The sequence below is a fragment of the Pangasianodon hypophthalmus genome, chromosome 23 (genome assembly GCF_027358585.1).
Source record: "Pangasianodon hypophthalmus isolate fPanHyp1 chromosome 23, fPanHyp1.pri, whole genome shotgun sequence".
Lineage (NCBI taxonomy): Eukaryota > Metazoa > Chordata > Actinopteri > Siluriformes > Pangasiidae > Pangasianodon > Pangasianodon hypophthalmus.
In genome coordinates, this window is record NC_069732.1 from 14,502,605 (window position 1) to 14,646,783 (window position 144,179).

The window sequence follows — 144,179 nt, forward strand, 5'->3', positions numbered from 1 at the left end:
ATGCAACGATAAGTACTACTAATAAAAACATGGTAAATTGATATATATGTCTTTACTGAAAGTGTTATCATTAAAAATGTGTAGGTGTAGTAGTAATAAAAACTAGCCTGTTGTGCTGTAGTGGTAGAGAGTCATGTTCAGATTCGGACTCTATGTGATCTTTTGGCACGGCAAATTGTCTATCTGGTGCCCAAAAATGGCCTGGAGTGGACTTCTGATTCCCCCACATTTATCTACTAGAGTTAGATTGAAAATGATTTGTAAATCCATATAAGGTCATCTAGTCTATTTTGAGAGAATCTCGCCTAATTTAAACATCTGGAAAAGAATTGCACTGCAACGTTATCTTCTTTGTATGCATATGGTTCAATTTCCAGTTTCATTGCTAATATTTTGATGTACTGTCTCTCAAGAATATGAGATAGCTCTCCTGGTTCATACCACAGGTATGGACTTTGTGCTTATCTGATCTGGCCCACAGCTTGATGCCTTTCTTCAGGCCAGTGCTTCTTCTTCTTCTCTGGGGCTTTTGGGTACCTGATTCTCCCATCTTCTGCAAATGAACAATGATCCATCCTTAGAATAGTCAGTAATCCATGAAGGTATCTGACTTACTGTTTACTTACTCTGTATCACAGGTGTTAAACTCAAGGCCCACTGGCCAAACATGGCCCACTGCAAGCTTGCGAAAAATAATGTTGAAACGACCTGTAGTACCTTACAACACAACATTTTCACAACAGAATTCACACCAGACCTGCAGCATAGTGACAGCTGCATTCTGCATGTGCCACTGTACAACACACACAGGCTTGCATCTCACACAGCTGATACACTGGCTAAACTTGCTGGATTTGATGCAAGTCATACCCATGTCTAAAAACTTCAAGTTCCGTTAAAGCGAAAGAATGTAAAAAATAAAAAAAACTTTACCCAGCGTAGTGTTACATAATGTGTTTAATCTAGTCTGAAATTATATTTACACTGCCTGTAGTGTAAGTAGTAATGTAAGTAAATTTACATACTTAATGTATGCTGTTTTTTCCATCAATATTTCCACAGTGACAACTAGTGGATGAATGAATTGACTAGAGTGTGCAACACCTAATATATATTAAAAACTTTTAATCATATAATAAATGTTATCACCTCATAGTGCATACAGTTGAATCACTTCATTTAGCCATTCTTTTTCCTGGAATCGCCCTATTGTATTTTCAGAGCCTACTTTACTGATGTTAATCAACAGAACATAAGATAATACATTAAAAATCAATAGCCTTATGGCCCTTCAAATAGTGATGCTGATGGGCAGAATTTGAGTTTGACACCCCTGCTCTATGTGATGGTTTTATTCAGGCTCTGGGCCACATCAGTGTGGAATTGATTGAATTTGTGAACCTACACTTTAACATTACGAAGCACTCAGCTTTTGTTCTGAAGCTGCCTTAGTATATCATTCTTGTGTTTGAGAGTTTATGATGTTGTTCTTTGGTTAGTCTGTAATGGTTTTTATTTGTCCAGATTTTTTATGTTTATCAGCAATAAGTCAAGGCAACTGGACTGGACTACTGCTTGACTCCTTTTTTGTGTGGGCTTCAGGAAAATATATGGCCTGCCGCTCCTTCATTGTGTGACTGGGCCCATTAGATGGTGGCTGCGTTCCAGAGGGGATACTGGGTCAGTGCAGGTGCTGAGGGATCGGCAGGAGTTTGCAAGCAGAAGGCGTTTGCTTAACCCTCCTATTAGGGTGGAAGAATGTTGGCTGTGGAGTAACTTGACCATCCTGACAGCATTGCTTGACACCTCAGCAATCTGTCACGGCAGTGGCGGTGCATGAACAGACAATAGCAGCTTGGCGTGCTCAGGCTCTCTTCTCAACACCATATGCTCGTGTTCTCACAGCTCTTCTTCTTTGTCTGGGTGTAAATATGGTGTCTGAAATGCAAACGTGACAGGAGTGTGGTACACGGTTTGTGGATCTTAGGAATAGCAGAAGTCTGTAGGTGAAAAAAAAGGGAAAAGCATACATAACCTAAGATTGTGACTTCTAAGCTCAGAATGCTGGAATGTAAGATTTTAGTGCATCACATGCATTCTTTTATTTAGACATCACAAAATGTTGAATGTTACAAAGAATTAAGCGTTTAAATAAAATGGCAAATGTACAGTTTTATGAGGTAACAGTAAAGTTTTGAAGGCAGCCTGCACTAGAATTATTATTATCAATTAATTCTGTTCAGAGCAGCTCCTATGGCTCTGAGACAATATAAAAACCCTCTTTCCTCAGGACAGCAAGGAACACACATTAAATTACAATATTTTAAGTATGTTAATAAATGGCATGCTATTATTTAATATGCTCCAGATGCTGTATGGCTTATCTCTAAAATTATCTGGTTTTTTTTAGGAACACATGACAGATAACTGTGTGCAGTTATTCCATGCTGCTAGTTATGAAGTACAGTGCACTAAAATGAGCCATTTCACTTTTACTATCCTTCAGCTGGGACATATTAAAACAGCATTTTCAGCTTCATAGATGAACAAAAAGAAAAACAAAAACAGGCTGTATTCTTCACTACTAGTCAAATGACACTGTGGGTGCTTTAGATTAGTTTTAAGATATTATGACTGCATCATGAATCACAACCTAAAAATACAATCCATCTGCCATGTACTCCAAATAGACAGTAAAGTCATACAAAAAACATTAATATTTTTTTTGCATATTAAAATGATACATTTGCACTGTATCCATATTTAAGCTCAGTTATGTAAAACAATGAATCAATGCATAAAACACATAAAAATGTTTCCTGTATGTAAAAATAATGGATAGTATAATTAATCTTTGCTATTCTTAGTGAAGAAAGGGCAGGCAGTAATTTCATACCGTGATGCTCAAGCTCAAAGTCATATTTTTCATCTCCTGGCCCTGGACAGTGCCTGCACTTCAAGAATTTTGGTTTTCCTTCTCTAACACATTTGATTTTGATTCACAATGGGTTTAATGAGTAATTAAACAAGGTGTATTTTACAGCAGAGAAATTTTTTACATACATTCTTACATACATTCAGCTAACTGAATTCTAACTGGGATAAGAGTTCGTATTGTACACGTGAACCCTGGCCTGTATTCTAATTGTGACTGCTAGTGATAATGCAGTTAAAGGTCATCAAAGTAATAATAGCCCATATTAATAGAATAGCCAGTAATAATAAAAACTGGACTCTGAAATAAACAAAAACAATCTGACAAAAGTACCATCAGCCAAACCCTATTTTCTAGATTCCATATCAAGCGTTTCTTTCACATTAGACATTATTTGACTTTTATAAGCTGTATGCTAGGTTTTCTTCTCTGTTTTGACAAGAATCATGTACAAAAATGTGTGTAGGTACAAGTTGTGTACTAATACAATATAATATGGGTCAGTGGTAACTGTGCAACAACGCTGTTTGCACAAAAAGTCCAAGTCAGTGGCTCATTTTTGGTTTTCGGAAATCTTTCCAGATGCTGCAAGTTCAGTGGGGTACCAAATGAGCGACAGGCTTATACGTGTGCAGTATCATCCAGCCTGCTCCTATCAAAGGTGATTTGCCTGCCTCAGCAGCTGACAGTAACCCAGCAATGGCACTCATGTTCATATCTCTGATATATAAAAATAAAAGCCAGCCAAGAATGCTCTCTTAAATCCCCAGAGAGTTAATCATCTCCTGTGATAATAATAGAAGCCGCTTCTCTTCTCTGAAGCCCTTTTTTTCCATAAAAGGTGGATTATTGCAAATGAGTGTCACACAATCCATGTGTCATACAGTACATGTAGCGTACCAAACCACTTATAAGGTGTCCTGTAATAATGAAACATCGCCTCAAATGTAACCCTTTTTAACAATGTTCCCACCTACACAGTGGGTTTGTAAAAAGGTCTACGAAAAGTCCAGAGGTCGGATCATCATGGCAGTTGCACGGAGAGAGTAACTTGGCCCTTTGAAATAGTGCCACTTGATGCCATTGAGTTTGCCAATATGTTGTCCCTGGGTGTAGTACATCCCGTTCAGGTTCGATGGGCCGCAGGCATCAAACCACCAGCCTGAAGATTAAAAGGTACAAAAGACTGAATCAGTAAATTAAATGCAGTAAATATAGGTCAATATACTGTATATCAGTATAGATCAAGGTTTTTTTTCATTACCACAAAAAATCCCACATTACTAAATCATAACAGTGTAACTTTAACAGTATTCAGTAAATTCTGAATGTAACGTAATCTCTATGTTAGTTCATTATTTACACGTTTGCAGTTTTAACAAAGAGGAACACACTGGACAGCACTGTGGTTCCTTTCATAGTTTTATTTAGGCTTTTTCTAGAATCATCACCATACTCTATGACCAAGATCATGAAGCAAGGAAGAAAATGCCTGATGAAAATTACTTTGCTTTATTCTTTCTGGTATCTCAGGAGATTCTCTTTTGTGTTTCATTATATAAACTTTGCTATAAACTTTGTCACAAATGTTTCTTTGAAAATTCCCTAGGAAAAATAAAATGAGAAAAAAAAGAGATTTGAGATTTTTTTTTTTCAATTTCGAGGTCACAAGGCAACTGCATTACCACTGCTTCACCTGAGAAATTGTTCATCAATGTGTGTCTGTTATTCAGTAGTTAGTTTATTGAGTTATTTTTCACGTGTTGGCCATACAGTGCAGTCAAACTAAACTAAAGTTAATATTTGGGTAAATTGGAATTTATAATCTCTTCTACAAATATTTTAATAAGTTTAAATGATTGATTACAAATGTTTTCTTAACATATTAGTAGTACATTACTGGATTAAAATTTGCTCACATAAAAACATAAATAATTTAAAGTGAACATTAAATAAGTAGACCTGAGACTTTAGTATATTTAGCATACTCAATTTTTTCCCTATAATTAATACATCTACAGCTACAACAATAGTTAGAATATACTATACTTGGCACCTAGTATTCTTCTCTTAGTTGCAAAAGCTAGCATATGAAAAGTATACAACTGTCCTTTTCTCCAAGTACTTTAACATATAATACAAAAAATACACTAGTGTACTTCTCTTCAAATATACTTCGACATGATAAAATATCAAAAAAATAACCTGTACATCAATCCAAACATAGTGTACATTAGTATGCTTGAAGTAAACTTAGTTAGTGTGGTAGTATGTTTGAATGAATGTGATACATTATTAACACATCAGTGTGTTGAGATCTTTACTGAGACGCAAGAGGAGACATATGTGAGATTAATGAGGTCTTTTGTCTCAGGAGAAAAGCTGAGAGACAGGAGACTTTAGGAAGTGTCGGTTTTTCCATGTGATCTCTTGTCTAGGAGAAAATAAAGAGATAATAAGGAGATCTCTTTTTAGACTTTTTGCTCCTATGTGACACGCTAAAGTCAAAACCAAAAAAAAAAAAAAAAACACTAGATCCTGTAAACTGGGAAGCTAGATTAAAAACAAGGAACCAAAAATGGTGAAACACAGCATGTAAGTACAGAAGAACAATACAGGACTGTACAAGCAGCAGAAGACAACAAGGAGTTTAAATACGGAAGTAGGGAATAAGAAAGAGGTGACACCGAAAAAGATAAAAGATAGTGTGAAAAGATGATAAAAACTAAATATGTAGGATCAGAATGGGTGTTCACATACTTGAAATGCTGTGTGGATGTGACAGTTGTTTTTCAACAAGCAAAAAAAAAATAACAAATAAAAAAGAGGTGAGCCAGGAGTACAGGACTGCATGTTTTATTTGCATGCAACATGGGAATGCAATTTTACAATACTTTTCTGTGCTGAATATTTCTACATTCTACAGCCATTGACATTGACAGCTTGCACTTATGATAATTACAGAAGTATGTGATAGGCAAAGCCAACACTTCAAAGTGTACTGACAATGCACTGAGAATATCACCCACACGTATCAGGAGAGGGAAAAAAGACTGCCTGGATAAAACAGCTGATAGAAATCTTTTCTGAATTCCTGAATAGGATGAGATGAAATAAAAAAAATCTGTGCAGTATTGCTGTCCTTGTTTTTCTTAATAGTTTCCGCTCACTAAGTTGTTTGCTTGTAGCCATGAGGGGTACAGTTCTGTCTTGAAAGCCTTTCATCTGAGTCACATTACAGTCCATTAAACTCAACTATGTTGCACCGGTCACACTCAGGACACACAGATATACAAACAAACACACACACACACACACACTTGCAGAATGTAACCACAGAATGTCCCTTGTGGCATGTATCACTTCTGTGAGAGAACTTGGCGCCTCTTCACCAGCTCAAATGCCACTTTCCTCTGTGACATTTCGCCTGACTTCCAAGAGCCAAGTATGCTGCCCTTTTATTGCCGTGGACCAATCTGGCTGAGGTCACTAACTGGATGCTAATATTCCTTGTTACCATGGTCATACATTTCAGGTATTAGATTGCATCATGGTTGTGGTTATGGCTAAGGCCAGAGCTTGATTTCCATACTAAATCAGGTGCACATAAATAAATGAGGCAATTGAATACAACCTTATGTAAGTACAGTGTACAGTGAAGTACACAAGCAAATCAAATATACCAACGTGTCCCTGTCATTTATTCCAGTACTAAGGATCAATAATAATTTTCAATATCAATATGTTTCAGATAGCCTTTAAAAATGCCTTTGACAAAAGAAAAATGTATTGAAATCATTCTCATGGCAGGATCGGAAAGCTGTCGCAAGGTTGCGATGGACTTTAACAGGAAACATGGCAAGCACATCAGACACGACACTGTTGCCAAACGTATTAACAAATTCAAAAAGACCGGAAGTGTTGCAGACCAACCGAGAAGTGGACGTCCTCGTCCACATCCACTGACGAAAGCACAACTGAAGTGGTGCTGGCTTACATAGTCCCCTGAGTATGGAGACTTTTGCGACACCCTGTATAGTAACAGAGAGTTGACAGGAAATTGTATGTTGGACATTTTACATATTCTAAGCCTGATACTAACCAGGTAAAAAAAACACTGAGGTGGGACCAAGTTATTGTTTCACAAGTCAAGTAAGTCTCAAGTCTTGCCATTCAAGTCTCAAGTCAAGACTGATAAATCCAAGTCAAGTTAAAAGTCTTTAACTTTAGGTTTTGAGTCTTAAACAAGGCATAATGTGCTCGTTACCAAAGTTAAGGCCAGAGTAATAATTAGTATAGTAAATTTATACAAATCACGCAGGCTTTTTAAAATTGGTGTTCATCACTTTCTAGACAAACTTTATAAATCAATGGAAATATATGGGTATTTGAGAGGCGCATAACTCTGACTATAAAAACTGAATATTTCAGTTCGATTTCACATGAGATGAAGTGTGTTTTCACTAAGAGTACCCGTCTATATAATGTGAAATCGAACTGAAACATTCAGTTTTTATAGTCAGAGTTATTGTCTAGAAAGTGATGAACACCAATTTTAAAAAGCCTGCATGATTTGTATAAATTTTCAAGAATACGAGATGCAAAAGCATCAACTTCAAATTTTGTTCAGCATTTGAAATTGTACCAAACAATCCCAGGGCAAAGCCAAATTGAAGTTGTTGCTTTTGCATCTTGTGTTCTTGAACAGCACGTTCTACATTGTGCAACTCTTTTGTTGTTGCAAACAACTATCTTTGTAGGCAAAGGGTACTATCTTTTTCAGCATGGCTAGTGCATAGTGTCTCTATCATCTGGGAATGAGTGGTCTTTCAACTTTGTTGTTGTCTAGTGCGAGTTGATTGGATGTCTGACTGGCTGAACGGTGACCTTGGAAATGAAGATTGATGCTGATTTGCTGAAAATGCTGTTTGTTGGGAAAAAGAATACTTGATTCACTGCACGCTTTTAAATGTATAATTTTTTAATCTTTGGTTTTGAGAATGAATCAAGTCTTTCCAAGTCAAAGGACTTTGAGTCCAAGTGGAGTCACAAGTCATTGATGTCAAAGTCAAAGTTGAGTTGCAAGTCTTCTTTAATTATGTCAAGTCCAATCGAAAGTCTGCAAATCTGTGACTCGACTCTAAGTCGAGTCCAAGTCACATGACTCAAGTCCACAATACTGAAGAAACGTGTTGTTATTTTAACTAAGAACACTGTATAACTGCTGATATAGTAAAGCTTTCTGTAAGGAGATGTTTATTCAGCATTTATGGAAGGAGTCTCCGGTGTCACCATCAGTTAGTTTTCCAACACAGAACAGTCTTTGTACTTTGTACTTTCCTCTATCTCTGCAACAAGACAAGCTACATTTTTTTGTTTTATTAACTGGTGAAGGAAGGACTATTTATAGCTGCTACAAAATAAATGATAACAAGAACTAACTTCTCTCGTTGGTGTATCATTTGTTAATGAATTAAAAATTGCAACTGTCTATTTTCTGCCTGGAATAAATTAATAAATATTAAGGTTTGTATGTTTATGATTGCTTCTGTGATACTTCCAGCTATGTTGATTAGTATAAAACTGTATTGCAAGAGGCACTGCAATAGTACATAAGTGTCAGCATTACCACTTTACCATTGGTTTCAAATTATCTACCAGGACAAAACCTTGTACATTTCTACACCATACACAGGAACTGATACATTACTGACTAAGTGGATGACGTCTTGATGGTTATTTATCCTGTGACACACTGAGCCCTTACGAGGCAGCAGATTTAATACATTAGCACAATAAAGTGAAAAGTTTGAATGACACAACGCCCGATCATTATTAGTAAAAGTGTTGCAACAAAATTGCAAAAAACATTATAGGATGACTGCTGAAAATTGTTAATATCTCATTTTATCCTTTCATGGTAGCACTGACTATATGTACACTACCATTTAACTACTATAAAATTGTGTATACAAAATGCTTAAAATGCTGACTAGATGCTGTTTTGATCGTGGTCACTCAGACACAAAGAGGCAGAGTGACTAGAAAATCAGTCAGAGGGGGTAGCTGACATAAGCACATTACTAATTCTGATTTTACCGGTCATCACCAACTTCCAGTAAAATCCTGCACAACTCAAACTGGACCAAAGAAAATGGAACAAAAAGTTTTCTCAAATGAAAACATAAACATCTTCATTTAGCAGTGGACAGTAAATTCACCACATAAGCTACATATAATAGTAATCAGCTATTAAGATAAGTTGAAAGAAGATTTAAGTATATAATAACCTCCAGTTTAGTGGTAGACACTGGTCTCTTCTTGAAACTCTCGGGCTAGTTCTCATGAAACATAAACTCAACTGTCACAAACTCAAATGCCTGATCCTGATATTAAATGTACAGCGACAAAGCCATTTAAATGCACTTGTACTTGGCTAGCTCATGAACAAATTTTGCACTTGGCTGCGCTTGTATTTTGAAAATTTTGCACTTGACTGGCTCATAAAAGGGTCTGGGAAGACAGGACCTCTCTCAAGTCCTGTGCTGTCACGTTCTGCTTAATGATGTATCCCAGCTATCTGAAAACCAAGTGCTTCCTTTGGGATAAGAAGGTCTCTTCACAGGAAGAGAGTAAAGAGTTCATGTATTCATAGAAATCCTTGGGTCTTGGCTCATGTTGACTGACTCTTCACAGCATGTGGAGGTCCACAAAGACCTCATTACTCCACACTCAAAGCATTACACACCTGCTTTGCCAGCAAGTGGTGGTCCTGTGGCTGTTTAGCCGAGGGGACAGCGCTGTGTGACTGGGAATATCCACTGTGCGGAGGTCTACATGCAGAGTTGAGGTTAAACATACTGCAACATGCCTTTTGAATTACAATATTTAGAACACTCAGTAGATTTAACAGTAAGTAAGTAGTGTTAACTTAGTCCTAGTTTAGTAGAGAATTGTTTAGGGGTGGCTGGTACGAATGTGCTCATGATATAATTCATTGCTCAAACCTAAAAGTTTTTTTTTTCAACTGTTGATAAACGTTAGATTTTAGCCACCTCATCTAAGATCAGCCATCACTGGTATTGTTTGATGTACACTCACTGTTCACTTTATTAGGAAGACCTGCATGCCTCCACATTTACGTAATTATCCAATCATTTATTATGTGGTAGCAATGTAATGCAGAAACAGCTGCAGATGCAGGTCAAGAGCCTCAGTTAATGTTCACATTGAAAAAAAAAAAAAGAGACCAGGCGATTTTCCAATCTTCAACTGTCCAGGTAAGGTGAACTTGTTCCTGGCTGACAAGAGTGGAACATAAAGTGGCCTTCTGCTGTTGTAGCCCATCCAACTCCGAGTGCATTCTGAAATGCCATTCTGCTCACCACAGGATGTTTTTCACTTTTTGCACCATCCTATGAAAACTACACAGAATAGCAGTTTCTGAAATGCTCGAACCAGCCCGTCTGGCACCAACGACCATGCCAACAACCAGGTCAAAGTCACTTAGATCACATTTATCATCTTTATGATGTCAGATGTGAACATTAACTGAAGTTCTTGACCTGTATCTGCATGGTTTTATAAATTACACTGCTACATTTATAACTGATTGGATAATTGCATAAATGTGCAGGTGTTCCTAATAAAATGAATGTTGCAAGTGCGTATTGTTCACTGAGCTGGCCACAACTATCAGCATCATGCCACGTGTCCACACTTCTGTGCACAAGTTTTTGTCAGTCCAACATTGAAAAAACCTTTGAACACAGTGACAATAAGCTTTTTGGAAAGCTTAAAGTAGCCAACTCCTGGCCACAATGAGTAGACAATATAGCAATAGCAAGAGGTCTGACTAAGACTAAGTCTAAAGCCAACTAGTAACATTGACTTTGGCCATGTACCATTTAAGTGATTTTCCATGCATAGTCTAGAACAATACAAGAGATGGGATATCTATGTCTTGGTCCAGAATATAGTGAGGTAGAGAACCATAATGAGCACTTTGAGGCGATTAATGCATGAGTGTAAACTAAGATACAATGTTAATAATGATGCTGCAAATGCCATACAAATGTTTTTTTTTTTTTTTTTTTTTCCTTACAGGACTCACTTTGTTCTTTTTTTTCTTTTTTTGTTCTTTTCCTCATTGGTCTTTGACTTTAACTCTGAGATATAATCACAAGAGCAGAAGATTCCTGTCTCTTACCTCCGGTCAACATCAAGGCGCACTTGCACATGCAGTTGTCATTGTCCATGTCTTTGGTGCTGAAGTCTGCTCCATGGATCACCAGACTGCTCTGCCTCCCTGCTGTCCCACTGTGGCTCTTTAAAGACAATCTGAAAGCAGGAGAGAAGAAACTCAGATAGTGGCAATGATGATGCAGTGAAATGCAGGATCTGAGACACTGGACACATGATCCCATTATAATTCTTCATACTAAATGTATATGCATCAAGGAAATAAAGCAGCAGGAGGGAAGGAGGAGAAATCTGACCTTTTGTACAAAGCAGTTAACATGGACAATATTACAAATTTGCTTACATTTAAATAGGAACCTAGAAATAGTGCAACATCTTGAATATTAAATATTCAAGATATTGAACATGTACTTTCTTTGTTTTAAATGTTTCAACATTTTAAAACCTTGTGTTTATTTCCAAATGTAAAAAATAATCCCAGATTTTCAATGTGGTCTCAGACTTTTGGATGTAATGTATGTAATGAACATCCAACAATGTATAGAAATGAGTTAAAATTACACTGAAGGATATATCACACACAATATTGAATGTATTTTGGTTGAACGTTGATTTTTCTGGATTACATGCAGGTTTTTGGGTGGTGTTTCCTTTGTGCCACTTTGCTGGTTCGGTTTTAACACAACTCAGTGAAAATGTACAGTGAAAATATACAACACTGCCTAACAATATGGCTAAACTTGCACTTGATAAAAGAAGCCAACACATGCATTTTGTTATATGGAAAATAAATGAAGTCCATTGTTGTGTAATCTCATACCAAAAGATGCTACAATTGTGCCAGCTCTACCCAAAGACGATTCCAGGTGTTATCAAATATGAGCGCACTTAGAACTATATCCCACACATGAGGCTGATCCTAGCTTATGGTGCCTGACGTGCGTGACTCCACGCAACATGTGCAAACTGTCCAATCTCTGTTCACATGTTACAGTGTGTCAGTGGTCGAGGTGACCACTGTTTAACAGCTTGCGTCTGTCTGTGTGACAGTGGATACACACATAAAGTGGGGCCAGTATGTACAGGGGCTGAGCAGTCTGAGCAGCACATGTGGAAGATGTAAATCAGGAGCCTTGAACACTGGTGCTGAGGGATGTGGAGAAGAAGGCAAAGGAGTACATGTGAGAGAACATCCAAACATGTTCATTAAGACCACACAGCATTATGAAGCTGATAGATGGGGTAGATAGGAGGTTGATAAAATGTTGATAAAAATACAAAAGCAAGGCTGTTTCTTTCAATAAGCAGTATATGCAGTTGCTTTGGGCTGCTGTGCCTCCAAAAGCCCTGTAAAAAATGTAGTCTGTTTTTAAAATTATTGAAATATTTTGTGAAAGATGACAGCCACAGAGTGCCACTTTTTGGTCTGAAAAGACAGAAATGTTGCACAAGTTACATAAGAGCCATGGGAAGCAAATAAAGAAAATAGCAAAAGAGATGAAACAGGCCTAAATACCACTAAATACCACTAAAATACTAACAATGAATGCTAACTACTTGGATTTAAATCTGTTTGTCCTGCTTCTTGCTTCAGCTATTGAGCTTGTTGTATGTCAAATGAATGAATTAGTGGTAAATTACAATAAGATCAGCCACAAGGCGTGTTCTTGGCATAGGCACCATTTTACCAAATCTTCAATGTATGTAAAAGCAAGCAAGCAAACAAACAAACACAAAACACCTTGTACTGTTTTCTTTGCTAAATCTTGCATTAATTTCTATGTAACCGGGACTCTTAGACTATTGGTACTAGCATGAGGATATGTTTTTCGACAAAGACATTAACCCACTCATGAAAGTTGCTACAGGTAAGAGCATCTGCCAAATGCTGTAAATGCAAATGTTGGACTACCTGCAGTCAGTGTCTGCATATCACACAGAATGGAGCACTAATACACTAGCCATATTTCAGACAGGATGTGCAATGGATGTGCATGCTTAATCACCAAATGTGCTGGGGTCAGTACTGGTCGGTCATGTCTTATATTACAAAAAAAACACTTTATGATTTATATGTTTGGTTGAACACTGAAAAAATGTTGCACTTCCTGTAACAAATTCGTGTCCTCATATTCAAAAGTACTTCTCAGCTGTTTGTATTGTCATTTATACAACTTCATTCATTAACACATCGATACTAATGGAGTACTTAAAACCACATATTTGATGCGACCTTCTCATGTTAGCGTGTTAGAATTTGTTGCTTTTGTTCTTCCAACCTCCTTGACCTCCCTCATTAAAATCCGCGTCTTGGGTATGACTTTCCTTCCCACTTATTATCCTTTCATGAGGGGCCTTTTTCTCAAAACATGAATGCTCAGGGTCAAGAAACAACATTGCAGAACCAAGCCAACAAGGAATAAGGAACACCAAGTGAAATATTCTCAGCCTCACACGATCGTGTCCTGAAATCCACCCCTCTTAATAGGAATGGACAAGAACGAATGAGTGTTATAAATCTCACTTCAGATGAGGCTTGGACATGGAATGGGAAAACTTGATTGCATTTTGGTGGTGTCGAAGGCCTGTTGTGATCCACTAAGAGGGTGGTGATGCAATGTGAGGGGTCGAGGAGCCAAACTTGTGGTTATATGGTTGTCATTGCAACCGCCAAGTGGGAGTTCTGTTTTCTTTTTTTTTTTCATTCCTAACACTTAATCGATCCAGCAGATTTCCTGGTCACAGGTTACCTGATCACTGTAAAGCCGTCCACTTCAAACAATGATCAGGACATGACATAATAGCGTGCAATGCAGAAGAATACAAATGGGCTGTTTGTTTGGAGATTTCCCTAAGCATCCTCTGCCAAAATCCTCTGAGATCCTTGTCCACATCCACATGTTGATTGCATGTCAGAAAACACTTAAGTGTTCAACTATGCAAAATGCACCTGCCAATAGTCCCCCATTTTACAAGACAGTGTACTGTGTACAAAACCAGACAGATAAATACACACAATTTCATTTTTTAACAGTTTAGGCTGTGGAGACTGCTTAGCTCTGATAAGAAGCTCAATCCAGGACACTAGGCAGTGCACACGCATACAACCAAACAGATAAACACACACCAGTTCATCTCCAATCAAGGCGCTGTGGCTTCTGCTTAATTGTGATAAGTAGACCAGAAAAAAGGAACTTCCTTCCTTCACGTCCAAGTCATTATGATTTGGTATAATGTCTCACTGCTGTTTTAACAGCTCTCACCATAGACAAGAACATCTGTGCAGCTTATAGTCTTCCTCTCCTCTCTCCCCATTCTTCACAAGCCTTTAAGCAAACCTCTGGTCAGCCACACTGAAATAATATAGAGCTCCCTGGGGCCAAGTCGCAGTCTGAAAAGCTAGATCTAATGCAAACTGAAAATAGGGTCTAATGTTCTCTACCTTTCGCAACAGAGCCCTAGGGAATGTGCCATCTGTAAAATAAAGGAATTGTGGTTTGTTAGGATTGCTTGATCACTGGATATGTGACATTTGCACAGATTAACAGCAAGCGTAACATGGTATTTTGTCCTTGTTTTTTCTGTCTGTTTTGAATCTTGTTTTAGTAGAAATAGGAAAACACTTCCCATAAAGGCAGCTGCTTGTAATATGTTTTTGACCAAACGGCACACCATGTAACAATACATTGCGCAATTGTCTTTCACATGTAAATGACAGTAATTCATGAGTATATTCACTCATTGTTTGCTTTGAATGTACGGTTGGCTGCCTCAGCTGTCCCAAATTGAGTTTACATTACATCCTGTCGCCACGAACAATGTTTTTTCCATCAGAACAAATGTAGGAGAATACACAGGAGTATCATATTATACATAGAAGCAAAGCAACCACAACACTCCATCTCATTGAGATTAATGGAGCTGTACTGTTAGCTTTTGCACTGTCCCAGTAAAGAAGAGCCACAGTGATTAATTCTCGCAAAAGGTCTCCAAAGTAGTAGCAAAATCACGTACCACATAGTGCTCCATAGATCAGGGCTCAGGTAAAGCTACTTTTTAAGATGTAGACTTCCTTTTCTTTCGCTCTTGCAAGTTTACATGTCAGAGCACATCAATATAATCATTGCAAGCATGATGGCCAACTCCTGTAGAGAATCCACAGTCAACCCTCAGTGTGCCTTTTATCTCTTTCCACCTATCCGAAGTCTTCAATATTACTGCAATACCTGAGCTGAGCCCTTAAGAGTTACCTTAACAATTATTTCAGGTGAGAGATATTACAGTACATCTCCTTGCTCCTGCTTGTGTGCATAAAAGGGCTGTATTTATTGTGCGTAGTGAGGAGTTAATACCGAATTGATGTGCATTGGTATACAAAACTCAGAAGTAAACATGGACAGGGCGGAGTTTGCCATAAACATGGGTGTGTCTCAGTTACACATGATTCTGTGAGCAATTTCTTGCACAATATCAGCTCATATAAGGGTCAGTATTAAGCCCAGCACCATTGTCTGACAGTTTGATGTAACCACAATCACACTGAAATGTATGTTTTGGGATGTAAATATGCAAAAATATAGAATACCATTTAAGGCCAATATTAAATATATAAATATGACAAGGTTAATTAATTAAATAGTATCATCCCTTTAAAGTCCATGAAAAGTTTTTTTTTTCTCACAGCACATAGGAGGAGACAGCATAATAAAAAGAAACATCTTGAGAACCAAATTTTTCATAGATAAAGTTATGAATAAAACTAATTTAAAGTGAGCTGTAAGCATCTTAGGTAAGTGCTTGGTCAGCTTATCCTTCAAACCATGGGCACTCCTTTTTTTAAAGGAGTGTGCATTAACAAAACATTGGCAGTTTATTAATTTGACAACTCAAAATAGAGTATTATAAGTGTGATATAGCCTACATCCCACTCACACATTACGGTTTTTATGATCTCATAGCTACATTAAGTTGTGTGCACAATTAACTGTTGGCACATGATATATAAAAAAAAAATACAAAATACTAGGATGTGATGGATCAAGTGTTATTTTCTAAGCTGTCAAATAATGAAGGTGAATAATGAATCCATATTGTTAAATCAAAACAAATTTGCAGTGTTTAATGTGACAACTAGGAATGTACATGCAGCTATACTGTATGTTGGCAATATTCTAGACTCCTATTATATATTTATATCAATGCTTGCTGTCTTCTAAATCTATATATCATCATATTAACCTTTTTATTTTCATTTTTATGTTGTCTTGTTTTCATGTTAGATTGCATTATATTTGACAGAAAATAAGAAAGCTATCAGCTTTCTCAGTCCACATTTATTATCCCTGATTTATTATTTTTTTAGCTTAAAGACAAGTCCTTTTGTCTAAATGTGGTGGTTTAAACACTATTTTAAAAAACCCATGTTAGGCGATGTTGCAGGTGTGAACTACACACAGGCTATTTGCGTAATCTGACAATCTGACATTGCATAATGCCACACCCAGAAAATCAATTTAGCAGCTGCATAACCTATCTCTGACTACACATAACCTTTCCTGTGTAAATACTGACGTAACTAAGTTGCCGAATATGTAATATAAGAGGAGTGGATGGACATTTGGGAGGAACGTGTTAAAAAAAAGAATAGTTGATTAAAGACACAACATGGTTCAGAGGCTCACATAAAATTGTTTCAATAAATCATTCAGGCCATAGATTCAATGTTAGATAATTTCTATGGCAGAAGGAACAAGTTGTGTCCCAGTAACAGTAACTTGATAAAAAAGATACCTTCAAAAGGATCTTTTGATTAATTTCTGCATCTTAAATGGCCTGTTAACATAAAATAGGCAGGTAGTGAAGCCTCATGAAGGCACGGGCCCATAAATCAGAGTAAGAGTGTTAATGTATGAACAGCTGCACTGTCTATTATAATCATATTTGTTATGATTTATGACAGGCAAACAAATGAATCTAGATCAGTAGACTTACTCTGAGAAGACAGTCGCCAGAGCTTACAGCTTACTCATATCATTCAGGGATCTTGTCTGCCAAGTTCTTCTCACAAATCTACATCAAATAGAGCTGAAGAGATTGTATGATTTCCCAGAGGCAAAAAAAAAGGAATTGAAGCATTTACTGGTAAGAGAACAGGGATATTAAATAAAGATGTAGCATCGGCTGTAAGTATACCCATACGGCAGGGGAGCAAGGGTTTTTTTTGCCGGGATGTGAGCAGTAGAAATAATACTGAATAACCTCAGCATATGTTCAGTCACACACTGAAGAGGATATATTTATTAAAATGATATTAAATATGTGTGTTTTTATTTCTGGCAATGAGTGCTGTTATTTAAACCCTGTGCATGTGCTGATTTTATGAAGTGGTGCACGAACGCTTGCCCACATGCACACGGACATTATCCTGACTCGTGGTGGTGGGTTTTAAGAAACGTGATGCAAGACCACACAATAGCTACACTTGGCCAAATATACAGAATTTGTCTGCAAACACAGTATTTGAGTGCAGAGGTATTTTGACTGGGTTTCGAAAATGACCAGTTATTGACCCTTGAATGTCGACAGTCTGTATGAACCTGTGCTTGTTACAAACTTGACCCAAGCATACTTCCACTCAACTATCCATAATACTTATGTTTTGGCTCTGCTATAGCCTCATATCCATTTTCTTGGATCTATGCTCTATATATATATATATATAACGGTACTCAGTGTGAGACAGCAACATAACTGATCACTGCAGCAAATACAAACATATTGTGGCATAGCTACAAAACAAATTTTGATTACTTTAGACTACTTTGGCTAAAATCCACAAAGATGATTATTGCATATGAAGAACTGAAGAAGCTTCCAGACGGTACATCTGCAGGAACGTCAGCGTATTCTCTTGGAATTTAGGTGTCACATGCACTCACAATTTTAGCCGGTTTGTGGAAAATGTCTGTAATATGATTAAACGTACATACATTTCCATCTGGCTCTTCCCTCTCTCTTTTAGCACATTTCATTTTCTCCTCCTTTGAAGTTGCTCATAACTGCATTGGTCATAACTACAATTTCCATGTACTAGCACTGTATGATTCAAGCCCTTGGTTTATTTGCTAAGAGTTTAATACATTAGTTTATGACATTCTTAAAGCCATTAGAGGTTGACCAAGAGACTGGACACATGCAGGTATGAAACAGTCCTGCCAGGTTTGCTAACTTTCCCATGCCAATTTCATGCAGGGAAATAATGCTATTGTTTTACTCTGTTAACAACAACACGCAATGTATTTAATTATGCTAACCATCTTAGACGCATCAGTGCAGTGTGCCAGCGTTCACTGGTTTGGCTGGATCAGGCTTCATAAATGGAAAGTGAAAAAGAATACACCAGGCGAATGATTGCGATTGCACAATTATAATTGCACAATTGTGCTCGCAAATATTAGCATGATTTTGTCCTGTCATCACGCTCGGAAGTTATATTTCTCATGTAAGAAACCAGGGTCACAGGAACCCCACGCTAGTATTCTAAATACCCTCAGCTTTGTGTTTTAAAGCTTTTCTTGATTGCTGACACATTGTTAGTGTACAGTGGCACATGATTTTCGGTAACCGAAGCTCAGGTTTCTTTTGCCTAGGGTACTGGCACAAAATTCTAAACACACTTTGAGTTGATGGTCATTACAAACTCCTTAAACACTTTTAAACATGTCATACAATGTTCCATCTCTAAATTTCATGCCTTAAGCATCTTACCAACAGGCAGAAATTTTAAGGAAAAATGGAATAAGGACGGAAAGCTTATCCAAAGTTTTTCAGAAGAAGTAATGCGCTCAGACGCGAATATGTACAAATTAAGTTAGAATTTTGATTAGAATTCTTATCCTACACTGTAATTTTAGCCTACTAACTATGACACAGAGTGACGTATTCAGAATGAAGTTAAGCATTTAGAGTGAGGATTTTATACTGAAATTGTGCACAGTATTCAGTATTATCTAGCGGCTTCATTAAGTTGTTGTATGCACAAGTAACCGGTAGAGCATGATATAAACAAATAAAAAGCAAGATAATAGGATCTGCTGGATCAAGTGCTATTTTCCAAGCTGCCGAATAATGATGGTGGAAGCCATATTGTTAAATTAAACCAAATTTGACCCTATTGAAAAACACATCTCTGGATTTCCTACTCAATAAAAATCTGACAACCTCAGAGGCATGACCTACATATTGGTAATTTGCATATTCTCAGCAACGCATCCAGAAAATCGACTTAAGCATGTGCTTATCCCATGTCTGAATACACTTAATTTCCCTCGTGTAAATATTATCGTAAATTTTGGACTTAATCACCAATACTGTCTGAATACTGTCCAATATGTGAGCCGGGGGGACTTTTTACATTGATGTGGCCAGTTTAATCCCAATGACTTGATTGGGGTGGTCTTCTAGGGTGGAGTAACATACTAATCTGCATCCACAGAAAATTTGTTAATGTGGCTGCCCCTATTTGTGTATGGCCTGACTAGGATCCCCATCGTACATAAAATGCACACACCTAAGCAACATTTATTTGTTGTTTCTATAAAGCTACAAAAAGTCATAACGAACATAGCAGTAGGCTACATCTTATGATGTATGCTAGCATTATGAATATAATATCATCAGCTAGTGGTGGCTAAGAACAAACTGAAGAAATTCAGTGTTATGCCTCCAAATAATGAATTTTGTTCACATAAAAAGTTTGACCAATGTTTGCTAATCTGTTTATTGTGGTCAGTGAGGCCAGGTGATGATTCTCTCGTGTTAGATAAACCTGTGAGTTCATGCACAACATTATACTTGTTGACAATCCTCTTCACTGGGCAATAAAGAAATTAACTTAAAATTCTGAGATGTTACAGTGGCTGTTCTGTTATGATTCAGTCTAGCCTATCACAGTGAGATTTACCAAGTCATTCAGTTTCACATCAGATGACATTTTGACTGGCCACCCCTTAGCTATGGCCATGCAAGCTCACCATGGTGAAGCTGTTTCTGATCAGTGTAGACTGATCCCTGTTAGCAGTTTAAATGAAGCTCTATATACTATGACACGTATGGACCTTATAACATAGCCAGCTTCAACTTCATATGCCTTCTTGTTTTCCTTGACAAACTGTACAACATTTATATTCCATGAACCAAGCAAGAGACCCACATGTCCCACACCAGCACACAGTGACTACACGGCAATAGTGTACCAGATAATGGAAAGGTTTACTATGCAACAGAAGTGCAAACATGCTCGAAGAATCATGTGAGACTCTCAGTTTTACTATATTCCCTCTTCCTTGATCCAACTAAATAATATTTCATGTCTTCACCATTTGAAAGCACCATGACTACAGTGATTAGCCTATGACCTTACTTCAAGCCATTTGGGACATGTGTAGCGGATGTATGCATGCTGTAGTAGGGGATTACCAGGAACAATCCATATCAAGCATTCCAGATGTTTTCTTTAGTATTTGAGCAGTGTTTGGCCAGAAGGATATCGGCATCACACACATCATACGTGACCAACGAGAAATGTACCAGTGGACATTTTTAGATCTTCATAAAAGTGTGATGTATATTTTGTCTCTTGAGATCACAACAAAGGACCACATGTAACACCATATGTTGCTTTAGTGAAAGTACATGGCGGACGTGTTACATTGCAAATGACTAATAGTTCACAGAGCCCCGGTACTCTTTTCTGAAATGTGTGTAATTAAACAGTAATAATTCTCCTGACATAATCCAAATAAATTTTACACACTCTGTCTTCTGAGACAAAACATTGTTTAAATCCAGTGAAGAAATTTTTAAGAGAAAAAACCTTAGATACATATGGTCATTAGCTGTAATTTATCACGCAGCAAACATGTGGCCAAGTCCTCTGATTTATTTCAGATTGTGTATGTAATTGGGCTATCATTAACTTGAGTAGTATTAATGTAAGTGAGAGTCGTTTTGTGATTTAGGTTACAGCATTAGTTTCTGCTGCTTTTCTGTGCCACAGTTCTAAACCCAAGTCATTTCCTGGACAGGTTTAAGAGGCTGGCATTCAAGCAACATTTAAGCAACTGGCAAGCCTCCACCGCTGCCTGCGATAAACAAGAAGTGTAGCACTTTGTAATACATTAAGTTTTAAATGATTATCGGAGGTTTCCAGTGTAGGTTTGTAGCCGTTCTCAGTGCACCACTGCTATTTATGGTCTGTGTATGTGTGCGTCAATGATCATAAAGCATTATAACCATAAATCTCATTCTATCTTTTTACGTTGTATGTTTAATACGCACAAACCAACAGTTTCAGATTAAAAGCTGTGAAAATACTAGAACACACTACCAGAAGTGGCAACATCTCATACAGTTTGTTTAGACCCATGGGAACGGGTTTGCTTTGGCTAACGTTCCATACAAGCAATGTGTGAGTCTGAGACCACAACAGTTTAAAAGAACAAATCTATTTATAGAGACCAGAATGCCGATTAGATTCCTGAAACTTTTTACTGGCATAGGCTGTTCATAAGCCAGGACAATGTGACACACTAAAAACCACAGCAAAGCTATATTATGATTAAATGAGCGGCGCCTGATCATGTGGGCTTGTGTGTTTAAATTGTCTTCTCAAAGTTATCATGTATAATGTTTAAATATCATGTCTATAAAAGGGAGAGATTGAGAGAAATTCATGCAGTGAAGGCTAGTTCATGCACCACTGGGGGCCACAAAAGCCCAATTCCGATTCCACTGAATTACATCGTATCTGTTTGTTCTCTCTCCAGTCTCACCAATGAAAGCTGTTTAATAATCCCATGAAGCTGGCTACTGAGGATGAGTGCAAAAAAGGAATGTAATGCTGCCATTACATTGTGAGTACGAATTCCACAATTTAGATATGACCCCGAGAGGACCACTGTGGACTATACCTGACATCTTTTTCCTACTGAGTGTTACACTTTAGACTCGATCTGATATTGCCTCAAAGTACTAGACATATGATCTGTGTTACATTCTTCTACAAACTTATTGTGAAATAATCAAATTTCCATTTAAGGTGAAAAGAGGACAGTACGTTTAAAAAAAAATACAAATTATCAGCAGCAACTTATCTAGCCGACTGACAGTCTCTGGAAGCAGTGAGGGAATATATCTGCTTTTAAGTGTTTGAACTCTTGGAATGGTTTGCTCCAAAATCTGGTCGAGCTCAAATGTCAGCCATAGACATCGATGCCTGCTGAATTTGAACCTGTTTGCTTAGATACACGGAGAGGACTAAAGACTACAAGGGCAATTTTAAAACACTTAACAGAATTCTAATACTCAATATGAGGTTCCCTTCCAATAGGGGGCTTATAAGGGCATAACTGACATTTTCAGAAATGTCTAATATTTAGACGGTCCAATTCTATGTAACATCTGTCCGAATACCTGTATAGAGAATGAAGATGTGAAGTGGGAATATACACTTTTTGTGCACAAAAAAGATGTCCGAGCACTGCCTGGAGCAATGGCATAAACAGTATTGTTAACGTAAAGAATAAGCAAAGGTTTTCGGATTGAAAGAATCAACATCAGAATAGAGCACTGCAGGATTCCAGTACCTGTACTTGTTTTTCTCACTGCCGATGTGAAAGCGGTCATACTGGGAGAAAGCCTGATGTCCATCCCAGTCAGTGAGCTCCACGCGGAGCGCGTACTGTCTCTGGCTGGTCAGCGTGTACACGAACTCGTTCCCCAGCCAGTGCTCAGCTGACACACTCCCAAAGCCCTGGAAGGGAGAATGCACCCAGGGTCAGTACAGGAATTCAGGAGGGTTACTGATGGGCCCTGGAGCAGACCATGGGAACCATAGCCCGGTCCAAGAAAGCTCAGCAATCAGCAAAAGCAAGCAACTTAATTTATCTTGTTTTCTAAGATTATAATTTGAAGGTTTAAGAAATGTTGATACATGATTGTATCAGCGCTTTATGAACCAATTTACAATAATATTTGTAAATGCAAGCCGTTTGAAGAGTAATATATACATTACTAATGCACAATGCACTGTGTACGTGCAGCAGTTCACGTCTTTCTCTGAAGTAGACATTTCGCCATGTTCACTACTGTGTCTTCATTTGGCAATTAAGCCTAATCTCTTAATATAACAGTAAGGATGCCCCTCCCAGTAGAACTTCTGAGCACTTTTCAGATGTGTACACAACTGGCTCAGCTCATTTAACTTGCTGGAACCGCTTCTGACTAGTGTCTTAATGCGCAGTAAGTTCATAGAGTAGGGAGAATCTAAACCAAAGCCCCACACAAACAAACTCTACCTGTTTATAGTGCAACAAATGAGCACCATATGGTACTGGATAACACATCATATTCTCCTATAGGCCCTCTTTTCTAAGAAATTGAATATGTAGTCCTGAGTAACCATTACATTCAGGGAAAATAAGCTGATGATATAATTTGAAATCGTGAAACGGTCAATAAGTAATCAGAATGATGTTGGAAATGAGCCGACTGTGTTTGGCAGGGGCTGCAAGTGATTTTGATAGCAAACATGAAGGAGATATTGCTGTGTTACAGACTGGTCTTTTATTAGGTGCTGGCTATTGATTTCAGCATTTCAAGGTGATTATGATGCCAGTGATTTATGATATGAGATATGCATCTGGTCTAAGGCAAGCCGTGTGTGGGTGGAATAATATTATCCCCTGAATTTTTCTTGTTGTGAGTCTGTATTTGTTGTCAAGGTGTGGGCTATGTAATTGGATTTAAAAGCCAGACATTTGACTGTGGTGACATATGAGTAAACCTTCCCTTCCCTCTCTAACCCCCCCCCTTACTGCTGCACAATTTCTCACGAGAACTGTATGAGTAGCCAAAGAGGGAAGTGGTCAAGCGGGGCATCCTCTTGGGTGAGTGGTTGTGGATAAAGCTCAGTATTAATGTGCTGTGTCGCAATAATCCTCTCTAAGGTTACAGGTTGTCACGCATCACTTCACTAATAGGCATAAATAGCAACCTTTACAAACCTTCTCCACTACAGATAAGCCAAATCACTGCTGAGCCAAAACCCAGAAATGTATTTCAGATGTCTCACTAGGCTACTCAATTTCATCATTGTGCTAGCGTTCCTAAATATGAGTTCTGTACATTTATAAATTCAGAAAACTTTATCGTCTGTGGTGCAGAGCATTTAAAGATGACCCTGTTGATCAGCAAATGGACAATATACAGTCCATACAGTATATCAATGAAACTGATTCCATTTTCTTGGCAGTTCTGTATTGAATGCTGTTTAATCTGCCTTTGTTTGAGCTTTCCAGCTCAGTGATTCAACTCCCAGTACATCTAATTTATGTGATGGTTTAAATGTGCAAGGAATTTTTTTTAAAAATGTTTTTTGTACCGTGAATGTCTCTTGATGATTTCATTGGTGTAACATTAGGTTAGTACAGGGGTTCTCAAACTCTTTGCCTCCAGGGACCCCTTTAATAATAAAATCAATTCCATGGACCCCCGCAACACTGATTTCTGAACATAATCCAACTATTCAAATATTAAGCTCATTATTTAAATGTGCATAAAATATTTTGGCTGTTTTTGTGGTGCTGTAGACATTTTATTCCTGAACATTCCTCACACAGAACACATTAGGTCCAAGTTGACTTTATAGACCTTATAGACCTAATTGTTTTTAGTTATGGACATTGGGATTAATCCTGTTCAATTCAAGTAACCCGTCACCACTGTATCAATTTTTTTTTAAATTACGGATCGCTTGGCTGTGCTTCACAGACCCCACTTTGAGAACGACGGGGTTAATGTATATTCTGCAACTGATTAAACTAAAAATGCTCGTAATGTATTATAGCCCTGATTCCCTGGTCATGTGAATCGAGTCTTAATGCAGCATTAATTTCACACGGTTGATAAAAAAGCCCTGTCTGTTGGGACTCTTAATGTTAATAAAACCCCTGATAAAAACTATCATGTTACATCTCCGCATCCCCTCAGCTGAATCTGAGCTCTGTTGACAAAAACCTCTAAATCACTGAAGAGCTGCCTCGTGTCTATATCAGCTGCAGTCCTGAGAGGCTGACATCTGGTGATTTCTTTGCTCCAAGACACTTCATTCAACACACCAGTATATTTCTAGTTTTACTAGATGTGTTAGAGTAGGATAATCGCCAAACCGTGTTGGACTAGAGTCCTCTAGGTCTGAATTTGGGCATCCCTGGTATAGATCATGCGTGCATGCGAGGCCAAGGGTTTAATGTGCAGAATAATTTGTTACTGCCCCTGGACTTCAAGATGTTTTCTCCTATTAATAACGGCAATAAACTTTCATACATCTGCTTAATGTTCTCCTGGCTGTCCTAGACATCCCTCACTCCTGTCAACAGCCTAAATGAAGGTTAGAAGTGTGATATTTGTTGGCTTACCATCTTGTACTCTTTCCATGTCCTCTGAAAGTCGACACTACCATCCTCTCGGCGTTGAATTACTGTCCATCCTCCCCCAGCAGATTCCATATTACAGTATACCTGCTTGCAGATGCATACACACACACACACACACACACACACACAAATCCATTAAAGCATATTAGTTAGAGAAACATCCAAGTTACAGTACATATTAATAGTAATTGTTTATTTTATTTTAAGCCATATTAGGCTACGCTGAATCCTGGCAGCCTGGCAAGTATGTCCCTAACTAATCACATTCTAGACATGGAAGAGCAAAGTCATCCCTTTTTTCTGACTTAAAAGGATTTAGACGTTATAGTTTGTTCTGATCATCTTACAGTCTCTGACACAAAAGTCGAAATCTTAAATATGAAATTATGACATTTTTGTGACAGCTAGAAGAAAATTTGCTTTTTATGATTGATAGTCTAATTTCTTTATTCATTTTCTATCTTTTTTTTCTTAGCTTGTCAGCACTATCACAGTAGATGCACTGAAAGCAGTTAGACGTCTGTGTTTTTCCTGCTTGATTAAAGATATCAGAAGAGAAAGTTCTGTGATATTTTTTTCCAAGTGTAATCGCGCACTGTTCACTTGAACTAATATTAGCTAGGACTATTATAGGGTTTTTTTTTGCTAGCTAATTAATACACACATATAACAGCAGATAGACAGATGTTCGCAACAAGCTGGTTTTTTTTTTTTTTGCGATCTGGCTAAAGTAGGCTTGCCTACATGTTTAGTTAGCAATTAGAGCAGGGCAGAAGTCCAGGTCTAAGATCAGAGTGGAGACAAAAAGGGACACATGGCTGTAATCTAGCCATGTGTGGCTCAGTGTAAACCAATAAGCGGCAAATCGGTGACTGCCGCTCTTTGGCGGTGGAAGAGAGATTTTGTTAACCTCACATACATCCAGCTGAATACACACAGTCCAGTCAGAGGACAATTACCCGAGAACCACAGACTTGACTTGTGGTGAAACTAGACACCCAGGCACATGTCTATACACACACAAACACACAGATACCAGCTACACTGAAAAGTTGTGTGCGTGAGTCATTCTGTACCCAGAACATGGTCATAAAGCCCTGTTTACGTTACACAAAATATAAATTCCTCCAGTTTTCACACTATAAAATATAGCCTAATGGCCTGCGGTCTCGCATATATGACACAGAGCTTATCAGAACCTCTCCAGTTCCCATCTTATCTTTAGAACAGTGAAAGATAATCCAGTCCATCAGCTACTATACATTTTGGTTAGCTCAGCTTCAAGCACAACCTCTGATTAAAAAAAGAAGAAACCTTGGACTGACTGAAGGTCTTTGAGTACTGGATTTGGAGCCATTGATATAAATAAACGATAAACATAGTATAAACTAAATGATCCCTCCACCCTAGCACTCACCGCACTCAGGATTATCTTGCTAAACCGGCAACTGCGTCAATGTTGCTCGCAATGGCTTTCTTCCAATCAACCAATGTTTTGCATCAGCTTTTCTAATGGACTATTATTGTGTTTCCTAATCTGGCTCTAATATGCCCATAATATTCTCATTAGCCTCGTTGATTAACTGATGATTTCAGTCAGATATGTTTTGAGTAAGAATTCACTATAATAAGCAGTAGAGGGTGAGAATGTGAGAACCAGAATGAGAGGTAATCTTTAAAAGTTTTGCATTTCTTTTTTTTTGCATTATGAGAGATCTTACGAGATCTGAACACACACACACACACACACACACCTTTTTAGTTTGTTGCGGACTGATGTTGATGGTGTATACTCCATTCTTTTGGAAGCCTGCTTCATAGAGATCAGCACAATCCCGGAATTTCTTCTCCTCGTCGGCTTGTTTTGTGCTATTGGGCACCACTGTGAATGAAAGATAGGGTTAATTACTTGATCTCTACATGGAACTGTCCATTATTTGCACCGTTTGAATGTTGAGAAACTTGACCACATACCCTTCACTGCTGTAACTGAGTCTTATTATGTATCGCACAATCTGTCACCACAAGGGCTTCCATTTCAACAGACCAAGATTCTTCCATATGAACAATCGACTGACTGACGTTCTATGACACATATAATACTAAACAGCAGCGGGTGATGATAATCTTCACGAGTTCTATTATGTTCATGCCAGCTGACGTTTATAATACCCATGTGAATATTAAAACAGAGGTTTTATGATGCAATGCTTTTGGAGTAAGAGCAGAGAACATTTTCTGAAAAGACATCCAGCAAGGATTAAATATATATATGGTTTTGATTGGCAGGGAGTGTTCTGATTTTATTGCTTCTTAGGATGGGAAAGGGAATGAATGTGTTTAAAATCATATGACACCTTTTATATCTCTGGTTCGACATGCACAAATCAATCACACCTTGCACTGGGAGAAACGCTGGGACATTGGACTACATTGATGGTATAAAAGGTTGTCCTGTATGAGACATGTTTTAGGCGATGGAATGAATTAAAATGCTAGCCACTAAAGCAAAGCATACCCAAGCTCAGTCAGATAACAGAATAAATAATACACACCAACACCGAAAATTCAAAATACAGCATCATTTTTCAGATTGAAATGTCTGCAGTGAGGAAATGTGCATATTGACCGTGAAGAGAGAGCACCGTACTCAGGTCTCCCGGAAAGGTCTCTGGTGTTTTATCGATAAGATCTTCCAGTGAGTGGAAGTGAGTGACATGTTTCCAGTGTGAAAGCTCTTTAATCAAAGCGCTGATCTCTTGCACCCAATGAGGAAACGTCCGGCTCGGTCAGGCCTCTCAAAGCCTGCAGCTGGCTCTCCCTCCATCTGCACATAATTACCAGTGCCAATATTTTGAAACTAAGCAAAGGTCTGCGGACAAAATACTACAAGCTATAAATTTCAAGTTCCTGTTATAACAAGTGGTTTATATTTACACGCCAAGTCCTGGTTATATCTCTGAAATTTCCTCCCAGTTCTTCTCTCTTATGCTCCTAAAGAGCCCGGCTCAGCTTTCACACCCTTGTTTTCACTGTTGGGGCTGTTTTGGGAGAAGAGATGTCACCGCAGAGCAGAATGGTGTTTAGGCCTAGCTTTGATCCCTGGCGTGAGCGGAGATAGAAAGACCTTCAAGAGAGACTATTATAGCTGCCTTGCTGTGAAAGAACCAAGTGTCAGTGACAAGAATCTCCCGCAGTGACAGGTTCATAGAGTGGAACTGCATGCTGTGGAGTCTAGCACAACAAGAAGACAGACCTGTCCATTGGCGATTTATTGCTAGACGGGAGCCAAGACAGCTGAGACAAAACAGAGATCATGACTACTGAGCATGCAATGTACCTGTGGATGTCCTATCTGTGGCTGAATAAGGTCTGTTCAGATGGATGTCCTACTCGGAATCACACTGGAGCTCATGAGAAATGATATTAAATGGTTAATGAATATAATGGTGACTGGCTGTCTGGTATAAATGAGCTAGAAAGGGTTAAGCCCTCCCTCGCTTACAAGAAAAATAAATAAAGAAATAAAAATAAGGCTACTTTTTTTTTGCTATGTTTGACATGGCGTATTGTTTAGTTTTAGTTTGTTTTTATTGAGAAGGCGTATGTGAAACACAGTATGATTACAGCATGATTATGGACTTCAAATAGTTGTCTTTCAATGTGTGTGTTCTTGGGTATATGTAATAGTTTTATGCCTACCTGATGAGACTCTGTGCTATAAAGATCAAGCCTAATGGTTTCGAAAACACGGTACGAACATGATTCCTGAGAATTCTACCACAAAAGAAATAATTAACACCTAACTGTACTATGAAAGAAAAAAGGTGAGTTACTGATATGTAGTAAAATTTGTTTTAGCCTTCCCATTCAATATACTTCAATAATACGTTACTAATAATTGATTTCTTGACTATAACTGAATAACTATAACTGCAAGAACTAACATTTCAAATAATATGTTTATGAGACAACAATTATTAAGGAGATATGCAAAACCAGTATATAAGGATATATATGGCCAGTAAATGGTGATATCTCTGATGAGGGACGTGCAAGGTCTGTGTTCCAACATTCTTGCTAGGTGCAGTGTAGACATTTTTGACAGATGTTATTGATCAATGTGTGCGTCTGTCACCATGCCACCAGAAGTCAAAGACGTTTTCGCTCTGTGGTAACATCTGGACTCAGTCTTATTGACATAGCTCATTGCAAACGAGTACTCACAACCACAACTGCATCCCAAAAGATTTTTCTCAAATAAACACACTATAATTATTCAGAAACTGAGGATATTTTTAAACCAAATGCTACAATTCACAAAATAGTATAATGTTAGCAGTAGGGATTCCCAAGGATATTGAAGATGCACTTAGCACTAAACAATTAAACATCCTGTACTATTAAACAGCTTGCATCCTGGCACTAAGATACACATTAATACACTATTCTCTATTTACATATGAATTCTTGTTTGTTCAGTAGGGACTTCTGTTCCATGGGGAGTTTTTTGTGAAAACTACAAACAGGCAACAATACTTCTATAAATCAGAACTTTAGACAAGTAAACTTTCCTCAACTCTACAACTCTGCTATAAAGAATTAAGATGCCCAGAGAGCAAATCTTGTTTATGGTCAATATAAACCAGAAATCCCAGGCACTCGAATGGCTTTAAAATTTGAGGCTGTATTAATATCAGATGAGCAATGAAACCATACCAGTAACAGAACTGACACTAAACTAAAAAAGAGAGCAAAAGTAATGACTAACCGTAGCCAATTCATTTGGCGAACCAGAACATTACATAAGGCTCAAAGCATCTCAGTAATAGTATGCCAAAATCTAACAGTTTCATTTCAGACACATTTATTTCAAAATCCATGAAAAGTGCCATGCTGAGGTGCAATATATTTCTAAAAAACTAAACCCAGTGACTGAAACAACAATACTTTGCAGTACCGAGGCTATGGTAATCAAAGATGACTGATGCTATTCATTAAGTGCGATAACACTGCACAGAAAAAGAAAATTATGTGTAGCAGTGAGGGATTCGCAGCAGCCTCCCAGAACTGGGCTCAGTTACCATTAAAACACGATTTAGCTCCCAGAGTTCATAATATGTTTAGAAGTGATAAGTGTGCTACGTAGATGAGCTCATCACAATTTGGCAATCACAGATCAAAGATCCATAGGGAGCAAAACAAAAGTTTAAGCTACTAAAAGAAATTAAAAATAGAAAAATTAATGACAGCTGTGCATGACAAGTATTTTATTACCATAATTTTAATTTATGGTCCACTGCCTTCAATAATACACTGATTACTTAACCGAGAACACAAGCCATTTTCAAATTCAGCCATTTTCAAGTCTGGGAACAAAGACTAATTCATGCAGACCCCACAGTGCGATATTATATGCCAAACATTTCTAATGATTGGCTTGGTTAGGAAATAGATGTATGCTCTCCCTATTGAGGAACCCCTGACCCAGTTTTAAATTGCAGTAGAGGTGCCATGGTAGTGTGAACCTTGGAACCTTCCCTTTCACCTCCAGAACATAGACTGTCCCGTTGGACTCATTAAGGTTTGACTAATTCAACCAGAGGTCAGGAAGGTGACCTCTATAATGGACTCAAAGCTACAAACAGCTACATAAAAGCAAATGAGCAATCACAAAACAGCAGGCCAATTTTAACCTAATTTCCCCCTTTTAATTCTATAACTCAAATGATTTACTTACATAAATTACCTTTAAGGACAGTACAGACATGATTCTATATCCTATATTTCTACCACAACAGAAATATTTAACACCTAACTGTACTAATTAAGTGTAGTCCAGAATAATATTATATATTAGGTTTAGTATATTGTAGTGTTAGTCTTGTAAACAATATCTGACTAAATTAACTAAAAAAAAAAAAAACAAGACTTGAATAGTACAAATCAGCAACCAGGTCATGAGTTCTCACCGTCTCTTTCATAATCTTCGTGGTCTCATTTGGAATCACAAAAATGCAGACGTCTGGTTAAAAGAGTCACTTGGGTGTCAGCTCAATGTCCTAATGACAGAAAGAGCAACAGGAAGTAGCTTTGCTCACAGTGCCCTCCCAGCAGGAAGTGGAACTTGTGCCCATAGGTCTGAAATTTAGCCAGTCCCAGCACAGACATCCAGGGTAAATTTTCTGTGACCACAGAGATCTGGGGCAGAAGCAAGGTCAAAAGGGCAAGCCTTGGTTACAGTGGGGGAAAAAGAAGTACTTTGTTTGCGGGATTAGCCGGTGTTGCCGTAAGCCCAGCTCTGACAGCCAGCGAGAAATCGCTGGCCTTAGACCACTGTGGCTGTGGAAAGGGGAATTTGGTGAATTTGAAGAAATTTGAGGCTTCAGTAGGGAATTCTGTAGGCCTCTAAACTCATATCAATAGCATAATTCTCAAAATCGAGAGCCTAGACACACTAAATACTTTTTTATCCAAAATGTAATAGCTTTGTCTTTACTGTCTCTATATTATCTGTTATCCTGTTCTGTAGCAAACCGGTTATTTAGTGGTTATTTTATTCGCTAACGTTTAATCACAGCCTGATATATTATATGTACAATTTTTCCGGAAAAAAAAAAAATTCTGCTAGAATTGGCTGACCGATAAACTCGTGTAAGGTGACCATGACTGAATAAATACTGACACATATACAGTCATTGAGGGAGACATTCTAGAGGCTCAGCCTGTAACTGCAAAGGGGCCTGTCTGACATTTCGGTCAACTGTTAAAGCGCAGGCAGTGTGCTGAAGCGTGATAAGCTCCATCCGTTACAACGTAATACTGTCTGGAGCGAAAGGTACAGAAAAGGAGGTGATATCTTTCAAAAAAATTACAAGTCTGTTTTCTGCACTTTTTTTTTTTTTTTTTAAAGTGGATTATTTAATTTTGTTTACATTCTTGTTTTAAATGATAGATTATGTAGAAAGAATGGTAAGGCTTTTCCTGCAGGGAGCATTACCTTGAGCCTTGCACACCGCATAAATGTTATGCTTTGCCACGGCTTCAACGTTTAATCTAATTCAACATTGACCCCATTGTCGCTGACCTTTCCAAGCGCAACCAATGAGATAATCAGCTGCATGAGGCATGGCAAGAAAGCCACTAATTTTGTACAGGCTTGAGATTTTGCACAACTGCATCTAAACTCACTGAATTTGGCAAACAAAACGTGTATCATCTGTAGGTACCCTATACCTCTAACAGATATATTTAGACTTAGAATTAAATTATAATCTAAATATATCTAATTCAGCTAGAATTGAACTGGTATAGGTATAGGTATAGGTACACATACACAAACACACACACTCACCGACCACTTTATTAGGAACACCTGTACCTGTGGCTTTAACTCTGGCATGGTTGCTGGATACAGACTTTCTGATATGAGTGTTTCAGAAACTGCTGATCTCCTGAGATTTTCACACACAACAGTCTCTAGAGTTTACTTAGAATTGTGCAACAACTGTGCAAAAACATCCAGTGAGTGACAGTTCTGTAGGTGGAAACATCCTGCTGATGAGAGAGATCAGATTGGCCAGATTAGCTCGAGCTGACAGGACAGCCACAGGAACTCACTTTTTACAAACGTGGTGAACAGAAAAGCATCTCAGAATGCACAACACATTGAACCGTGGGGCAGATGGGCTACAACAGCAGAAGACCACTCTGGGTTCCATTCCTGTCAGCTAAGAAGAGGAATTTGATGCTATAGTGGGCATAGGCTGGAGACTAGACAGTTGAAGATTAAAAAACTTTGCATTTTTTAAATATAAGAAATTTATGTTCAAAATTTCTAAAATCAGATATTTAACTAAAAATTCAGAGCTATCATATTTACACTTAATTCATGGATAGAGGCAGAATAGGAATTATGGAAGGTCAGATTTCTGACACTCCTAATTAAGAGCTTAACCCTCCTAATTAAAATAAAAACAAATGTTGGCCAATCACAACACAGTGGCAGCGACGACATTTTTGTGGTTTCTTCAACAATTCTGAATGATAATGATTGATTATCACTATGCTAATCTTATACTTTCTTTAATATAAACTTTACTTTTATTTTGTGAATATTGACAATGGTGGATTCTCATAAATAATGCTGAACATAAAAATGATTAGCAATGACTACGGATGAAAGTTCGTACCTGAAGTAAGCCTTAATTAAAAGAAAAGTGAATGCAACTAGAGTGGTGACTACACACATCACTACGTTTCCCCATAAATATGATTACAAGTTTAAAATATTCTTGTCTCTTACACTCAATTCAACTCTTAATTGCAAACCGATCAATGGTACCACTTTAGAGCTTTAGAGATTAGAGTGCTATTTACTGTCGTGCAGAAATAATGTGGATCATTTTCTCTATTTGTTTTGCATGTCACTCTTTCAGTCTGTCATTCTGATATGTGGAAAAGGTGTTCCATTCATGTGTTTTTATAAAGTGTAATAGGGAGCGAGAGACTGGGTAATGTGGGGGCTTGTGGGAAATTAAACTGTGTATTTTTCAGTAACAGCACTTTCAAACTGTCAGCTAAGATGGAAGCTCATAGAAAAAGAGCAAACACTGAAAGCAAAGATGGCGCAGTGACAGGGCCCTGTATTTGTGGTGGATGCATTACAGCTGTCTATCACACTCAATTTCCAAATGTCTGCAGGTGTATTATCAAACTTAACGATATACTACGTTCATCTGAGTACAGAATAATACACAACTGTTCAGGGATTTTCAACTTCTGTACAGTCGTTAGAGGGTATTGTTACTGTGATTATTTGTTCAACACTGTAGAGGTGCAGAATAATTCTGATCCACTTCAAAATTTTGGCAATCTGCTCGGCTAAGTAAAATCCTTGGTTTCTTTGTGTATTTGGATAATACTGAATACATAAACACTATTGCAATATTATTCTCCTTAGTAAGTATCAGTGTCTGATCACAACCATCTGTTTTGAAAGATATAATTTATTTTAATTTATCTTCTGGGACTATGCAAATATTAATATTTTCTTAACATGTATGAATTTAGCATATTCTGTAGGCACATGCTAACCAGGTGCCATATGCATGAATAAAGTCTGTATACAATTAGCAGTATCTAACGGCTTGGGGATTGCTACTGCTGCATGCTTACCTTTGATTTGTTTTTTTTAATTTTTACCCCATTTCCTCCCAGTTTGGTCGTTTCCCAATTCCCATCCTCTAACTGGCCCTGCCACATCCCACCATCCAGGGAGGGTGAAGGCTAGCACATACTCCCTCTGAGATACTTGAAGCCAGCCATGACATCTTTAGAGCTGCTGCTCACACTACATCACAGTGCACTTGAACACACTCAGAGGAAAGAGCTATCTGCCATCTTCTGCATACACGAGCTCATATGTGATTGGCTAGTGTCCCTATGATTGACACGGGAGAGAGTATGCTATTCTTCCCACCCAGACAGCATGGCCAATTTTACTCGTTTGGACTCCCAGGCACAGATGGCTGTAGCATTGTCACGATTTGTACTCCCAACAACAGAGTGAAAGCTTTCCTGTTGCGCCACATGCTTGACTGAAGTGAAACTCAAGGAAATGGGGTGGGGGGAAGCATAATTGTTGCTCTTTTGCACTAAACAAACTTTGTAAGCACTGTGTAGGCCAATGGCACACAACAATGTCAAATGGCATACAATAGTGCATTGTATATAAAGAAACTAGTGATTAGTGTAAATACAGTGTTCATATGCTCTTCATTTTTAAGCTATAATAAGTATATAGAAGGCTACATTGCTCTTACATCAATTTCCAGACTAGAGGTAAAACAAAGACCAATATTACATTTCACCTTAACACTTTGGGAAATCAGAAAGTCAGATCTGATCTGTGCAGTGTTTCCATACCTCCGTCCTTGGAGCAGAGATTGAGAAGGCTGTGCACGGTGTCCATCAGGTCCTGCTGTTGCTTCTGCAGCACTGTGCTGTTGCCCGAGGCTTTGCCCAGTTGGGCCTCCAGCTCAAGAATCACACCACTCTGCCTGACCACAAGTGCCTGCAGATTGCTCTTTTCCTCCCTCAGCACCTCCAGCTCCTCCCTGTGCCTCGCCTCCATTTCCTGCATCTTCAGCTCCAGAAATCTGGGAGACAGAGAGACAGTGAGGAAAAGGACAGCGAGGTGAAAAACAGTAGAAAGGGAGAAACACCAAAAGAGGTGCCGGGGACAGGAGGGAAAGAGTAGGAAAGCGTTTAAGGACAGAGCGCAGCTGTGCGAAGCTGTCCACACTCTGTTGCAATTGTTCTGCATTATAATTCACACATCATTGCAGATTAAATTGATTTAGAATGGCTATATTAGGTGTGTAAATATTTATATGAATTTCTTCAGTATCCATGACTGAAACACTGGCAGAAGCAATCCAGATTTCATTATATACATTTGGGGATTAGTCTAAGGCCAGGCAGGATCCAGTTGTCTTAAGGTTTTATTGCTCATCTTGGGTATATGATACGCATTACCCTGTGTATGTTCAACAGAAAATAACACATGGATATCAAATTCTGCATGATGACTTCCTGAACAATATTATAACATCATATAACTATATAACTATAACATCAACATGGAGAACAAATGAAACACACAAATGCAGCTAACTGTTTTGTTTTTTGATCTTTGTGATACTGATGAGGAAATTCTTGTATGCATTTTTTCAAATACAGCTGGGTAACTTGGCTGATAGAACTGGGAATCAGGCTTACATACTTATTATGAGAGACAAGTCCCATCAGACCAATTAACAATCTACTGCATATCATACTATCCAAACAGCAAATATATCAAATTAATTAAACGTGCAACAGTCCATCTATGAAAATATGTCTTCAAAAATGTTTTTAAAGCCAGGAGAGACGTCTTTCGTCCATTAGCAGTTTGCACTGAATTGCACAGTATGAGACCAAGTAACTGTCCGAGATCTGATCGAGTTGTTGCGAATTGAATGTTGTATTTTGCAATTTGTGTTTTTTGGATGTGAAGCTTGCATCTGTTTTTTTTCTTATTACTAGGAATCAGATTTAAACATTCCAGGGCATCATTTCCCAGTGCATGTCACTAATGTACAAAAAGTCAGTTCTTGTTCAAATTTGTAACAAATGATCATTGAATGCACAGAAAATAGACATAACAGTCATACCATGGAGGCAACACTCCTTCAACACTGGTTTCTACACTGTTTAAAACTGCGAGGGTTCTTGAATTAGTTTGTGATTTGCACTTATGCTTACCCATTCTTATCGTGGAGTTTACTGATCTCATTGGTCTGCACCATGAGCTGCTTCTCCAGCTTGTTCGTGGACAATGAGTTCTCCAGCAGCTGAATCTCCAGCCTGGATGTCTGATTCAAAACCTAATTTCAAGTCACAGTGAAGCAGTACAGCCAGACAGTAATGATATAGCACTCATAACCACAAAGTAGGCCAGTATTAAACAAGCAACACCTGTAGAGAGGTCATAAACAGGAAAAATTGAGCTACTGCTGTTCCTTGGCCTTGCAGTAGCGTTTAAGAACATTGGTTCCCTCAAGAAAATGCTTTGCTTCACAAAAACAGCAGAATCAAGTCATGACCATATTCCTGTGTGTCTCATTCAAATTCGCATAAAACATCAATAGTGGTGGGAACACAAGTACAAACCATGGCTACAGGGAGAACAGACATGTCATGTGATTTATGTATTTTGTTTGGCTTTTTAGTGGTGATCCTGCAGAGATAATAACAAGAAGAATAGTTTAGTAAGTGTTGTGTGGGAAGCTTCATGGCGGGAGATACCTGAGTCTCAACATCAGTCAGCTTGCGGGTCTGTTCGGCTGTCTGGGAGAGAAGATTGGTTCCCATTTCCAGCATGGCTGCCGTGCGATTGTGGACGGCACTTTGCTGTAACTGTGCCATCTCTGCCTTCATGCTCTCTTTGATGTAGGTCTCAATCTGTGGTAATGAAAAGTTGCTAATTAACCAAATGTCAAAGACACAAAAATGCCTAAAACTTTAAAGTGAATTTCCTTTCTTAAATGAGCAAATTAAGACTCTGAATTGCCAAAGGTTTGCGTGAGTATACACACAGCAAATAATTAAAAAAAAATAATGCGAAACATACTAAAAGGATCTATGGAGCATTCCGTCATTCCATTGAGCAAAATAACACATCTTGTGCTTTTGCACACTTTCCTTAACGAATGTGTAATTTGTGGCAAAATACCGGGACTGGCTACTGCAAATGGATATATATGACATGCACAAATTAGTACAACCAAAGGGCAGGTATTAAATTTTCAGAAGCCATTTTTCTGCCACTTGAAGACAAAATTATATCATTCGCTTAATAATGAGAAAGTTTATCAACATTATTTCTTACATACATTCAGAAGATTTATCTTAAGATTTAACTAACTGCATGCACAACTGATCTGATTGTAAATTAGTAATCGTTATTTTGAGTTCTTAATAGATGAGAGCCATTTAGGCTACCAAATTTATTAACTTCTACTTAACATTTATGAATAATTGCTCTACTGGATCAGTCTAACTGCCATCTTTCATTTTGTGGAGAAATAGACTGGTTTAGATGTTATTAACATGGTAGACATATCAAATGAAAAAAAAAGAAAAAAACAGTAGCTAGAAAGGCAACTTAGGATCAGAAAGCCTGTAAAAACACTCCCTCAAAACCAACTATAGAGTCTCAAGCCACTATTACACATGGTCAAGAGTGTTTTACAAACTTTAAGTGGCCAATAAAATGAAAAAGGACACCAACTAAGCACAAGGACACAGAGGTAACTCTCAGCAGCTGGCCTGTAGGCCACCAGGAAGCAATGGATGTTCTCTGAAAACAAACCATGTTAGACTCATATAATGTCACTTTCCAATAAATGTCCATGCCTAAAATGATTGAAATTACTCAACAAGCAAAGTGATTAGGATTGCGTTTGAAAGATTGGTGGGCATCCAGTAATTTTCCACTTCCAACTACACAGTCACTCTTTAATCATGGTTTCTTCCAAGCAGGCATCATTTCAAAGAAGCTCCTTATCTACAGTAAAGTGAAGTTCTTCTTTCTGCAATGAATAGAATGATTCACCCTAATACTAAACTCAGCACAGTAAATAACTGAAAGGCTGAAGATGTAGGTGGAAGCAGATGTAGGGTCATTTGTTAAGGAAGGAAGAGATGAAGATGTTGTGATAGAGGAGAACTTGGGAGCTTATCTTTAAAGCTCTCTTTCATCCTAATCTTCTGGCTTGAGAGATGACAAGGCCAGAACAAGGTTTACGAACACAAAGACTACTTATGTGGATTAGCCCCAACCCCCCCCCCCCCCCCCCCCAACCCACCCACCTACCTGTCCACCATCTAAGCAGCTTATACACTTACATTAGAATGGACCTAACTCTGTGTTTGTCCTATAATCAGCATGAGTTTGATTACTTGATAACTTTGTCTATACTGGAAGTTGTTCATGGTCTCCATCTTGCTGGTATAACATGATAGTACAAGACACATGGTGCGCAGCAAATTATTCATATACACATATACAGGGAAAGGTAGTATATGGATGTAGAAACTGTAACAGAAAAACACAAGAAAATAAAACAGAGAAGCCAGACAAGTTGATTAGTAAGGCAATTGAACATATGTAGGTCTTGGCGAAGCAGGAAAATATGTGTGAGCTCTTCAGTGTGATCCAGATGAAATATTTGAAGTCTATGCAGGGGAATAAAGGGAGAATGCTCATGGCAGCAATTTGTAGGGCCATTCCAAACTGAAGTGTTGAAAAATAACTGGAGTCTTTATTAAAGGGACCAAAGGATAGACACAAATTTTCTCTTGAGATTGTCAAGTGGGCTAAGCATAAGTATGAAAAACATTAACGTTTACTAATAGTAAATTGGATACTAGTCCATTGCAGGGCACTATGCATGTGCACATTCACACCTAGGGGCAATTTAGCATAGCCAATCCACCTACTGGCATGATTTTAGGAGGTGGAAGGAAGCTGGAAGAAACTCCACACAGCTGAGGATGAAACTGAAGACCCTGGAACTGAGAAATGGCCATGGAAATCGGAGTACCCAGAGGAAACCCCGGAAGCACGGGGAGAACATTCAAACTCTGTGCACACAGAGCGGAGGTGGAAGGAAGCTGGAAGAAACTCCTCACAGCTGAGGATCAAACTGAGGACCCTGGAACTGAGAAGCGGCCATGGTAATCGGAGTACCCAGAGGAAACCCCGGAAGCACGGGGAGAACATGCAAACTCTGTGCACACAGAGCAGAGGTGGGAATCAAACCCCCAACCCTGGAGGTGTAAGGCAAACATGCTAACCTCCCCTGCTGGATAATGTATTGTCTTTGAAAGATTATGTCATAGTGCATTCTGAAATGCTTTTACTTTTTCAATTAGTACAGAAATTCTTTAGAAACCCTAAAGAATTCTCACTGTGAAGGAAATATGGCTTGGCTATGGTCACTTAAATGAATCCAAGAATTAATACATATGCGGGTTATAAACAGTATGCAGCGCATAGCTGGGGCATAAAAGGACAAAGAGAAGGAGCTCATGTTTTTATTATTTTTATGAAACCACCTGAGAAAAATTGTCCATCTACTGCTTCACACATTTAGCAAGCGACTAAACATTGGGGTGAAAAATAAGTCACATGGCAAAACAGATCATATTAGTCTAAAAAAAATGGTAGCTGTGTATTTAGGTTGGAGAAAATGGCTGAGTAGAAGTAACTTTGTGATATGCCCCAAAAACGTAATAAAACATGGTATCCAATATGAAATGGAAAATTTCAAGTTTCAATTAATTTTGTGCTTTAGTGTGCAGCAAACACGTCTCTTAATTGAAGTTGTTGACTAATATTATTTTTTGGCTGTGGTTATAAAATTAACTGTGCCATTGTTTCATATACTCTTGAGGATGGCAATGGACTTTGCTCATCGAAAGTTTGTTAGCCAAAACAATATACCTGATTTTTATTAAATGTACGTGTACGAAAGATGGTTGTCTTGTGTATTCTTTGTGTTAGAAATGAATGCTACTTCTCCACACGATATGACAACAGTTGTACAATGTAGTACAATGTAAAAGATTATATTAATTTCATTATATAATTCCATTAATAACTTAATGGGCTTTGAAATGTGTCCAGCATCAAAGTGCGTCTCCGCAGATTAGAGAGTTTTGCCATCCTGTTTAACAGATGGCTATACAGTTTACAAGGTTACAGCTATTAGCTGTTCCAGATATGTTTCTTGTTAAACAGAGCATTGGACAAAGCTGTGAGTACTACATGTCACCTTGAGAGAGTGTTATTGCTAACACTCATTTGCTGAAACATTAGCTTACACATCCTTTTCTGGGCTTCTCCAGGGAAATGTGGCTGAGTCATGGCTCAAACTGGTGGGTGTCCCTAACGGAAAGTACCAAGGAGAAACAAGATTAGACAAACATACGCTTCAAATAAAAATACAATCGAGGAAGCAATAAAAGGGTCCAGTGTCGGTATCTGATCATTTTCCACTTTAAACCACAAACAAGACCGAGCATCCAGAGACAATAGATGTGGTGGTGAAAGAGACACAACATTAACTCATATTTTTCATAATAACTGGCCACTGAGCAACGTAAAATGCTTATAGTGGCAGATGTACAAAAGCGATTAAATTTAATCGTGTGTAAAAATTTTGGTAATGTCTAGTAAACTGTAGTGTTGAGAAGAAAAATTTAAAAATCTTAAGCAAGCCTTTAACCAATGTGGAAAACTCCACCTCCAAAATCGACAGCAAGGGGAGCACCCTCTGACCACATCGTGCAACACTCGGTTTCTTCTCACAGTTGCAGGAATTTGGCATAATTAAGTATATCTGAAGCAGAGGACCCTGTCAGACACGGCTAAACTGCACCTGGGAGGCTTGGCTTACATCTCTCAGCTGCCCACCAACTGGGGTTCATGCCAAATGAGTCAAGGTCAGGCCTATCAGCGCTTTAAGATCTGACCGCAGGGCACCTCTGTCTAGATCAATATCACCAGCAACGCTTTAAACCGCAAGGGTTTAGTGCTTGACTTGAAAATTGATTGTGTTTATTTGCAATGTGTACAAACGTGGGAAGGTGAAAGGGACATCTTGTTTGGAGTGGGGGTTAGGGGGAGCCTGGATTACATGAAACACTGACCATTTGTAGATTACATCATGATCATGCTTAGCTTCGATTCTAAAATAGCACTGCTGTTTCCATTTAGCTTAATTCTATTTAGATATGTTGTTCTACTATGATCAGTGGGAATACAGCCGTGACAAATTCTGTCACGTCTTTGACAACTGCGTTTATGAGCACCAGGAGCAGCATTTAGCCTGACTATTAATAGTAAAACAATCTTTTTGAGCTGCTGTCCGGTGTGTTGAGACAGCTCTTAAAATTAGGACCCGGGAGGAGAAACTAGCTGTCTTATGGCTGCGGACATGGAGATAAATCTTAGATTCTTCAGTAAAAGGTGAAATATTATGCAGTTACATGCATTAACTGTAAATGTTAATATAAAGATTAAGCATGTGACTATTTGTTATATCTGAGATAAAGCAGATACACCAGACCTTTAAAGCAGACAGTGCGTGTTCCTAAAAAAAAAAAAAAAACATGTTCTGTACAATATAAGGTCATGGCTTTTGCATGCTGGTTTATATACAGTTAATGAGACATCAATACATATTGAGACGGTCCTTTTAAAAACAGTTTATTATTAGGCGGGGAAATGTATAACTTTAAAGCATATATCGCTACAGCTGGAGCAGAACACTAGCCAGACAAGCTGAGTACTTCCAAGGAGAGCAACATGTCATGTCCTGTCTTATCTCACCCACTGTGCTCCGAGACAGGATGGTGGGACGGTGGCCTCTCTCTCACAGCACGTTCCTCTGAAAACATGCTAATGGCTGTCAGGAATTACGACATTATGTTAAAAATATATAACATTCCTGTGATTAAACTACAGTGTGAAAATAACCATTATCTCTAACAAGCTTTAGATTAACAGGTACACATAGATCAGCCTTGAAAACATATTTATCACGCAAGTATACGCATGGCCCGGGTTGAACATAACTCACGCTGGGTGTTCATGCTGGCCAGGCTGTTTTTTAGTCAGCTCTTGTTTTGTGAGATCCTAGAAGGCTGTTTTGTGAGGGCTTATAAAACCCGCTCGGAGCCTGTGACTGACATTGTGTAAATGAGGATTAGTGGAGTAACACTTAAGCTGGGCCTGAAGTTAACCTTTACGACCTGGATCCCACGGGCCAGCTCCCAGGCATTCCCTCAAACTCTAAGTGGCTCACTAAACTCTCACACACGCATTAGTCCCTCACTCTACCAGACATGCATTGTGTGCCAGTCTCAATACATTTCTTTTTTTGTTAGGTAAATGTCAGAATAACAGAATATTAGGGTATACACAAACGCACATACTGTGATGTAGGACCATGTATGCATCTTCATTTGCTACTAGAAGGTTCAACATGTGGTTTCTGGCGTGTGATTGCAATTGCCTTAACTCATTGGTGGCATACAACTAGACCGTGATTCAAGAGCTCAACTTAACCACAGAATCTTCAAACCAACTGCCAGATACAGCAAGCAAAACGTTAACAACACCACCAAGTTGATTTCATTTTATGACATTTTCCAGCTCTCTTCCACCAGGGTAATTTCTATATGCAAAACAAAAACCAACCCAACCATCTCACACAACTGCAAACATTTAAACAGATGCGAGTCAAGATGGAGTTGTAGCTTGTACGTGATTCCATCTTGCAACATTTTGACAATGGTAAAGATGTAGGACCAAACATTTAATTCAGGGCCCAGGCCTGTTTACTTTTAAATTCAAAAGTAAAACAATAAATGTAATTCAACAGCCCTGGCCTAGAGGACTAAAGCAAACCTGGGGGGAAAAAAAGGCTGGTAGAACAGTGTTTAATTGAAAGACCTCTCATTTGCATGCATGACAAGCTTAGGTAAGCATTAATGTCAATATCTGACCTAGTTAGCATTCCAGACCAAATAAAATCTAAACACTTCTTTGACTGCCTGACTGCTTGTCAATTCTGTGTGGCCTGTGGTTTGCAAAAATGCAATGGCCAGATGTTCCTAGTCCTTGGGAACTGAAACTTTTGAGAAAATGGTTGGACAAGTCACTAGTTCAGACACACCTTGGACAAGCAAATTATGTGTCCATACTCTCACACTATACTTTTTCCCCCGTACGTTCAGTAGGCTAATATAGAGGTCACCATCATTCTTCTTTTTCTTCTCATGTCCAAAAATCCTTGTTATCTATTGAAAAGCAAATTCAAAATAATAACACAAAATAACACTGTCCTTAAATATGATATGTTCCAAAATACAGATCAATTAGATCAAGGGAAAACCTTTCTAATTTTCTATGCAATTTTTTAAATAACAATAGCTATTAATTCATTGTTAATATATTAATATATAATATGCACTTATTGGATTTGTGTAATTTTTTATTGCAAACCACACGACTTCTATGCTGCCTTTCATTCTAATGTGTTCCAAGAATCCAAAAACGAATTTTTGTCTTTAAAAAAACAGCTTAACACTTTGTCACAGTCATAGTGCTGTAATAAATAAAGTGTCACTTTAGATCATTTTAATCAAGGAGAAATAAATTATGACAGGATTGAAACATAGCCGTGGACATTAAAATAATAAAATCGAAATTCAACCTGACATATCTAATCTCTAAAGATCGTTGTTTCTAAAGTTTATATGATGATGTTATACAGGACAATTTCTGTAGAAAGAATACAAAATCCAGGCATGTTAACTCAGAGGATGTGACTAATGACAGACACATAAGCAAACCAGGTTTTAGATAAATGCAAAATTCAATCTCTAAATATCTTCATCAACAATTGGGTACTTTACTTTGTAAAATAAGCTTTAAGTACTTTATAAGATAGAATGCTGTATCAAACGTTAGAGGTGTACATTACTTCAATTTTCAAATTATTTCAATCCCATAAATCAATTATGGGATGATTATCAGTGAACTCCCTTGTTTAATTCATGTGCTACTTATTATAAAAGATTTCATTCATTCCCAGGAAAAGATCACTAACATCCTTCACTATTAATATTAAACTACTTTACAAATTATTTAAGGAATACAAGATGGGCCAGATTTGCTCTATAGAAAATAAAATACTCAAAGGAGCACAGTAAAAGAAAGAGCAATTAATTTTTTATTTCCTGTATTAAAAAGTGAACATCTTTAAAACATTAAAATAACATGAATAAATGTTTACTTTGACTCAATACCCTTTTCTCAGAAATGAGAGAACCGAGTCCAAAAGAAATGTTTACTTTTCCTTTTTATTTTGGTAGTGTGAGGAGCACTTCTCCTTGTTATTCTTATCAATATTGTCTACGTGTAGTTTTAGAGCTTGTCTAGACAGGGATTTGGATTGCTAATAGATCTGTATGAGGATGTTTAATTGGAAGTCCTACAAGCAATATCAATTTGGAATGTGCCAAATGTTACTTGATAAATTCTTTGACATAAAAAACATTACTTATGCACAATTCAAACACTTAACAGTTCTATCCAGTACACAAACGTGTTTGCCTCATCAGTCAAGATGGATGCTGCCTATCATGTAAAATCACATTGACAGTAGACAAATATTTTGCAGACCAGATTGTATGACTGTATATTGACTCAAATCCTCCAGTTTCAAACGCTCTTTTAAGCCTCCTTATATTTGACCAAGGCAAGCTGTGGTTCTTTGAATTAGTGGGATTAATTACAGTATGTCTAGACGTGTGGGACAGGAAATGCTAGCATCCATCCGAGGCAATGCAGAGGCAAAACAACAAACAAAACAATCTGGAAACCCACCTCCCCTCCTCACCAGCCTACCTTTTTCTAGACAGTTTCACTCAAAGGGACTTGGAAAATATCGGCAGCTATGCAGCCCAGAAGAAATCAAGCTAAAGGCTTGATTGTTTTGGAGAAGGTACGACATCCACATCCCAAAGGAACATCAACGACACGGAGTTCTGCAACATCCCAGGCTAGACTATTTGAGATCTTGAGATTAATCATGCATATTCTCTATATACTACCTATATAATTTGTAACCTGCCAATTCCCACCCACCAGCCAGCTAAGCACATATTTTAGCAGTGCTACTCATGCTGTGTCTCAGGACAGCACAACACACTCTGTGGAAAGCATTATCTCCCCTCTTCTGCATACATGAGCTCACAGATTCTCACAAATGTCATTGTGATTGACAATGGAGAGAGTATGCCGTCCCTCCCACCCAGAGGCCCTTGGCTTCCAGCAACGGATTGGCCACAGATAGGCTCCTGCTGCTAAAAAACATTTTTTATTTTAATTTCAGAATATATTCTCCCGTAATTGGACCAGAGGACACAGAGCACATTTGATTTTATGTTGATGCATACCACAGAGTACCAAATCATTCAACTTTCGAACTCAGAAAAATAACATGATGTACTATACTGATGTACTGTACTGACATTACAACCAGAAACAACTCATCAGTTCCCTTGTGGACCATTTGTTTTGTTTTTTTCTTCCAAACAGCGTACAATCACATCAACAGTCTCTTACATCAGACTTTGGCTATGCTCGCCCCATCCCAAACAGTGGGCGAGGATGAGACATGCATTACTCTTTCCCTGGGTCTGGACAAGGCCTTCTGAAGTTGTAGACCATGCTGACAGGCATGTTCATCAAACCGGAAAGCAGAATAGAACACAGAAAGAAATCATTTAGAAACTGTTTATGTAGGGGATCGCAATATAAACAGTAAAATCTATGTAAAGCAGTAAAGGGTCAGCATCAGTGGGCCAAGATCAGTCTCAGAATGAACTGACTTGTATTACGGTACTGCAGGCCAAAACTTTTGGAATAAATATCCCCACAGATGTCCAGCTAAATTGCCGAACTCATAATCCACCAAATAAATTTTGTTCAGATAGCACACTAGGTTCTAATGGTTCTTTTGGTCATCCCATTGCTTTTTCTGGAGACCAGTTCTTTTTTAAACTGGACTACAGCAACAGATGTTTATGTTCAGTTATTAATGATGCAGCTGCAGCCAAGCACTACAGAGAATAGTGGCAGATTCCAGTAGCTCTTTGTCACTATTTATGACGTATATGTTCTTGAGGTGGTAGCAGAGCCAGAGACAAAGTACTGGCAGAACTGATTGCGCAAACAGCCAGACGAGCCAGCTTGGACGATATGAGACTGCCAAATGGTAAATATTAAGATCTTCAAAGCTTCAAAGCACCAGATCTTTCCAGTAGATATTTCCTATTGAAATACATAATGCGACTGTTCTTTATCTACTGTCACTTAATCTACATAGTCAGAACATTCAGATTTGGAACAGCCCTGAAAAAAAAAGACTGCAAATGGCACCAGCTCTGGATCTTCTTGGATTGCTTACATTACCAAATTCCACTTTGGGGAAAAAAAAAAAAAACACCATGTACAAACCTGTAGGGGATAACATGCTGGGAAATGAAATCCACAATCCAGCCTGTGTTTAGATTTTATAGTGAAAGGAAAATATTATGCATTTTTCTAGTTTGGTTTTGCCAAATTAAAACAAATCCATTGCAGTGAGTAAGTATTTTTTTTACTTTTTCTGTACTAGAAAGAAGCTACTATTTCATGTTTAACAACCAGAACTTCGGTTTCTAATTATTTAATTATTGACCTGTGTCCAACAATAGAGAATGTAACTATGACCTGACTGTAGAAGTGTGAGCTTATATGAAATTATTTAATTTCTTTTCCAGGAACATTTGGTTTGGACTCTCTAACACTGGTGTCACCACTGCTATGTCCTTCTGTGCGCTCGGCCGGTGTTTATTTTTGCTTTTGCAGTCTGAAAGTGCGGTAGAAGTGTCTATACACAAAGTGACAAATAGACAGGAGATCAAATGAGCTAAAGCAAACCAGCAGCAACAGGCTCCAGGACTGCAGTATCCACTTATGTTACCAGGGGAAAAAGCTGAATTTCAGATCTGCTTTTGGTATTATGCTGCCATAAAAAAAAACAGTATATCTATAGTTTTAGTTTGATTAAAAACCACATGCTTTTGATGGATGGTATAATGTATTAGGAGGCAAAAAAGAAACAGAGGGCAAATGAGGGGATGAGAGCGAAACAGCAAAAGACATAAAAAGCCCTAGAAGAAGTAAGGAATGAAGGATTGAGCAATAAATGTTAGAGACCAAAGTGCAAACACAATTGCAGGTCACAAATCCTCCAAAAGAACTGCCAGAGAGAAACACATCTTCAAATAACACCATGCCCTCGCTTGTGCTATATATGACTGTCTAAATACATCTGCGCTAGCTTGACGGGAAGTTGCCCTTGCAGACACTGTGCAGATCCATTCACAAACACACTCCTCTCACTGTCCGGGTGTATGGGAAATGCATTACCTCCAAAATCCTCAAGTTCCATCTGTATTATCAGGAGGAATGCACTCCAAAATTTAAAGGCTGTAGTATGAAGGCTGACACCTGCGTTGCTTTTAATGTATCAAGTCCATTATGATTAACTCTTAAATTATATAAAGCAAGGTCTTTCTGAATGGTAGCTTTTCATTTCATCTCATCTGATCTTCACTACGGATCACTTAGAACCAACTTCAGAAGAGACGTTTTATACTTTATTGGAACTGAGGTCACCACTTACCACTGCTGCTAAGAGTATATCTCAGACCATTATTATAAAGAGCCCCCTTCACAGCGGCAATTCAGCCCAAATTACCAACGGTTGCGGCCTGTTTGAAGTTGCAGTTATTCTCCCCTGCTGATAGCGTAATGTGGATTGACCTTTGTAACCAACCATTACCCCAAACCATGCTCTTTGTGCTGAATAGGAGGAGGTGTGACAGCCACTTTTCCATCAGCAATTATCTCCAGTTGGTGCTGCCCGCTGTACCCCTAGTGCCATGTGGAATGTGAGAAGGTTGGACAAGTGCCCAGCCAAGGCAAATACAATGTTGGCTAGGATTCAGATGTGCTATAAAGTTGGGGTGGTGGAGCTACAGCTCCAACACAGTTTAAATAAAAAAAGCAATTTAACATTCTTACTAATCCTTCATCAATAAAGATGTGTGACACACGACTGTATACAAGTGCCATAGAATAAAACCCAACAGCAGGTGAGTGAGAACTTGACCAGGGCCATACAGAGCTGTTGCACTGATCATTAGATGCCAGAGATAATATCACTGTTGCTGCAATGGACTCATAGCGTAATACGCACAATAGCATGGGGTGGGCAAAATGGCAGCGACAGGGACATGCATATTACAAATCATTTTTTTTCACAGTTCCCTAGACAATAACCAAGTTCAGTAGTTGATATTACAGCCACTAGCATGTTTTTTATTTCATTTGTTCAATAACCTGAGGAAGTACAAACTCTACTGACTTTTTTGAAAAGAAAGTGATATTTTCACGTGATATATTTGTTTAAATGCTATTTCTAGGTGGTGCACAGCAATTCAATGTCATGGCATATGAAGCACTGGTTGCATTACGCATGTGCACCAAGAACATGGTCTGGCTACTGGAACTTTATTTACTTGGCATATTAATTAGCTTGAACAGATGCACAGTATATCTTGACCAGAATAAGTATTTTTCCAGAATCTGGAACGTGAAGGCAAGTAAATAAAGTGAGCAAACTACATTACAGTGCAGCACAGAAACTGTTATATAACTCTAATTCTAGCACCACACACAGTTGCCTCACATTTGTACACTTCATCGAGCGAAAACGAAGATGCTTGCCAGACATGCCTTAATGTGAGAGGAGAGAACACCACAGCTCATAGCCAAAATATTAGCCAAAGAACCTTTTTTTGAAGGAGCAAACACAATATGGTCCATCACCAGAGACATTATCAGGAGAGGATAAAGACTACGGCTACATAAAGTCATCCCTCCCAGGGATTCAAGTACTCTTACTTTCCATACCCCTTATTAACGCACAGAATTTTGAGTTATGTTAGTTGCTGCTTTTTAGCCTAGTTAATTGGACTTCCAAGAAATGGGACTAGGTTACAATGAATCTCCTCCTCCAATCTGTAATGATTTTCAGCACAGAAGTGACCTTGTCATTTTGTTCTATTCATCACACTGCATTTTTATGCAGTGCATTTTATTTGTTGTCTTCCCAAACCTCACTTTCACAATATATCCTTTTAATAATGATGGTAATGCAATATTTATGTCTGTAATTTAGTGAACTTTTGTCCTATTGTGGACTACATCAAGAATATCAGTAAGTAAGATAAAGCAAACTACTCCCAAAGCTCTGAAACAACACATACATATAGACATTCATTTACACTTACATGCTCGTTCCGGTGTTGTCCTCCTCCATTACTAACCCATCATATGTCTTCCCACTGGCAGGGTTACATTTTTGCTCATTATTTATCTGCCTGTCTTTCTTTCGAGATGTTGCTATCTGGCCGGAAAGGCTTCGGTCAGTCCCTTTCATCTGAAAGTGAGGTTTTGATTTGCAGTTGTGGAAAAGTCGAAGGAGCTGAATCACAGATATGGTAAAACAATGTCCTGCTGAAACCTCTGGCCCAAATTCGAGTGTAGGCAGATGAATACTGACTCTCAGCGCTGAACATCTGCATGAGCCTATCCACACTGGGACACAGCTTCAGAGCAGCATACTAGAGCTGACTCCTTTTCCATAGAGTCCTTTTATATGCATGACATAAATATATGTGACAGATGGTGCCATTTCTAATAAAGGAGAGAAATCACGTGTTAAGAAGAATGCACAAATGCCTTAGAAGGTTTTCTTGAGTTTTCGATCGGATGTAGATGGAATGGCCCAGGAACTTCACCTGGGAGCTCGAACATTTAAGCTAGGCTTGATGCCTAACCCTGACCTGAGGTCAAATAAAGGTCAAATCTGATCATCTAATCATCATTTTGACACCTCCTGGAACATATTAATGAACTTTTTAGCAGTACAGAAGAGCATTACTGAAGAACTGCACCATTGTTGAATAGTAGCCCAATCACTATTTGAAGTAGCTGCCCAGACTCTGTGCTGAGATTAGATAAGAGATACCTGCTATTACATGATTCATGCAAACATTGAAGACTACAGGACTCTAGTAACAGTTTAATGATCCACATTAAACTAAAATATGTGTGAGATGTAGGGATGTTAATCTTACATAATGTTCATCTTCAGCCCAGATAGGCTAAAGGCTATGCAATCAAGTTAAAAAATCTTTTTCAAGTACAAGTACTGAGTGTTTTATTGTCTAAAACAATATCCTTCATTTCCCATCAGTTCAGAATAAAGCATTGAACTGTTTAGCATGGTGTCATCTATCTGGCTCACTGGAAATTACAACATTTATATTAGTATTGGTCAAATTTATGAGAAAGACAGATAAAACCTTACTGTCATTTTATCCATTTGTTTTGAATGCATGTCTTAACAAAAAGAAGAAAAAATTTAAATTAATATACTCAGAGGAAGCAGGAAAGCCAAACACATTACAAGAAAATTCTCAGTCTATTCAACAGACATTCTTGTCCATGATATAAGAGATAAATGAAAGGTAACTTCCGCAATGTTACTCCCATTAAATTCTGCAGAGAGTGCACACTAGTGAGTAATTCATGTAAGTGATAGAGGATATTTAACTGCAAGAGTGCCTGTGCTTCATGCAAGAGAAAATGGAAAAATAATCTGAGGCTAGGTGCAAAATGAAAGAGATATTAAACCTACTCAAGTTACAGTGTAGCGCATTAGGTCCTTGCTTGACCCTATTTCAGCAGTATAAAAAATCACCAAAACAACTTCAATGATTTGTAAAAAAAAAAAATTGTTTTTGTAAAAAGATTGATCTGCCTACCAGCTCACAAACTTTTACTAAATGCCCCCATTTTTTCTGAAAAATCATGAACACATATGACCCTGGCTTCGATTTTCACATGCATTTAGAAGGGGCTTGACAGAGCTATACATGTATTTTCTTAGATATTCCCCTGACGCACTAAGTAGTGGGTTCTGTTTTACTTTCACCTTCTGTGGGGATTGAATGCGAAGCACAGACACATTTCACTGCTTCTGTGATGAATGTGCCACTATTCTGGTTCCTTTAAAAAACAGGAAGGAAGAGTACTTCAGTCTCATGAGCGTCTGACAGCTCTGCCTTGCTCAGTCTGTTGGTTTTGGCCAGCACTATCAGCAAAAACAAACTTTGATACAAAGGAAGTCACCCCTAAAATAGCTTGGTTCAGCTTTGGCTTTTTAGCCATGCTGTGTGGCCTTTAGTTAATCGAGAAAAGAGTGAATAGTACTCGGTGAAGGAGAACCGGGAGACAGCATTTGTCTAGCTTTTGGATTAACCTCTTGTCTTTGCACTCGCTGCCATTGCCTGTGCCTAGGGAGAAGCAGAACAATGTGAATTTTACATGGTCAGGGTTCAAATTTATGATTTTAAATCAAGAGCTCAAAGTGCGAGCCTTTCTCTTTAGAAACAGGCATTTCTAAAATGTTTTCTCTGAAGACAGATTGGAAAAGATCTATCATTTAAACTCCCCCAAGGAGTTCCACATGTCCTCGTGGCCTTTACTCTTGCCGAAACGGAGCTAGAGCCAAGCTTCAGTGTCCCACTGAATACTTTTAGCTTAGATAAACTTCAACTGGACTTGTTTGCTTCAAAGGCCAAACTTACTGCATGCTTATACTGTATGTTCTAGCTCCCATTTTAAGAACAATCCAATTTGATCACAAAGCCAACAGTGTACCTTTGGATCTGACAGACACAGAGAGACTATAAAAGTCTGGGAGCTTAGAGGGAATAGTGCACCATGTCTATAAGAGGCTAGTTTCCTGTACTAAATGGCAGAAGATCATCTAATCCACAACAGCTCTCTTTAAGTCTCAGGCCATTCTTTGTGCTACAGTAATCCTTGAACAAACAGAAGCCACATTTGACTGGGCCACGTTATCAGGATCTTCTTTTACCCCCAGCACGACAGAATTCCTCAGAGTAAGTGATGTGCTCAGTTCTGATGGTCAGCCCCATCCATACCTCCTTTCCACATCAGGCCACAGACACGCGGCTATCTGCTACCTTTCATCAGGCTAGAGATGGAGAGGTATTAGAACCACCTCGGTCATCCACCAACAGTCAGGGCGTACATGATTAAGATAGATAGACTGGCCTGGGACACTTAATCTTGTGTGATTAAGTATGTTGACTGAAATATGTTAACTGCATCCTCATGTTCCACTTGTATAATTAGGTTGAATTAGCAGGAGTGGGGTTCAGTTTACTCGAATGCAACATGGAGTTGTGCAATTGCTCTCATTAAACAATTTTCTGAGAAGCGGAGTTTATTCTTGCAGAAACAAAGATGCAAATGAGTGTATAACCTAATATACCTCGATTGCCCTGCATAACATTTAACATTATGACATTCTTTTACTGGCAACAAGCTTTCCAAGGAGCCAAAATAATTCCTTTTGCTTAAACTTATCCTTCAGATTAGCTACAGGAAAAGCAGTAGAGTAATACAATCTGCGGTTGCAGGCAAAGACAGTAATGGGCTTGGGTGTGTATGTACAGTATGTCTGTATGTGTTTTAAGCCAGAGATGGGTAGAATGAAAAATGGTAACGATCTTTGTGTCTCATACTATCAGTAAGGAGGTATTATAGCGTTACCACTGCTGGCTGAAGCTCTCACACTCCTACATCTGAAGTAAAGTCTCTTATTAGTGTAGAATCCAATCTGTAGTCACTTAGTCTGATAAGGACTAATGGAAGCCTCAAATCTACCTAAAAATGTGCTTTAAATTCTGCTTATGCTTTTCAGAGATAAGACTAAATTAAATAAAGGATGACATGTATTTCCTTTAAAATAGAAAAAAACTAAAGCATGAAATCGAATATTATATAAAAAGTGATATTATACTAAGAACACCATTGAATAATATAATTCCAAAGCATATTAATAGCAAAATGTAAATGAACTGAATGTAGTTTAAATGAAAATGGAGCTGTTAAAAAGACTGAAGGATTTAAAGGATTTCAGCTGAAATTGTGATTAATCATCATGTCATGCAAACTGCACTCAACTTCTGCTTCTGCTCAGTTTTAAACAAGAAGATTAAAACAAGCACATCAGAATGCCTACATTACACAGTCATTGATTGCTTCACCATGAACATCTACTGCAGCTCCTACATTTCAATGTTTACGCATTCTTCTTAATATATACACAACATGTAGATGCTCTAGCACTGAACTGCTAAGATGGGTAGGTTAATGTTAAATGTATAGCTTCAGAGAAGGATAGTGATAGCTGATAACGTTAAGGGCAATTAATCATAGTATCTACAAACACTACACTATATCATATGCATGTCTGTTTGATAGCAGCAGTGGGTTTATAATTCAGACTGATACATTGGGTCAATTAGTTATCATTTTAAAATAAGGATATTGATACCAATAAGCCTGGTCTTCAGAAGGTTTGTATAGACTTCAGAGATAACTTGTCTGTCAAAAAGTATAATCCCTGAGGGTAAATAAATAAATAAACAAGCAAACAAACAATTGTTATTATTATTATTATTATTATTATTATTATTATTATTATTATTATTAATTGATTAATTAATTAATTAATAACACACTGTATCATTAATAATTAATAATAATAATAATAATTATTATTATTATTATTATTATTATTATTATTTTGCTGCTGTACTTTTTTACATTTATTATTATTTTTATTTAAAAAAATTGTTATGGTTGTTTATCCATTTCAAGGTTATTAAAAACACTGGTTAATTTAACTAAAGAAATAATTATCCCCCGATTGGTGGGCTGACATAAAACGCTATATTTCTACTTAGAACCACTCACAAATAAGTTTAAAAGTGTGCTTATTAAAATGTCATATACTTTGCATAATTGGCTAAATAAATGAAATTGTCGCACTTTGGTATGAAACGGATTTTGAACATTTATATGCATGGTTTCTTAGTGTGTTGAAGCATTTATTCTTGAAATCTGAGTCACTTAAAAGATACATCAGCAACTTGCAAAATGGTCAGTTAGATAAGTGTAGTTTCATTGTGATTTTTCATGAAGCGGTCACTCAGTTTAAGATGAAGCCACATTTTTCTCTTTTCTCTGAGCCTTCCTGAGGTTCTCCTTCACCCCCTGTCATTAGAGAGACAGTATACAAATAGTTTCTTGGGTGAGTGACTAACTGGCAGACTTGCAACGTGTGGAGTCCACCTAGACATCTGTGAAATCAGGCAGTAGTCAAGCGAATCACCACTGCAGTCAGTGTGAGCCACATGGAGCGGATGCAAGCTCAGTAGTGTACGAATAAATCAAGAGTTTGACAGTGTGAATCACAACACTAGTGCTATTTAAAAATAATTGATTACAGTGCTTGTCATAGCATGTTCTCCGACAGTTAGACGTCCACTAACTCTACTAAGTTCAAAACAAAAGGACAGTGACTTGTAAATCTCTAATTTATTAAAATAATGCAAAGAAAGCACTGGTTACACTACTTCGGAAACAATGTGGCATGCAGTTGCACAATTGCTCGCATTAAATCTTTTTTTTCTGAGAAGTAGAGTTTGCCGAATCATGTATTTTATTCTTTCCCCAAATAGCTTTTGGGAACTATGCATCTGTGTCTATGCATTTATTTGGTTCTGTGTATATAGAAAAATAATCTACACTGAATTGCTAATTTATTAGGAACAATAATAAATGCCAAATAAACTGTCAACTCAGTGTGCAGTTTAATCTGAGCTCACGTGCTGAGACGAGACAGCTTTACCTTCTGTAACCACTGTGTGTAGTTCTCCATGATGTGCTCCAGCTGTTGAATCTTCTGGTTCGAGTAGTCAGGTTCAGGTGGAGGAGCATCTCTCTGAAGTGAGTTAGCATTGTACTGAGTGCCTGCTTTCGTCTCGCGGCAGGATGCACCTGCATTTCCATCGCCTTCTGGGAGGATGAAGGTGTAAGTACATTGGCCATGCTGGAGCCGGTGGTACCTGCGGCTAGAGGAACCTCCTGCACTGCTGCCCGTGCTGCTGGCCCTCCCAGAGGAGCTCCGTGATCCTTCATCTCCTGCTTTCTTCTGCTCATTCCCAACACAACTGGCCACCACCAGCAGAGCTGCTAAACACAGGGAGCGATAGGCAAGTGTCCGCCAGAGCATGTCAGCACCAGGGAAAAGATCAGGGATACAGAGCTGTCAAGCAGATCTTTTAGAGGATTCCACTGGATATATCTTGTTGCTTTAACTAGTCCTGAATCAGAAGCCTGTTAGAGTGTCCAGTGGTTCAAGATATGCAGTGTCCATATGGGACTTCCTTGGGAAAGAACCTGTTGAGAACATTGCTGATCTGGTTGTATCCTCACACTTGTAAAGTGTAGTATTCTTGTCCAGTGTATCCTCTTGAAGAAAAAAGCAGTGTCTTGAAAAGTCTTGTGCAATTGGTATGCATTGACAGCTATTACATAGGCACTGTGTGGTTGAGGTTCTGAAGAGAGGCGTCCATAAAGAGATGCAGCACACAGAGAATGAACTGTGCCGTCAGACCTCCCCTGGTGCACTCTGTCTCTATCATGTTCTGCTAACTCAGTTCTGTCTGTGACCAAGCGACTGTGCAGGATTCTTTGCTTTAGGCTTCTAGCATGCTCTGTGCCTGCCCCTCAGAGTGACTGGAAAGGAATGTGTGTGCGTGCATGTGTTTGTGTGTGTGTGTGTGTGTGTGTGTGAGAGAGAGAGAGAGACAGAGAGAGTGAAAGGGAGAGCGAGGCATAGAAGGACCCCAGCACAGAGGATGTTCTCAAAGTATAAGGATCATTTTACAAGCTCTCTGACCCTGGGCTTTTGTGGTAGCCCTGCCTCCAGTTCATGGCCTGCTGTGGCTTCCCGTGCACTCCACCACACACACGCCACACACATACACACACACACACACACACACACACACACACACACTGGGCATGTTTATGTTTACAAGCTAATTTGTCAGGTTTTCTGCACTGCATGTTTCTAGTTTCCCTGTAATTCTATATGCAAAGCCACTTCAAGACATACAATTATTTAACTTGATTTTCAGCTTTAGAAATTTAGAAGACAAAAGATGAAACACTGCATTAAACATAACATTTGTGAATTATTCTCCTATCAATAACACTAACCAGAAAAAAAACTGCATTTTTGCATTTTTCTTGCTCTATCTACAATAGTGAAATATGGCACTGAGCTGATGGAGAGTCTGTGTTGCAAGATAAGACAGCCAAGACCTGGCTTCTTCTGAGTTCACTGCTGTAGTTTCTTCTGGAAAAAAGGTAAGGTTAGGAATTATTTGGGGAATTTTGGCCGTAGATCAGCTCTATGAACTGAAAACAGTAACAGTCAGGATACCTTGCTGAAAGATGAGAGGTCAGAAGTCAAGTTTCAATTAAGGCTTGTGAAGGTCTCCCTTCACACACCTCCTCCCCCTCCGCAAAAAATCCATTGGACAGATAAAGACGAATGCTTCTCAGGGATATGCCACTTTTAAAGAAAGACTCCATGCATTAATACACACCGCCTCTTCACACTTTCCAACTCATGTGGAGGCAGCCTAAGATAACAGGCCCAGAATATCCCTGGACCAGCCTTGGCTAAAAGCATGTGTAAACATTTCCCTGAAATCTGGGATCTAAGGCCTTGCTCCTCTAGCCAATCTATGGCCATTTGTCCCGCCACAGTTATAAATTACTAATTTGTGATTGGTTACATAAACTGAGCAAATCCCACGTAATACGACGTCAGTAATGGTGTAATATCTTGGAGGATATCTAGATTACTTGCCATGTACTTAGGATGACATTAAAGCACTATACATTCAACATACAGTATGGTTTTATCATAGCTCATATATCAGTTTTAACTTAAGGCTTATTCTGCACCCAATTTATGATGTTTTGGCTACAGCACTTAAACAGCAGTTGGATGGTAAGGGAAATGCCTAAGCTGTCCATATTTACATCAATTGAGTTAAATCATGCAGGACCCAAATTCCTCACAAGAATGTAAACAAAAGCGGAAAAAGTCTTTATCCTGTAAAATTAACTGCTGTGGTGCCAGAAGGGTATGTGATGAATGATATGATTAAGTAAAGTATTACTCTGAACAAATTACATAGTAATAACTTTTAACAGAAAAACAGGGATATAAACTTTAGGGATATATATTTTATACAGATAGTCTGCAGAACCCACCTTAAGATGCACGATTTAAATGAATGAAACGGTTCCATGCACAAGCACTTAACATGTCATGTTTTGATGCAGCCAAGACACAGCACAACATCTACTCTCAGAGCATTTTTTTTAGTCAGTTGCAGAGCCCAGACAATTCCTGTTCATCAATGAAGCATTTACGTGGTTAATTAACAGGCAATAATATGTTAGTCCACCACATTCATCCAAATTCAATGGGCTAGTTCATCAATGTCATAGTCAAGCCTCTGTCCTGCATGTCCATGAGTTCACTTCATCAAGCCCCAGAAGAACTCTACAAATAGAGTCATTCAAATGTGTTACTCTTAAAGCACTTAACATCTCATTTGATGTGCTCCCAAGCCTAGAGAAACAATGATTTAGTTCAGTTGCTGGTGGTATATAGAGCAAATGATGAATATTGAATAGTAAGGATTATCAACAGGTTTGGCACAACGACATTTAATAAAGATTTGCACACAAGAAACAAAGAGGCTTTGTCTATTTTCTTAGCTTGTTAGGCTACCAAGCATGAACCAGAGAAATAAAACCTTCAGTCTTGGCGCTAATCTATTAATTTATGATACTGGTTGTATCACACCATCTGTCAAGGAGAAGTTACACTCTACTAAATACTGACTTTGTTGGGTGTAGCTTGTCATCCTACTGCCTATTGATACTCAATAATTGATAAGGAATTACTCACACAACTAAAAAAAAAGTCTTCTGTTACCCTCCTTACTACCTCTTAATATTCTTATATTGGATGAATGTCCTCTATGCAGTAGCAAGAACCAAGAAAAGCCCATTGCCTTGAAAATCTGCACAAGCTTCAGTCTTCTACTCCTACAGTTATACTAGGATTCTCATGTCTACTATGTTACAACACCACAATTTCACTGAGCCAAGGGGAGTTAATAGCCTACTGGCAAAATTTTCTTGTAGATTGAAAGCCTGGACGCAGCGATGGAATGTGAAGAAAGTTCTCAATGTCTCAACCTAGCTTGAGTTTTCAGCAAGTCCAAGGAACCACGCTGTCCTTGGGATCTGCTACCAATGGCAGTTTCTCCCCCAGCAGTCAGGCTCAGAGACTATCAATCCACAAAACAAAGCTATGCAATGTGTGAAGGAAGCGTTAGAGCTCGGTTACACATGCCCCTTTCTGCCATTGGTTTTTCTTGTGTCCAAAAGGAAGATGTTGGTCTCTGTACATCATTATCCACTAGAATATTCACACAGCTAGATCTGTCTAGTACTTACAACTTGATATGCTTTAGAGAGCATGCCAAGCAGGAAACTGTTTTCATCACAATGTCAGGTCACTGAATTAAATCTCATGTAAGTTTCTGTGGGCTTAATTTTCAATTTTCTAATCCATTATAAATGAGGTGCTTAAACAAATGGCAAACTGATGAGTAATTGTCTTGGTAACGCTTTACAATTTTGTTCCATAATAAGTACTATGTAGGGACTAAGATGGAGCAAATGAATAGTTCTTCATAAAAAATAAAGTGCAACACATTATTAATGACCAAAGTGTTACTGTGTCATCCTTCAAGAGTTGGAACGTTATTGTAAAATAAAACATATGGGAACCTCTTACTAATGACTGAAGTGTTACTTTATTATTAACACTTTTGAAAGTACATTAATGGGGAATACTGTACCAGGGTCAAAGAACTACAAGCTGATGCTTTATCATGTCAATTTAATATTCCTAAGGAGAATAATACTGTAGAAAATATTCTGTCTAGAACATTTATCATAGGCCCTGCGAGATCCAAAAAGCACCATGAGCTCAATGACACAGCTTCTCCTAAAGTACCCCCAACCAAAAATGATCCGAGTGAACACCTCAGTCACTTCAGGAATCCAAAGAACCACAGCTCTTAAGCAATTCCCAACCACTCTAGCTAAACATTGTTGAGAAGCTGACTACAGACCACTTCCTGCACAAAGCTCCCATATGAGCAATGCAAACAGAACCCAGTTGGGCTGCTGCCATGTTGCCAAGATGGTGGCACTTATGAAAACTCTTCACCCAAGGAGATACTAAGGGCCTCTTTTATATCATGACTGGTTACAGACTCGTGTACGATTTTCCAAGTGATTCCTCCAAACCTGTAGCATCTTCTGTGCATTTAAAGACTCAAGGGCTTGCTGGAGATCACTAAGGAGGTCTGGGAGCAGCAGTCATTCCCATGTTTCCTCCTAATTATACAGCATCAGCAGATACAATGTCACAGAAGAGAGCCTATAACTGGCTAGCACAACCCAGTGAATTTCAGCTTAGTGAATGAATTTTGATATTGACAAAATCTACAGTTAACTATAAGTTTCTGGTGACATGGCAGAGCCTCTATTATCCTTGGGAAACAGGGGAGAATGAGCTGTGGAAAGGAGAAGTGATCATATGAACTTGCTCAAATATTGGATCAAACTTGTACCTGCACTGTCATCTATGGATGTTTCAAAGCCCCAAAATTGAGAATAGCTTAGCCTGCAGCTAACAGCAAATAAGCTCCAGGCGCTATTAGAATTGGAAGATAATTTCCAGCATGACCAACCAAACCAACCCCAGGCCATAGAGAAGGTGGTAGAGAAGATGCTAGTGTAAAGCACATGGTTAAGCTCATGGTCCTGCTCCATGTTAATGGTGCTGAATCCAGATGGGTTCCTACAGTTCTGCAATGACTATCACTTTGTGCAGCACTTTTGAGTATCCAGTGCCAAGTGTGGATGAGCTCATGAAGTGCTTGAGGATGTCATATTATATATTATATTGGGTTAGGTGGATATTACTAACACTTTTGGCTGACACCCTTAACCTGAGTGATTTATAAAAGTGCACTTGAACCTGAAGCTAGTTCAAATAGACCAGAGTCTTAGAATCACAATTTCCTCTTTTAATCTTCCATTTCACACATGTCCAAAAAGGGCCGACCCAAAAAAATGAAACTGAGCTCTGCAGCAGCGGATGCCTTCTGCATTCTGATGGAAATGGTACTCATGAATCCAGACTTCAGCCTGCTGTTCAACTCCCTCACGTCTTGCTAGGTAAGTTAATGAGTTCCTAGAACAGGTACTGCCTACATATGTGTTATGGGCGTGTAACCTACTAACTTGTGTGGCCAGAAAAAGCAGTTAGAATACTGCTCAAGATAATCAGATTGTATTCATGAGGTGTACGTAGTACACAAATATCATTGTGTGATGAAGATATGTACGATGTGAAGGTCCTCCCATCTCTGTCATTGATCCATCAATCAATCATAATTACTACAGACGTCCTCCAGGAACATTACGTACAGACATATCATATGAAGCATACAGTATACAGGCATGTGATATGAAATCTTATCCCTTCTGAATAGTATTTAAGACTTACCCAATGGCATCACGGTAATAATTCCCAGTAATTCAGATGCATCTTTCTGATAGTCTTCTGGCCTGTTATCAGTTTTCATATAACCACTAACCACCTTTGCATTGTTCTACATATTTTCTGGAATATCAGTGACAACCAAATCATCAAACTTGCTCTTAAACAGCTAGTTATATAAGTAATTTTGGTAATTTCACAAACAGGCAGTTGTACAGAGTTTTAGCTAGCTGACATATCTGATCATCTTCAAGCAATGAAAAAAAAAACCCTAAACATAACATACATACAAAAACATACATAATTAACAATAACAACATAACATACAGAACCAGTAACTGTTTGTGTTGCACATTTCTTATTATTAGATGCTTCACAGATGTACAGTACCGTCAAAGGAGTCCTATTTTATTTGATTCTGGGTTGCAGTATATATGAAGATGGCTAAAAGGAGGCAGGAAACACTGATAATGCATCACTAAGAGAAAAGGAAATCAAAACTGAGAACACAAATGAAATGTTTAGTCTGCCCCCTAGCACCATGGACTAATTCCTTGTGACAGAGGACATGATTAATTCTTTCATCCAGTCTAGCATGGCACATGCTTCGACGGGTGATGTCATGAAGCAACAGAAAGCTGAGAGAGTGACACAAGCCAAAACCACCCAAAACGTTGCCCCAGGGCTGCCTCCTTAGGCAAAACTAACACAACGATGTCTGGCCTCTGTCAAAGCAAACCACTCTCTCTTTCAGTGATGGCAAAGTTCAGGTCAAGTTTACAAAAAAGGGGCATGAGCACCTGCCTGTTAGATGCGTAGTCTTTCTATTTTTCTTGAGACTTAATTAGTATCTTGCTTCATTTGTATAGTTTCAAACAGCCCAGACATGACGTTACGTATTTGAATATGTAACTGTAAAAATATGTCAAATTTTAATTTAAAAATCCAAGAGATGTACTGACTGTAAAACTCCATCTGTTTTTCATACCCTAAAAGCATTATTTTATCCATATAAAATATATTTAATTAATAAAAAATTTTCCTGCACCAAAAAAGCCTGCAGGTTTTCTTTTCCTTTTTTTTTTTTTGCTTACTTGCTTGTATTTTCTTTTTCATTTCATTTCTTTTCTTTTTTCTTTTTTTTTTTTTTTTAACACATAGCGTGTCTTACAAAGTCAAAGCAAAGTCGGTCAAAGCGAAATATCATAAGTTTGAAAACAGATGGTGTGGGTGTGATTATAAGCTGATTATTGTACCCCAGGGACTTTCAGAAGATGATCTGCTAGAACATTTAAAAGAGACACAAAATCTAATATAGATGACCATGTCTTGGGTAAAACCACATGTTCAATTCAGTATTTCTTTTATAACCTAGCTTGGTGGTTATGAGAGGTTCCAATGTGTCAAAATATATATATACAACTCATTTCAGAGCTTTTCAATATCTGAAGTGCATTCCAGTATCTGAACTGTGTGTTGGTCTGATATGTATCTTGGTCTTTACTGCCATAATACCCTTTTTATGTGCAGGCATGTTTTTCTGAGTTGATGTACTGTATCAGGTTTATCATGTCACAGCCTTCTTAGCATTTGTAATCTGACAGATCACGACTGTTATTGGTTGCTACTACACGTTGCTTATCTCACCAGGCTGTGGGAGAAGCTTCCTTTCAGAAGAGTGTTTACAAAGGATCTGGCAACCATAGCTTATCTGACCCCCACCATAGCTTATCTGACCTCAACACTATAAGCCACGAACTGACAAGGGCATCTTTGCTACTAATATTTACATAATATGTATATATGTTGGATTTTGACATTTTTCATTATCAAATAAACTTAATTCCCTCAGTTTATCCTATTCGCTTTGATATTGTTGAGATGTTCAAAGGCAGGATGTGCATATTTAGGACATATGCTCTAAATTGAACAATAAATTCCATCTAGTGACATACAAATAATAAATTTTGCGCTCTGCATGTGGGAGAGAAGACAAACTGAATTCTGAAACAAGACCAGAAGGACTGGTCTTATTTAGACACAAAATGCCCATGGCATTTTTATAGCATCGTAAAGCCAGCTTTTCTTCAATCTCTTTGAGGCTAAAGAGTATTCTGCTGCTCCCTGATTACAACCATAATCCTCTCTGAGCACTCAGATCCACTAGTGTGATATGCAACCACAACTGTCTGAGACTGAAATGTATCAACCAGCCAGATCATTACAAATGCTGCAATTTAATATTCAGCACTTGACACAATTCTGTATGAAACACTGTTTGACAAAAGTTAGGACATAAAAAATAACTGACTGAGGCTTTATTGTAACGGTTATCCTGGAAAGGATCAGTTTATGTCATGGATTAGATGATGTGCTTAGAATTTCCAGCTATATTTTTACTTGAAGTAATTTCCCCTTGGCTATCCTGTTTGTATACTGATTCATAAATGCTTAAAATATGCTTCTATTTGTCAAGAGGGATTTGCCATGTCTATAATACTCCTTGTCATCATACATAAGAGAACATCACGCATGATATCATGCTGAAGCGGATTGTAGCCTTTACTATTTAAAGGTATTAAAATGATTATATTTAAAAGATACCAAGCACAGAATATTGGCCATTGAGTTTACACACAAGTAGTTACTGAGTGTAGTGCAGTGTTAGATCGTTTACATAGTTCTAGACTATATTTCTATCAGACTTGACTGATACACTCTTCCTGAACTTACAGTAGATCTGACTTAGAGCTGGAAAAGGAAGACTTGTTTGACTTGTTGCCCAGAAAATGAGATAGTCTTAAACACAAAGATTTTCTACTTGGCTTTGTAATATTCATCTCCTTTCCATGGTGTAGAGCTAAAACAGTACTGTGTGTATTCATTCGTTTATTCCTTTTCAGCAGCTGCTTCATCCTGGTCAGGCTCACGCAGGATCAGGAGCCGAGGGATGACATTCTGGATTTAGTTTAGTTTATTCCTTTATAAAGCACATTTAAAAACAACTGAAGTTGAAACCAAGGTGCTGTACAAGTTGTACAAAGCAAATCTATACTCAAAAAACATTTAACAATACAAAATACCGAAAGACAAATGGGCATTTTCCAGGCTCAGACTGAATTAAAAGATGAAGAATAAAAGTGAGTCTATAAGGAGGATTTGAACATAGCAATAGAGGAGGATGATCTTATATGAAAAGGGAGACTATATTCCAAAGCCTGGGAGCAGCCGCCGAGAAATCCCGGTCACCCTTGGTTTTGGAACGTGAACGTGGTACTGAAAGGAGTAATTGACCTGATGATCATAGAGATCTTGGGGCAGTGTACAGACTAAGGAGATCACATATGTATGGTGGAGCAAGCCCATGCAAAGCTTTAAAAACAAATAATAAAATTTTAGACTCAATGCGGAAATTGACTGGCAGCCAGTGAAGAGAGACAAGCACAGGAGTAATGTGCTCACGCATCCTAGTGCCAGTCAAAAGTCTGGCCGCTGCATTTTGCACCATTTGCAGACGATCTAGAGCAGTCTTAGGCAACCCCAAATAAAGGGAATTACAGTAGTCCATATAAAATAAATATTTGATGCCAAACTATCACACACTCACTCACAATTACACCTAGGGGCAATTTAAAGTAACAAATACACTTTTGGCATGTTTTGGGAGAACCTGGAGGAAATCCACATAAACACAGGGAGAACATGTAAAACTCAGTAGCTCAGGAACCCAGGAGCTGTGAGACGGCAACACTACCCAATGCTACGCTGTGCTGTCCAGTACTGCTGGCAAATATATTTTGGCAATTTCCCTAAATAGCAAAGTCATTAAGCTTTAAGACTTCACTGAAAATTGAAAAGCACGCTGTGTGGCACAGTCACTTAACACAGGAAACTGGAAGCTTTAGACATATCAGTGATCAGAATCATCTGTCATGAAAATGAGCAAAAATGAATATATAAAATGACTCACACATGCAGTGAGTGATTTGTTTTTCAAGAATGACGCAAAACAAGTTGAGATGAAATTATTGGTGTTTATAATAAGTGAGTTTTTCTACATTTGATAAGGAGGATCAGTGTAAACTATGAAAGTAATACAGTGCCATCCAATGATGTTTGTGTACGCAGCTGAATATGGCAAATTATATAAACAATTTGAAATTATGCATATTTAATTCATATTCTTTCTTATACAGCATGTTTGATTTAATTTACTCCTACGAGTTAATTAATATATTAACTAACAAACATGTACTAACATGTACTTCAGGTGGCTGTTATCCATAAGACTCATGTTGTAGTTAAGGGTAGCTCTTCATTAGTTTGTGATTAGTACATGCCTTATCTTATCATTAGTTCATATTTAAGTAAGTATTATTTCAGGTATTAGTGCATGATTACTGTACTGTTACTGTAAAGTGTTACCCAATTTCATTTTATATAATATTTTTTTTACATTCTTTTCTGCAGAACATCAGCTTCAAAATGGTCAGTACCACCACAAAGAATATTTAGTGAAGCCGCCTCTAGAGAGAACGAGAGCATGGAATTGCACAGTGCTTGTCAACAGGTCTATAGTATGGAGACTGCGATAGCCATTGTAGAACATAGATTTTGTGTTCCTGCAGCAGTTTTCAACTTCTGTATTGATTTGGATGCGTGTTTGGGTCATTGTCTTGTTGACCAAGTCTGGACTTCCTGACAGAGGCAACCAGGATTTGTTCTAAAATATTGTGGTGCTTGGCAGAATTCTTGATGCCATTAAACTTCCTGTGCCTTCCTCAACCACCAGACACAAAAACGAGTATCAGGTAACTTTAATGTACCAATGGTGTACATGACCGTAATATTTGATTTTGGTCTCACAGCATGACTCCAACATGATTCTAACTGTAGTCCCAATGGCACATGGTAAAGGTCTGATGCTGGATTTTGTGGTCTTCTCCCAGGAAGAGTTTTTTCCTTCAACCCTTCCAAACAGCTTGTTGTTATGGATTTGGTATCTCAACTGAAATTCTATGAAATTCTGAAACTGATCTTTGGGTCCTTCTTTGCCTCCCTCGCCAACCCCTTCGCTGTGCACATGCTCATGCATTCAGTTCCTGACAAATTTCAACACTGAACCTTTTTATTATTTATTATTATTTTAAATATTCATTAGAGGTTCTAATAATATTGCCACCTGTGGGTTTGAGAGAAAATGCTATTAGGAGAACGAGAGTCATTCATAAGAATGATTTTTGTTAGAGGAAAGGTAATTAGTTTCGACAGCTGCTTCAGTGAAAAGTTTCCATTGTTGTCTAAAGGTTAATTTATGCCATATTTTTGCAGGTTGTCTTGAAAGGTGTTGATAAATCTGGAGTTTATGCTACATATTGTGCATGTACAATACTTATCCTAAAATGATATACGGCCAACTCTAGTCAAAAATCAGGACCTACCAATGTAACAAACTGGAATTCATTAGAAGGTTTTATGTTTAATTCTGTAGTCTGTAGGCTCTGGTTACTTCTGATGATCATGCTTGTCTCTGGCTTAAGCAGGATGTCATTTAAGTGGAACATTATGTGTCATGATGATATGTAGGGCATCTACTCAGTATTCTACAGCTGGATGATAAGTTGGGGTGGCTAATACTAACTTGCCTCTCTGTGCTTTTGACTCCTGATATGAGAGCTCCAAATAGAGAATCTGATAAGGAATCTGATAAGGCACCATCTGTCTCTCCTCTTGGATTGACAAAACAACAGCAATTCTCCTCTTAGACATTTTATACATTTTCAAATATTAATTCCAGAGCAGGGTTTTCATAGTTAATGGTATAGATCTCTGAGTGGCCAAAGACACCCCAATTTATCCAGCAAATAATGATGTGGCCTAGAGCAAGGAGCGCAGATAAATTCAAAATCATCTTACTGAATGTTAGCAAACCAAAAACAAGCCTTTCCTTATTAGCTTTCTGTGTGTAGTAACAGAGAGGCAAATCTGATAACTTATGCATTGAAATAAATACACTTCGAAAATGTAAAATAATCCAAACTCAACCACTGACCTGAAATTATTCAACTTCTCTACTATTTAAAACAGTTTGCTTCTAATGCATGCTGCATGTTGAAAAATGAACCCAAATATGCCTCTAGCCATTGTAATGTTTGAGCAGAAACCACCTAATTTGGATGCAGTGTATATTTATAAAGGTCCTTGCCCTATAATAGATGTAGGTTCCAGTTGTATATACTTAAATCATGAGCACAGAGCAGCATAGAGTGTGCCCATACAAGCACTAACGTCGCCCATCATGTTTGCTTTTTGCTGTAAGTGATTTTTGTCAAGCACCGGCAAAACAAATAATCATTAGCTTCAAGAAAGAATAATATGAACCATAAGTACCTGTGCAGAATTTAGAAAAAAATATATATATGATAAATGCATACTTAAAGCTTCTAGCATGTGTTATGTGATCACATGCTGCAAAGGTGTATATTTATCTTTAAAAAAAAAAGTCATTGTCTATAGTCCCATCCAGTGAGCAGTGTGAAAATCGGCTTCTCAAACACACTGACAAATGAGTTTGTCAGTCTTGTATTTTTTTACTGCTTTAATGCACACGCTTACCAGCAATTTATAACCTTTTGTTTAAGTAGCACTACAGTGAATTAATGAGGTTTTTTCTTTCTTTGAGATTTTTCACCCTTATGTTTTTAGATCCCTTATTAAAGAATGAAGGGGTGTATTTGTATTTCTGTATGATGTATAAAATCACCAAGAACCAGAGTGCCTGAAGTTACGACGGTCCAGGCACCATGATGTCAACCATCAAGTCACTAAATAAATACAGTGTTGCTATGAGATTAGTAGATATTGTGTCCACAGTATAACACACTTCACAATAACACAAAGAGAATTGGTATAACAGGACATAAAGTCCATAGCAGGGGCTAGCTGAAGTCATCTGTTGGAGTCATACAGAGGAGTTAAATGCAATTAAAACCAGAGTCTAATCAATATTGATGGGTCACATGTTTACACAAAATTCTATTGGATTTATTTTAAATTCACTTTTTCTTTTTCTTTTTTTTTTTTTTTTACTGCATACCTTTGTTTTCTCTAGCCATATCAGTGGTCTGGAACAAAGTGTACCTGTAACACTGTACCACTGAATTTTGACTTGTTGATTTTATCCTTTAATGCGAAAAGAATTCATCTGACCAATTCAGGGGTGAAAAGTCGTGGTAAATCTGTGATTGTTTTCACTAATCATTGTCACCCGTTTGCTGTATTTTGACATGTCATCAACATAGCAATTTCCATTGCACATTCCTCTGATACTTTTCATTGATTTAATTGGTTTGCTTTTGTTTTTGTTCATTTTCCAGCAACGTATCGACACTAGAAGACAAGCCAAGATTTTCACGTAACCATGTCAGCTGCGTAATGTTTTTGCCAGGGAGTATCTGATTTGTCTGTTTTCTCTGGCTGTTAGCAGCAAGACAAGAAGGCAACAAAAGAAGCCAGTAGCTCTATCTCTGACCTTTCAATTAATTAAAAAAATCCACGAAGAAAGGACAGTTAATGCAGAAAAAAAATATTCTAAATTGAAGTTTGTGTATACAGCGAAATCACCAGGGTTTAATTGTTTGTTTAACCTTTGCTAAGTTCATAGGAGCACTTGAGCCCACTCTGCTCATAGCTCATGTGAACTGTGGAGGCGCTCATTTAACATGGGGGAATTTTCTGTTTAGTTTAGATTGAGCCATTTTACTTTCTTTACCACTGTAACATATTCTCGTCATAAGAAACTAATGACACTTGGACTCTGACTCACTTAGAAAATGATTCTTAAAGGGTTCTTGATGGGGCTGTTATGTTCAGGACCAGTTAAAGGAACCCTTTTGCCTCCTGGATGGCCTCTCACGAACTTTGGAGCTCATAGTGTTAGCTGTGGCAGTGGTACAAGGTCTCCTTACAGGACCAAGCTGAAAAATTTCAAAATGCACCTCTAATTTGTTTAAGGGCTCTGGAGCATCGCAAAGAACCTCAAAACTTTGACAGGCGCATAAGCAGAACGAGAAGCCAAAGTTCCCATATGCATTCTTCTAATGCTTGTGTATACAAGTACTGTATGGTGCAAACGAGCACTAAATCAATCTGTACCTGTTACTGTTCTATTTTATAGCTGAGGTTTCAAGCTCTATGGTTGTCAGATATTTTAAAAAGTGACCGCTCATCACTCCTGTTGTGCTTCTGCTCATGATACACTGGGGGTCTCTAATAAACCTAATCCTGAGACAAATAGTATTCGAATACACTTAGTCGTTTATCAACCATACATATTTCTGTGATGCCTTCTCATGAAAACCTCAGTGACCAGCCAAAAGAATCCCTTCTGTTTCGGGTCAAAGGGCAAACCCTCAAATTTGAATGCAATGTATAACATGAACATGAAAGTAAATAAATATATCACACAAGTTCTCTGCTGAAGGCAGCTCCATCTCTTGGGCTGACAAGAATTTCTTATTCCTACACACATTTACGGGCACTAAAAACAAAATAAGAGGTGGAAAGATGGGGAAAAATTGAGCCCCAGTGTATTATGAGTGTTTGAGCATTAAAAAGCAGCATGTCTCAGTTTGCGTCAGTGTTGGAAATGTGTCTTTTATTGCTCATGCACATTAAGGTCAGATGAGTGTGACACTTTTCTGTGAGGCCCTTTAAACACTTAAGAAAATTAGAGCCATTAGGTTTACAGCAGGATATACAACACATGACAGATCAACACCTCGTAGTCCTAAGGCTCGGTATTTGCTTTATGATTTTTAAAGGCTGTAAAGTGGCCATCATCTGTCTTCAGTGTGAATCACAGCCTGTCATCATCTGGGTTAGGCAGACTGGGAAGAACTGTATGAGTTAAACAACTGACAAGACCTTGTGAGGGTTTTCATTAAGGTGTGCAGGATAAAAGAAATTTAAAGAATAGTGTTAATCTGTGTGATGACAGAATCATTCATTCATTCATCCATCTTCAGTGAGCACTTTATCCTGGTCTGATTGGGAGCAAGGCATGACATAGTCAGTCAGTAAAAAATAAAAGAAAAAAGCTTGTATTTGGTGATCTTAGCTGTTTAAGTTTATAGAACCTTTGGCTGGTTAGACTGAGTATTTCCTAGTTAAGAAAGGATATGATTGTGATCTTTGTTTACCTCACTGTGGGAACCAAAAGGGAACCAAATTCTTTGTATTTTTATTGACCCTAGGGTTATTAAAAGGTTTATATAACCAGTAACATTTTTCAATACTGTTCAGTAACTCATAGGTAACTATGCAGGGACTAAGCAGGATCAAATGAGTAATACTATACTAACACATATTAACTACTAATGAATACTGCTTAATGACCCAGAAATAATAAAGTAATGGGTTGGATGGATTGGTAGTTCATTATATACAAGCGCAATGCAAAACATCATGCAGATACAGGCCATGAACTTCAGTTAAAGTTCATATCAAACATCAGAATGGGGAAAAAGTGTGTGACTGTGACTTTAATCGTGGCATAGTTGCTGGTGACAGATGGGGTAGTTTGAGTATTTCAGAAACTGCTGATCTGCAGAGATTTTCACACACAACAGTCACTATAGTTTAAACAGAATGGTGCAAAAAGCATTGAGTGAGCAACAGTTCTGTGGGCAGAAACACCTTGTTGGTAAGAGAAGTCAGAGGAAAATGGCCAGGCTGGTTCGAGCTGCCGGGAAGGATATAGTAACTCATATAATCACTCTTTACAACTGAGGTGAGCAGAAAAGCATCTCAGCATGCAAAAAACATCAAACCTTGAGGAGGATGGGCTACAACAGCAGAAGACCACATTGGGTTCCAGACCTGTCAGCCAAGAACACGAAACTGAGGCTATGATGGGCACAGCTAAAGACTGGAAAAATACCAGAAAATAAATCTGTGAGCAGGTGTACAGGTGCTCCTAATAAAGTGGATGGTGATGGTGAGTGTGTATAAGAAATGCTGTAGAGCAAAGATGCCTTCAACAATAATGAAACTAAATGTTTCTACATTTAAGAAAATACTATAAAGAGCAGTAAACAGTAATGAAACGAAGTCAATATTTGGTGTGACGATCCTTCGCTTTAAAAAAAAAGTAGTCTCAGGTGCAGTGTGTGCAGTTTTATAAGGAAATGAGCTATAAGTGTTACTGAGCATCTTGCAGAAGCAGCCACAGTTCTTCTGGAGACTCTGACTGTCACACTTGCTTCTTATTTTTGCAGCAAAACCCAGCAGCCTTCATTATGTTTTTTGTCTGAAAACTGTCTCTAATGTAATATGCTGCTTTCTTTACTGACATACAAACATTTTTCTATAACATTTAATTTTGTGCTGGAAAACTAATGTTTGGAAATCTAACATATATATATATATATATATATATATATATATATATATATATATATATATATATATATATATATAATACTGTGCATATTGTTATTATGCTTCAGAAAGCATTTAAAAACAACTTTGTAATCTTCCATTTAATTGAAACTACTTCCTTTTTGGTATTCATAGTTTTGCTTTATTTTTAATGTCATTTTTATATTTTAAAATTCATTGAGTTACTTTATTCTATATTTCTGTACTTAACTGCTTATGTTTAGTTTTGTACTTTAATTACTCTACTATTTTATTCTTGTGCTTTCTATTACATTACTTTTTAATTGTTTAATTTTTTAAATCTCCTCATGCTTATGTTTCTAAGTATATTTTCATCTTATATTTTGTCCTGTGAAATCTAATACTTTATTTTCTATATTTAATTTTACTACTCCGCTGTACAGCACTTTGAGCTAGCATATGTATGAAAAGTGTTCTATAAATAAAGTTATTATTATTATTATTATTATTATTATTATATTCATTACTGTCCCTGCTGAGTTCTCTTTGAACCTTTATATTTAGCAGCATGAGCCAATTTGCACATTGTCCCTCAAATGAGATTTGCTAAAACACAAGTGTCTAGTAGAATAGGTTTCTTAATTCCCATCTTTTTTCTGCAGGAGTAGGTGTGACACAGTTCCTCCTGAATAATCTCCACTCACTATCACAAAGAAATGGCTCACATACTGTACCTGGCTCTGTCGACCTTCCATAACCTTGGACATAGCTTTATACTTTATGATTTCCAAATATTGCAGAGTAAATTTTATATGTTACATAATGACTGAAGTGTTACTGTGTCTTTCCCTAAGAGTTAATGATGATCTGGAACATTATTGCAAATTGCAACACATGATAATTCATTACTAATGATTAGTTAGCTAGCTTCTCCAGGAGATACATAAGACTCAATAATTATTGTTTAATTCATAATGAACTACCAAACCATTACATTACAGACCTGCAGAAGTCTGCAGAGTTACTGAATATTATTGCTTGCATACTGTATTACCATATAACCCATATAACCTACATCAACCTACATGTTTTAACTAATTATTACTAGTTATTATTATCTCATTTTAATTGTATGTGGCACAAATACTGGATATTATAATTTTGTTTTTTTATTATATTCCTGATAATACTTATGACTTTTTTCTATACACATAATGACTTATGTTCTGTGTAAAAGTCAGTCACACCTATCCCATATAGCCTGAATTCCCCAGAGTATGTTGGAATATATATTTTATAAAATAGATTAGGAGTGGGGCTGTTGAAGTCAACCTTAATTTACTCATAAAGGGGAAAAAAAGACAGAGGACCATGGAACCACAGAGAGGTAATTCTGAAGCTAAGGTGTTTGTCTTTTGCTAAAATAGTCCACATGCCAAGAAATTAAAGGCAGACAAAAAGCAGCATTAGTAGAATTACAATAAAATAAACAGCAGAGTGAGAGTTTTGTGAAGCCAGCCAAAAGTGAGAGTATAGGGTTGTGTTTGTTACCATGACAAACGTATGGGCCTATGCCAGTACTCCCTATGGGCTGAAAAACACATAATTGTGGTCTTAGAGGTTATTTGCACAGTACAACCCTTCATACCAATGATCCTATATGCATTACAGAACAGGTCTCTGAGCTAATGGTGCATGTGGATCGATTTTCACCGTAACACTTTTCATCAAAACACAATGCCGTTCCATTTAATAGTGCAATTTTTCAGTGAGACACCCAATACTCATGTAAAATAAGTTGCATTAAATGTGTCAACGGAAGAGCCAAATTAAGATTAATAATGAAACTGACCATCTGTAGGGAGAGCAGTTAGAGAAAATGCAAACGAATGCTTTGTTGGGTCATCGGTAAATTCTCCCTGAATAGAGTGCTAATAAAAGGGTGAAAGGCCATGAGGACTGCACATCTCTGTTTATCACTTCCAGGCAAAAACACAAGCTTGTCTTTGAAGTAAGGGAAACACGTATTTTGTTCTGGAATCTGAAAAATGCAAGGAAGCCATTTCCCTTCTTTGTCACCTTCATTCTCTCCAGCTCAGCCAGTGACCACATTGCGAAGGGGCAAGTTTATCACTGATTCATGGCTTGAAGGTGATGTTAATGCTCATTTTGGAGCACACTGACTAAATACTCACTCGGTTTGTCTTGTTCCATTTGAAAATATTTGCTCATATTGTGACTGACTGGAGAACCAGTACTTTATGGCTTTATGGCTTCAGAAAATGCATGTGAAACCACAACACAAAGAACGTTTGAAAAACGTAACCACCTGGGTCAACGTGTCTGAACTTCTGAGTTCGTAACTCTCCCTAATGAGGCAGTTATGCCAGAGACTGTTTCAGCAAGAACTCAATATATTTGCATGAAGATCGAGTCATTTGACTCAAATAACAACTCCTAACTATGTCTTTTACATTTTTCTCTCAATCAGAACGAGTAATACCTTCCTGGACAGAACCTAATGTCCACCTCCTGCTGATCTCAAACAAAATGATTGTGTTTCCACTCTCAGTTCCTCTGAGTTCCTCTCAGTTGCCATGTAAATGCGAGGTTTCTGCTCTAAGCACCTTCATATGTTCTGCTACCACTGCCAAAAAAGTTCTCAACAGATGGACGACAGCCTGATGAGCTTCTCTGAAGCAGGCTGTCACTGCCATTTTGGTTAGAACTCCTCGGCTACGCCACCCATTATCCATGACTGGCAGCTGAGGGTCATGAACACCAACTGACTAACTCATATATTCAGCGTACTCTCCATTAAATGCACATGAGAAACCTAATGGCTTGAAGTGCTATTGCACGAGCCAGTCCACCACTGCCACAGGGAGGCATAGCAGTATCAGGAGTCAAGATAAATCACTGACCCTTTGTCATGTCCAGAGACATTACAATAATGAAATACCCTTCTGGGGATTGTGCCATCAAAGAGCTATAAATCCTGAGCAGAACACACTGTTAGCAGTGGCTAAAATGGGCCATAATGACTTGCTCTCTGGTCGTTATACCTTCAGAGGAATTCTAGTTAGAGGCCAGCAGCTTTGTGAGAGCTCTGGAAGGACAATAATGTACGGAGTGTTAGCAGAAAAGTGATGTAAAAGTTGTGCTGTAAGAATTGTGTGTTCAGATCTATTACTGACATACAGAAAAGTCTCATTTACCTTTTCAGTATGACATAAAGACATATGTTTTGTTGTTCTGACATATTACCATCCAGTGAAATCCACCTCTGAACTGTTAAAAGCACTATTAACACACACTGAAAAAGAAATCTGAAATATCTAACTGAACAATAGGACAAAATCGTCTGTCTAGGAAATGGCAATGGCACAGTGAATAAAATCATACAGTTCATGGGCATTTTTGGTCATGGTGCTATTTTAGCTTTAAACAAACAAACAAACAAACAAACAAATGCTACAATGAACCAAGACGTTCTCGTGCTATAACATAGCCAACTATTGTATTAGTACATCTGTAAATAGTCCTACAAAATCTAATATAGTAATGAAAATATTTTGTGTACTCTCATATATTATAGTCCATTCACACCCAGTTCACTGTATTCTTTCCAACTCACTCACTTTAATATACATCGCAGTGATCATCTCATTGTGTGTGTGTGTGTGTGTGTGTTTGACTCAAACATGATCAAATATTTATAAAAATGACTGATGAATCTTAAGGACAAACTTCATAAATCATGTAATAAAGTATGGTTTGGGTTCTTTTATTAAAAACTATTGAATTTCATAATCTGCTGTATGAGTGTGACAGAGAATATATCAAAGCAAGCTGCAGAAAAACACAGTTCTGGCAACCTTCACTCACACAAATACAGCATTGACTATATGTTGTCAAGGTCATATATGATTACAAGACTCAAAGCACCAAATGAACAAATGTGTTATTTGAATTTATTGACATTTTATCTTCAAGGTAATTTTAGAAAACTATATTCAATATTATTTACTATCTTTTAACTACCGTTTTGATTTATGATATACTATAACCAAAAGTATTAAGACTTCAAGTTGTTATTTTTGTGGAGGTTATTTGCCTGAGCGTATAAGCTACCTTTGGTGTTGTGGCTGGGTTTATAGAATAGAGTGGTGCTGTGTACTGAATACTAGTGCAGGCATTAAAAGAACTGTGTAAAAGGAGAGAGCTGTGGGGCATGGGAGACACGACGCTGTGGCTTTGTGCTGGGGTCACAAGGCCTGACACGCTCTCACCCAGTTGGCAGCAGATCGCACTTCTTATTCTCAGCCTCAGCTCCGTACAGCCAAGACGCTTGATTGGCAGTGCACTGAATAGCTATTTGTAATTGAGGTCTGTTTATTTCTCATTCAGCTTTTAGCTCAATCTAAATAAGACGTGGGTTCAAAAAGCCACATTCCTGTTCTTAGAACGTATTTATTATTTCTTTATCATTAAAATGAGCAAGTGCCACTCCATATTTCCATAATTCTAGCATCATACTCTATAGATTTATATAAGACAACCTGAAAACAAACTTTTTTTTTTTTTTTACCTTGTTAGCTCATGTCCTTGGTCAGATTGTGCATGATTAATTTATACTAATTTATTTATTATTTAACACATCAAAAGACAATATAATTATTTGTCCATTATCTTGCAATAAAAAGTTTTTTGTTCTTTTTAAAGAACTTTTGATTTTTGACTATATTGCTGTACACTCATTATAAAAGTGGTATAAAAAAATTAACATAATAACCAATTATTTCATGTTACTTGATGTGAGGACAAACTTTGGTGTCTACACTAGAGTCACCACCTGCATTCTGTCGCTGTTTTTTCACTGTTTTTCTCTTTCGGAGCCAATAATACAGGTGTAGCTTCTACATAAAACCCTCTGATTAGCTATAATGTGATGTACCAGAGGCAAAAGGCCTCTGGTAATACAAAAATGATCCCTGTATATTGGAGAAATGATTCCTGATGTACCCTGTACATCACTAAAAAAATGGCCTGATCTATGTGTGTGGAGGCCTGTGAAAACCCATCAGATGTTTCGGCGGCTGAATTCTGGAAAACAGCCAAAAATGACAAATAATCTGTTTTTTTTATTATTATTATTTTGTTTTTAACACCTAAAAAGTGGGTGGGAGTTGAACAAGACTAAATGTGGGAGAAAATCATTGAAAAAACAAGCAAACAAACAAACAAACAAACAACATAAAAATATTATACTAAAATTATATGTAAATGTTTTTATTTTATTTTATTATGTTCTAATTTTGCCTTGGCTGTCTGCCTGAAAAGATGTTAGATGTAAGATGTGATCTTAGATTTTAGATTTTGTGTAATTTCTTTCAAAAGTGAATGCCATTCTTTGGTCATGTTTTTGGACAGTTATGTGTCATGGCAAAATGGACATAAGCGAAATAAGTTCAGTTCGCAATCAGATATCGACTGTTAAAATGTCTGTAATTCTCCTGCTCATTGCATCATCTTGAAAATGGAGAACAGTGCTTGAATACTCTTTACAGATGGCAGCGAACAAAAGTTTAAAATGTTCAAATGACCTGAAATAAAAGGACAAGAAAATTAGCCAAGAGAGCAGAACAGATTATAACTTTTTATATTATATAAAATACATTATTAAACCTAAAATGACTAAAGGAAAGGCTGGTTTTCTGAAAACTCTATCAGTCCTTATTTTAAAAATAAATTCTGTTCTTCATAGTTCTACATAGTTTTCAGTGTCTTATTTCTAATTTGCATATCTAATTTATTACATAATAAATTAAATGCAAATTAAATCAGTTGCTTTTGAACAATCAATGTGTTGGTGTCATTTCTCCCTTTTCACTTTGATGGTAACCAAACTTTAAAATGCTATGTCATTATTTATGATTGAGATACATGCAAATGTGCAAATAAGACACCAATTTTTGTTCAGTTTTATAGAAAATGTCAAAATTAGACCATGTGAAAAGTTTTCCCAGGCCTCCAAACACACATCAAACAGCAGCACAAGCATGCACCACCAAGATGGACCAACCTTAAAAAAAATATATGTGTGGCAGTTTGTTGACAGAAATAATTGCTCCACACTGACAAACTGACATTCGCTCGTTAACCTGAAGTCTCTGGTTTCACAGGAAACACATCTTTCTCAATCAAAGAACAGAGAAGCAGATGCTCTAAAGACAGACTGTAGAAAGAGGCTAGCGTCTAGCTCTAACTCCATGTTTGTTTTGACACGCCCACTTTTCACAAGCCAATCAAACTCTAATGGATTTTACCAAAGTCCCGCCCACCCAAATATACCGTATGTCACGGTGTAAAAGAAAAATGTGTTTGAATTTCTGTTTCAAATTGTCTTTAAACAAAGCTAATCTGTTAAAAGCAGAACTTTGTAACAAAACCATTTTAATTGTCATATTAATGGATGCAGGAACACTTGTATTCTTAAATGATAGTGAGAATTTATTTAAAAAAAAATCTGTTTAACATGTCTACAGAATATTTATTATAATTTGTACTATTTAAAAAAAAAAAAAAAAAAAAAGCAAGCAGACAGCCTTCCTGAGAGAAGTCAAACTCTGGAATATATGAGACCAAGAAAAATGTAGCAAGATGATTTGTGATAATATGATAAACTATATTAAACGCATTTACATGCAGTTACAGGTCAGTTAAATTTGGCACTAACATGGAGCCTTGTATCTGTCACTAGTTACTTTTTCTGGAGGCACACATCAGAAGGGAAACAGAAGTATGTCTGATGAAGTCATACACATTTATACATTATACAGAGAAAAAGCTAACACGCTTGTTAGAAATAGGGTGTTAGTTTAAGCCCAGGACTCTGTAAGAATAGCATGAACCCGCTGTGATATAACAGTGCTTTGCTGAATGATAAGATAAATCAAAAATAGATATACTGTATATAGATAGAGCTGAGAGTTTGCTTTATCCACAACCCTCCTCTTTAGCCACTGTGTGCAGATAATCACAGATGCGAACTGCCCTTGCAAAGGTTAATTGCACTGTGGAATAAACACTTGATTAACTATAAGTGTCTCAGGAACTGAAATGTGTCAGAGTTTGATTACTTTCGAACTTTGGCACTCTCTATTTTAGGCCTCTGATAGATGCTTGTACTTCTTGTCCTCAGATTTTTCTTCCTAAGGCTGGATTACAGAACACTTGAAGTACTGACATGAACAGTAATTGAGGCTTGTGAAAAAAATTTGTTTAAATTATGAATATATACTGCCTAGCAGCTCCAGTGTCCTTGGTTCCATCGTGAGCTCAAGTTATTGCTTATGTTGTTTTGCATGTTCTCGTCAGGTCTGTTTGCGTTTTTTTTTCCCCTCTGGTCTCCTCCCACCTCCCAGAAACATGCCGGTAGGTGAAATGGCAATTTGGAATTGCTCCTAAGTGTGAATGAGAGGGCAAATGTGTGTGTGCAAGACTGGACTGATTACACTCCTGAGAAGGGAACCTTCATCTTATCATGAACCTAACTGAACCAGAATAGGGTGTGATCAAATCACATCCCCTCCTAAGAATATAATAGCCAATGTATATAAAATAATCGTACTGTGGTTACCTGAATTTGTAGGACTAATACTAAACAAATCCAGGAAATGATACATCTTAATTTATCTGCAATTACTTCCAGCTGGGCTGCATTAAAGGCAATTCATGCAGGGGTCTTCCAAAAGGACTAGGGTCTCCTGCTCACCATTGGCACCGTCACCCTCCAGTTACAAACTGTTTGCCTTGGCCTCACTCAGCACACAACTGCCTACATGACATCCTTAATGGGAGGGAGAGTAAGGAGCACGGCCATTAATGGCCGAGGGTGTGTACGTGAGTGTGTGCTCATGATCGATGGGTGGGCGCTTAACCCAGACACTCTAGTTCCAGTCGGAAATCCAAACTTAACAATGTTAAAAGTTGACCGCCGTGTATGTAAACCTATCCTGTCTCTTTCATTAATCTGCATTAAAGCCCAACCAAACTGCCCGAGGTCATTTTCACAAACGTGAGCTCAAAGCGCTCTCAAGTATTGCAGTGATCCGTTCCACCCACCCACACATGCGTGGTCCATTCCTACGGGAACCTCCACCACAGTCGTACGTCACCCATGTCTCCCCTGCCTTCCAGCACACACATAGAGCCATGGCATCTGCCTTAGAGTGGTATTTTCAGCTCAGCTCTGAATGAAGCCATTGTGCAGCGCAATGCAACCTGGTCTCTGTGAAGTGTCACAGGAGCAGGACCTATGTTGTTATCTGAAGCAGAAATGGTTTCCAGATTCCTACTGGTTTGGAGGGGAGAGGCAAAATGATTGGTGAACACATGCTCCACTTATGAAGCTTAAATATTAATAGAGATTCTCCATTCTGGCAATTTGTCACTAATGACAGCATGCAATTCCTTTCACTTATCTGCCTGAATGGTTCTGACTTTGGTTCTGCCATTGAACTGGGTCATTATTATAAAAATCACTTTCAGTGGGGGGAAATCGTTTGCCCTGTCTAAGATGACTGATTGGACTATCAACATTGCACTAAGTAGAGTTAAAATTGATTATTATAATTTGTTACATCCAGCCATTTGCAAAAAAATGCCACCACTGTATTTGAACGATTACTCTAACAAAGAGCAAATGCAGTGTATTTTAATGGGCAAATCAGTAGCAGATGGGTAGGTTTCAACCAAATTTAAAGAGAAAAAGGAATAGTGCTCATTAAGGATGTTCAAATTGCCTCTACCCAGATAAAGAATATTATAGAAAGACTCTGTTTTGTGTAATTTAATGGTGGCTTTTTATCCTTGTATACAAACTGAACATCTGAATATCTTGCAATAAACGGCCATTTTCTTATTGTTTTCCAGCCTTAATAGTGCAAGCTTTCTCAAGTCAAATCAAACAGACTGACTGTGATCAAATTTTGGCATGTATCTAAGGTGTTTATTAGTATAGACCTCACAGGAAACACAGATCACACTATCTATTTCTTGATTGTGTATGGCCATGGTGAGTGTAATTCTCTCCCTCTTAGCCTATTGACAGGAATGTGGTGACTGATAGCAGGTTCATGGGATCACTGCGTCTAGGCTCTGGTACCATTAAAATGGAGGAACTCTGTATATGTGTTAACTGATGTAGAGAAAGATGTCTAGCAGGGTAATCTTTCTGTCTGATCCTCTATTAACCTCCACATAATGACACACCTTCCTAATAGGACAGCTCTGCCTGAAGATGTAGTATGTTATCAAGAGTCGGGTGATCTTATGCTAATGCCATTTTTCAGGTCATTACCTTCATTTTGTGACAATGCAAGATTTGTTTGTGCGGTTAGCAAAAATGATCCGTTGAATCAATGAAAGGGAGTCTGAATAATCCAGACAGTATTCGTACATGTGTGCTCACAACTGAATGACACATGTAATCCATCTCTCTCTTTATCTGCCCTCAGACATACACAAATACACAAATACATGCATATAGTCAAAATCCCACAGCTGTGTGTGCTGAATCCCAGCGTTTCATTCTTATTTGGTCACATCAGACATATCTGTTTTCATCAGATTGGACTAAAGTTAGCCAAAATTGAGTGGTGGCAAAAATCCCCTAAGGACCAAAGTGAGTCAAAACACACTGTACAAATGAGCAAAAGAATAAAAACACCAAACTCCATGACACTGATATTTGCTAAACCACAACTTAGAAACCGATCCCCATGATGAATATATCAGGAGGAATGTAAAGAAAACATATTTCACTAGAAAAGAAAATTCAGTCTGACAGTAACTAGGAGATAACCACAAAATCGTTCCTTCGCTATCTCAGTGTTGGATGAGCACTTTTACCACAAATGAGGTCAAATATTGATATGCAATGAGAAGTGAAGGGCTGGAGCTGGCTCTGATTAAAGACCCTTGAGATTAAGGATTAGGCGTTAGGGCTGGACCTGACGTAATTGGCCAGACCGTGTGCTTTATCAGCGCCACGGTGTCCTTCACACAAGCACAACTCATCTCCAGCCTTAATTTAAACCTGAAGCTCTGAATGCCAATTCATCAGGCAGAATGTGTGCGGCCTGATAGACTAGAGGACATTAAAGGCACTTTACGAGTCCAGAATGAGCCTCCAAAGCGTTCACAAATAGCTATATTATGCAAATGCAGCTGGTATCTAATCTGGCGATAATGTCTTATGAGTGCTGTTTTGGGATCAAAGCAGGCAGTGTGATTCCTCTGTGACCCCACTGTTTCTCCACAAGAAGTGAGCTGGCCACAGCTGACCCTTGGAGGACCATCCATCATCTCTGTGCTTTATCTAGAAAAAAAAGGTGACGGAGAAACTAAACAGAGGCTACAACTACAAAGTGAAGCAGAACATCAAATACGAAGAATGGCAGCAAAATAGTTAAGCTCTTATCAGTCTAATGGTGAATCACGTTTAAATGTTTTCACTCATGTACTGTAGCTTTGCTGAGTAATAATAATAACAGTGACAGAATTAGGAGTAAACTGTTTTGCTGCCTGAATAATGTCAGCCTAAGCCTACAAACGTCCCACATCTAAAAGATTTTCTCAGTGATAGGCTCACCTGCTGCTGTCTGCACGAAAAGCGGAAGAGGAGCAATTCAAGCTCACTCAAGCACGCCATCTCTACCATCTATCTATATCTCACGATTCATAAACCTAGTTCATAGCAAGTCACCCTACAGCAAAGGAAGCGGAAAACCCAGATGGCTGATAAATCTTTCTAGTGCCATTCTTTCTGTCATCGTTCAGCTCCTCTCTAGGAATGGTACCATTATAGACGCAGGGAATTGTATGGATTAGAGATGGAGAGATGGTAGAGCTGGAAATAGTGGTGGGATAAACTTTAATGGAGGAAGATAAGGCTCTGATATATTGATTTATCACACTTGTGGAATGGAGTCCGAGAGGCTGGGCCTCAGCTCTGGAGAACTATTAATATCAGTCAAGCCAAGAGATAGTGGTTGATAGATTTAGAGGATAAATGAGACAGAACTGAGATTCTAACCTCTCCAATAGGTCAGGTATACCTGAGGTTTAACATAGCTGTAATATTCTGCAGGGCATTAAATAAGATTTATATTTATATGATGGAGAATTCAATTGGGAGGTAGAAGCTATATACACTGTGCATTTTTTGTTTGTTTGTTTGGTTTTTTTTTTTTCAGGAATAGCCTAATGAATTGCAAGGAAATATTCTGTGGCCAAGTGTAAATCAATAAGCCTGAAGAAAAAGGTGCAAGCATAGTCTACAATCTATAGCCTTGCCTTACAAAAAAAAAAAGGTTCCACTCCTCCGGCTTTGTCTGGGCATGTGCTACAACGTACACATACTTATACTGTGTTTGCAGAGACACAGTAATATGCTAAAGTATTACACTGCCTTCTTCTGGCCAGACAGGAACCTACACCATCTGAGGCTTTCTCAGAGTTTTTTTTTTGTTAGTGTTTGGAAAAGATGTATAGTGGGAACTGCATGGAACCTAAATTCAGTTTGAATAGTTAAGCTAAAGGGATATGCTGCTTTAAGTGTGTTATTAAGTGGAACCTGGCTAACGTGTTTATTGTGTGGTAAAGCTGCCTTGTTTGTGGCTTTAATGAGCTATAACATGGCCGAGGGAGTGAGGATGCAGACGTCTTGTCTGCCGTAAGAGGCTGTCATCACTCAGCACCAGAGCTGGGGCACACTTGGGAGTCTGGGAAAAGGAGCTGCACCAGTGCAGCCTGGGTAGGGGGATATGGGGGATACCTCTGCATGGTCTCTTGCATCTGAATGTCAGTTTTTACAGAGAGAACTGGAAGATTTTGGAGCTCAACCAGAGGCCTAACAGCACCATAAAATATAAAAAGAAGTGAGATCCTGTACTCACACCACAGGCAGTGCTAAGAGAGCTTTTTCAAAATTTCCAAAGAGAGACTCTGTTTTAATAGTCCCGGAAATAGCAGAGTTTTCCAGACACCTCAGAGAACACTACCCACACACATATTCAGAATATTCTGCCTTCATTCTTTTGCTCACAAAGACTTAATGACTTAAAGGCGTTTTTGTAACTCTAAAAGAAATTTTTATAAGCTATGTTTTAGCCTATTAATGACATTTAATGTTCATTTTGGGAATTTCATATGATTCTATATTATTATTATTATTATTATTATTGTTGTTGTTGTTGTTGTTGTACATGAATTCAAAAGGGAAAATTGCATACACACACACACACACACACACACACATATATATATATATATATATATATATATATATATATATATATATATATATATATATGTGTGTGTGTGTGTGTGTATAATTTATAATTTATATATATATAATTTGGCTGTATAAACTGTATGAAACTCTGAAAGTTAAAAGGCTCAAGGCTTTAAATAAAAACCCTTCTATAAAAAAACATGATTGTTCCTGGTCCCTTCCACTAGAGGTCCTCATCATAAAAGAAATTTCTTACCCACTAACAACACAGATCTAGTCTTCAAGACATTTAAAAACCAGCTTCAGTGTGCTAACAATGCTAACAAATGTCATTTTATTAATTGAGAGCACAGGCCCCTGCTATTCAAATGTAAATGCATGAGTAAATGTCACAGAAGATATAAGAATTTAAATCCCTCCACATTCTACGCCTTAGACACCATGTGTGTATGAAGACATTATCTTATAGAAGATATGAGAATTTAAATCCCTCCACATTCTAGGCCTTAAACACCATGTGTGTGTGAAGACATTATCTGTATAGTTAGCACAGAATAGCCAAGTACAGTGTTCCATGCACATTTATATATTGCCCAAGTATAGAGAATGGACAAGCTTGCAATTTTCAATACAACATAGCATAAGCTTAAGCAGCTGTTCTAAAAATATGCACTCATTCATGCAGAAATCCCTAAAAGAACATACATTTTAATGTTCGCCTCAATCTTCCATGCACAGTTTGGGATGATGTGCAGATGTTGACTCAGTAGAGGATTAATTGAATCCCCCTGTGGGATTTGATCATTTAATAGAAAGCAATAATTCATAATGCGTGTGCTCTCTTCCTTTGAGGGACGTCTGACATATGCAGCAACAGAGAAGCATTGCATTCTAATAAACTTGTGCTTGCATATGCATATGCACCCGTATCTGTCAAATCTAACATAATTATATTAAATTGACAAGCGTTATTATTATTATTATGTTAGTAGTAGTAGTGTATTATTAGGATTGCACAGTTACTAATACTTTAATTTATTTATAAATATCACTACAGCAACCATTAATACCCTTCTGTTCCCTGTGACAGTACTACATTCAGCATTGCCACTTTGCTGTCTGTTTGAATGCAGCCACTGTTCTATTGCACTATTATACCTCTGACCTTAGTGTCAATATAGTATTATTCGCACTAATAACCTCTCATTCATTTATAACTTACACATACAGTATATATTGCACAATTCTTCCTATTATGTACTGTATTCTATTACTCCTAATACACCCATATTCTATTCATGTAATAGTGGAAGATGCAAACCAGATTTCATTGTACTTGTATGATTCTAGTCTAATGATTTTTTTTAAAATAGCAGTAGCATTCACTGAGTCTTTATAATTAGACTGCATAGTTTTGTTGTTCATTATTAATTGCACTGAGTACAGTGTAAAACTCAGAGACACCAAGCATAAACAGGAAACCACCCTCATTTATAAATCAGGTCTCAGAAACTCACAGCCTCTCTTATTTCCAGGTGTGTTAACAACGCAAAATTTACTCTGAAGCAAGCAGCGAAGTATTCCATTGTTTTCACAGACCTCCAGCAAAATACCTTGGCAGAGTCATATCATAAAAAAGCATATTATACCACGTAACCCTTCAAGCTGATCAGGGTTAGATGCAGTGACACAGGCTTTCATAATGGACATCTCACAAATTCATCACTCAGTGTAGGTCTCTGAGCATGTCCGTCTTGTCCCTGAGTCAGTGGCTGTGTCAAAAGCGTGCTTGAAAAATATTTGTGCTTGTTTGCCACATAGTTGGCCAGAGCTTGGATAATATTCCCAGAGTTCCAGTGGAGCCATTTGACCTTAAAGTTGTTTGTCTGGTAACACTACGTGCATCAGTATAGACACATTAGGACTATAAAGTGGGGACACACTCACCCAGGCTATATTTAAAGATATATACAGCATGATTATACAGGAAGGTCTACAACAATCCAGTGATTAAGTGAGGCATAACAATAAGCTCATGACAACCATATTCACCAGATTAATCAATAAATAGCACAGCACACACCTGAACATCTTCAGTACTTATGTTCTGCTATGACAGAGCACCTTAATGCCAAATCATTCACCGTATCTGAATCCATTTCCCTGTTCACCATATGGCGTGCTATTAGGAGTGCAGACATTTTGTAGTGTTGCCAAAATTCTCAGTGGACAAATTTATTTACTTTATAGCAGTTATAAACAGTCATCCCTCACCAGCTTCTTTTTTTTCTCTCTCTTTTGAATCAGACACAAAAAAAACAGCTTGTCGCATTACTTACTGACTCTTACAAAGAGCTGACAAATGAGGCTTCTATAAATGTTAAATAAACGTCTCCTTGCAGAAAGCTTCACCATGTTAACAAATATATCCAATTTTCTTTATTAAATAACATGTTTTGAAATTGATTTATTATTAGCCCGAGATTATGTGGAGAGTCCACCTTACAAGTTCCCATGAATGAGTTGTTGCTATAGAAACAATAATGTATAATTTATAATTATATGTGTCTAGTTATAATAATTATAATGTCTAATATAACCCTGTGATTTGCCTTGCAGCCAGAACTACCGTCAGAGCTTTCTGACCAATCAGAAAATATTGGCAAGTTTATAGTAGCATACACTCCTGGGCAAAAAAAAGAAGGGCCAAGCCCAAAACGGCAAATACTAAGATTTTAATTGTCTTAACAACAAAGAACTGTTTGGGGAAACGCTAGAAAAAGGGAAATTCACTTATATAGTCTTTTTATATGCAAAGGTAAAATCATGATAATGATTAAAATGTTTGATGTAAAATTCAAACTAACACATGTCTGGGTGTACAAAATTTTCCAAAAAAATTTTTTTTAATACGTAACGTATTTGTTTCATTCTTTCATTCTTTCTATTTGTTTCATTCTTACTAATTGCCTGAACAATAATTTGTTGTTAAGACCATTAAAAACTTAAGATTTTGCCATTTTGGGCTTGGCCATTTTTTGCCCAGGAGTATACATTCAGCAAGGTCTCATTTAGCTGTAAAAAAGTGACCATTTTGGGTGAGAATCTGGATGTTGCACAAGATGGCGCCCTCTTTCTTCCGGGGTACGAGTGTGTGCATTACTACTTTTGGTTCTTGCTGCTTTCTGACGAGAAGTGTATTATTGCATCACTTGTCACTGAAATGAGCATTTTAACGCCATGTTGTGCAACTGCTGTACATGCTGTGAGCCCTTGATAGCATCTGGTGCGCACACAATAATATCTGGCGAGCATGTGATAATATCTCAGGCGCACGGTATATTTACTTAAAAAAAATAACACCATGTCCTTTCAGGGACCGAGAATCCAGCTGTGGTATAATATATTACAATCCACAATGCGCCATAAATCCACCATAAATCCAAACAACGTACATTACGACACAAAGGCCTAGCGATCCTTTCATCTTGAATGACAGGATAGACACCAGAGTGGCCAACTTTGTATAGATGTAAATTTTAAAAAATGATGTTTAACTAATATTAGAACCAACAGATACTTGTTACTGGTGCTTTAATACAGAAAATAGCTTTTAGTAAATAAGTAATATCACTTATTTTTGTGGTTGCTGGTTGCTGGATATTTGCAGTGTTCAAAGTGTTTATGTAACAGCAGTGCTGTCTAAATTAAGTCTGTTGTCTCCCTCTGAGATACCCTATATTGTACTCTATATACAACAGTCTGTACAGTAAATGGTGTACAAGTGAGTGAGGAAGCTGTTTCAGACGCTGCAATAGACTGCATTTTTCCCTGTGTTATGTTTGAATGAAAACCAACAAAAGCAAGAATGCTGTGCCTGTTATTGAAAATGAGAGGTTTGATAAGACTCAAGTATATGAACAGGTGAACGTTAAAGATGTAATAAAGTACAGTAAGAGACAATGATGAGATGTTTTTGGCATGAAGCACATAAAAGCAGGAATTCATAACATGCGTTCCACCTCAACAGAGCTTTATGTTTACCTATAAAAGCCTGCTGAAATGAATGGGGAGGAGTTGAAGTGTGAGACGCAGAGATCAGGGGAAATTCCCACAGGGGGATTCCTGTGGTTTAAGAAGAAATAGGACCTACCGACAGACACTACCTATAGACAGAAAAGGGCGGGCAGACATTTGTCTGTCTGCCCTGTATCCTCTTTCTTTCATTTATCACACTAAAGTGACTGCAGAAAAAGCCCACAGACCACTGCTTTGCGTCACACTCACCTCCTTTCCCCATGGGCTGCATTACCTTCTGTGTCCAAGACCTCACATTACAGTGGGATTAAGAAGAATGTACCAGTGTCTCTCAACTCCAAATGATCTAGCTAACGGCACTGTAAATTATCTCTCCAAACAAAATAATCATTAGAAACTTTCAGCAAGAAATGTGACCAGATTGTTAAGTACCTAAACTGAAACAGTTGGTTAACATGCCTCTGAAGAAAAGTCTGAGCCATCACATTTGACGAATGTCATTTTATGACCCAGAAGAAACAAACTTGCCAAAAATACAGAATATTTTGCTGAATGTTCTTCAGTTAGAACCTGAGGCCTAGTTTCTTTGCCAGCTCTATCCCATCTCTCCTTCTCCACTCTCCTCTGGAAAGATGCAGATATGAGCCCATGGCTACACTGGAGATAAATGTTCTATGACAGAAGGTCGTTATCATGCAAACTAAGAACTGTCGAATTGTATTTAACCTTGCTTCCCGAGATGAAAATCTGCAGCCGTGTTAAGCAGCCTTGATGGTTTCATATAGGTCTCATTATATTTTCCATTTAGCTTTAGTGTGAAATTAATAGATGAAAGCAAGCTGTTTATATTCTCAGTGAAACACTGTTCAGGTTGACAAACCAAACTTCAGCAAATTTGTGCTCAAATATCAAATTTGAAAAGATAAATTGTACTGATGATCTGAATACATGAGCTAACAATTTCCCAGCAGGGCTTTGTGCAACATTTTATAGTCATCTGGAGTCCATAAGACAATGGTTTTAATAACATTTTTGTTCATACAAGTGTGTAACAGCCCTTGTGTGAGCCTTGCTATAGAAGCCCTGGAGGACTTGGTGGTTATGTCCTTAGCTAAACAGTATAACGCAGGAAGAAAATGGTTTGCTTTTGCTCATTTGCACTCGTTGCTTGTTTTCACAATATTATACTTCATGTCCCTAAATGTCTGGTAGTGGAGAGTGGACGATAGTCTACCACCCCTGTCCACTTTGGTGGACTTTGGTACCAGTGATTAACTAGCGTTACAACTAAAATATTTTCTTAGTTAGAATTACACTGATGAAAAAAGCTCTATAATCACTGTTGCTGCAGACTTTACTGTTTGCACTTGGAAACCTATAGTCTTTCATTACAGCTGGGGCCATTCCTGGCAATGGTTATCTGTAATCAAAACTAACCACAAATGTTTTCTCCACCTCCCAAGTCGGAAATGATGCAATTACCAGAGCATATATTAGCATATTTTAATGTAAGAATGTTTTTACTTGGCTCTGAATGCTCTTATGGCTTTTAGCTTCTAGTAAAAAGCCTATATAAATACGGAAGTGCATTCATACAGATACTGGATTAGAAATAAATCTAGTTTTTATGGTGCATTGAGACTACAGCTATAAAGGTTTGATTGATGTGTGTTTAGTTTTTTCTTCATGTTAAGTAATTTATGAAAGAAGGCATGTTTGGACTGATGGAAGCTGATACAAATGTGAGAAATGAGGAGTATTCGGTCTTTCATTTGATGTGGGGGAAATTCCCAAAGCATTCAAAAAAAAAAAAAAAAATCACAGGTTTGATCTTGGCCTGTATAGATTGCCGAGGAAAATTACCATACTTTATAGACAGGCAGTGTGAATCTTAACGCCTTTCTGTCTGCAGCTTGGCTTTCTGTAGGATGTCTTAAAGGGGTTTAAAGTTCTAACATAACAGGAACGTGCAAGTACATGTTAGATTTTGGGCGTGGGAGAAATGTTTTGAAATTATTTTACTACAGGTACAACAAAGATTTAATGTAGAGGTGTTGACATATAACAAAATAGGCTAATGCTCTGTGTTGTGTGGAAGCATATTACAGGCAAAATTAAAAAGAAAATGCAAAATATTAAAGGGAGAAGCAGGTAGTATTGACTGTAGTATTGACTGTTGGTCTGTTTCCTTCCACCTTCCAAAAACATGACAGTCAAGTCAAGTCAAGTATATCTTTATTGTTAATAAGTATATATTTACAGCATTTCACCTGGACCCACAGTGCCACATACAGTACATGCATGACATACTCAGTACTAACAGGACATAATAAAGTCCAATAAGAATAAAGAAGCATGTAAGAAGGGGGTAATGCGAAACAGTAGGCTGAGTGTGCAAGGGTTCAGTAAGAGCTAAAATACTGTAAATCACAGAATATTTAACATTACGGTAAAGACAATGGGCCTCATTTATCAATATTTTTGTAATGTGCAGGTGTACAGGTGTTCCTAATAAAGTGGAGGGTGAGTGTATATGGACCTACGCTGCAAATTAAAGCATGAAGGATCATATTTTATTGTAGTGTTTCTAGCTAAGAACTATGCCTGTGCCATGCACAGCACGTGACAGAAATGGAAATAGAGAAATGGACTTCATGCATGTCTAAATCTTGCTGAACTTTGTTCCACATGGAGCCCATATTAAAGGTCACATTAACATGGGCGTGTAATGGCAGCAGCGTGTGTAGGTGCTTCCGCGGCACATCACACCTTTTGGAGGTATTAACTTATTGCAGGATAATACCCTGGAATTGTAATCGGATAAAAAAAAAAAAAAAAACATTAGCCTGCTTGGTTGAATTAAACCGACCAGCAAGCTGTGTGTGAATTATTCATTAGAAAAATCATTAGAAGAAGAATGTATGCACTGAACCTTTATTGAACTATTTATAAATGTCTATTCTGTTAGAAGGTGAATACTGTAAGCCTTCTTTGTGACAAATATTGGATGATGTGTAACCAAATATACGGTATATAACTACATTTCTGTGTCACAGTGTAAACTGGACAGTGAAAACAGTCCATTGTGATTGCTTGATTTGTGATTGCTGCCATTGTGTTACATTCTTATGCCAGTTCCTCTCCTCTCTTTTCAGCCCCCGGTTCCCGTCACGAAGGATGTGCGCAGAAATCCAGGCGCCGGCACCACCAGCTCTCCTCGCTCTCCCGTAGAGCCCTACGAAGTGCACTCAGAAAACCTCTTCCAGAGGACAGAGGTTCTGGCAGGTATGTATGGGGGCCATTTTGGTTGTGAGCCTCTTTAGTTTGGGCTTCCGTGTTAAATCCTGTGTGATCCGTGGTGTACACTTTTTAAATTAAGACGTTTACAGTATGCAAGCGCTTACTTTGTCTTGACTAACTAACATCATTGGCTGAAATTCAATGACACAAAAAAAAGCAAATCCTTCTTTTGTGCTTTTTAGGTAATATTAGTACAAGAAGTATTACTACAATCCTACACTAAAAGAGTTCTATCCGGGTGAAGAGCTGTTTTAGGACAGGTTTCATGTGATTATCCTTTAGTGGCGTGAAAATTATAAATGAAATATAATTTATCATATATGTATTTACATTCGCACAATAAAAAAAGATGTCAAGATTGTCAACGTTTGTGTTTTCATTTTATGAGAGACTTTATGCAGGGGTTAAGGAAAGGGTTAGGTAGCTAGCTAAGCTTAAGCATGATAGGTGACAGTCAGTAAGCAATTCAGACAGAAGCTGTGTAAAAAGTATTGTCTTGAAAAAGTTATAAATTAAATAATAATAATTTAAAAAGACATTTCTCTAGCCTGATTATAACTGCGATCAAATATTTCTGAAAATTTATTTTAAATTAGTACAAGACTATCAATTTATCTCTGATTATTGGAATGGTTCAGTATGTCTATACTGTACATCTTAGTTTTTTATTAGTATTATTATTATTTCTGTCCTGTTTATCCTACAAAAACCACCAATTTATTTACAGTTTCAGTTAGGCTCAAAACTTTTACATTTCACACGTTTATTTACCTGCAAAATGCACAGATCTTTGACACGTGACAAAGACACCATTGTGAACATTAGATAAACTACTTCTTCAAAAAAAAACATTATTAAAACATTAAAAGTATTGCATAAATTTTGACATTTCCAATATGGCATGTTGGGTAACAGGTAACAGCAGCTAATGCTTTTAGCATATTCATTACCATTTCTCTGTAAAGACAATTGGAGACCACACACACTCACACAAACCCACCCAGCCAAACTAAATAACCTGTAGCCTATATCCTTAAACACCAAGCTCTGAAAATTATGAACAGTCTGAAAAACTGTTTCAAATGAACATAATTGAGCCAAGCCCTGCTGCAATCATCAGTGTTCACGTGTCAGTTGGAATGTGCCTCATCAGGCGATTAAAGCACTCATGATTGGAGCACTAGCAACCAAGCCAACCAATCAGAGCACAACACTGATTACTGGGTGATTGAAGAGGCTCACGGCCTGCAGCTAATGGGACGTGTTCTGTTTTGGCAACGTCAAAAAGAAAAAGGAAGCAATCCAGAGAAAAAGTGTACTAAGGCTACTTAAAGCCTCGTCTGCAGTTACACTCAGCCATTGAAAAGGCAATAGATATGCTCATTAAAAGTGAAAAGGGAGCCAGTATCATTAGTCCAGCCTGACAGGCAGAAATTAGCTGCTACATGCCCACCCACAATAGTGGAAAGAAAGTGCACAAAAAACACTTACCTGCCATCACACTGCTGAGGTTCCCCAGCAACAGTGGGAAAAACACCACACACACACACACACACACACACACACTGCCAGCTGAGTTGTTCTAGGCTAGAGATGTTGGACGTTTTCATTAACCGTCACAGTTCACAGAAGCTTTCAGATACACCTGGAGAGAATGTTTTGTTCAGAAGTAGGTCAGCAACATTTTCTTAACTCAACAAACACAGAGGTTTGGAGATAAATCGCTTGCTCTGAATGAAGGCAAACTTTCAAAGCATTTGTCCTTGCTTAAACACACACACACACACCAAACCATACACACATCACCAGCTTTGAAGTTTTCCATGAATTTTAAATCAGTTAGTCGTGGGTTCCTGGCCTATTTACTTCTGCATTGATTTCATGAAATCCCTATTATAAGCAGCTCAGATGCCAAGTGAAATCAATGAAACCCCTGATTCAGTTATGCAGCTTAGTAAAAAAAAAAAAAAAAATGAAAATGACTTTTAATTGTTCTGGAACAGAACATTAACCTAAGCTCATTAATCGCTATTTCCGTTTAATAACATTATTTTTGTCTTGTGAAACCCGCTGCTTAACATGATATTGAACTCTGCTGTTATTCACGTGTTACTTCCAAACTCCTACAATGCGCACGCAACATCACGCTTCACAGGCTTTCATTAAGTGCTTTATTTTATGCCCAAAGTGCAGCATGCAGCTGTCTGCCAAGAAGTGAAGGAAGTAGCAATGTGATACCATCACTGAACTTTCCATATAAGCAAATTAAAAAAGAATTTAAAAAACTAGGCACCAAATGCACAATAGTAACACAGCAAAGAGGTATGAAAAATAAAGCAATAAAGATTCACGTTGTGATTTATTATCCCAAATTTCTCCCTGGGAGTCAATAAAGTACATCTCTCTATTCAACGTTCATTACTGTTATTTAAATGTAAATAGCCTTTTAAGGTGCAAAGTGCAATCTTATGTCTTAAATTCATTCCTCTTTGCTAAGAGAATTAAAAAAACAGTTTAATAAGACAATAAAACATGAGTAGGAGCCTATAGGAAGGGTAGTGATAGTAGCTATATGAAATATCTAATGAAATATGTGACTGCAGCCAATTAGGCCTCTTTGCTGGAATAATGCATAGCTCTTTCTAGAGGAATCCCATTATTTCTTTCATCCACCCCTAGTTTTTCTCAACAAGAGTATAATTAAGCAACAGATCTGCTGCTGCCATATACACAGATTTATCGACTGTCAAATGGAGTTTCCTGGGAGTTCAGTGAATACAGCCTGGCATTAGTCTTCCCCAGAATTATGCAAATCGTCTGTTATCAAAACTGAAGATTCACATTACTTATTCAAAATGGTTCCCTTTGACAAAAAAGGTCATTAATCTCTTCCAGACAATTATTCACCAGTGTAAATGTTACCAACATGCATCTATCAGGTTCATCCGATTATGTGGTTTGTTGAACCACAGAAAGTAAAACTTCATGGTCTATGTGAGCATGAAAATGGCCTTATCAAATATACAAACATAACTCATTAATTCATTCAGTCGTCTTTAGTAACAGCTTTATCCTCATCTTGGTCAAGCAGGATCAGAGGCCTATCCCAGGAACACTGGGCGCAGGGCAAGGATACACCCTGGATAGGATGCAGGGCATACAAACACTGATAAACACAACTGACATGACTACTTGCTTTGGAAAACCATTAAATTACATTTGCCCATGTATAGTAGAAACATAATGGAATCATCCGCTTTGTGCTTTGAGGCTGGAGCAGAAGAACGGGAAATGTACACTTCAGATTCTGCTCAGAATGAACAAATATTTTGTTAAGTTTACATTTTTAAGCCTTGCTTTTGATAAATGACACCAATAACATTCCTTCGCAGCATACTTCCTAGCAACAACAGCGGGTCTTGTGCATTAGCAGAAAATAATTTTGAGGAACTTTATACAATTTGGTCAGATTGTAACTGCATACCTCGAGTGAACTAGGTCAACTTAATTCATATTCACAGACAGATGGGATAGCTCAAGTCCCTTTTTGTTCCTAAGCGCTTCTTAGTGTGCTTTGAACAACAACATTAATAAATCCACCTTAACCAGACTGAGAATCTCACAGCACATAACTGTATTAAATTAAAGTAATTACATATTTTCCAAAACATATTTTCTCTTTTTTATCTTGATTTAATTCTTCAAATGAAACTAGCTTCTCACATTTCACAGCAAAACAAACAAATGATAACTGATAACATGGTGGAATCTAAGGAAGCCATTTATAATTTACAATGATACACAAACAGCCACATATTTAATTATAGATTTAAATATTTTGAGGTTATAACCAGGCTGAAACTGGCTTCACGCACTGCTATTTGTCATGGATATTGGAGTGGCTTGAGCCCACCCCCCATTCCCGCCCATGTACACAAAGCTCCGCCCCAGAACCAAAAATGATTAGTAGGGTTCAACTAGAGTTAGCATCAGCAAGGACTGTCATGACATGACTTTCAAGCGCACTTGGCCATTCAGCTCCTGCGTAGCCTATATAACACTATAAACACTCATAAACACTGATATACTGATTTATGAGAATGGTCAGGAGTGCCCTCGCTGCCCTGTTTTTCTTTGAAATGAGCTGTCATGAGCCTTTAAGCTCTGGTGTTGCATACAATTCTGTGAAGGTGGGTTATCCAAAGCCTTACCTGGCTCTTTAAGTGACAAAACTTAGCTACTTCATTTGTTATGTAAAGCTACCATTAAAACAATTCAAAGCTTTATACAAAATGAGTTTTCATACCGGTCCATGAGCATTGTTGCTAATTTGGCTGCACCAGTAATACATTTCTCCATCTTGGAAAAGCACTGTTTTTTTCTGTCTTTCTTGCTGTTAGTTTTTCCAAAGCACAGCATGTTTTTGTGCTCCAAACAGATTGATATGTGGGAAAAGTGAAGGGGCATTGGGGAGTTTCTAAGAAATGACTGACAGGAGGCCCATGTAAACACAAACAAGCACTCCAGACCATAACAAAGTTTTCCAAACCAGCCACATAATACACTTGTGTTGAGGCCAAAATCATTATTTTTATTAAGGTCTACATTTTCCAGGTTATTTGAACAAGAAATGAATTATTAAAAGTTGACTATTGCACCTACAAGGAAGTGCCAACAATATGTAGCTATACAGCCAAAAGTTTGTGGACACCTGACCAATCACACCCATATGTGTTTGTTGAACATCCTATTCCAGATTTAGCCCCCTATGAAGTTATAATAAGCTCCACTCTTCTGAAAGGGCTTTGCACTAGATTTTGGAGCGTGGCTGCGGGGATTTGTGTTCATTCAGCTACAAGTGCATTAGTGAGGTCCGGCACTGATGTTAGAGTAGGTGAGGAGGTCTGGGGTGCAGTCGGTGTTCCAGTTCATCCCAAAGGTGTTCAGTGGGGTTGAAGTCAGGGCTCTGTGCAGGACACTCGAGTTCTTCCACTCCAATCTTGGCAAGCCATGTCTTCATGGAACTCACTTTGTGCTACAGCATACAGAGACATTCTAGATAAATGTTGGTTCCAGTTGGTTCCAACTTTGTGACAATAATTTGGGGAAGGCCCACATATGGGTGTTATGGTCAAGTGTCCACATACTTTTAGCCTTATACTGTATATAATACTAAATAGTCATTTGACTTCCTGTCTGGATAAAGCACAAGCAATAATAATGTTTCTTGTCTTTTCTTTTGAAAGGTCAACATTTTAATGGTGCTTCTTTCATAACTAATATGTCTTTTATTATATAACATTCCCAAAAAATTTTGACTTTTGTGGAAAGGCAAATAAGGAGAACAAAGAGGCACTGCAGACCATCATCACTGTTGAATGATAGTTTTATGAGATTATTTTATGACCTGTAAAACCAGACTGCAAAACTGCCATTGTTCATTAGTGAAAAATTTCTGCAATCTACCAGAACACTGTTTTTTTTTCTTGAACTTGGTTTTGTGGATTTACACCACAATTATTTTTTTATTAGGGAATACAGAACTGCTTTTCAATCATCTGTAGACTGCCAACAATCTGTCAAGTTACTCACATCGATAATCCTATCAACTGATTCTAAAAAGTATGTTTATTACATAATCTATACACAATATATAGACTATCAACTTGTCCCTTTTTTACACTTTATTTGAATGGTCCAGGTTATGATTGTTACAGTTTAGTAGATAATATATAGATTATCAGCTTGTCCCTTTTCCTTTTTATTTTATTTGGATGGTCCAAATTCTAGCTCTTGATATTTAGTAGATCTTTAGAGCATCAACTTGTCCCTGGTCCTGTCACATTTCAAATTCTGTTTATGTGAACTCTGACACATTTTATGTCATGCTGTTGAAAGGTAATTAAGCATCATTTGATATGTTGTGAATGTGTCTGCACTGAATTCTCCAAATAAAGTGTTACACAAAAAGATTTCATAATGTTTCCATTCAGTCTGTTATGTTTGTATTCACTACCTAAAATGAGCCAAATCTGCTGTTGACTGGATGCGAGTTATCCACCCTGATATACCGCCAACATATATGTTTACAAACCTTCTGATCTGGTGTATAGGGTGGACATTCTTTGGTTAAAAAAAAAAAGAAAAAAAAAGAGTTTGCACGGAAGAATATGTGCAAGCTGTGCAAACTACAGTATGTGTTACTGTAAAGGGTGGAAACACAAGCAATCTTTTTTCACTCATTTAAGAACCAGCCTTATGGAGAATATTTGAAAAGGTAGACTTTAGCCATTGGTGCCTTGCCAAAAGTTACAGCAAGTATTCCTGTCTTTAAGTCATACTTGTTTCACGTGCATTGCTCTGGAAAACAAAATACTATCAAATTCTGTAACACCTTCAATAATGTGAAAAATATGATGTGATGTTTTGGTCATATGGCCCAACCTTCCTGTGAATACTAGCATGAGCTCCAGTCTTCCTGTCTGATTCTCACTGTTATTCTTACAGCTGGCTCAGGTCAAGTGGCTGAACCTTATTCTTGTGTGTATCACTGTTTCAGCTCCTTCAAGAGCTCAATGTTTCAATTTTATTCTGTCTCACTTGTAGGTCATTAAGGACAAATGTGCTTGCCAATTTCATTTTACTGATGGAAAAAAAAGTAAGTGTAAAAAATGGTGGCTTAATCCGCTGCCAGATACTACACAGACTGCGTGGACAGTTTTCAGCCCAGAAAGGAAACAACAGTCAGCATACCGCAAAGCACCTGCCATAATAACTCTCTGCTTATAACACACACATGTCTCACTTGCAGGTTTCTAATGAAGAAGCATGAAACATATATACAAAGAGGGTAAGCAGTAATGCTTCAGAAAAACATTTAATAGAAAATGCCATATGGTCAAAAGGTACAATAGATTTTGCTTCTTTGTAGAATCTTATATTAAATTTAGTATCAGGTTGCCATGCACAGAATCCCTGATTAGCCTCTGACATTATTATAATGTTGCCCAGGTCCACCCTCATATACCTCATTACCACTGCATGAGGGTTTACTGTGTGGATTTTGGTGGTTCCCACTATAAACTAATGCTATAAAAAAAATCTGAAGGCAGTGGGATCAATAAAAGAACTTCATGGCGAGTTAGTCTGGTTAGTTTCCAGACTTAAACAGACAACCTTAATTTAATCCCACCACACCCAAAATGCACTAATCATATGATTGAACGTCCTTATAATCGATATGACATGAAGGAAGCATGCCTGCTTCTCTTGGCAAACCTTCTGAAGGAGAATGTCACAACAAATGATTATTTCAGACACACATAAAACAGTGCTGACAGTTTTTTCCTATAAACCATGTGCTTCACTAATTCCACCGCACCCACATTCTGGTATTGTTCAGAGTGAGCAATAAAACAATGCTCTAAAGTGTAGTATTAAAACATGCGTCAGATAAAAAGGGTCACTAAGGTACAAGGGTGTGGAGACATTCTTTGGTTTGATGAACCAGTGGCAGTTCACATGCCATGATATGTCAAATCACTTTAGGAAAGGTTCAACATCCACTGGAAAACACAAATGTAAAATATAATCTGGAAAGCATTTTATATATAGAATTAGGTCTTTGCTACAGAGCACATATTTATGTGTTATGGTCAGTACCAGTTTGATCCTGAGTACAGGATACTGTCTGTGTGGAGTTCCGCATGTCCTCCCCATGTTCCTTTGGGAATTCTGGTTTCCTCCTACTGCCCAAAAACATGCCAATATGTTGATTGCCTATGCTAAATAGCTCCTAGGTATGAATCAGTGTGTGAATATGAATGTGCATAGTGACCCATGATGGACTGTCATCCCATTCAGGTTGTATTCCCACCTCATGTTCCACTGTTCCCTGGATAGGCTTCATATAGAAAAAAAGTTGTACCTTATTCCAGACAAAGATCATAGACCTTATGATCTTATGATCTTATGATAAGACTCACTAGGAGTCTTATAATAGGATTAACAGGTTTACCTCCAAGTGTGCCGGCCTTTAATAAAATGCTCATTTGTAATCTCATTAGGATCTAAGAGCAACCAGTTAATACGTTCCACAAAGATTTAGGTTTCCTTATTTTACTGTTATACTGTGACAGTGATTAAACTGTAATGAAAGATAAGAAACTCCAGATTTTTTATCTTTTGACTGACACGGTATATACTATATATGCTTATTCATGAAATTTTCCAATTAGAACTCAGCCAATCATGTTACAGCAGCACAATGCATAAATTCATGCAGATACACATCAAGAGCTTCAGTTAATGTTCACATCAAATATCAGAATGGGGAAAAAATTACTTTGACCGTGGCATGGACGTTGGTGTCAGATGGGCTGGTTTGAGTATTTCAGATACTGCTGATCTCCTGGGATTTTCACACCACAGTCTGTAGAGTTTACACAGAATGGTGCTAAAACAAAAAACATCCAGTGAGCGGTATTCTGTGGGCTGAAACATCTCATTATTGAGAGAGATCAGAGAAGAATGGCCACTGGTTTGAGCTGACAGGAAGGCTCTGGTAACTCAAATAACCACTCTTTACAACCGTATTGAGCAGAAAAGCATGGCAGAATGCACAACACATCTAACCATGAGTCGGATGGGCTACAACAGCAAAAGACCACATCAGGTTTCATTCCTGTTTGCAAACAACAGGAATCTAATGCTCACCAAAACGGAGCAGATTGGAAATAGACCATGCAATATATATATAACTCCAGCGCCAAGTTCTTTAGGCTTGATATTCTGCAGTGAATTGTGAAAGAGTTGGTGGTTATGAGTAGTGTAATTGTGTATCTAAGAATTGTGGTCTGTATACTCATCAAACGTCAGTTCAGCAGAGGAACACACAGCTCTCTCTAACTAGGAACTACTCCAGCCCTTTTAGATCCTGAATGCTTGGTAATTGGGGCATAGATTTAAAAGAGTGGCCTCAATATTCTGTAGTGATTTGACTATCACTGAGATCACGCAGTGAGAGTAAGAGAGGAAGACAGGCAGGGGAAAGACTGTGATGAAGAGATGGAACGGACACAGTAAAAGAGAGGAAAAAGAGACAGTTTTGAAAATTGAAACACAATCACATAAGGAGAAAGGAATTCAGACGATGTAAAGGACTGTCAGGGGTTTCCGGTCATAAATTTTATCTGTAGTTTAACTTTAGTCGGTTTTCTCTCTGCAGTGAGTTTGTCTTCAATTCAGCTGAAGTAACTGCACTGACACAGGGTCACAAGAGTCTCAGTCTCCTCAGTACAAGGTGAAATAACAGACGTTCGTGCCTTCTGATGTTAGTGGAAAAATTTTTCTCTGCTCTGAATACAGGGAGCAATGAGAGCTGTTTGAACAGCTGTGTCTCTTCTTTTGCTTTTAATGCACACTGGTTTCTTCGTCCTCAGCCATTGTTAACACCTTTCCTGTCTCTCATTTACTGTGTGTGTTTCAACACATTCTTTAAAGAAGTCATCCTTTTTCAACCCGGGGCCACATTCACTCACATTCACACAGAAATTGCATTCTAGTAATTATTCTTAAGCTCAGTTGCTGTGAGACAAATTACTATTGCAAAGCTTAATATCCGAACATATCCCACACCTCTGAGTCTCCCTTTATAAACATTCAATTCAATTCTATTTTATGTGTATAGCACTTTTAATAATAGATACTGTCACTGAGAAGCTTTTCAGAAATCCAGGAGTAGATTTAGCTTCCTAATGAGCAAGCCAGAGATGACAGTGGCAAAGAAAAACAGTGTGAGATGACATGGGAAGAAACCTTACGAGGAACCAAAATGGAACCCATCATCAGTGGGTGACACTGGATAATGGGAATATAAACCATTACAGTATACAGCTGTAGCAGTGTAAAGGCAGATAAGTTCATGTTTAAAGGATGATTGGGATGTTTAATGTGAATGAGTCCTGGGATGAGCACATGACAGACCTTATGATTACAGCAGCAGTTCTTAGAAGGTAAAAATCTATAATATCCAGTTGAAATTATTCACTGGAGCAAGGATGAGACTTAAACAGCTTTTGTGAAGTGCAAATTTTTAAGGCGTCCATTATGGATGTGAATGCCTTATGAACACGTTATGCAAACTGAACAGATAAAGTGTTCTAAACAGATACAGATATGAATCTGTGCAAGATAAAAGGCAGTATTTTTAAGGTTTTTTTTTTTTTTTTTTTTTTCTAGAAAGCTTGCCAGAAAGGTTCACAGGGCACCTGGTTGAGACTAGAGGTGTGTATAAGGATTGGGATCATGTGTGTGGGAGGTTTTCATGAAGCTTGTGGAACAAAAGAAAAAAAAATGCATTTACTTAGTAATAGTCTGGCAGAGGATTAAATTAGGTTACTAGTCTGTTTATATTTGGGGAAATAAAACCAACTAAATTTGTTAGAAAATATGGTATACAAACAAGAATAACTGTGTGAGTAGATTTTAAAAATGGTGTTTTTTGAGGGATAGAGTGGCAGGTTTTGTTTTTCTTTTTTAAACCTTCTGGGTTAGGCCACTCCTATTTCAGGTTTAAATCCAAATACGGATGTGGATATTTGGAGCTCTAAACAGATACAGATACTGGGATTGTGGTACACCCCTAGTGTCCATGTGGGACCATCCACAGCAGCAGTAGTATCAGATTCAGTAGCTTAAATTGTATTAGCTGTTCAGCTGATACACCTCCAAACACAATCAAATACTACATACATAATTAATACCAAAGTACTATTAATAACCACCCATAAATGATTAACACAAACTATCCATGCTCATATATTAAATCAGCTATTAGCAAGTATTACCAGGACACTGCAGTCAGTTACTGCTTTGTGACAACAGCTCCAGACCAAACTTTCATAAGCTAACAGTAATAAGGTTAAATGGCAAATGTGTCAAGTGGAAATTTAACAAGAAGGCTAAGAGCAAAGGAAGGGTTCGTTTATAATGAGAACTGACAAAGCAGAGGTGCTACAACAGGGGATTATTATATTAAGCATGACAGGTTTCCAGTCAAGTATACAGCTGATACAACGGTTCCATAACACAGAAGGGTTTAAAAATGAGAGAGTGTTAGCTAAGCTGCAAAAATGTGCATATGCATTCAATGACTGTATATGTCTCCTTTTTAAAACCTGCCAAGTGAGATGACAACTGCGGTGACAGCAGTGAAAGTGGTATTCACAATACAGCATTATCTTCAACAGCGTTACAATCAAACATAGCAAGAGCAGTAAGTGGAAAAACCCCACTTATATACAAATAATATATATACATTCACACACACACACACACACACCACTGCAAACTGCCTTGCTCTACAAAACACCTACTCAAATTTATTCACATTTCCATTTTGCCCCTAACAATCTAACCAAGCATTTCACCCACACTTTTGTCCCTGTGGATCTCATTTGAACTCAGTTCATATCTATATTCAGATTTCAAGCTTCAGCACTACAGCACGCAACTCTTAGAGCTTCCAACAAGTGTCTGCTGTTTGTAGCTGCAATCAGCATTAGCGCAGTCTAAGAGTTAGTATAATTTTGTAATGATAATGTGTTTCACTGAGATGTTTCACTGTAGTGACACAGCTCCACCACACTGCAATCAGCTTAGTATTCTTCTGATGGGAAATAACAGAACTCCAAAATCAGTGCTTTTTAAGACAACCGTTTACCTCTGTTTAACGTTTACGCAGGTATTTTTTCAAAATTAATTTTTTTGTGCTGCTTGTCTCTGCAGTGAATTCAAACCGTACATCACAAAAAACAGGTTAGAAATGTTGCTGTTCCTGTCCCAAGGCTGCAATGCAGCTGTGTTCGATATACATACATTTGCTTTCACCTTACAATGGTTACAAAACTCTGGTCATGCATATTTTGTCGTTTTTCTTTCTCTGAAATGCTCAGGTAAATAGCAGGACTGGGTTAAAATCAGGGTGTTAGAGCAGGGGAAAATGCTAAAATATGCACAGCAAGAGGCCGATCTGAGACTGCTCATATGTTACAACTGCAGTCAGATCATGAGTCAGGCCTTTTTCAACCCAACAGTGCATGTGCTATGCATTATAGTCTATGGTCAGGTATTATTTTGCGTGTAATATTGCTAAAGTAATGTACAACACGACAAAATGAGTGCCAGAGGATAGACCTGGAGTTCTGCAGAATTATGAAGCATTTCATGTCTTGAGCAACAAATAAATTCATCCATTCTCTGTACCACTCATCCTACACAGGGCCACAGATTAGCCTGGAGTCTATCCCAGGGGAACTCGGGGTACACCATGGACAGGGTGCCAGCCCATCACAGGACACAATCTCACACACATTCCGGACAATTTGGAATTGCCAATCAGCCAATGCATGTCTTTGGACTGAGTAGGGAAACCCCCAAAGCACAGGAGAACATGCACACTCTGCACACAGGGCATAAGCAGGATTCAAACCCCCAACCCCAGAGGTGTATGGCAACAGCTCTAACCACTAAGCCACTGTGCCCCACGCAAAGAAATGTTAACAAATTCAAATCCTCAAATCTCCCAAAATGTCATCTTAATGTTTTAAGATTGTTTTAACGATTTTATCTTTATGGAATTGTGAGTGGTGGCATGGTGACCTTGGGTTACTCTCTGTGTGAAGTTTCTACATAATGTTCTCTATGATTGCCAGTGTGGAATATTCTGTTACAACTGTAATTGTGTTTTAACAGTTGGATATTCAGGGCTACAGAGCTTTTGAAGAACAGAGTCAGGCTGTAATATGATACTGAAATTAATGATAAGTTATTTCATCACCAAAATCATATACTGTCATGGGTAGATTTGAATTATTGTAATATATATATATGACCAGGGCTTGTGCTGTAACGGGCAACAGGGAGACGAATGGCAAAATCAACTCAGACTGGTAAAACACTCTGCTGTAACACAATGCTAGTGCATGGTTATATAAGTAATAGCCTGCAATGCTTAAGGTCATTGGGAGAGCAATGTGAGCCACAGAACACACAATTGAACTGATATTTTTGGTGTTTTCAGTAGCAGGATTTGGAACAGTTTTCAGTGAAACCCTGGCCAATGTATTATATGCAATGCATCCTAAAAGAATACTCTATAGCTGCTGATCAGTGTCACTCACTGTACTGCACACTGCACTAACTGGACATTAACTGCACTTTACACATTATCTTTGTAGTGTAGTGTATAGATCGCACTACACTAATGCCCTTGACACTTTACTATTTACATAACCACAATTAGAATTCTTATACCACAATACACATTTCAGTATACTACAGTTCTACTGTTTTTTTTTATTATTATGTATTCTTTATTTCGCTTACCTCTACTTTATTCTTGTTTAACTGACTGCTTTGTTGTTGCTGCTCTGCAACTTGACTCACATTTTATATATTTTTATCCTGTGTAAACAGTATAAACTCTGATGTAGCAATAAATCTAAATCTAAATGCAAATATCATCTAAAAAAAAGCAATTTTTAAAGGTTTAGTTTTTCTCATATGCTTGTGTTTCCTCTCAGCCTAAGCTGATAGAAGAGCTAATGCACGATTATCTGCTATTTTTACACTGAGAGTAAATGGCAGTCTAGTAACTGCCCTCTAACTGTTGACTTTTGTCATCATCACTTTTGGCAGTGATATAAAGCGTCGATAAAATGGCAGCAGGTTAAACTGGGAATAACTTGGTCAGATTTATAGACTGATGCAGCATGTTTATGGCTTTCTGCGATGTCTTTTAGCTCACCATACCCTCTTAGGTCTTAGGCTGTTTCTATTATGCTTAATAAGACCAGTATTTATGGCCTGAAATGGCTCCATCAGGAGCTATAAGCAACACAGAGCCAAATCCACCTCAGGAATGCAGCACACTGGAGCTCAGGAGAGAAGGCGTGTGTGTGTGTGTGTGTGTGTGTGGTCAATGACCACATCATAAACCCTGCTGGTGGTGTTGCTGAAGCTCTAAAAAACCCTTGCTTATTCACCAGAAGAGATTTTTTTAAATCATAGTTAACGCACTAGGCCTGTGTTTCCCTTCGATTCTCTCCTCACACTTCAAGCTGGAGAGCTGGAAACCAGAAACCGTCTCATATCATTACCAAATCATTTAATGATCACTATCAAACCACATTAACCACCATGATCCAACTCCTGTCACTACACCCATTCAACCAGCCAAATAATAGCACTCAGCTCTGTTTTATGTGTCCTTAGTGCAGGGATGACTGCACAGGGCTCAAATGATTACACGTGCCTCACCATAAATAGTACAGAGCACACGTAAAGTCATCAACCTCACTGACTGCGGCCATGCGATCACGGCGTTTATGCACTGCAGTAATGGCTAAAGAGAGAAATAACAGTGATTATCCAGGGCTAGGCTGAGTCCTTGGCCCACCGCAGTATAATTAGAGCCTTACAGGGCTTGGTTTTTGACTTTTCAACTGAATCTAGTCAGTAGACTGGCCGGTTTGGGCCAAAGAAAACACTCCTCATCTAATTTCAGGGCAATGTGAGACACTAAGCATCAGCCTCTATGCTGTGACTTTTAGAAAAAAGGGTATGTGTGTATTATATTTAAAAATACAAGTGTTACACAGCATGGGGAGTCTGCTTTCCAGTGAGCCTAGCAGAGAAACCACAGTGACACCACTGGCTGGGACAAAGTTGAGGTCATAGCATTGTCAGACTGGTAAAGAACTGGACATCTGCTTGCAGATTTCACCCAAATAATCAAAATGATACCATACAAGAAACAAGAGAAAGAGAAAGATGGAAGGAGCTATAAGGTCAACTGATTCTAAAAAGACCAACGCATCTTACACACTTTCTGTTCAGTCATTCTTGAGACTTCACCACTGCATTCTCTTTGTGGATTTTAACTAATGCTGAATCTGAAACTGTTAAGCCATTGTTCTTTTAAAGCAATTAATTAAAATCCAGCTTGATCTATCTTTCAGCATTCTGATATTACAGAGCTTTAGTGTTAGGTGTATGCGAGAATATCAAAGTACTGATTGGATATAAATCAGAATTAACACCAGCTTAAAACAGAACTGAGTTAAATACAATATATAATATATATATTATATTACGTTTTACAGTATTCCCAAAATTATCCTTTTAAACATGACATTTCAGGAAGTAAAGCAAACCTTTTTTTTTTAAAGGGGAGTTTCCAGCAACGAACCAGCCTGAAACTCTCCACTGGTTAAACAAAGGATAATCTGTTTTCTTTAGATATGGATTTCCTCCAAATCCCCAGAGAAGCTGTATACTAGCTTTTTAATGACTTACTCAAAAAACAGCATGTGTGCACGTACCCCAGAGTTTTACATGTTGCAGGGTTTTTTTCCAAAATGTTTGTGGTAGCCTGTGAAATCCTCCATCGCATCTGTTTTTCCTCTCTTGATCAAAACCTGTTAATGTAAGTGAGCAGCTCCACTTAAAATAATTCCATTTGGCAGAAGAGTTTGGAAAGTAGTGACTCAATTTATTTTTTCATTACAATTTGCTTTATTTTCACTTCCTACCAATGTTGAAATGTGTGCTTTGAACATTTTGGACTTTGGAAATGTTTCTATACTGCAAGGAGGGTATGAACTGATATCTCCACAATTAAAAAATCTTATTATAGTGACTTATTATAGTGAATTGGCTGTTGATGGCTCTGTTGTCCATATCTTTAGCTCTTGTACAGTATGTTCATTCTTCAGTGTGAGTTTAAATTAGATTTTAAGTAGTATTTTGAGAAAAGGCCAGATCAGTACAGACATATTGCCTCTTACTTGTTTAAATGATCATTAACAGACAACATAATGACACTGCCATACCTTCCTCCACATGTAGTTGCCTCGGAGATCCAGAAGGGGCATCATGGCCAAGTGGCACCTTATGGACCTCTTGAGAGATCACAGTGAGATCCAAAAGTCTGAGACCACACTGAAAATCTGAGATTTATTATTATTTTTTCATTTATAATTGGGAATAAACGTAAGGTTTTAGAATGTTGAAATATATAAAAAAAAAAAAAAAAGTAAATGTTCAATATCTTGAATATTTAATATTCAAGATGTTGCACTATTTCTAGGTCTCTATTTAAATGTAAGCAAATTTGTGATACTGACCATGTTAACTGCTTTGTACAAAAGGTCAGATTTTCCTCATGCCTAATCTCTTCTATTGAAGCATGTGTTCAGACGAGACACCGATGGATTTGATCTAAAATGGATCATAAGGTTTTGCACAAACTTTTGGAATCAATGCCAGCTCGAGTGCACATTGTCATTAAAGCAAAGAAAAAAAAGATGTACCAAATGCTAAGAAACTCTGAAATTCATGTAAATATTTCACAGATTCTACTTTTCACTCATGTTGTTGTCAATAATATAATTTGTAATGAATACTGTATTACATTAGAAAAGAATGCAAAATAGAAGCATTTTCAGTAGTGCTCTGACTTTTTACTCCACTGTTTATGCATTCAACAATGCCCACTTTATACCTTAAACACTGGTAACTGAGAATGAGATGGTTTTTTCCACAAAAATTAAAGGAAAAAAAAAAGTCTTTACTGGAAACAAAGCTAATGCATCTTTTTTCTTTTCTCACCTCTGTTTCTCAGCAGAACTACAAGCAACACAAAGAACAATCAATAGCTCTGTAAATGTTTTATTTTAGCAACCACAGTGTGTGCCACACAAAAGATAGATGAGACTGTCTAGATTAGTTAAACCAGTGTATAAAACTAACTGTCCAAGACCGATGTCCTATAACTATGGAGGTGCTGAGGAAACAAAGGGTCATAAATCATTACAAAATTTATTCCTCAGTTGCCGAAAGCAATTTTGCTGTATTTTGGACTGGAGATGTGGTCGACAGGCTTTCAAAAATGTACCCCATATTTACTCAGGCAATAAACAGACCACCATGATTTCTGTTGGATGCAATCCAACCCAGTGTTTTTTTTTTATTATTCTGTACATATATTGTTTTCTCATGAAACATGAATAAATCTCCCAGGAATCTGCTTATTGAGTGAAACCACGCACCATTAACTACTGGGGAATGCTCTGAAGCAAGCCCGACTTCGGTGATAAACTCCCAATTGTTCCACAGACTGTAAAAGAAGAGAAAAACAACCCTAATTTAATACTAAGCCGGAATGAACAATATTCAAAGGCTAGGGAAGCATGCAAACACAATTCAAACAGTCGCTGTTATTACAAACTGAACACTCCAAGCGGGAAAAAAAACATGAGAAAATCAGATATTCTTGTCAGATAGGTCAAATATGGAATACATGGTATGGATATTTTAAATTTATAAATACCATCTCTAAAGGTACAGGTAGAAGTAGTCACATGCTATTGGCTACATTTAGCTGCCATTATCACAAACAACAGATTCTTTAATGTGTTTACATGCATCTAATTAATTACTACTGAATGGGGGACTGTCAAGATGAAGAATTAGTACTTGTAGATAATTACTGCCACATCTTGTAGACTGGAGAAAGGACAGGCCAGATGGCCAAACCTTTTTAATGAGGATCCTCTGTGGCATTTTCGATTTGCAGTGCATTTGCTGTGGGCAGAAGCATCTTCTGTGGAGAATCCATAGTGTTCATTCAGCTCAAGTCAGTTAGTATTATGAATGCAGACATTTGGTATATTCTATTGGCTATATCCAAATGCCTTGCTATTTAAAAGACAGTTATAAATCATAAATGAAACATACTAAAACTAGAAAGAAAAGATTAAATATTGAAGTTGGTACAAGATGCCACCACATTTCCTCTTAGTACTTTTCCACTGTCGAAAGAAACTGAAGAGACTCCTTTAGTTTCTATTGTTTGCTCTCTATTCTTTGCTGTAGTATAAGGGCTTAAATGAAATACTCAAAAGGGCAAATCGAGGTGAACAACCCTTCACCTAAATATAACAAATGAAAAACACTACTCCAGATGTCTGGTCAAACAAATATTCAGAAAGATCTTCAAAGGTTAGATGCTATGGTGCTTTTTTTTTTTCTCACAGGCCTTCAGTTAAGCCTAGTTCAAAATACTGGAAGCTTTGTGCATTTGTACTGATCACTATCTACATCAGCAAACAGATAGACAAATTGAAATTACTGTCACTGTAACATATTGGTTACATTTTAGAGATTATATTTTCTGATCTGTGCTGAGTTTCTCAGAAATGCAAATGATGCACAGCAAAGTTTTAAAAAAAATGTATACTGGATTTTATCGGCCAAAAAATCACCCCTTAAAATACACCCAAGAGAGATAATACAAATAATGCTAATAGTCAATTACACTGAACACCTGTTGTTTATTATCCATTAGCATACTGAACAATAGAAATATTATTCTGGTAATTAGCTTTTAACCTTAGCTAATATTTAGACTGGAGAAAATTTAGTTAGAATGAAAAAATAATTGAAAGGAAATTTTAGCTGAAACCTTTTCAGCTTTTTCTGCATAGCACATGAAAAATCCGAGCACCATGGCAAGATAGCAAGCTAAGCTCTGCTGTTTACATCATCAACTCCACTAGTGCTAACACGAAATGTTCAATAAATGACAAAAATGAATACATAATCACCAAAAAGAAGAGACATTTCACATAGTCTCACACAACCAGCCACTATGTTACTGTAAACTAGCTATTTAACAACTTAATGTGAATTATTGTGACTAATCATTAGCTAGCTAGCCATTAATGGTTTCATTACACCTACAACAAACTGCTGGAGCAACAGATCAGACAAAAATATAAAACCAACCTGGTAGCATTCATTTCTTATTGCTTTTAGGGTCCTTTTTTCCTCTTTGGTTTCTGCTTTCAACGTTGTTTCTTTTTTCATTTCTAAGCTCATCTTATGAATGGTTGTCTACATCCATGTTTTATTTCATTGATTTATTTTGCATGACTTTAAAAGTTACAAGAGTAATCATGTCAGTTGATGTTAGCTTGTGCGTAAATTACACAAAGTACCTTTAGTTTGATTAGCGTAAAGAGAGTGTAAAACACTCAAAAGGTGTATTTAGGGGAGTCATGTGAGTAGTCAAGACATGAGAATAATGTGGAAGTGATTAGTCTCGAATATTGTAACAGCTGTTGTAACACACTGAGGCCTTTTTGGTATGACAAAAAATGTAGAAGCAACAAAGTTAAAGCATCAAACTCATTAAAGAATCTATTCGGGGCAGAGCAGGAACACAGTGATTACTCTAAATCAGATTGTTATTCTTTAAAGGCCTGTAAACACACTGATGAGGGGAGCCATAAGATCACACACACAGTGAGGACCTTCAGTCTCAAGCATAACTGTTCATTATTATGGCGAACAATATTTTTTTTTGTAAAAAGTATTTAATGCAGAAAGAATGTGAAAGTTAAAACATATACATGATGTAATACATGTTTGTTTTCATTTTGGTTTATTATGTGTTTTTTTTTTTCATCTTTAGTAACCGTTTTGGCATTTCGACTTCCCTGAGCCAGCCTTCTCTATATAAAGAAAGTATATCGGTTAAGTAGTAGATTAGATGAGTACACATGAAACAGAGCATGAGAAATGTAAAATGAAGTCTCTTGTTGCTCATATTCAAAACATACAGTGCAGTGGGAAACAGACCCGCATAAGCTAAGGATTGTTTGCCTTTGTGTCATCCAATAGCTAGGCCTACCATACGTTCTGTTCTTCTGTGTGTGTGTGTGTGTGTGTGTGTGTGTGTGGTTACGTAATGGTGTGAGTGCCAGGGAAAGAAACAGTATTGATAGAGAGTGAGTTAAAGAAGAGAAACATCAGTATGGTACACATTGTCTTTATTTCATTTGCATACATCCATGATTCTGTAATAACCTCCATTTTTTCCATTTCCACATAAATTATCTCTAGACTTTAAGTCCCATACAGGAGAGCCTGCAGTGGGAGATGATTATGGAGAGGCTTTTCTGTATAAACTCACCATATAATCAGCAGGTAATTAACAACAAAAGCACTCTGCATTATCACAGATAACTATGCAAATATTCTTGTCATCAGGCTGATTAAAGATAATTAAAAAAAAAATCTGCAGCCTTGTGGTGGGTGGTTTTTAATATCTTCTTGTTATTCCCCTCCCAAATAAAGCTCGTACTGGAGAGTTGTTTTGCACCAAATGAAGGTAGATCAGCTTAAGGTTGCTTAACGTATTCAATTTTTCAAAGTGCACTTCAGTTAAATTCTTCGCATCCTGATATCTAGCATTAAAGGTCATGTCAGCTTATCATCATGATTAGTTACTTACTATTAGCTATGACTTCTGTGGTGAAATTACCACCAACAGTGTTTTGTTGTTGTTGTTGTTGTTGTTGTTGTTGTTGAGAGAGCTCTGATTCTGATTCTTTTTTCTGCTGTTTCCTTCTGGCTGATTTGAGTTGGACAGGACTTTATATGATAGAAGTGACATCAGGTCTACCAAAGTATGAATCATAATTATCCATCATACAAATCTTACAGCCTTACACCAAACACATAAACTAAAGTGATGTCTTTCCTGGTCGCTTAGCCTCTTTGTGTTTGAGTGTGAGCAAAACTGTATCCAGTTCAAATCTGGACCATTTTGTATACACTGTTTTAGCGTAGTAGTTTCTACTGTATATGTGGTAATGGTGACATCTTAGCAAGTGGAAATACCTTGAATATAGTCAAATTTAGCTAACATTTTCTTTTATAAGATTACAATAAACCAAATCTAAAATTATTAAGCCTATTTCTAGCCATTTCTGTACTCATTTCAAGCTTGAAATAGTCTTGTTCTATTTGCAGATAATCTTGGTAATTTTTTAGCATTTATTTCTAGAAAGAAGCAAAATTATCCGCCAATAGAATAAGAAAATTTAAAGCATGAAATGAGTAAAAATATCTAGAAATAGGTTTAATAATCTTGTTTGGTTTATTGTTGGTTTATTGTAATCTTTTAAAAAGAAAATACAAGCTAAATCTGACTATATTTAAGATATTTTCACTTGCTAAGAGGATATTTGCAGTGTAGAGCTAATAAGCTGCTTGCCACTGGGCTGTTAAATGAGAAAAAAGTAAAGCTAATTGGAATCCGTAATAAACCATGTGCAATATGCATGGTGTTTCTACACGTTGCAGTGTCATGCTCTGCTGCTCAGTGTAACATTATAAACTAGCCGTAAGGTGCTGTGCTGCTAGAAATACCGTTTAATATACAAAACACACCAACACACTATGCAACATTCATTACTCACGTGTAAAAACAAAAGCACTAGTACTGTTCACGTTAAATTGCCAGGAGATGCTGCTGTCCATCAGTATACAATATTACATGCAAACACAGTTCTGACCACACAGAATATAGATTTTTTTGTAGTTATAATAAAAACATAGTTAGGGATATATGTATGTTTATCGAATCTACCCTTCATAAATGCTTAAATGACAGAGCTTTAAAATTGCAAAGATTTTTTTTTACATTTTGTACCGTGTTGCCAGGCGCTCTAAAAAATGGTTTTACATGCTTTAAAAAATGATCTGTGACTGTCATTAGGTGTGTAAGAATAAAAAAAAATGAGGATGAGAAGGATGAGAAGATGAAGAGTGCTGGAGATACTGGAGAGATTTGAAAGGACTTGAAAAATGATGCTAGATTGCTTTTCCCCTGCATGACAGGTAAATACTTTGTTTTGACATTGCTGGTACTTTTTTTTTTTTTTTTAACTCTCTCAAAGCATGCTCTCGTTGCAAACTCTAACAATATAAAGTACACAACATAGTTATCCAGGCAAAAACTTGTCACTTTGATGACTGCCAGTGTTTAGCTGTGGATGTGGGTGTGGATTTGGATTTGGATTTAAAAAGCACCTGTGTGCAGTATTAGAAGCAATCCTTGCACATCCGCATAAATCTACAGTTTAAAAAAAAAAGCAGATCTTATTACGTTTCTTACTCTGAAATCAGACTTTTGCACTGCGTCTGAGAATGTCTTTGGAAGGAACATTGATTGAGGGTGAAGGATTGAAGGGAGTACAAGCAAAATCACCAAACATGTCCCCATATGAGCCCACTTTAAGGTTCCTTTATGTATGACATTTTTTAAGATGTTATAGTCATGATACTGAACCACAAATTCGCTTCTGAACTACAATTATTAGTTTATATACTTACTGTTAAGTTTCTTGAGAGTAGCTCCTAGGAGAGAGTTACTGTAAAAGAAGCTCTCTCAAGGTACAATGACAGTGGCAGCTCAAAAGTTCAAATCCCAGGACTGGTGGGTTCTAACATACAGTATCTAATACATATTCATTTGGCAGATGCTTTTATCTAAACCACCTAACAGTAGCAGCTTGCCAGTGCCAGAATTTGAACTCTGAAACTTCCAGTCATTACTTCAGAGCATTATCTGTTGCTGTGCTACATCTGTTCAGACTTCCATTATTGGGCCCTTGAGCTGAGCTTCAGCTGTTCAGTTTGATTCTTAGATTATATTGCGCCTCAAGTTGCTTTGGATAAATAATAAACTTCACACGATACCATTTCTGAGAAAGAGAGAATACTGAGGAGTAGGTAATATTGCCTGTGATTTAACAATATCGAGTGTAATCCATCACAAAGCTGCTGATAAATCATCTCACACTGTCACTCATATTGCATTGCAGCAGTTGCATGGATTTATCTGTGAGAGATCAGAAACATCTCCCAATGTGGGCAGACAGAAACTTGTAACCCACTGCTAGATAAAGTGCAGGAACTTCATCTAGCAGTGGGTTACAAGTTTCTGTTATTAATAATCTGACTATTATTTAGTCTGTGGTACTTGGCTCTTTTGAAGTGAGTAATCATAGTCATGGTGGATCCCAGCAACACTGGGTACAAAGCTAGAATGCATTTGCACACTCATTTACATGTAGGGGCAATTTAGAGTCACCAATTCACCTAGCATCATGCTTTTGGGGAATGGGAGGAAACCAGAGAACCCGGATGAAACCCAATAGGACACAAGAAGAGTGTGCAAAACTCCATAATGGCAGTAATCTGAGCTCGGGATACAACTGGTGCAGTGGTGGCTGGTGGTTTTTAAAATAGGGGAAGCACAAGTGCCTGTTAATATTATTATGTATATATCTGTGTGTGTGTGTGTTCTGTTTTATCTGTTTCATCTGTTGGTCTGGCGTCGGCCTGTTTAATTCTCAGTCTTGCCTTGTGAAGTCATGCCTCTTCCACTGGAAGGGTTTAACTCATCTTTTAATCCACTAGCAAGACTGACCATCCATAGTGGACCAAGTTAGCTGATATTTTATTGTCAAGTTTATCTGAGAAGATGCATATTGATGATGAATTGACACTTAGATTGAGGACTGGTAAAAGTGCAATGTGTTTGTTGTATAGAAGAGCATCTTCATGCTGCATTCAGTTTTATACAGCTTAAAGATCACATTACTGCTGGGTCTAATTTTACATGATACCAACCTCTTGTGTTGTCCTCCACGTGCTATGAGAAAGAGCCGCTGAAATCAGTAGACAATAGCAGGGTGACCCATGACCCCATGACTGTCTCGAAAAATTGGATTTGAATCTTTTTACCCCATGTATGATGCAATACTGAAATAAAGTACAGGGCTCTGTTGAAGCATTGCTTTAAGATTAAGCTTCATTTATTTACTGTTATGCATAACTTGAACCAGATCATTTGAACTCTGCATCAAAAGTCATTTTAACACTAGTAAATTGTTTCCATAAAGAACAATAATGAATGAAGTGGTCTGTTTTTAAATTCATGCTTTGTTTGGCCTTTTGGATTGTATCTATATTACTGTGGCATTGTTTCAACCTCTAAGACTATATCCAGAAATCTTGCCTTGGGCCAGTAAAAACAGCCAAGTCTCAGGGACTGTAAGCACAGGATACACTCCTCATGACCTGCCACAAGGCTCATGCACCAATGAGTTTATCCACATCCATCTCTCAAAAACCAGACGAAAACATACTTAGCATACCAAAAGTAGGCACTGGTGGAGAGGAAATGAAAAAAGGACAAAACAATGAAGAGGAAAGTAAAAGCATTCATCACATGGTACTTTTCCAGCATCACCAGAACTGAAATAAACAATTGGTTTTCATCAAAGAACAGGCACCAAGGAGGCCATTAAAAGACTGGCACTAGCCGGGAATGCAGTCAAGTTTTACAGGGTTTCTGTTGCATAAAAGTGGAATACCAGCTGGGTGTGGTGAGCCTAGTATAAAGGGTGGGTGAAAGCAGGAATAAATGCTGAAATATGTCTGCCTCCTCAGCAAACAAGACCCTGAGGCTCCACATGATGTGTATATACATATCAATCCTTCATTAATCTTCAGTAACTGCTTTATCCTAGTCAGGGTTGTGGTTGGTCCAGAGTATATCCTGGGAACACTGGCCACAAGGCAGGAATACGATCTGGATGGGATGCCAGTTCATTGCAGGGCACCATGCATACACACATAGCCGCACACTCATTTACACCTAGATGCTATTTATCATAGCCAGTCAACTTACTGGTATGTTTTTGGGAGGTGGGTGTGTCCATGAGGACACAAGGAGAACATGCAGAAGAGATATTTAGCTATAAATCGTGCTTTGTGAGACAGGACGCAGCTCCAAAAGTCCTTGGTCTGTTTGTGCTTTGTAGCTACAAAAAGCTGACAATAAATACCCGCTTGAACACTAATCTATATATATAAGATTGAAGCATGATTTACAGCTACAAGATTGAAGCTTGAGACAACTACAATGGGCAACAAAGCCATGCTGCAAAATCACAAAACGCATGCATCAAAATGGCACCTGCTACAAATTCTTGGATGTGGTGACAACCTCAGAAAAAATATGCAAGAAACTCTGCAAATTTGACATTTATCTCATTTGGCTGACACTTTTATTCAAAGTGAATTACAATTGAGACAGGATACAGCTGAATAGTTGAGAGTTAAGGGCTTTGTTCAATGGCTGTTTGCTGAACTTGTGGCCTTCCTATTCATAGCCCACTGCTTTAACCACCAAGCCACCACTGCCCTTTGAGGCATAAGACAACAGAATTGTTGAAAATACATCAAACTGATACTCTTGTAGCCTGCTGTCAAATTGAGTAAATTGTTTAAAACAGGTTATGGGTTATTATCAGAACAAGAACAATGAGCTTACTTTTTGCTGGTCAGGTTGCCACTGCTTGACATCTATTTAATATGCACTTATGGTACATATGAGTGGTCTCACACACTTCCAAAGAAAACAGGGTCCTGTGGATCCATCCATTTTGAGTGTCCTCTGGAAATTTTCAAAATTTGCATTGTGTTAATTAATTTGCAGCATGTTCGTATTAAAACAACACTTGTTTTATTTTGCATTGTGCATGCAGCGCTTTGGGTTTTGTCGTCTACCGTAGAAAACATGGCCAGTCATCAATCTGACAAACAAGCTTATGCTAAATAAACTTATCTGCTTAGTATTAATGATTCTCTAGCATGATTTTTATCAATTGGAAGAAGACATACAGTATCTACAGAAAAACTATAAACTTAGTTTGCAGAAATATCAAGCAAACTGAGCCATTTTATTACTAATTACAATCAGCTTCTATTAAATGGTGGTCATGGGCCACATCTGTAGGTCACAGCACATAAATCACTGAACAACACTGATCATAGTCAAATTCCTTCTCACTTGTTTCTGAACACTACATCTGAATCTGGATCTGAATGTATGGGATTACACTTCTGTAAAAGTTGAGTGGACAGGGACTATTCCCTTGTGCCTTTGATGTCCCTGGCAGCAATACTAGACTGTTTGGAACAGATCCTCTAATGCAGGGTGACATACCAGCCAGACATGATTTCCTGACTGCAGCAATTACTCACACAAATTATTGTAAATACTTTGCACAGTGTGGGTACAGAGCTGGAGAATTATCAGCCTACATAGATCGAGGGCCTCATTCTTGCCAGGTTTTAGATCTAAGCAGTCAATGGCAGCATATGTGCATATCTTTTCTTGGCATGAAGGCTTTTAAGACCACCATCTTCAATCTTATTTTCCTCTCATAGGGATGTGAGGAAAGCAGGCCTCTCTTTTGGCCTTAGAACAACTGCTCGCCTTGTGAGTCTCACTGTTTGCTTGAAGAGGTGTTTTCTCACATAGCTGCATTTCACTGGCTGTTCAAGCAAATCACACCTCCCTCGCAGTGTGTGTGTGTGTGTGTGTGTGTGTGTGTGTGTAGGGGCAGCCTAAATACCTAGGCATACAAAGATTTCCTGTTTTCTATATGAGCCTACACACAGGAAATGTTTGGAGTCTGCAGGCTTTATTGAAAAACTAATACTTCAAGCTTTTTCAAATGCAGTTAGAACATTGCAAATTTAGACTAAATGTTAGGATGCTTGAGCAGATATTTGAATTCTTGGTGCATGCCGAGTAGTGAATAGTGAATAGATGACTCCGAGTGCTATTCTATGTATCCAAGCACTGTGTGTTATGAACTTGCTCAGGGAACAGGTCGATAGAGATGATATAACAAGGAAATGTCAATTTCTTGACAAAAAAGTTTAGAAGGGAAGGGAATATGCACTATGCTATGATTAGCTCAAAATAATGTAACTTTCTCAACAACAGTATGTTGTGTATATTTTATGTATTTATAGATTTTTATATATTTATTTAAAAAAAAAAACCTTATAAAACCTTTAGTGAGAATATGACTGTCTAAAACCCAGCATGTAGAACACCAAACTGGATAATATTTTATTTATACTTATATACACTTTTAGAAATAAAAAGTTAAATTCAGAACACATTAGGGTGTTTTTCTTTTCTTTTGTTTTCTAAGGAACAATTAAAGTGTCATGGGTGTCTTGGAAAAGGTTTCAAATACAACCTTTTTAGGAAACAAAGAAACTCTATCTATTAAAAGACCCCTTGATGAACTTTCGAATGGTTTTCTGGGAATTTAGTCCATACTTTGAATCCATCATGTCAGTCAATTTCACGGACTATGGGTTTCTGCATCTGGAAAGATTATGCCATCTTTCTAGAAACAACTCCAGATAAAATAACACTGCCTTGTAGCCTGTGGTAAAAAAAAAAAAAAAAAAAAAAAAAAAAGGAGCTTTCTTTTTTCTTCAGGATGGAGACTCCTTTCTTGAGGAAGTGCTATTTTCTGCCAAATCAAAACTATAACAACGTACTGGCTGAGTTTAAAATGCAGAACAATAAAATACAGACCACATTGAAAAAGGACTCATCAGAGAACTTGTGCTGTGGGTGTTTTAAGTAACTATTGATTTCCTAGCACAAGTATAGCCTACATACATTCAGGTCTATAAATATTTAGATATTTGTCTGTACCATTGCCAGGTGTGTGTTATTCCCTCATTATTTCTCTTACAAGTAAGTAGATAAAAGGTCTAGAGTTGATTTCTGATTTCTAGAGTTGACATTTGCATTTGGAATCTGTTGCAGTTAACTCTCAATATGAAGTCCAAAGAGCTGTCAGTGACAGTGAAGCAAGCCATCATTAAGCCGGAGAATCAAAACAAACCCATCAGAGAGATAACAGTGTAATGTTTTTACATTAGGTTTGGCCAAATCTACCATTTGGTACATCCTTAAAAAGAAAGAAGGTGAGCTCGGAAAGACCAAAAGGCCCGAAGACCACAGAAAACACCTGGGGTAGATGACAGAAGAATTCTTCCCCTGGTGAAGAAAAAGTCAGCTGGATAAAGGACACCCTCCAGGATGTTAGCATTTCTGTGTCAAAGTCAACAATCAAGAGAAGACTTCACCAGACTAAATACACAGGGTTTACTTTGTAACTGGACAATCACCTGAAGCATGCTTCAAAAGCAACCCAAGACTTTTTTAAGGCAAAGCAGTATAAGTGTTTAACAGGGTAGTAAATAAAAGTGTCAAACACCTCAGTGGCACATGAGTGTAGTTGTTCCATCATCTCCAGCTCAGCTCACCACTGTTCATTTGAAACCGCAGACCTCAAAAGTGAATGATCTTCTTCAGACCAAATATTACACAACCCATTCACTCACCTGCTAAATTGCAGTTTTTTCCTCATTCCACTTAGTGTCATGACTTCGTAAAAAGATCTATAATGTACGATTCTGAATGATTCTTTTTCCATATGAGGATCATAAATTGTTGCATGGTATTAAGGGACTGCAATAAAACCATTTTTAGAGTACACGCCTTATATTATGTTTTTGTTCTTTTTCCACTTGCTGGTGTCCTGGTGTCCACTGGGCCTGTTTAACTGTTCAACTGTTTAAATGTGGAACACAATAAGAATTACAGATCTGTCTGGGCCAGATAGTTATTGGCCTATAGAGCACATTTTTCCACAATTCACTCACATTCTGGCAGAAAATCGACTATTTTTAGATCACCTCTACATAAAGCCACAGTATAATTGCAAAGTAACGTGTGGCATTCCGCTGTCTAATTTGCAGATATTGCAGATAGTTTCACCTTTGTGTGGCTAGACTTCAGGAAAAGACATGTCTAGGTTTATAGTCATATTTAACTGTTAGTGTAATATTTTTAGCAGCTGTTATTAATGCCTCAAATAGTCATTGGGTTTTGGAGTGCTCTATGCAGGATTAGCTACATATTGGGACTGACACAATTTGGAATTGCTGAAAGCATATTTCTATAAATATTTTTTTTTCCCAAAATTCTAACGAGCTAGCATCAGGCTAGCTTTCGAATATCACCACCACCCTGCCTTGGCAGGACAAAGGTTTGATTCTACAGTCAGACAAGCACATAACCACAGCATAACATGCTGAATTGTGCTGCCATATCATATCATTGTGACATATCTAGGACTGGATTAGCTGATGCCCAACCCTCTTGTCTACCATACAGACTATGGAAAAATGTTTTATTGCATCATGCTTGGAGCACAGATATGTAAATCACACTTGGCCATGGAATGGAAGGAAGATAACAAGGTTTCAAAATGTAAATACCCCTCCTGTGCAACTAGAAAGCACACATCCAAAGGCACTAGAATAAATAAGGTCCACTTTGGAATAGCTGGATGCTCATGGGGCTTTACTGACTGGACAGATCCAAGTGTTGTCCATAGAGGATCCTGAGTATGAACCTAATGCAATCTCAATTTATGCTATTCAGGACCTGGATAATGACAAAGCTTGTCTGCCAGATTTAGATGGCTCAGATGGTTGTGAGCCTAGGAGAACGATGCCACTATAACATCAAATATGCAAGAGCTACTCACTCAAGAACTCCAGACACTTGGCATTGACACAGCCAGCATTCCTGGTAGAATCCATATACGTCAGTGTCTTTCATTTTCTCAGGCTGTGACACAGACTTGGATGAGGGTCAATACAAAGTTTCATGTGTCCAGTAAATATATACTCTGGACTTGGTCCTCCCCTGAGAGGTTGGGTAAGGACCAATAACATCTGATGGATGTGATGGTAGTACACTCCCAGAAAAAGGGTTCTAAGCTGTATCTTTCCTTGTCATTGGAGTGGTACCTTCAAGGGGACTTCTTTGTACCTTTAATGTTTATTTACAACATGGTAATGTGAATTTAGCATACCTTAAAAATGATTTAAGATATATAATCAGACCTTAAAGATCACTCTAGTGCCTTTAATTAGCTTTCGGAGTAATAATTTAAAGGTGCACTGCATGCACACTGAAGGTACAAATGATGTACCCTTGAGGGTACCACACCAGTGACAAGGAAATCTATAGTTTAGTGCCTTTTTTTCAGAGACTCAAGCATGGTCCTAACAGACAAAGATTAATTAGTAAGTTCCCTCTCTGTCAACCAGGTTCCTACAAGGTGGTGGCTAATCCATTGTTGTACAGAGTGACAGATTTGGTTTCATTTGTTAAAAAGAAATATGCTGGATAAAGAAACAAACAAAGACCTACAGACTAGTTGAAATACTACAGCAAGAGACAATAGTGTATCAAACATACTGTGTATTAGGTATTTGGTAATTCTTTGCTCTCTTCATGAATGTTGTCTCAACAAGGAAAAAAGGCCTTGTGTTAGCTGTAATGATAGTTGCAGTTCCATCATTTAAGCCTCCTCTACTGATACAAAAAGCTATTAGCTTTAACTTAAGAATTGCAGACTGTTTTGTCAGTGATATCACATCTTGTACCAGGTATTAGATGATCTTAATGATTCACTAATTTTTACAGATCCCTATATTAAGATGCATACTCTTTAATACATGCTCTTACTCTTTAATGCATACTCTTTAATACTGTTAATCCCTGTGCAATGGTGTTATTCACACATGACAGTGAGTCTTCAGAAGGTTCCCTCAGCAGCCATCCATTGCTGGCCACATTTCTCAATGGTACTTGTAGATTGCATCCCCCAAATTGCCTTTGGTCCCTCATTGGGACTTTGTGGTGCTTATTGAGCTGTCAAGTCCTCCTTATAAAACCTCAGCACTCAGTACAGCTCAAATTTTCCTTTAAAACAATGTCTGGCAATCATGTCTGGCAGTAATTTCAGTGAAGTATGGAATAATCCCAGATATGGAGTGTACAGCTCAGGCCCAATCCATTTGTTTAAGGTGTACCTGCTCTTTTTTGTTAACTAGGATATTGTTATTTCTCCTTTCCACTAATCTTCAGCAGTAAATAATGGTCACTCCACTGACTTATAAGGTCATGGCCTTGATCATGTGAGTAGAGATGTCTCAGATGAGCTTTGTTTGTGCAGGCCTCTCTCCAAATAAAATGTAACCCCTTGATTGCAAACAAAATTGCAATGGCTTATGGGCATTTCTCAAGGGTAAAAGCCAATAGTTGAAGCCAATAGTTGAAGCCAATAGTTGGCTGTCCATGGACACTTTCACCATATTTTACCATGTGAATGTAGCCCATACACAAGGGGTAGTTTCAGCAGTACTTAAACAACCTGTCTCTTTAGAAGTGCTAGGCTTGTTGGTCATGACCATTTCTTTGGCACTAATGTACACTTAATTCTCTAGAACTAAGATTGGTGTTATTCCTATTAGGAACGGAGCCATACTTTATTATTCACATAAACTTCCAAAGATGGAAACAATGTATTATAAATAAGCATGTTCCTTGTATATGCAAACATTATACAATGAAAGTCCACTGTCAGGAATTTGTCAGAAATCTGAAATCAGTTATATAACAGGACCACAAACCATTTGTAAATCACAATCTTATATAGAGCAGGTGCCATTTTGTTGAAAATGAGTGAAAAAGAAAGAAAAGGAGTGGGTTACAAGGAAACAAAAAAGAATGGTAAATGACCAGTCATGAGCTATCCCACAAGGTCTCTCTTGGAATCCAACTACAGCCTTTTAAATTAATTACATTACTCATATATTTGGACAGAAATTTTAGCCAGTAATTTCCTTCTTGCCTGAAATGCCAGTGTTGGAATGATTATAGCAATTTACATTGTCCAACTGCAATAAATGTGAAAGCCAATCTGCAGAAAATTACCTGAGAGAACAATGAGCAGTGATGCAGGTATATTTAGAGATGGAAATTTTAAGCTGCGTGAACTTAAAGGAAACTTTGAAATTAGGTTTTGTATAGCATGTTCTTCCTGTTGATTTCTTCACTGTGAAGAACAGATCAGTTGACATTGATTTTGTATAATAATGACCCCTGCTGTCATTGTCTGCCTAAATGGAGGGCGGGGCAGACATTGTGCAGTGGTGGAAGGCTCATCAATATTTGCAGAAGTTGATTTAATCAATGACCACAGCTCAGGACAGCACAAGCAGATCTTGCTTGCTATTGGGCAAATATAAAGAAATTGGTCTGGAGTGAAATATGAGCATACCAATAAATTGGAGCTTACACTGTTAGGTTGAGTTTCTGTACAGATAACTTTCACCTTATGTTGTTTTGTTTTTTTTGTATGTGTTCTGACATCTTCAGAGAGAATAAATGTATGGTCCAGGGTAATTAATACAGCCAACAGCAGCACTTTTACATCATGCATGGTCGATCTGGGCAAAGTAAGATTATAACAATGAAAGTATTCAGGCTGTGTGAGTGAAAATGTTAATTTGGGGTTGGAGTGCTTACCCATTTTCTGTAAAAGAAAATATGCCACAAAGACAGAGACATCACAGTTCACAATTTTTGGATGGTAAACATTATAATAAGTCACACATATGTAGACAAGGGAAAACTGTACCCATATTTAACATAATTGGTACTTCATTTTCTCTCTGTGACTCATAAGGTGGGGTGAAATTGAATGAGAAATGGCACATTGCAAGAACTCCCTTCTGTTCTCAGCTTTATGAGACAGAAAGTGTTGAATGGAGCTTCTCTCACCAACAGATGCTTTGGGATTTAGAAGTAATAAAGTGGCACTGTTTTTTGCGCTGTTCTTCAATATCCCTATCACTATCGCCTGTCCTTCTACTTGATATCTGCCAATGTATAAGTATCCTTTTTTAAAGGCTTCTCGCATCTGCACCAGATTCCCAGAAATGATTGATGAGAAAGTAAGACATGTTATTATGATAGTAGATGTAAAGTGATTTATCTGTACACATAGGAGGTTTAAATGCACCTCAGTTTTAAAAAGGGAGCAAAATACAGTGGCACAATATCAAGCAGTAAGAGAACTTGTGGAGGAAGTATTTGGATTTTTGAAATGCAAAAATAAAAAATGTCTGCAAAAATATCTACTTATACAACTGGGCATAGCACGAAATGATTTTCTAAAAAAAAAAAGATTTCTTTCATTACATTAGGGTTCCAGGTATTACAAACATGCTCCTGATTCAGCATAATACACATGCACACATGAGTGCTGTCTAAAAAGATCCTTCAAGATTGACCTCGTGCTCCATAAGTGCTCTGACGCAAGATATTTTTAGCCCCACAAATACCTGGCACCTACGGTACCTGGGCATTAAGCTAGAAACATTTAAAGCCATTAAGCCCCTGAAAAAGCTTGCGTACCACTCTAGCTGAACATTTTGCCCACAATTTTATTTTAAAAGGAAAAAAACAGGTACGCAAACACCAGTCCAGTATTTCTTAGATAAAACGGAGGTTTATGGTAATAAGACTGACTGTCTGTAGGTGACACAGAAGAGATATTTTGAAGCTCCTTCAGCAAGGAAGCTTAAATATTAGTTCATAAACCCCTGAAACCATCTTTCCACATCAAATAGTGGTCCCACAGGAAAAGCTCTGAACCACCATTTCAAAACAAAATGAAAAAAACAGAAGAAAAAGTAAAGCAAGAGTAGGAGCACTATGGAGTAAACATGTATGTATGTATGTATGTAGTCCATGTGCTGTCTGAAATGAAGTGAAATATTTATGCACTAAATACATTTCACTGCAAGTTTATGTAACAGCCGTTCCTAATATAAAACCTTACATTGATTCTGTTTTAATTCCCTCTCCATATCTGGCATTTTGTGTACACATTAGAGCTGGAACTAACTTGTACTCTGAACTGAAACCTGAACTAGGTTCCAGTACATTATACTGTTCATAAAGCCACAATGTAGAGAATTTTCTGCGATATTCATCTTATGCTTTGACAATGCTGCAGTATGCACAGTGGCTCATCTTGGATTCATGGACTCATATTGAATTACTAGCGAACAGTCTGAGAAGAAACCTGCCAGGCCTGTACTTTAAAGGGCTTGCTGTAACTGTGGAGTGCTACTTGAGCTGGATGGGGAAACGAGCCAAAGCCGCTCAGGTATTTGCAGCTCACGCCTGGATGCCTTTGGTGGCAGTGAGGAAGGGAGCAAATAAGGTCTGATAGGTTGGAGACAGGGTGTCATTTTCATTTTAAGAGCCAACGATGTGGACAAGCCTGGCAAATCAACAGACCACAGGCGTGAGCAGACATAACATAAACAAAGCAGCAAACATCTGATGCACTATCCTGCCCTCAAATCATTTCTTCTTCTCTCTCTCTTGTTTTTAATGGAATTTCCCAGCTCATACGCTCTGACATGACTAAATTATGTTTTTAGTCAGCCACTCATTACAATATCAGTGTAGGCAGGCGAAGAATGCATGAAATGCATGGGCAGGATGGATGTAATTAAAATGAGGCCTGAGACATGGAGAAGGAAAGGGAAGAAGCGTCCATTTGTGGGCAGGATTGTATAACTATATCTTATTTCTCTTTACTTTCACTCTCTGATATAAAACATGCCATGGGACAAAAGCTCAAAAGGGTTGCATAGTACACCACTTTACCTTGTCCTCCTTGTTTTAGCCTTGCTTGTCTTTGGGATAGTAGGTTGCTGTACTTTTTTTTTGTTGTTCCTCTGCTGAAAGGCCAGATGGAGGTCAGAGTACCAATGTCTCAGAGCCACTGCAAGTTTGTTTCTACTAATCCATGCTGTAGATGTCAGACATGGTATCCAGGAGGCCCCTTACAGCAGGGCCACCAAACACTCTGACTACCAGGACCTCCTTCTTTCTTTCTTTTCTCCCTTTATGTTTCCTTCCACAGGACCAAATAAATCTCCCAGTCTGACCAGTAGCTAAAACTCTAGCTTGAAAGAACAGTTTGAAAAGGGAAGTGCCCTCGCTGCCAGAGCCATCCTCTGGGAGTTTTAATACTCTGGCGTCTTAAAATTGATGTTGTTTGCCTCATATTAATGTTAGGGGCTCAAAGGTGGGAGTACAGTACAAGAATGTGTGAAAAGAAATTTTAATGAAAGACTCTGTGCAGGGTCATAGATCATAGATGGACATTATTAAGCTAAATTACTAAACATTTTAATACGTTTATTATTGTAGGTGCTGGTACAAAGCCACATCACAGGCACCAGTTCACTGTGTTCCTTGGACAATTTTCAATTTTATTCAACTGCCACAGGTTATCATTTTAACCTTTCGCCCCATGTACTCTAATGTTCTCTATAGAACAGCAATAAATAGACTAGAATGCAATATATTGTTTAAAAGCAAATCTTTGCCATGCAGTGCAAAAAAATATGGCTTTCAGGTTGTCAGTATGTTGACATTCCACTGTAAGTGAACAAAAGCAGAGCAAGAAAGAGAAGCTGATTAAAAAAGCAGGCGCCGTAGTCAAAAGCAAAGGAAATAAACACACTGTTTTTGTCTGCTGATGAGAGAGAAGGCAAGAGAGAGTGAGAGAGAGAGAGAGAGAGAGAGAGAGAGAGGGAGAGAATGACTGTAACAGCTGTGATCTCAGTTCCCATGCCACTTCTGCCCACAGATAGAGGCTGAGGGAGGGAGACTTGTCATCTGCTCGAAAGCAGTTGCTGAAATGAAAAATGTCACTCACATTGAACTGAGGCAAGCAAAAAGCCAGAGAGGACCATAAAAACCACAAACCAATTAGAGATGGTTGCATATTACTTATTTCATCGCAATAAATCCAGGTCTATGAGTGAACATTAATCACAAGCAAAAAAAAAAAAAAAAGCCATTCAACTGTCAAAATCGCATTTCCAATAGGAAATGCTGGCTTTGCATGAGTGCTCCAAATGAACGGAAAAGACAAAAGTGTGAAATTTCCGTAATAATTGAAAAACTATTTCTACTATGGAAAGAGAGAGAGAGAGAAACTTTGCACAGCATTAGGGGGTACGAGAGTTTCTTGGTTGATTCAGTGATTAAATAGGTTAAACATATAGCACATGAACAGCACATAGTCAGTTTGCTTTCATCCCGTTTTCCCCAAGTTATTGCTTGGAGGTCTCATATCTAATATTATGATATTTTCTTTAATATTAGATATCACAATGTTATTTTGGACAGCTAATGTTAAGTATGTTGCATATCTGCTATTATGCTTTGCATTTGTATATTCTATATCCTGTGTATAAAGTTTTAACCTTGATAGTTGCTGTTTATTTGCTTGAAATAAATCCAAACAGTAAGGAACATTAATTACTTTTCATTCCTTAGAATTGGTGCTCTAATAAATTGTTCCAAGCTTCATGAAACACTTGGCTTCTTTTCAAACACTTTGAATATGTTGAGGTCCCATCAGACTCACCCACCACAAACTGGTCCTGAATGTGTTTGCAGTCTGTTTAAGTGGTCATTATGATGAAAACCAAGAAGTACAACTCAGTCCTTTCTTAAAGATAGAATATAATGAAGTGAAATGTCTTTATAGTTCTTAGCATGGATCATTCCATTGATTTTAACCCCTATGTGACTGGCTGAAATGCACCCACAGCTCCTGTCAGTACCACCACCATGATTCACAAAAATCCGAAGATAAGCATCTTTGTGCTTCTCACTCTGCTTATGAACTACTGCTCTCTTTGTGATTGAAAAATCTCGTATTTAGATTCATCGTTCCATAAAAAATTCTGCTTCAAGTTTTTTGCACCATGCTTTATAGTCTATAGTGCACTGCAATCTCTTCTGCTGGGACTTTCTTAATAAAAGTTGTCTTCACTAGAACACACCTTACAACGCATTCAAAGCATTGACGTTCATGTCAATCGACTCTTCTTGATGCTGAACAAGTATTGGGATTTCTTTCTTTCCCTGAAGAAAATGAGCTTTAATGTGCAGCCCGCTAGTAGGTGTAATCACCATCCAATACACCCTTGTATCTTCAAAATCCTTTTTGGAAAATACTGTGGAAACTCGTTGCTACTCTCATTGCATTTATGTTAAGTTGCATTTATTTAAATGTTACATAATGTTTTGCAAATAAACACATAGTAATTACCCAAATACACTGCTTTAAATGTATTAAGATTTTTGCTTAGTACTGTGTCTTAGAAAGAGTACTTCTACTGTTCATTTTTCCCTATTTTTTTGGAAAATAGCTGAACAAAGATACATTTCTTTCCAAAATTATTATTATTATTAGTAGTAGTAGTAGTAGTAGTAGTAGTAACAATAATAAATGGCTCAATGCCTGCAGACATACATTTACACTTCAATACACATAAGAAATGTAGTTGTTTGGGCTTATACAATTAGAGTCCACTTTATTAGGAACACCGTGGCATGGTTGTTGGTGCCAGATGGGCTGGATTGAGTATTTCAGAAACTACTGATCTCCTGGGATTTTCACACACAACAGTCTCTTGAGTTTACACAGAACAGCCAAATAAAAGGCTATGCAGTAAGGTTTGGGTGAAAATGTGCACCTTTATTCTATCAGTGGATGACATAAATGCTAAAACAATATGCGACTGTTAACACCATTTAACACCAGCTAGAGCATCGCTTTAAATATTTAATCAACTACACTGTATAACAGAAAGCCAGTGTAAGTAAAATGTACTTTTTACATTCCACCTCCTCCACTTCCAAACCTGGCAGAATTCTTTTTTTATCATGTGTAAATTAAATCTCTAGCAGTATCTTTTCATTTGCTTCATCCTGTCAGCTGTCAGTAGATCTTGATTGAAAAGTGGGGTAGAGTTAGCTGCTAAACAGCTAACAGCAATTTAGATGACACTTTATATGAAAGGAAGCTGCAGTACATTTGGCTTACCTACTACGTTCAGTGCTTTGGATTACATAAGCAGTGCATAAAGCTTTTATTAAGTAATGCGTTTTGTCTTTACATGGAGGAGAGAAAAAAAATCCAATTATTATCATTGGGTTAATGATTGAGACAGCATTTCATGAAGCTTTGAGACATCTTTAAAGACATTTTTAACAAAGTATCCACCCTATAATCCGACTGTAGTTACTTCATATAAAAGCGTGAAATTGGATGTTCCTTAACTGTAGTTACACTGGCCCATTTGCATTCAGAGCTATTATGAAGCACTGTTCCAGTACAGCTTCACGTATTTAAGATGCCCATGATGAATCATTTTCATGTTCTCAATCTAAAGTAGTGATCCATTTTGCATTTCTAACACTTGAAAGCACTGTACATACCTCCTACAACTTCACTCATTTAAGAAGCCCATACTGTATATCAGCTACATGAACAGGGCTGGAATGAATGCATACACAGAACACACACACACACTAATAACTTGCAAGATAAGGATCAAATAAAAGTCTAACCCATCAGGTTCTCCTCTCTTTCATGTAAAGACGAAGGCATTACTGCTTAACACCTCTAATCTCTGTTAGTTTTGACATAAGCCTTTCATAAATCAACCCACATTGCTAAATATTAATGCAGTGCTTTTGAAAGTGGTATGAAGGCCAAAGGTAAGTACCCATCAAATAATTTTTTTGTTTTTGTCAGTCCAAAAGAAAGCAGCCATTGTACACATAAAAGAAGAGTGAAAAAAGTACTGAGAAATTATAAGTGAAAGTATAGATGATGTGTTGCTATTAAAAGTAAGAAAGTATTGAAAATGTACTCAAGTGAAAGTGGAAAAGTTGCTACTTTTAATTGTACTAAAGTATTTAAAAGCAAAAGATAAATGTTTTACCTGATGAAATTAAGTTTGATATGTTTTCATGAGAAAAGTAACTTTTATTACTTATCGAAAACTGTTAGAAGATTATTTTTGTTTTTGAGCAACTACACTATTTTATCTGATAATATCATTTAATATCTTTACATTTGCTGGTTATATGAATGACTAATGCTACATAGTTTGATAACGAGTATTTACCATTTACTAGAAAATGACCTGCTTCCTGGTGAAGTTATGCTAGCTACTGAATTCGATGCTAATCTAAACTGGCTTTAGCAAAGATATCAGGCTAACTAGATCCAGTTAATGTTATCAAATTAGTAAAACTTACATCAACTTGCTTTTAGAGTTCATGCCTTCTAGGGAGGCAAAGATGGCATCTCGTTTTATACAAGTATACTTACTCCAGCATATTGAAAGATTTCACTGAGGTAGGGCCAGAGGCACTTATCCTCAGGGTTGATATTGCAGTTTTGTGGCATTTCCATCTTCAAACTCATATGAATAGCTATAGCGTAAACTACAATGTGCATGACAAGGTCAACTCAGATTATGAATCGACAGGAGACTTGATTGAACGTTGTTGTTCTTTCGGATGCTCCTGTAGGGGTCGCCACAGTGGATCATTGGTCCACGGGTTTGGTTTGGCCCAGTTTTTATGCCGGATGCCCTTCCTGACACAGCCCTCCCCAATTTTATCCAGCCTTGGGACCGGCACTGCTAGTGCACTGTCGAGTGCACTGGGGTCGGGTCCCTGGCAGGTAATCGAACCCGGGCTGCGGCAGTGAGAGCGTCAGGGCCTAACCACTAGTCCTCCAGGGACCTGATGAACTTGATTGAATGCTAAACCGAAATGCTAATATAAACCCATTATACACTGATATACAGCATACAATTAATGGCTGGATAAGAGAAGAAGAGACAATAAAGATTTATAACAAATACTTTGAAGGTCTTACTTAAGTATAGTAATAAGTATTTTCACCCCCGCTTGAATGACTGATCAAGTGACATCTCTTCATCAAGACATTGAGACAATACTCAACATCCATTGGCAGCTCAGTGAGTTGTTAAAGATGGCTTTGGAAGCTGTAATGTTTTCAGTCTAAAGTGGTGTTTACTTGCTTGTTGACACAAATCATGTAGGTAGTAGGTCTATGGCACTGTTTTGCTCAGCAAAAAATCTAAGATATTCATTTGACGGTGTCAGAAACACGTTATGTTGTACTGTCCTTGGGTCTGGCATGCCACTGCTTTATAAGATATCCATCCAGTGCTCAATAAAACAAGAGAACCACTAGAGATCATAGCCATATTTTTCAAGGTCTGAAAAAGAGACAAGATATCAAAAGTGCATATGTGTGTTTTTTTTGTGTCTGCAGTTTATGACACAACACTGTTGACAAATTCTTATCTTAGCCTGCTAGCTGGTAAATCATCTCTCAACGCTCAGGGACTTATTCCTGCACGAGTCAAAAGGAGCCTCATAAAACCTGCAGCATCAGACCCAGAAAGCAATTTTTGGATATAACAAGATTGAGCAGATCCCTACCTTTTGGGCCATTGATGCTGAAAGGAATGGGTTGTGAAAGGAGCAGTCGGGTTAAAAGATGGTAAAAAAAAAAAAAAAATAGGAACAAGACTGACAAAAATTCAAAAGGTGAATGTGTTAAATATTATTTCTATCATACATAACACCAGAGATTTATCTCTTTATCACTTTTATTTGGGTTAACTACTTTGCATTTAATATTCTCTGTAGCGCTCAAAGGGGAATCATTAGTCTCCTGGATTAACTATAATAATAATGGTTGATTACACACACAAAAAGCCTCTTGCATTGTTATTCCTGTCATCTCTTAATGCGTCATCTTTAAAGTGGGGTTCATGCGGAATGATTTTCTGCCCAAACAAAAACTGCACATCATATAAGAATTCTTTGGTCCTGAGCTCAGTGGTTGTAGAGAGCATAATGAGTTCAGTGGTTGTTGAGAGCATAATGAGTTCAGTGGTTGTAGAAAGCATAATGTGCTCAAACGTGCTCACCAGCAGCTGATTTAGTTCCAAAGACAGCTGACAACAAAGTTCTCGTAGTGTCAGACATTTTTGATTAAACTCTCAGAGTGTGACTACTGCTACTCTCAGAGTGTGATTGTGTTTGTCTAGGAGGAGGCAATGGGATTACTCGAAACTCACAGGACAGCTCCGAATACAGGAGTGGCAATAGAATGTAAACATCTAATTAATACTTATAAAATGATCACATTAATTAATAGCAGCCTACTTTCCTGTGCCCTCATCCAGTGAGTTGCAAAGCTGCCATGCACGCTAATGGACAGAAAGAAATATGATCCATGTTATAATCCATGTTGTCTTTTTTTACACAGACAGCTCCAAACTCCTCTTCTTCGCCTTTTAAAACATGGCATAACGTTGCCTTTAGAATACCACGGACTCGTTACTGTTTACACGAGCCAATTTTGTGCACGAGCCCAGATCGTACTGATTGATGAGCTAAACAGAATGTAGTAATTTTCTTTAATCAGAGACAGGCTTGTGAGCTCATGTGCAATATGCCAATATTCTATCATGCCCCGTAAATATACCAAGGCAATCAGAGGTCTATTGTGACTTGGACAACACATTATCACTCAGTCTGTTATAGAATTTTCTGCCATGAGGGAAATATTGGGATCATTTCATACGGTGTGACAAGTTATAATCTTAAAGACCCCAGATATTGCAGAGTCTAAAACCAGCTTAACCTAATCCACTTTTTACTTTTCAAGCAAACTTTTTGGTGGCTTGAAAAGACATGGTTATACAATGTCTTATGATTAAATGTAAACTTATTCTGAACTCACCAGCTTCTACATCTCACTCATACACACACACACAGCTCACACAGCTCACACATTATAAAGCAGTTTGCTTAATATACTGAAATGTTTAGCCACTGTTCTTAGCCATACTATGCAATGAAGCAAAATTTATTTAACTAACAGCTTGAGCAGCCTTACGTTGATAATATTTGTATATCACATTCACAATGAAATTATTCATGTGTGCATACTGTCATTGCATGCATTAGAAGGAGCTCATTATATTCAAGAAGTGATGCATAAAAGTGGATCTTGTTCTCATTTTCAGAACGACCTTCTTACCTTCAGTCACACTCTTCAAAAGTATCAGAATTATATTAGAATGCATTAGTATGTATGAATTAGAATGTATTGAAGCCAACAAAACCTATACTTGTAGTAATGGTTGTGTTCATTACATTTAAATGAACCGCTCTTCTCTGTTTCCATTGCATAGGCAATGCTGTGTCTTTTTTGAAATGTCAATACACTGGCATATGCTATTAATTTGATGCATGAATCTGTGTTGTTGTGTTATGCAATTACCTTATCTTACTGAGTTATGATCTGTACCTCTGATCAGTATAAATTGCCTTTGCAGGATGAAGGGTATGGCAGCACTTTGTAGATGCAGAAATGGAAAAAGTTAAACAGAAATACAGAAGAAGAAAGAGTAAGCGCAGAAGTCATAATAAAACATTATTTTTAACAGAATCCAGTGTTCTGCCAAACACAGACCAATCACGATATAAATACAATTCCTAGTGATATAAATCATAACCATAAATTTTTGCCTTCATGCATGAGAAAACACAGTAAAGAAAGAAACATTGTATTGCCTTTATTTCCAAAAAAATAAAAATAAAAAATATGAAGCAGGATTAGTGTTGGCCGGAGATGACTTACATGGTATCTTGCCAGTATTTTGGCATTTCATTAAACTACCCATATTCTAAAGGAGAAAAAATGTAGGGCATTCAAAAAGAGAAAATCAAACCGCAACAGGAATGGGACCTTTCTCTCTCAAAAGCACGTTCTCCCCTGCCAAAAGCTCTGAACCAGATGCTCTCAAAACCAATGCTCTGAGCTGAACAGGAAACCAAACGTAACTATTGCTAAGTGTGGAAACAATAATCAGAAGCGATTGTTTGTTTGAAGGATGTGTGTGGAGGATGTGGTTGTAGAATGGTTAGAGCACCCAGGCCGTTCAGAGGATGATGGAGATGGGGAGAGATTAGAAGATTGGCTTTGATTACCTGTGTGGAGAGGTAATGGAATAAGATGTGTTGGCCTAGTGGACCCGTCACTGGAGCACCTCATAATACCTTAATGAAATGTGGCAGGGACAAGGTGTGTGGGGTTGGAAGTATTATCACAGCACAGGGGGAAATGAAAGTCCACTGAAAGCCCTCTAATCTCAGTATAGTAGGAGGAAAAGCCAATAAGAATTTGGTAATAAAGGCAGAGGCTAGGATGAATGGAAGAAGGCATTGGCGAGCATGCTGCAATCATGCCCCTGGCCAGCTCAGCATGGAAAAAGACAGGAACTAGTAACAACAATGGCACACACATACAAACAATAACATATAAACACACATTGCCTGTGCTGAAGAGAGGAAATCTGATGGAAGTTGTATATCTGATAAGACATGTGACAACACAGAAAAGCTGTTGAACAATTTATGATCCAGAGCACTTAATTCATTCAGCCTTAAATCAGTGCTTGAAAATGATTAATACACAAATAAGGAATAAAACACAACAATGCTGTTATATGAAAATAACCAATAGCAAGGTGGCATTATGTGGTTACTACCTCGATATTGATTATTTTCAACATCAAACAACAATGTCCTGGTAGTTTTTACTGACCTTTCAGACGTTTGTGCACCATATATTTCTCTTTTCACGAAAAGGAACGAGGAAGTAACTTCTACACAATTTAAGGGCATAATGATGGATGGCTCTGTCTCCAAGGCCCTGCTCAGTAATCTATGTTTAGAAGTTAAGTGAGGGTCACGCCAGGGTCATGCCCTCGGAGCAGCCGGAAGACGCCTGAATGTACCCATATGCTGATTATTATACTGGTATGCAGGGTTATATCAGGTTACTGGCAAAACCCTCATCTATCACAGAGCCATGATAAACAGCTCATCGTGTCATATGGAATAATGAGAGGATCCAAAACTCACAGGTTAGAAGCCATAATTATACAAGTTATATCATATTCAGAGAGGGAAAAAAAGTTATATCATATTCAGAAAGGGGAAAAAGCATTTTAACCAATATTATTTTTCATCATTCACTATTAATATCTACACTCTATTTGCCCATGTCTGTTACTTATAATGAAGGAACATCCACAAAACACTAAATTTCCCGTTGCTATACATTTTACATTTCTTTGTCTTCTTCCTTTTGTCCTTAGGTAGCATAGGTAAAATCTATCTTATAAAAACAGCATTGTGTGTAATAATGTAATCTTATCACTTAAGGAGATGGAGCGATGAAAATGTACCTATAATGCACAAGAGCAAGCATTAGCTAGCCACATTCACTGCTGATCTATGAGTGAATTTTGTGGTAGTCTGGGAAAACCCTTGGTCAAATGTTGACATTATCTACTATATATTGTTCTGAAAAATAACGACTCTCCTGAATTGAAATATGTTTTTATTTTACATGTCAACCAAACTTAAAGTTCTAGCATTTAAAAATCTCCCCCAAAATGAAATGAGAGAAAATTGCATTTATAGTTTCTGACTGAGCATCACAGACAGTTTAAGTCAGTAACTAATGACAAACTGAAGTGATTACGCTTATGTCCATTTTGCTACAGCACACAGCTAACCAACAACCTGACATTCACTGTGCAAGGAAACCACACTTACTCTATCTAGCAAGTTTTTAGACATTTTTAGGAAGACTGATTTTTTTTACCATAACGTCTGTCTTTGCAAAACTAAAAATATATTTTAAAAAATTTAAAATAGATTAAGAATAGATTAAAAATGGATTAAGAATCATTAATTATATAAATGCACAATTACCATGTGTTAAGATCTACACTGTCCTGGAAAAGGTTTTATCTTTTAAACCCCCAGGACCTGTTGACACACCCAGAAATTCTTCATTCTTGTAACCACATACCTTCCCTATTCATTTCACTTACTTACTTATGTACTTACTGCATATATGAATAACAGATGAACAACTGAATAATACGTTTTTTACAGGCTAATTTACAGTTTGTTTAGAATTCCTGATTATTCTTAACGAAGGAGGAGTTGGGGCTCCTGAGTGGTGCAACAGAAAAACTTTCACTTTATTGCTGGCAGATTGTGAGTTCATATCCTGATAATGCCACATACATATGCATAAGAGGGCAGTTAGCTCTTTCCTCAGAGTGTGTTCAGCTGTGACATAATGCAAGCAGCAGTTTGAAAAGATGTGTCATGTGTCATGGAGGAAGCATATGCTGGCCTTTACCCTCCCTGCTGTCATGTGATACGGGAGAGCTAGCTAGTGGATGGGAACGGCAAAAGAGAATAAATTGGGAGAAAATGGTGGTTTAGACAAATTTCTATTCAATTCAATTTTATTTGTATAGCACTTTTAACAATGGACATTGTCACAAAACAGCTTTACAGAAATATATAAATTCATGATATAAATTTTAAATTTATGAATTTATCCCTAATGTGTAAGCCGGAGGCGAAGGTGGCACGGAAAACCTCCCTGAAATGATATGAGGAAGAAACCCTGAGAGGAACCTGATTCAAAAGGGAACCTATCTTCAACTGACACCGGATAGTGCGATTATATATAATTCCCTTTTATAACTGTATACTATATGGTCAAACAGTGCAACTGTGTAACCACGAAAGTTCATTATAGTTTACACATGAAGTCTGTTTTGTTGAAGTTATCAACTGTTCACTGATGGAGACTTGAGTGCAAAATCGTTTGTGGGAATTGCAGTCCTAAAGCTATCAAAGCAACTGTAGTCCTAAGCCATCGGAGCAAAATTGTTCATATCAGTTGAACAGTTCCAAAGCCATCTTCATGGTTTCTGAGTGGTACCATCCACAGTAATCTCATGTCACTTCAGGTTGTACGTGTGGGGCCATCCTTAGCAGCAGTGAGTGGTTTCCAAATGATGAGAAATCCAACCAGAATTAGGGCATCAGGATGGATCAGGCAGGTCCAGAGAGCAGAAGGGGCAGGATCACTGGCATCTCAGGAGTAGCATGTGGGGCTCGACAGAGAGACAGAGAGGGAGGGAGAGAGAGATTGGTAGGTATGCTAATTGTCACGTGATGGTTAAAGAATACTGTATGTACAGAGTGCATGCAGGCACTCTGGCAATACTAGTTATGACAGAAGGTAACACAGACATGAGGGCACTCTGGGACATAAAGCAGCCAGCAAGTTCACCGTCAAAAAAACAACTCACAAATGAGTTAGTGCAAAACATGTGTTTTGTTCACTAGTGTCTCAAGATTTTGACATCCCATGACCCTACTGATAGTTTTGTTAGAACAATAGCCTACTGTTCTGAAGAACTGACTCAATAGTTCACAACGTCACTGTTAAAGTAGCGACCATAATTCTTCTGTTTCCTCAACCACACAAACACGCACAAGCAAAAGTTGTTTAGTTGCCTTCTCTTTCTTTGTGTTAAGGCAATGCTGGCAGCCTTTTCTTTTTGCTCTGCATGATTTGGGCATCTGTATGACTTACAGATGTGTAACACAAAGCCGATTCAGACAGTGAGGTGTTAACAGCTGGTGGTAGCAGCTGCACAGTAAACACGGTCAGCATTCAGTTAACACCTGATTTAGACACTTGATTTAATACCGGCTATTTCCCTCTGAATCTGGTTAAATTATCTTCCTTTTCTCTGGTTGTTAAAATGTAGCTATGGCAACGGTTTGTAGCATCAGAAAATGCTGTAGTGCATGTGCTTTGCATTAAAAGACATTGTCATAAAACTACTCATGATTACAAATAATGACACAGAATTATACCTGCTGGTTCTGGTCTTTTATACATACATACATACATAATCTTTCTATATATGTTTTCTGTTTTCGAATATTTCAAATATTCTGGTTCTACCCTGTGGTTGTAATACTATTTTTAATAGTAATGTTAAAGTTATGATGTACTGGTTCTTGGCTTCTGTACTGTTTAAATAGCACTCAACCATAGCCAGACTGTTTTGACTTTAATAAGGGCAAGATGAATGACTTCAGTTTTTGAACCTTTTACAGGGACTTCCCAAAGTGCCTGCTGAGCTGTACTGTTTGCATCTCATAATTAGGTCCACATGAGGATAAATAGGGACCTTAAATTAGTGCACATCACATCCAGCATTTACATATTACATATTTGTGGCCTATTCATACACATGGAATGAATGAAAAGATTTAGAGTTATTACACAAACCTACATACATCTTACAGAGAGAGAAAGGAGGGGTTGGAAGAACCAATCAAATCTCAGGAAAAGAGTGTGACTTTGAGGAACAGCCAAAAGGTTACTATAAACAAATTGCAAAGGTCTACTCAGAGCTCTATACAAAAGATGCGTGCCCTTTACGTATAATATGTGTGCATTATTTATATTCATCTAAGGTCATAGACGAGCACTGAAAATAAATTACTTCTGTTACTGGCTAGACCTCTGAGTTTACGTGTGAAAGAGTATATACATTGAAATATATTTATGTTTTTTAAAGTATAAGCAGAAAAACCCAATTTTGGCTGAAACCATATATTTTTTGTTAACAGACTTTTTTTTTGTCTGTTTGCCAAAATTCAGCCTCAGCAACATCTGATTTTCATCTGGTTTTCACAAATGATTTTTTAAGCCGTATCACACGAGCAAGTGTGCAGTTATACTGAATATCTGCAAAGCTGTGATTCAGAGTAGGCACGAAGCCACAGACTGAGTGCTGTAGGAAATCACAGCCGTGCCGATATTCAGTATAACTGCACAGTTGTGAGTGTGATATTGCTTTTATACAACAGCTCTATAAACAAGAAATTAATATCGAGTAACTGACATTTCGGACACAATATGACCAAATGTTTTGTTTATTTTTGCTAGCAGAAATAGATCCTGAACAAGCCACATAGACTAGCGGGCTAGCTAGCTCACATTGATCATACATTCCCATTAAAGGTGCTTCTAATGAAATTGGCTTCCCTTCTTCTTTTTAATCTTCATCTGTAGAGCTCTCATATTTTAAGTCAAAAGTTACATTCATAAAAAATGTATTGTTTGCCATGTCTGCTGATGATGTCACTAACTCTACTGTAGTAATGGTTTCAAAACTAGGAAGTGGAATTTTATGTACCAAACACAGTGAGTGGAATGATAAACACAGTGAAATGTCCCAGTGCAGTTATGCTAAATGTAAGCACTCTTGGAATGCCGCTGGACCAATCAAATTAGACATAAGTATCCAAATAGACATGAGTATACAAATACCTATATAAAGTGTAGCCTGTATACTCTCAAAACCACACACACACACACACACACACACACAAACACACACACACACACATACAGGGAAAGAGCGAAACACAGTCTGCACTTCTTTGTCACTTCATCTTGAGCCAAGCTCCTTTCGTCTTTTGCGTCTATGTGTTGAGTCTGCCACCGTAGTGCAATTTGTCTGGCACGCTTGGCAAACACGGAGCCGAGGGGCTTTAGATGTGAGGTAACGCAGGTGGGGACAGATGAGGCAAACTGTCAACAACACACCAAGTGGGTGCAAGATGACAGCAGAAACTTGAACACCATCAGTATTTTTAAAAAAAAATCAACAACTTATTAAAAACTAACTGTTTTCAGTGTCCCCTTTTTTTCTAGCAAGGCAATGTCTTTTAAATAGAATACAGATGAAACCTGAAGTGTGGACGGAGAAGAAACTCCAGGGCTACATTAAAAAGCAAGACTGAAAATTGTTTGAGTTCAGGTACACATACACATACAGTACATCTACATTTTATGAGAATATAGATTATATATAGAAATTCAGATGAAGGATGAATCACTAGTTCTTTTTAAATTATTATATTAAAAGTCAGAAAGATAACCAGAACAACGTACCATAGGAATTAAGAATTTTTCATGAAGAACATCTCATTCACTAAGCGTACACATACACCTCAGAAAAGATGTATGTGTAAATATGAGCATATTGTAGGGGCAGAGCTTGTAGCTTCTTTTCTAAAAAAAAAAAAAAATTGCTCCTGTCAAACCAAGTTAGACATTTGTCGTTGGCCTAGAACACCTACAAACAATATAACGACAATGAGAAACAGGACGGAAAAAGAGAGGGAGGACTCAAAAAGAGAAAGGCAGCACATTGATTGGCAGTGCTTGTTGTTCCAGTCCATCTTGTGAATTGAATTGGACAGAAGTCCCTTCAAGCCCAGAACAATACCAGAACAATTTATTTGAGGCGCTTTGATAGCATCATCACTCTTACAGATCTGAAGCTGGAAAATGTGTCTTTTTCAATAGAAAAAAAAAAACAGAGACTAATCAGGTGATGAGCTCTGGGAAGAAGAGGTATTACACAGATTCACAGTGTAATCTGCTTGGATAACTTTACCCTGAGAACAAGCAGAAATCTGGCAGAGTTTAGTTTTAGTTGAATTAAAGCCTAGGTTTACTGGACCTTCATTTCTGATCCACACAGGGAACTTGACAGATATAGGGGAAGGATGGGAAAGCCAAAATTATTCATGTAGGTGAAAGCAGTTGGCATTATGAGTGAACGGCACTGCTGTAACTATAATATCCATTTTCCCAGTTGGGAAAAATGGTTCAGCAACTTCAGGTGCAAAAAGTAACAACATGAAAAAAAAAAAAAACATTATTCAGTGAAAAGCATGCAATTCAGATGAACATTTCCATCAAGCAGCTATGAATAAATCAGTAGAAAAGGAAAAATAAAATATAGAAGAGGAACCAGAAAAATATTAGGTCTGTTCCAGATTAAATAGGCTAACAATATATAATAAAAAAGCAGCAAACAAGATGAGAGGAATGAAAAAAATGAAATGTTCAAAGAGCTCTTGGCAGCAAACCCAGAGGGTTCTCTGGGTTCTGCTCCGTAATCCTCTCCTCAGAACATCTCATCAGAGTATCAGCCTGTCCATACATGGATGTAAAACTATTCCTTTGAAAGGTATGAAAATCCACAGCCTAATAGTTTTAAGTACACATTCCTTGAATTTCTTGAATTAATACTTTTAGTTGATAATTGAGAGTATTAATTCAAGAAATTCAAGGAACTGGGAAAATGGATATTATGGAAAGTAGCTTAATTTTACTTTCTTCAATTTATTTTCTCTAAGACAGGGAGGATTTTAAGAAGAACATAAGGTATTTCCACTGCAGAAAATTTCCATGGACCATTCCTAACCGTTTTGGGGTTACTTTAGGAACTGAATATGAACTTTTGGGGTGGAGTTTCCCATAGTGAATATTACCAATTGATTAAACACAAAAATTCATAGAATGCCCATTTTTTAAAAAAATCTATATTTAGCTAGCCAGCAAGTAAAAAGGTAAGTATTATACCAGGAGCAGTATGGCACGACCAGCAAAACGGAAAGTTTCTTCAACGATTTTGTTTTTGCACAAGTGGTAAGTCAAACATGTGCAAGCGCATTTTGTAATTAGCTCTAGTTGCATGGCCACTCACAGCAAGAGGCAAATTTAGCTTTAAAGAATGAAAGTGGGCATTATGCATGCATGACCACCACTATGCTGCATGCTGTGCACAGCTGGTTGAAAAATGTGCAATAATCTATTCATGCGATAAAGCAAAACATTCCACCTTTATCTGTTTGCACTTTTTGTAAGTCACTCACAATAAGAATATCTGCCAAATGACTACATGTAAGTATAAAATGAGAACAAAGAACTAATATAGACTTCCTTATCTGCTGTGTTCTTGAGCTGAAAAAAATGTGCTGAATTGTTTGGATCACTTCTGGTTTTCTATTTAACTGTAGTTTTGGGTAAATGAAAAACTTACCCAGGAACTTTTTAGGTCTCATTGAGGAACTCTTAAGTTTCTCGAAGTTTTCTGGAAATTTGGTGGACATGCACTTATACGTATGTGTAAGAGTCGCTGTGGCTGAATTCTGCCTTAAAATGTCTAAAACCTTAGACACAGTATTAGATCACACAGTGAATGTCATGCTTTAATCAAGTTGTTAGATAGTTACATGCCATAGCAAAAAGGACATAACACTAATCAGCTTAATTTGTAATCATATTGGCTGTAAAAACCATTTTTTATAATAATCAACTTTACATATGTTTGTGATGCGTGGAAAATAGAAATATATTTGACTTAAGTATGCAATTTGCCAAAAAATATATGGGAAAAATGTTTTTCTCCAGGCTGCGACATATATTCTCATTGATTGCCTTAGATATTGCTTGCTATTACACAATCTAGTACACATGTTAAGCACACCAGGTAAAATACCCATTCAGTTTTCGATACTCATGTCCTTCTCCTTCTCTTCACAGGCTCTGAGAACTAGTGTTAGGCAGAATCAGTGTTAGACACAACCTGTGTCAGGAAGAACCAGTGTCAGTGAGCAAATCACAGGTCTTTCCTTGGACTTCACAGATCTTCAAACATTTACATTTATGGCATTTGGCAGATACACTTATCCAGAGCGACTTACAAAAGTGCTTTGAAGTCTATCAAAAATACATTCTGATATTGGCTCGCTAGGTCACAAACTAGGAATACCCTCAGTCCAAAACTCTGTTGGGGAGGTAATAGACAAGCGCTCAGACAATCGTTTTTTTAAGTGCTAATTTAAGTAGGAAGAAGTAAGTCTTTAGACATCCCTTGAAGACTGCCAGTGATTCAGCTGTTCAGACATCTAGGGGAAGTTCATTCCACCACCTTGGTGCCAGAACAGAGAAGAGTCTTGATGCATGCCTTCCTTGTACCCTGACAGATAGTGGGACCGGTCGAGCAGTGCTAGAGGATCGGAGCGCTCATGGTGCAGGGCGAGACGTGATAAATGCTTTGAGATAAGTGGGTGCTGGTCCATTCTTGGCTTTGCAGGCAAGCATCAGTGTTTTAAATCTGATGCGGGCAGCTACAGGAAGCCAGTGGAGGGAGCGCAGCAATGGGGTGGTGGCGTGGGAGAAGTTAGGAAGGTTGAAAACCAGTCGTGCAGCTGCATTCTGGATGAGTTGCAGAGGACGAATGGCGCTCAGAGGCAGACCTGTCAGGATTGAGCTGCAGTAGTCCAGTCTTGAAATGGACGAATTCTTCTGATGTTGAAAAGGAGAAATCAACATGAGTGTGTCACATTAGCAATGTGAGAGGAAAAGGACAGTTGATTGTCCATGGTTACCCCAAGGTTGCGTGCAGTAACTGAAGGAGAGATCAGAGAGTTGTCTAGGGAGATTGCAGAAGAATCACCTGGGATGAACAGCAGTTCAGTTTTGCTGGGATTACGTTTCAGCTGATGAGCTGTCATCCATGATGAGATGTCTGCCAGACATGCTGATATCCGAGCAGAAACATGAGTGTCTGAGGGAGGGAAGGAGAGGATGAGTTGAATGTCATCCGCATAGCGGTGGTATGAAAACAACAAGTGAGTGCTGACTTCCGTCTTTTAAAACAGGAAGACGTTCTCTAATTTCAGGGTGGAGTTTTCATTAGGGAAAATAGTTTACATCTGATTGCTGTTAATTCAGTTTAATTCTGTGTATTTATTCCACAATATTCTTTATTAATCAGCAGTCAGTCATACAATTTTACCCACTCAGTGACTCGAAGATGGATTATACGTGAAACATTTAAAAAAAAAAATACAGAAATATCAAATTTAACACTAATTGAAGTACTAATATGACAAATTCAAATTATACATATTACAGTTGTAAAACTAATTGAAAGTCATTCCAATTTACAGTAATATTTCAAGCATTTATGATTGAAAATGTATAGGGGAAGTAAGGTAACAGCACTGGGGTCTTTATCTATGTCTGGTTCACCATATGTTTGCATTTAGCAAGGCAGGTTTTAGTACATTCAGCTAAGCACAATGTTACACCAAATTACTGTGTAATCTTCACCCAAACTACTATATCTGTATCTGAGATCTGGTGCTTGATGTTTGTTTCTGATATGGACTCTTTAGAAAAGTCAAGCGGGAACGCTTAAGGTCAAACCTGTAATCCCATGATCCAAACAGACAGGTGACCACAATATCAAAGAGAAGGTCAATAGCAGTGGCG

The 144,179-nt window shown here is 37.7% G+C and overlaps 1 protein-coding gene across 4 annotated transcripts; it reads right to left on the minus strand.

Annotated features, from left to right (window-relative positions):
- Window positions 1-2,072: 2,072 nt before the first annotated feature.
- angpt1 (angiopoietin 1) lies at window positions 2,073-56,598 on the minus strand. Of its 4 annotated transcripts, none has more exons than XM_053228436.1 (9): window positions 55,662-56,598; window positions 37,483-37,638; window positions 36,940-37,061; window positions 35,560-35,792; window positions 27,387-27,514; window positions 25,615-25,716; window positions 22,783-22,949; window positions 11,145-11,275; window positions 2,073-4,097 (listed from the first exon to the last, which is right to left on the minus strand). In XM_053228436.1, the coding sequence occupies exons 1-9, from the start codon at window positions 56,043-56,045 to the stop codon at window positions 3,934-3,936; spliced, it is 1,587 nt and encodes a 528-aa protein (XP_053084411.1). In that variant the 5' UTR covers window positions 56,046-56,598; the 3' UTR covers window positions 2,073-3,933. The 4 variants fall into 4 exon arrangements, with proteins under 4 accessions (XP_053084411.1, XP_053084412.1, XP_053084413.1 ...); XM_053228437.1 differs by having other exon boundaries at window positions 36,940-37,049; window positions 55,662-56,590; XM_053228438.1 differs by lacking the exon at window positions 55,662-56,598 and adding an exon at window positions 50,158-50,390.
- Window positions 56,599-144,179: the final 87,581 nt, after the last annotated feature.

Bases quoted from the DNA above. Each gene is read 5' to 3' on its own strand.
- angpt1 (XM_053228436.1), bottom strand. From the start codon at position 56,045: ATGCTCTGGCGGACACTTGCCTATCGCTCCCTGTGTTTAGCAGCTCTG. The intron at 35,793-36,939 runs GTAAGCATAAGT...TCTGTCTCCCAG, and splicing joins AAACTCCACGATAAGAATGG to ATTTCTGGAGCTGAAGATGC. The intron at 22,950-25,614 runs GTAAGCCAACAA...TCTCCCTTCCAG, and splicing joins CATGGAAAGAGTACAAGATG to GGCTTTGGGAGTGTGTCAGC.